The sequence below is a fragment of the Pezoporus occidentalis genome, unplaced genomic scaffold (genome assembly GCF_034315485.1).
Source record: "Pezoporus occidentalis ecotype Australia unplaced genomic scaffold, CSIRO_AGI_Poc_V1 ctg341, whole genome shotgun sequence".
NCBI classification, from domain to species: domain Eukaryota; kingdom Metazoa; phylum Chordata; class Aves; order Psittaciformes; family Psittacidae; genus Pezoporus; species Pezoporus occidentalis.
This window is the reverse complement of record NW_026915387.1, coordinates 1-122,151: the sequence shown is the minus strand read 5'-3', so window position 1 is coordinate 122,151 and position 122,151 is coordinate 1. Positions and strand designations below refer to the sequence as shown.

Genomic DNA, 122,151 nt, shown 5'->3' with positions numbered 1-122,151 from the left:
CTCCTCCTTTACAGGTCCCCAAACCAGGAAGGAAAAGTGAGGTCATTTTAAGACTGAATGTGCTTGGAAATCACTCCCTCTAAGCAAGGAAGACCCAGGTGAGTATCTCTGCTCAGCCTTGCGTGCTGGTGGGCTTCCAACCATTCCAGGTTAGGAACATCCCATCTTCTCCATCACAGCACCTAGGTGAGACTCCTGGCTGCTCCTGCGAGCTGAGATGGAGCACACAGGAACCCACCCTGCTGCTGCAGCTCAGGCTTAGGGCCGTGCTGAGCACTAAGCAGCTCTGATGGGAGGTTTTGCTCCCGATGGAGGATGCACGCGTTATCCTTGCAGGGCACATGGTGGTTCGTGTCAATGAGCTGCTGCTCGTGTTAACTTCTTAAACCTGGCATCAGCTGAACTCTGCATTTATGGTGCTTCCTTTGAGGTTTCCACTGAGCTCCAAGCGCTGGGTGGATATCAAGTCAAAGATCATTCCCATCCCTTGGAATTGAGGTAGGGTTTCCTGAAGGTAGATCAGCCCCATAGGCTCAGGAGGGGAACCTGCCACTTAGTTCTTGTTCTAACCATGCAGAACTAAGCCCAAGGACCCTGTCTCTGGCTCCAGCAGCTCTCTGCCAGTGGCTGTGGCTGGTTTATGAAGGCAGGAGATGATACAAGCCTCTGTAATGTGAATGCTGAGTATTCCATTTATGGCCATGAGGAGAAAACCAGCGCATGGAACTCACAGCTTCAGCCCCAGTGCTACTGGGGGGGGGGGGGTGTGTGCTGGCTCCAGAGCCTCACTCCTCCTCATCTGACACTGGGGTTTGGGGCTTTCATTGCTACCAAGGGCAGGTCTGCACAGAGCTGTTGAATCTTCCTCTCCTGGCTTTCCTATGGGAGCAGTCCCTATAGAAAGTCATCCCGGGGTTGTAATGGTCAGTGTTCTTCTGGGCTGCGTCCTAGAGCCTCAGGAGTGGGAAGGGCAAGAGAGAAGCATCTTGGAGCTGCATCATAAGTGCAGCTGCGTGAGGCTCCCCTGCTCCCACCCTGTCCCTCTTTCCCTCTGCACAAGAGTGAGTTTCACCCTGTTTCCTCCCCAGTGCTGCTCAGCGAGTTGACTTTGATGTGTTAACAGAGAACTCTATTCCTTCAGGCTGAAAAATGTCATAAGGCGTCCATTCTGTTCCGTGAGTCAAGCTGTAAATAGTCATTGGTCTTAAAAAGAGGCAGTGATGTGAACTGTTGACAGCTCTGCCCATCCAGACTCTGCTGCTGTGTTACTGGGGAGCAGCATCCTCTGCTCTCCTCCTGCTAGCACCGTGGGCCATGGGTATCCCCATCTCAAAGCTTCACAGGCACTCATTCTAGAGGTTAGGCTCAGCTTTGGTTTTCCATATGGAATAGCTGAGACAGATGCAGGAAACGCTGTCTGCAACAGGATGAGAGAGCAGCAGGACAAACAGGATTCAAATCCCGACGTATGGACATCTTTCTCTGGGCGCCCTGTGCCAGCACCTCAGCACCCTCACAGGGAAGAGCTTCTGCCTAAGAGCTCATCTCAGTCTCCCCTCTGGCAGGTTCAAGCCATTCCCCTTGGCCTGTCCCTACATCCCTTGTCCCAAGCCCCTCTCCAGGTTTCCTGCAGCCCCTTCAGGCACTGGAGCTGCTCTCAGGTCTCCCCTTCAGGAGCCTTCTCTTCTCCAGGCTGCCCCAGCCCAGCTCTCTCAGCCTGGCTCCAGAGCAGAGCTGCTCCAGCCCTCGCAGCATCCCCATGGCCTCCTCTGGCCTCGCTCCAGCACCTCCACATCCCTCTTGTGCTGGGCCCCCCACGCCTATGCAGAGCTGCCGCATTCACCCCGATCCCGTTTCTGGGGTGCAAAACATACCCAGGGGATGATTCATTACCGGGAGCAGCAGAGGCGGCAGGGCCGGGCCGCCACGGCACCCTCCCTTCTCCCTGCGGCCTCGCTGCTCCTTTATTCCCCGGCCGCAGCCTGATCGCGTTACTAATTGCTCCCTCCCGGGGCCATACAGGGAACAGAGCCCTGCAGGTCACGGAGCCGCCGTTACCGGCCTTAAACTCTTTTAACGAGGGGGACCGGGCCGCACCGAGGCAACACGTGACCACCGGCTCCGCTCCGGCCCAGCACGTGACCGGGGGGGGGGGGCGGCGGGATTCCCCCCCCCCCCTCCTTTCCCACCGCCCCGTTCACCGGTGCCCCCCCACGTGTCCTCCGCTCCCGTTCACCGCGCGCCACCGGGGGGCGCCCGCCTCGCCGCCACCCAATCACCGCGCTCGCCGCCGGAAGCCCCGCCCCCTGTCTTCCTTTCCCGCCCGTCCCTTCTCTTACCCCCCCCCCCCCCCCCTCCAATGACCAATGGGCATCGCGCTCCCTGCCAGCCAATCAGCGCCGCGGCGCGGGGCGCGCGCGCCTGGTATCCCTCCGCCGCCCGTCCGGCCCCTGCTCGGTGTGTGCGTGCGCGCGCGCGCGGCCACCGCCGCACCTCCTCCTCCTTCCCTCCCCCCCACAACCCCGGTTGTTCGCTGTCTCCCTCCGCCGCCCGCAGCAGCCCCGGAGCCGCCGCCGCCGCCGCTGTTTCCCCCCCTCCCCCTTCCCCTTTTCCCCCCCGCCCGGAGGGGACCACCCGCCTCGGCACAGGCCCCGTCTGACCCTAAACCCCCCCCCCCTCCCCTTCCCCTCCCTTCCGCCCCGCTTTCCCCCCCCTCCCTCTCCTCTCCCCTCCCTCCCTCCCTCCCGCCGGAGCCACCACGCCGCCGCCATGGAGCTCATCACCATCCTGGAGAAGACGGTCTCGCCGGGTAGGGCGGTGGGGAACGGGGAGAGGTGTCCTCCAGCCAATAGCAACGGAGCAGGCGGCGATCTTTCTCCCCCGCTAGCCAATAGGAGCTCGGCGCCGGGCGAAGGGGCCGCGCCGGCTGCGGGAGCGCCATGTGCGGCCGCGGCCATCGCTGCCCCGGGCGCCGCCCGGCCCCGCCGCTTCCCCGGCCCCAGGGCCCGGTTCGGGCTCCCCGCAGCGGCAGCGCCGCGATGCGCTCGGTGCCGGCGGGCTGCGAGCTCCGGAGCGCGGGGAACGGGGGGGGGTTCGGGGCAGGCCGGGCCGGAGCTCCCGCCGTGACCTTCGTGAAGGGAGTGAAAAGAGGGGAAAAAAGGTTAAAAAGGCAAAAATAGAGGAAAAAAAACCAACCCCGTTCCCCCTGCTCCTCAGCGGAGCGGGGTGCGGAGCCCTTGGGGAAAGGCTGGGGTGGGTCAATGCATCTGAGGGGGTCCCAGCGCCCAGCGTTGCTGTTGTTATCTGTGTGTTAGCATCAGGAGCACGAATCGTGTCCTTCTGGGTTCAAAGTCTTTGGTTTTGGTGTGCTGAGGCGCTGGCACAGGGTGCCCGGAGGAGCTGTGGCTGCCCCATCCCTGGCAGTGCTCAAGGCCAGGTTGGACACAGGGGCTTGGAGCAAGCTGATCGAGGGGAAGGTGTCCCTGCCCATGGCAGGGGTTGGAGCTGGAGGAGCTTTAAGGTCCCTTCAACCCAAACCAGGCTGGGGTTCTGTGGTTCCATACCCTGGTGTACACTGGGAAGGTCACAGAGCATTGGAACTGGTGTTTGCTAAGTCTCAGGATCTCCCTGGTTGGACTCGAGGACCCTGGGCAGGGTGATGGCTGGAGCTGGTTGTGATCCTGCCTTTCAGGCTTTTAAAATGCCAGTTTTCCAAGGTTTCCTTTGTATTTGCTACCTTGTGAGAGCCAGGTCAAGGTAGGGAAGATGGGGCTAAAAATGAGTGTCCTTCTGTGGAGCGGTCCAGCACAGGGCAGGGGTTGAGGAGCTCCATGTAGCCTCTGAGGTCAGTTAATGGCTTGGTTTGGCAGGAGGATGAAGGCTTCAGGGCAATTCCCATCACAGGGACAGGATTGAGATAGGCAGAGGTAGGAGCTACAGGGTCCAGCCAGAGGTTCTGTGCTCAGGGCAGCAGCCGAGCTGGAAGTGGTCCTGCAGCTGGTTGATGGAGATGCACCTGCAGAGCAGTTCGTTCTTCTTCATTTCCTCCCTGTAGTTAATTTAGACCCTTTTCTGAGGCTCTTATTGACACTTCCCATAGATGTAAGTGCTGAGGTCACACACATCTGCGTTTGCTTTGAGCCTCAGGCCTGGAAGGCTTCGTGTCACGCTTCTCACCTTCAGCTAGAATTCTCCTTAAAGCTCCATGAAAAGCCGAATGGTTTATTGCTAATTTATGGATGAGAAATCCAAGGACACTTCCTCGCCTTTCAATTTCAGTGCAAACACAGCAGTACTTTGATTTTTTTGTCCTGGGGACTTCTTAAATGCTAAATCAAACCAGAGTGTAAAACGTGATGCTTGGGAGGTGGGTTTAGTGTGTGTATTTGCAGGGCTTTTGTCTATTGCATTGAGAGGATCCAGTGGCTTGTGCTCATCAGTTGGAGCTGTCCCATGTTTCAGTGTTGAACACACTGGATAGCCCAACTAAAATCTCCTTTTGAAGGAATGTGCTTGGTCAGTGGTAATGCAGAGTCCAAGGTAATGGGTTTATTCAAGGGTTCTGATGAACTTTGGGAAGTGAGGTTTTAAAAATGGCTTTTTTGGTGCCCCAAAACCTTTGTATGTCTCTGAAGTTGGGTTACAGACGTTATAGGAGCGGGTTGTGTGTAACTGTGTGTGATGGGGGCTCAGGAAAAGCATCTTCCTGCTTGGTGGGAAACGGGTTGAGGATGGCACAGCTGCTTCCAGCCTTTCCTAGCAAGGTTTTCCTGGGAAGCACAACCCTTTGGAGGGGCAGCTCCAGTGCTGAAAGCTCCCCACAGTGGAAGCCTCTGAAACATAAAGCACTCAGAGGAAGAAGGGGTTTAAACGTTGGAGGCATTCTCACCTGCACCAATAGCAAGTGGCACGGATGCCAGGTATCCACACACATGCACCCTTTTAGAGGGGGGTGATCCCCATGCATGTCTCTGCCCCTTTGATGGCAAAGGAGGAAGTTTGTAATGTCCCAGCCCTGCAAAGCAGCGTCTGATTTCCCACTTGAGCAATGCCTGTGTTAGATTATAGTTTGGGTATTGCCTTGAAGCGAGGGCCAAGTAGCAGGGAGTTACTCTTCACCCTGTTTGATACCCATCCAGAAAATACCTATCTCGGCATGTGAGCCCAGTGGTTTATTTAAAGGAATACTTAAAGCAGACAGGAGAAGGGAAGGTAAAATAATAAAGTCCAGCAAAGTCAGTGCCTGCTTATGCTGCTTCCCAGCAGTTCTGATTAGGAACTCTAACACCTGTAATCGTGGGGTAGAGCCCTGTGGTGGTGATGGTTTCATCGTGGCCTCATAGAGAAGGAGCTTTGGTGACTTATGGACCCATTTCTCTGGGTGATTTGGGTTTTCCTCTGCGGTGCTGGGAGGGGTTTTCCCCTTCCTTGGTGGTGCTGATCCCGGCTCTCTTCCCAGCCAACCTTCCTGGTGGAACTGTCCAGAGTGCTGGCAAACCCTGGCAACAGCCAAGTTGCCCGCGTGGCGGCCGGCTTGCAGATCAAGAACTCCCTCACCTCCAAGGACCCCGACATCAAGGCTCAGTACCAGCAGAGATGGCTCGCCATCGACGCCAACGCCCGCAGGGAGGTCAAGAACTACGTAAGTCGGGTCCCTTTTTGCTCCTTCTCTTCTTGTTTCCTTACCATGGGGTCTTGTCCATCCTTTTCCACCTGAGGAACTGTACCTATCTGATGCAAGTCGGCCTTACCCTTTATATATGTCTTGTAATGTTAATAGGGTCTGTACAGAGCAGGATAAGGTTGGGTGGGTGATGACGACATCACTTTAGGCTTTTCCTGTATTGCTGATCACGAAGGGGGAGCTTGCAGTGCAAACAGGAGCTGTGCTATTGGGTAGTGGAGCTACAAACCCACTTTGTTACAGTTTTCTGTCAAGTGTCATTAGAAATCCAGTGGGTTTTCAGTGAATAGATGGAAAATGAAGGGGTATAACTGGGAATACTGAAGCAAATGTGCACCCTTCAGTTCTGAACGAAACAGTTATTGAAGAGCACACAAATTGCAATTAAAAGGAAAGAAAATTACTCAGCCCTGTTGAGATTATCCTGGCATAACCAGTGGAGGACTTGGGGGGGGTTAACCCCCAATTTGTTTAGCGTTGGCAATGTTGCTTTCCAAGACAAGGAGTTGCTTGGTGAGTCACGGCACGCAGCGTTGTCTATGGGATTTGAAGGCTGTGGTGGAAGCCCATGCAATCCCACAGCTGGATCTCACTTCCTGAACAGGGCAGCCGTGGCCAAGTTGAGTTCAAACACCATTTGTCTGAGGTCATGGCTTTGTTTGCAGCAGGAGGAAGCAGAACAAAGTGCTTTCTTGGGGAAGGGGGGTGATTGGGGTAACAGTGCCCCATCTCTCTTCGATCACCAACGCAAACCACCATCTCCTGCCAATCTCTCCCCAGGTTTTGCAGACACTGGGTACAGAGACGTACAGGCCCAGCTCGGCCTCTCAGTGTGTGGCTGGCATTGCCTGTGCAGAGATCCCCATGAACCAGTGGCCCGAGCTCATTCCCCAGTTGGTAACGAACGTTACGAACCAGCACAGCACAGAGCACATGAAAGAGTCGACGTTGGAGGCCATTGGCTACATCTGTCAGGACATCGTGAGTATATGTGGAGGACTGGGCTGAGTATGTCTGAAGTGCTCTGGGGCCGGGCTGAGGGAGCTAAAAGGGGCTTTGGACGAGGGCCTGTAGGGACAGGCCAAGGGGAATGGCTTTAACCTGCCTGAGGGGAGACTGAGCTGAGCTCTTAGGCAGAAGTTCTTCCCTGGGAGGGTGCTGAGGCGCTGGCACAGGGTGCCCAGAGGAGCTGTGGCTGCCCCATCCCTGGCAGTGTTCAAGGCCAGGTTGGACACAGAGGCTTGGAGCAAGCTGCTCTAGTGGAAGGGGTCCCTGCCCGTGGGAGGGGTTGGAGCTGGAGAAGCTTTAAGGTCCCTTCAACCCAAACCATTTGATGATACCCAATAGGCTGTAATGCTTCCTTGGGTCTGTCTTTTAATACTTGTCTGGAGGATGCCTCTGTGCTGACAGAACAATGGGCAGTAAACATGGGGATGGTACCTGGAAGGACTGACCTGCTTTCACAGCACAAATCCAGGGCATCTCTCATAAGGTTCAGATTGAAGTCTATGTTGCTGCAGTTGGATGATGGTGAGGGCTGCTGCTACAAAACTTCAGCTGAACATCCAGCCGTGTAAAACATTACAGATGAGTGATAAGCTTTTGATTCCTTTCTGTGTTGGGGAAACCTGACAACTGCCTTCCATCTTGCACGAGGAGGCCCTTGATTCTTAATTTAGGAGGTTTTGATGCACAGCTCATTGAGACACCTTCTCCAGAAGGTGTCATTGAAGCTATGGCTGCCCCATCCCTGGCGGTGTTCAAGGCCAGGTTGGACACAGGGGCTTGGAGCAAGCTGCTCCAGTGGAAGGGGTCCCTGCCCGTGGCAGGGGTTGGAACTGGATGAGCTTTAAGGTCCCTTCCAACCCAAACCAGCCTGGGGTTCTGTGATGATCAGCACAGTCTGCAGTACCACAATGTGTTGCATCAGGTATCCAGTGTGAATTGCTAAATCCCTGGGTGCTGCCTGACCTTCCACTGGAAAACAAAGTTAGCTGCTGGTTTTTTGGTGCCACTGAATGCCTTGGAGAATGTACGTGCAGCATTCACTGATTGAGCCTCAGTGTAATGAGGCAGAAAGGGAACTCTTCTGTTTGGGGTTTTCATCAGGCTGCAAGGGACTGGTTTCACTGATGGCTGTTAACTCTCCTTGCTCCTTGTCCAGGCATTGTATTTTTTTTTCCCTATATTTCAAAATATTGGCAACTTTACCATTGAAACTCTCTACCTCAGCTGCTGGCGCAGATCTCTGCCCAGTGTATAAAGGAATTGGAAATCAGTATGGTTTAACTTGCTAATTGAATGAAGTCAAGTAGTCCAAAGCTTTTTGGCCTATTATTTGAGACAGTGGAGTTTATTTAGCATTGGTGACTTGAATATCAGGAGTATCTGCTCAGCTCAGTCTGATCTCTCCTGTCCCAGAAGCTGTAAAGACACAATGGTGGGTGAATTCCTTGTGCTTGTGTTCCAGTCCTCGCGGTGAACAGAGGACTTCTTTTCCTTAACACCTTCAAACTTGCACTTGAAGATTTCAGGATCAAATTTAGGATGCTTTAAAATACAGAGGAAGCTTTTCATCTGGCAGATAACTTTATTAACACTTCTTTTTAGGATCCAGAACAGCTTCAGGACAAATCCAATGAGATCCTGACAGCCATCATCCAGGGAATGCGAAAGGAAGAGCCCAGCAACAATGTGAAGCTAGCAGCTACTAATGCACTCCTGAACTCTTTGGAATTCACCAAAGCAAACTTTGACAAAGAGGTGAGGGGGGTGACAACTCGTGGCTTAAACTGCAAGGGCTGGATCCATGGTCTATGATGAGAAATCATGCACCACGCTGAGTTTTGATGCATAATCCTGTTGCAGCTGAGACTTGGATTCCTTTCTGTAGGTCTGGTGCGTGCTTGTCGTGACATAGAAATACTGTGGAACCTCTCAGAGGTTCATCAATGGAAAGGAAGTGTCACTGGCTTTCTTCTGGATACATTTGAGCTGACCTTAGAGTTCAGCCTGTGAGATGCTCTGCTTCCCAATCAGACTACCCTATAATGCTGCTGCGAGCGTACAAGCTTGGATCAGCACTTCCTTTCAAGTGGTGTGGCAGCAAGCCAGGTTTAACTTTGCCTCTGGAAACTGTTGGGGGAGGAAGGCCTGTGAGAGGCTTCAGAAGAGGGGCCTTGGAATGAGACTGTCCAGAGCAGGAAAATCTATTGATTTCCCTTTTCCTTCTTGGATTAAGTCTGTCCTCTAGGTCTCTACCAGGGAGATGCTGGGAAGATGGAATTTGCGTTGAACCTTCAGCTTAGAAGGTCTTTTAATGAGAACTTATTCTGCTTTATCTTTCTATTTTGGACAGTCTGTTAAGTGCTTTTTAAATTGGAAGTTTGGGATTCCCATTTTGGGGAAGAAATGGTATAAAATACTGCAGTGAATAGGAACCTGTACTGGTCCTTCATCCTTAGAAGTGCTGCGTGAGTGACTGTACTAGGCCAGACTCAAAACACACCCTCCACAGGCAGGATGCAAAGACTTTAATGCTTTTATAAGGCAAATCTAATGTTCCTTTTCTATTTCTTCTTCTAGTCTGAAAGGCACTTTATTATGCAAGTAGTCTGTGAAGCAACGCAGTGTCCAGATACAAGGGTGAGTGGAATGAAGGGCTTGATTCATCCCTGCACCTTTGTGGGGAAGCTGGCTCTGGCATCAGCAAGTTGTCAGGTGTTACATGGAGTAAACACTGTTCTGGTAACTGGCTCTAAGTACTCACAAGGAGTTTTAGACCTAAAGTTAGATGTTGTAAATGCACAAGCAGCAACTTGCATCCTCCTAGTAAAGACCTTTGTAGTTATGGTGTAAACCTCGGGCCGGGTTATTAAGCTATGGTGGGCTACAGCTTGGTTTGCAAAGCACTTGATCTGTTTTCTGCTCTGACAGGTACGAGTGGCTGCCTTACAAAACTTGGTGAAGATAATGTCCCTTTATTATCAGTATATGGAGACATACATGGGGCCTGCTCTTTTTGCTGTGAGTACCCACGTTTCTCATCCCTTGTTGTCTGATCTTCCTGTGCTCCTTTGCCCTAATCCAAGAGTAAAGGTTTTCTTACGTTCCTGGTTTGCTTTGCTTTCTTTGGCTGTGACTGCATGCTGGGAATCCCTCTCCTTGCTAAAACATCCTTCTCTCCCCTCCTTTCTTTCACGTTTCTAAAGATAACCATTGAAGCAATGAAAAGTGACATAGATGAGGTGGCTCTGCAAGGGATCGAGTTCTGGTCAAACGTCTGTGATGAGGAGATGGACCTGGCTATCGAGGCATCCGAGGTGAGCTTCCAAATGACCACTGGAAAGCAGCAAGTGCCCATGATCGTCTCTTTGGGAATGCTGAGCTCATGTATTTGAGCCACACCCTGTTCTCCCAAGTGGAATAATGTGGGAGAGCCCCTTGTGTGGCACTCATGGGTCCATGACGAGACACCATGCACCACTCTGATGTGATGTGATGCATGTCTATGACCGAAGCTGAGACCTGAGGCTGCACGAAGGCTGGGTGGCTGTGGGTGTTCCATGTGCTGCAGACAGCACAAAGCTGGCTTTTAGCTGCTAGCCTGGGGACTATCAACTCTGGTTGATTGATTCTGCTTTTCAGGGTAAGTACAAAGTCTGTAGCACAGGGGCTGCCGTAACTCGTTGGGTTGCTTCCTAGGCTCCGTAGCATTTAGTGTAGCTTGAACACAACCCCTTTTGCTTACTGGATTAGATTGGGGTGAACTGCCTTTTTAAGAGAACAGAATGGTTTTAAATGCCAGCCTGGCTGGGAATTGAAGCTGCTTGAGATAAAGATCCTCTGACAGCTTTGATGAGAACACGCTGTGGCATACAAGTGCTGGTTTTCTGCAAATGGTACGTGACAGCGACCTGATTGCTTGTGAGCATTCCAAAGTCAACTCAAGCTGCTCCTATAAGGTTCACCTAAATGTGCATTGAACACATACATATATTAGGCATGGTGTCATACCATCAGATTCTCAGTATCACGAAGATCTTTGAGCTGTTCCTTCATTAAGGCAGCATCTTGAGTACCTGAGATAGCACGTTGAAGAGAGAGCGTTTCTTGACTTCCCTGCTGTCTTGGAGGCCTGGTGGGCTCTGTGTTGTTGACATGTAAGAGACAGGACTTAGTCCTAACCCAGCGTGCAAAAAGGTTGATCACATTCTGTCTAATCCAGTATTTATGAGTTAATAATAAAGTGATGGGCTGAAAGGAAAGTAATCATTATCCCTTACAATGGATGTGGATGGAGATAAATTTGGGGTGGTGGTGTGCATGCAGATGCTGTTTGCATAAATTAGCTGGAGAGATCAATAACAGCTTAAACTTTGAAGGGCTCTAGATGAATCATATCCATCTTTAAAAGTAGCTAAATATATATTTATGTTGAATGCCCAAAAAAGCAAGGATAAAAGGACAGGCAGCAGCACGTAGGTTTAGTTTGTGCACTGCAGACCTTTTGCTGCTTCTACTTGGGGTCACTTGTTAATTATAGGTGACTGCAAACTGAAAACATTCCTGTTTGTCCCATGTGAGGAAGGAGGAGCTCTACGTGCATGGAATGGCAAATGGGACTTGCTTATTGGGTAGGACTGGGATTGGTGCCGGGTGTCCTTGAGGCTCCTGGGTGCTACAGTAACTCCAGGTTTGTGTTGGGAAGGAGAGGAAAGCATGCAAAAGGGAACTTGTGACACCTGGAGTTCATCAGTCAGACTTCATTGCTAGATAGCCACTGAGAATCATTGTGTAACCTCTTTTCTCTAGGCAGCAGAGCAAGGAAGGCCCCCAGAGCACACTAGCAAGTTCTATGCGAAAGGAGCGCTGCAGTATTTGGTCCCCATTCTAACACAGACATTAACAAAACAGGTGAGTTGCCAGATCCCTGTTGTGTGTCCAGAAAACCCCTGCTTCTGTGTCCTGGGACAGCAGTTCTGCTGGTGCATGGAGGAGGAGATTGGCAGTGGTGGTCATCGCTCCCTTGCATAGGGGACTTCTTGAGATGCTGGGTCCCAGAGGTGCTTTAGGTGCCCTGGGGTGGTTTATACTGGTGCAACATGTTCAAAGCGCCTTTCATGGCAGTCCTTGGACTGGGATGAGACATCATGCACCACTCTGACCGAATGAGGCATCGTTTTTAGGGCTGAGCCTGGGAGACTGCATGTGGTGTCACTTTAATGCTGAGTTCTGTTAACTCATGCTTATATTTATGGTTTTTGAAGAGGGTGGAGAGTTAATGTGTATTCTGTACAGTTAATCTGTATTCCCCATGAAATGCTTGGGAAATTAAACCAAATATACAGGCTCTGCATCATTTGAGATGCAATTCTTGGGCTTTACTACTTGAACCGGGAGGCCCATGTTTGTTGAGTACCTAGTAAGCACTTCATAAGGACTTGTTTGGACTGTGCCTTGCAGCCTAATCAAAACTAATGGTATCATTTGCTGCAGCAGGTCTAATTATGAAAGAAAACTGTTAATTAAGCCATCCAGGACGAAGTTCATTTGGCTTACTGCAGTGAACTGGGGAAATGCTTGGTGCTCTTAGTGAAGCCAGAGAATTGGTTCCCTGGTTTTGTATTGCTGTCTGCTTGGATGCAGAGAGTTAAACTGCAGGAGGTTCTAAAGAGCTTGTTAAACCAGGACAGCTAAAACAGATGAGAGAATCACAGGTACACAGCTTCAAAGGAATTTAGGAGGTGGCTGAGCTGCCAGTCAGGGGGGAAGAAGCTATTTAACTACACTGGCCACTCTGCAATGGCATGGCTCAAAGGAACAAAAGCTCAACCTGGATGAGAGAGAAGCAGTTGGCAAGATGCATGAGGCTGCTGGAGGTGTGTCAGGAAAGAGCCAGCAGCCTTACACCAGGGTGGAAAGGATACAGATGATGCAAGTAACTCGGGGTGCTTCTCTGCCAGAGATGCAGGTGGTACTTCCAGACCTACATTAATTTCTAAATATGAAGCCTGGTTATTAAGGCAGCATTCCTGCAGTAATCCAACACGGATGCACTGCCTGCGAGTGGATAAGGGATGTTTTCCCCCCAGCCTGACCAGGGGTGCTGTTCTTTTAGGATGAAAATGATGATGATGACGACTGGAACCCCTGCAAAGCAGCAGGAGTCTGCCTCATGCTCCTGGCGACCTGCTGTGAAGATGACATAGTTCCTCATGTCCTGCCCTTTATTAAAGAGCACATTAAAAACCCGGATTGGCGATACAGAGATGCAGCTGTGATGGCTTTTGGCTGCATTTTGGAAGGACCAGAGCCTAACCAGCTCAAACCACTAGTCATACAGGTAAGATTCCTTATGTTGTCTTGGAGGCTTTCAGAGCATTCCTAATTTATCTGGGGGAGGCTTTTCCCATTGCTCTTAATCTAAGGAAAAGCAAAAGGATGTCACCTTTTAATGACGTTTGAGTGAGGTTTGGTAGCCCAGGGCAAGTAGGTTGGTCAAGTAGCTCTGAATCACACAGACATGCAGGGCTTCAGAATAACTGCATCTAGTTCTCAAGTCGTAGCCCTGAGAAATAACTTTATGAATCTTAAAATACCAGTTCAAGAGGCTGCATTCAAGTCTGTTTCCATGTATTGCCCTAAAATCACCTGTATTTGCCATTCTGTTGTAGGCAATGCCGACTTTAATAGAACTAATGAAGGACCCCAGTGTTGTGGTTCGAGACACGACTGCTTGGACCGTGGGCAGGATCTGTGAGATGCTTCCTGAAGCTGCCATCAATGACATTTACCTCGCTCCACTGCTGCAGTGTCTGATGGAGGGCCTGAGTGCTGAGCCCAGAGTGGCCTCCAACGTGTGCTGGGTAAGGCAGCCCCTCACTGATGGATGTGGGATAAGCTTCTGTTGACAAGGGGAATGTAGCTCATATGCATATATACAAATACACACACACATACATATATATATATATATATATGCACACACCCAAATGTATATATACTCAGAATTAAATGGATTTCAGAGATGATTCATGGCTTGGTCATCCAGCACACAACTGTGGTTAACACAAAAGTAGGTATCTCAAGTCTGTTTTGGGGCTCTGGTAGGAAAGAATAAAGGAAGAAATGGATTTTAAGGAGAGAAATAATAATATTCATCGGTTTGAAACTGCTGTGGAAGCTTTCCCTGATAGCTGTTTAGAAAAAGCATGCTGGGATTGAGCTTTTTTTCTTGGGGACAGCTGGATTGCTGCCTTAACATTAAGGGATGTGGTGCTTTGTTTCCCATTACCCCAGCCTGCTTCTGCAGTGGTTCCAGAGCTAAATTGAGGAGCATGAGATTTCCTTGTTCACTTAGAGCTGCTGTCCCGTGGGTTGGTTTGCTAACTTGAGTTGTATCATCGTCTTGATGGATGTCTACTACCAAACAGCATATCTGATCTTTTACTGTAAAGGGAGCGTGTTCCCTTTCTGCCTTTCAAAGAGAGCTGCTCAGTAAGAATTGAGCTTGAGATGAGCATCAGCATGTCAAAACAAGGTGTAGAAATGACAGAATTTGGTCTGTTGGTATTCCTGAGGTTTGAAGACTTCTAATCAGTGGGGAAGCTTTGCCCTGATCTGCTGATCCTGGCAAAAGCCCATGTAGCTGTGGCTTTTGTCTTCTGAAGATGATGATGATGATGTGTTTTTAGACTGAGGGTGAAGATCAGGAGGCTTTCAACTCTTCCAACCCACCTCTCAGAGCGTTAACAATTGCTTTGCAGTTGGAAATCTCTTGACAGCTACTGGTGGTTGAGACCAATGATGCTGTGCAGGTGTTGGCTGGCAGACAGCATGACCACCCTGCAGGTTCATGTTCCAAGTGTGAACTTCTCACCACTCTTGGACCAGTGTTCAGGGCACAGAGCAATGCACTGCTCATGGAGGGAGCTGTTTGCCCTGCACATGTTTGGGGTGGTCTTGTTAGAGTGAAAACTGCTGGGATCTGGTTTTGGGCTTGTGAGGGTAAACTCCCTTGAGTAATAGTAATGTTTGTTCTGTGTTTCAGGCCTTCTCTAGTCTTGCTGAAGCTGCCTATGAAGCTGCAGATGTAGCTGACGATCAGGAAGAACCAGCAACCTACTGCTTATCTACTTCATTTGAGCTAATAGTTCAGAAGCTTCTGGAGACTGCAGATAGGTAACACTGAAATCACTGCCTTAAGCTCTGCAGAGATGCTGCTTTTCATTCCTTCAGGCTGCTCGTCCTCTTGCAGCTTAGATGCGAACGGTGTTTTATCAGAACTGGGCTTTTTTTGTATCCTATGGAATATAGAATGCTAATTCCCTAGAAGAAAGCTGTTCACACCGAATAATTTGGCAGTATTTTGTCATATCTGCTTTTGGGAAATGTGGGGTTTCCTCCAGGAGCACCCGTTCCGTGTTTTACCTTGAAGACCCCACACACAGTTTCAGTAGTCCTAAGGCTCAGCAAGGTTGGCTCCGAGGCCACTGAATAAGCAGGATTGCAGCAAGATGTCATTAGAAATCTGTGTGTGTGGTGCAGCTCCTTTGCCTGGGATTGTTTTATACCCTGGTTGTTGCTGTGATGTTACAGCCATTTACATGAGCACCAGGTACTCCCAGAAGAGATGAGGACCTAGTTAAGCTGGATGCTGCCCTTTTCCCAGCTAAACTGCAGTATAAATAGATGAGGCAAAATGTTGTTCTCAGCTCTGCAGATGCAAGAATAAGGGTAAGGCTGAAGCCATATCCTGCCTTGAAGGTCGAATGTGTCTTGACAGCTCAGAGTTCACTCCTTAGATCAGTTCAATCGACAGTTGAAGCCTTTTGCTGCAGGACTGCTTCTTAAATGGTGTCCCTGCCTGAACAGTTCAAAGCCTAAAAACTCTTCCTGTCTAATTGACATCCAACCAGAAGCACAGTGTCTGGCTCAAGGCTCCAAAGCCCATCAGTCATCTTAGCACAGATCTCAGCTGGCTCTATGTCAGATTTAACATGCTCGCCAAGGCCTGGGAGGGATGGCAGAGGTAGTAATGTATGCTGCTCACCTCTGGAGACCAGCTCTTCTCAGACAGAGGAACAGCACACTGGGAGATGTGGGTTTGAGGCTTTTTCTGTTCCTGTTCTTGCTTGCCAGTGACTGAAAATATTGGAAGTCATTATTAATAGCAAACGAAAAGTCGTTCCAAAAGTAGTTTCACAAATTTCAGTTACTTTCAAGTCTTGGAATCCAGGAATTCAAGTGCTTCTGCTTGTCACAACACCAAAATTTAGCTGCTATACTAAAAAAAAGAGTCTTGTTTCTAAGCAAGCCTGAGCATTGGGAGCTGCAAATACATCCCTTCTGTTACAGGCCTGATGGACACCAGAATAACTTGAGGAGTTCTGCATATGAATCTCTGATGGAAATAGTGAAAAACAGTGCCAAGGACTGTTACCCTGCTGTCCAAAAGACAACTCTGGTCATCATGGAACGACTTCAGCAAGTGCTGCAGATGGAGGTGGGTTTGTTGCCGTTGTGTGTCTGGGGTAGGAAAAGGAGTTCTGTTGCTGAGTGCATATGTTAGGGTATAATGTGGGTTTATTTTGTTAGAGGTGGGTAGATGCATTACACTTCTGAACAGTACCTCTTGCCTTAAATTTGAGGGAGCACACTGAATCTCTGGAGCTCACAGTGCTGTCAGAATCCACTGGGGTGGTGTAGATGGTGGCACAGGCTGATCACACGTGGGGTTTTGTTCTTTTACAGTCCCATATCCAGAGCACTTCCGACAGAATCCAGTTCAATGATCTTCAGTCTCTCCTTTGTGCTACTCTCCAGGTAAGTCTCTGTCCCCTGTGTTTGTGGTGATGGGGAAAGTGGTGCTTTTAGAGATGCTTCCGTGCCCCTGAGGATACAGACATGGGCCTGTTGAGGAGATCTGAATGAGGAAATGGGATCTTGAGTCCCAGCTGATGTGTATGGGGTGATGCAAAGTTCAGAAGGCTTCAGTAGAGTACGACTTACAAAGTATAGGACAGTATGAATAGAGAACACTGGTCTGCAGCATGTTATGGGGTGTATTTGCTTTCAGATTGGCTCTTACGTTGGCTACAGGCTGAACAATTGCTTTGGCACAGACAAAACCCCTCCATAATGGCTTTAATTCGCTCATCTGCCTCTTGTGGTTGGTGTTCTTATTTAAAATGGCACTAATTAAAATGCACTGAGTGTCCTTGAAATTAAACATCTGGTAATGAACAGCCCGTGTGACTGGGAGTGCCAGCACATTCCAGTTCCTCGCTTACTCCTACAAAGTGGTCTTGATGCCTCCCCATTCCATTCCTTGCTTTGTCCTGGAGTTACTTTGATACAGGTTGCTCAGTGATTTTCCTAGTCTCTTCCTATTGATTGCAAGGGGAGTTTAAATCTCTCATTTGCTTCAGAAGCTTTTTCCAAACTCTGCTCTGTAGCTGTTTCCTTTTTGATCCCAAAAGCACTTTGAAACTTTGTGGGTGAATATCAATGAATCATCCCTATGCAAATTCCTTAGTGTTTTCCTCTGCAAAGTTACATTTGTGGAAGATCAACCTCTGAAGTTGCCTGTTTTCATTACAGTGGCACTCAGTGAGCTTAAAGGTCTTTTCCAACCTAAACAGCCACTTTTTTCCCCCAGAAACTGCTGAGGAGGTTCATCCTGCAATAGGTGGTGGTTGCTATGGAAGCTTTCCTGTTCATGCTGCAGGAAGGGTGGTGCTGGGCTGTCCTGCCTAACTTACTGACAAGGTGCTGCTTTAAAGCTCAGTATTAGATGTAGATTCAGCATCAACGTGGCTCTGGGCAGCTCAGGGAAGGGAAGAGGTGTTAAAGTGCTCTGTAACCTGAAATAAAAGCAGAGCATCTCCCTCCACTCAGATTTATCCCTTTGCTGGGTGGTGGTACCTGTGCTGTGCTGTCTGTTCTTGTAAGCCCAACAAAAGGAGCCTTTTCCTCACCCCCAGGTAACAGCCTGCTTCTATCCCATTTGGTTTCCCCTTCTCTTAAGCAAGGTTAAGAGGTCTCCTGGGGGTTGCCTCCAGGTTGTTTTGGGTAATCCTGAACTTCATCCTGCTCATTCAAAAGCCCATCAGCAGCTCCTTTCTCTCACCAATTTTTAGGGTAATTTCCCAAATAATGGGTAAATGGGAATAATCCTGCTTTATGTTGGGTTTTAATGGGGAGCCTTCAGCATCTAGGATCTCAGCTCTTGCCTCTGGGAAGTGTAGGAGGGGAGGGATTAAACTTCTTTTAACTTGTAAAGTGTGTTGCTTCTTTATCACAAAGTCTGAACCTCAAGTATTCACAGTAATGGCTGCATGTACTTCAAGACTAAAGTAAACCTCAGCAAAGAGCCTCTATTTACATAGGAAATGCAGAGTTCTTTCCAATCAGGAGACATCAAGGTTGTGTTCTGTAGTGCATGTGCTGAAAGGGATGGGCAGAGCTGTAGGGAGCAGAGCTTAGGTTAAGCTCAGGTGTTTACCCGAGGTGTTCCCTTGGCCTTTCTGCTCGCTGTCATCAGGTATCAGTTTTGCTTTGCAAACATCTCGCTGCTAAACCCGTTCCTGGAAGTGTGTTTTGCAGTGGTTGTGTGTTAATTTGTTCCCCATTCCTCCTGGCTAGGGGAGGTTTGACTGCAGTTAGCAGTAAGGAGAGGTTTAACTGCACTTAGCAGTAAGGACAGGCTTATGCCCTGCTTTAACAGCCAGCATTGCTGGAGTTTAATTCTGTGGTTTAGAAGCAAAGCTTACATGCAACCCATGCTTGGCAGCAAGAGATTGTGATCACATTGCTATGATGGAAAAGGGCTTTTTTTCTGATAGGGCCAAGTACAGGCTGGTCACATTTAATGCCAGCTTACAAATGGAAAGCCTGGAGAATAGCCTATGCAGCAGGAAGGGTAAATTCAGCTTGTTCTGTAGCTGGAAAATTGAATGCAGCTAAAATGAATGGGACTTTGCACTTGCACTGACAAAGCAGATTTTTTTTGCAGCAGCGGAGTTCAAACAGCAGCTTCGTTTTTAGCAGCCCAAATGCGGTCACGAGTGTTCAGAGCTGAGCGCAGGGGATGGAAAGGAGCAATCCAGGCTCACAGAGATGGAAGCAATTACAATCTCTTTCCCCTTTCCCCACGCAGAACGTCCTCCGGAAGGTCCAGCACCAGGATGCTCTGCAGATCTCTGATGTGGTGATGGCATCTCTGCTGAGAATGTTCCAGAGCACGGCGGGCTCGGGGGGTGTGCAGGAGGATGCCTTGATGGCAGTCAGCACCCTGGTGGAAGGTCAGTGTTGTGCTGCAGAGCAAGGGTTTTGCTCAGGAAGAAGCGAAGCTGGGGCAGGAACTGGGTTTCCTTCCTTCTCTTTTTTGTCTGTATGGCAAAAGCCATGATGAGTTCCTGGTTTTGCTTGGGGTATGGTTTTGACCGCACATCTCACCTCATCGCTCCGTGAAGCTGCGAGTGGCTGGTTATGATGGGCTGTTTCATGAATGAATGGTTTGGTTTCAGTTAACACAGTTAAAATGCAAATTCTGCCAGGAAATAAAACCACCTCTAGTGCTGCTTCATAGAGTGCCCAGCAGAACCTGGTCCCTGAGCTGCTGCAGGACACATTTATCTTCATGATTCATACTTACCGCTGCCTGTGAGTCAGTGTGGGTTCCTGGAGTTTTGTTAGGGGTAGATTTACAGTCATTGTTCTTGTTTCAAAGAAATCACTTGGGCAAAGATCAGCCTTAGAGTGGGTCCCAATGGGGCGAGGAAAATCGAGTTGTGGTGTTCCAAGCACTTGGAGCTGCGTGGCTTGGGTTAGAGGGTGGTGGATGTGGCATCACTCAGAGCTCTAGGAACGCACTGCTGTCAAAGGAGTGGGAAAGTTGAGGTGCTGTTGGAAGCCCGTAACCTCATTGCCTGACACTGCTGCTTTCCCTCTAATAAAAGCCAGGCATGGGTTGGAAACAGCCTTCAGGGAGATGATTTTGGAGAGAGGCTCATTTGAGTCGTCTTTTCCTGAGGCTATTATCCTGGCTAGCAGGTGACAGGACCTGTTCCTAATGGAAGCACATCCCTGATTGGTCTGAGGGTGCCTTTGAAGTGCAGCAGAGCTAGTTTGGGCTGTTTGGAAAAGCCCTTTCCAACACCGGTGTGTTCTGAGGGCAGGTCTTCATCAGACTGCTGTTGGGAATGTTCCGTGGGATTGCCTGAGGAAGCTGGGAAGTGAATGAGAAGGCTGAGTGGGATCATTGCACACAGGAATGGAAGCGTGTTCCTCTTGAGACCAAGACCCCTTCACTTTTGGATAGAGAAGTCTGCATGTGTGGTCTTAGAGCTGCAAGTGACTTGGAGCAGGGTCGGAGCCTGCAAAGAGCAGGAATATTTTACTTCAAATCCTGGTTAAATACGAGCCCAGTGAAGAGGCTAAGCAGCTCTTTCCAGAAGGAAGATGTTAAAGCTGTTATGGTGGTAAAGTGATGGGGAAAGGTGGATCTCACCATCCTGCCTAAGCACAGGAGGTGATTGTGTTCAGAGGCCTGCGAGGAGCTGAGCACTTCCAAACCTGTTTAGTCCAGATGGACACATGCCACCGGTGCTTGGTTTGTGTGTGAGGTGGAAGTGTTCCAAAAACCAGGTAGAAAAGGATTTAGGGAGATGGTTTTAGTGGCATTACCTGGGGTAATGGATGAACTCAATGATCTTAAAGGTCTTCTCCAACCTAGATGATCTGTGTCTAATGGGGAACTGATTGGTTGGGCTTCTGTGAAACCTAACAAGGACTGGGGTTGAGTGGAATATGATGGTGGGTTGCTGTGTGGTTCAAGTCCAACAAATACGCCTTAAGTTGGGATTTCTAACTGGACTGTTTTCCATTCACAGTCTTAGGTGGAGAGTTTCTGAAGTACATGGATGCCTTCAAACCGTTCCTTGGCATTGGACTGAAGAACTACGCTGAGTACCAGGTAGAGGTCAAACCAGGCAGCCCTGTTCACAATCTAAGTTCTCATCTGCTCCTGGATGCTGATTTCATCCATGAAATACCATAGCTTCTGGTGATGAAACCAGAATTGCAGCCCCACTTCTCTCTAATTACTGGCTGCATGCACAGATTTAGCCTCCTCTTTAAAGGCCTTCATTGACTTGACACCTGTGTTTTCACTTAATAGTTGGCCTTGATGAGGAAAGAGGTTGCTGCTGGCTGTGTGTTCCCATTAGAAGGTCAAGTCCTGGTGCTCCCTGTGGGGTGGATGTTTCGACCACCCAGCTGCTGTGTTCACACCAAGTGCTTTGGCAGCTGGATCTCTTTCCCCCTGCCCTTGGTGAAGCAAGTTGAGCTCTTTGCAGCTTGGTGATACAGCTGGTTAAGGAAGAGCCTCATCTGCTCTAAGAGGGTCGTTTAATGGGTGCAGACTCTCACCACTTAGGGCTTTAATAAGCTGAAGCTGCAAGGATAGAACATGGAAGACTGACTCACTGGGTGGGTGTCTCACTTGCTGTTCTATTTGCAGGTTTGTCTGGCTGCAGTGGGCCTGGTTGGTGACTTATGCAGAGCCCTACAATCCAACATCCTGCCTTTTTGTGATGAGGTTATGCAGCTGCTCCTGGAGAACTTGGGGGTGAGTGTTTACCTTCTCATTAGCCAGTTAGTAACAGTTGGCTTGCACACTGAGAAGAAAGTGGGAGGTGGGAGAAGCAGAAGTGTTAGGCATGCTCTGAAGATCTCGTGTTTGACAACTATCTGGCTTACTATTTGAATGGAATCCAAATTTATTGGGGGTGAGGATGTGCGTTTCAAGGAAGTGGCCTAATTTATTAGCTCCTCCCTCCTCACAAAAGCAATGCCACTGAATGTAACTGCTCTGAAATCTCTTCCAGAATGAAAACGTTCATAGGTCTGTGAAGCCTGAGATTCTCTCGGTGTTTGGTGATATTGCCCTTGCCATTGGAGGAGAGTTTAAGAAGTACCTCGACGTTGTACTGAACACCCTCCAGCAGGCTTCTCAAGCACAGGTCGATAAGGTGAGCCAGTGGTGCTGTGCCTCTCCGGTGCATTAAAACCCCAGGGAAGGGCTGTGCACCCATTGAGTGGTCCTTTCCTGATGCCTTTTCAGTCCGACTATGACATGGTGGATTACCTGAATGAGCTGAGGGAGGGCTGCCTGGAAGCTTACACTGGAATTATCCAGGGATTGAAAGGAGACCAAGAAAACGTGCATCGTGAGTACTCTGTCCTGCTGTGGTGCTGCTTGGGCTCAAGGTGGGAAAGGGCCATGGGAAGAGCTGGGCTTGGATAAGCTGTTTCATGGTGGTTGTCACATCCGAGGGCATGTCCCTGTTCATTCCCTTTGTGTGGGAGTGAATGCTTTACTGCCAGGAGTTGGGAATGGGTTTGGAGCCCTTCACTACGGTTCCTCTTCCTCTGGCAGTTTTTTCCTCTCCCTATCTCAGCATTTCTGGGGTCAGGTTCTGCCTGTTTGGGGCTATCCTGGAAGCCCTCTTCAAGGGCTTGTGTTAAAACACAACCCGTGTTTCACCCTGCTCTCATCAAGCTCTTCCCTTCCAGCGGATGTGATGCTGGTGCAGCCCAGAGTAGAATTTATTCTGTCTTACATTGACCACATTGCTGGAGACGAGGATCACACCGATGTTGTAGTGGCGTGCGCTGCTGGACTGATAGGGTAAGCATCCCAATCCCATTTCAAGCATGCTCTTTAGATAGATAGAAACCTTTATACAACTGCCTTCCTCTTTGAAGCTGTGCTTTTATGACTGTCTGAGGGGTTTAGTGTCAGCTCTGGCGTGTTGGATGTTGAACCCAAGGGGTGAAGGGGTTCTGCAGGTGAGGTCCTTTAACTGACAGGGTGAAAATCCTTAGGTAGGAGTGAGCACTGGGCGCGTGTTACAGAAATCCCAGGTGCAGGATTGGTCAAGGATGACCTGGGTTTAAAAACGAGCTCCCCCCCCCCAGCTTCCACCTTCAGCTCCCTGGGTACGGAGGAACGAGGGTCAGGATGGTTTAATCTTGTCTATGGGATTTAGGGAAGGAAACATGGGGGAGATCAGTCTTTGGACAAGGAGATTGAACATCTCCTGTTAGTCACAATTCCAGGAGACTTGAGTTTTCCTCTGCTGAAATTAGTGACCATATGCAGCATCCTCAAAAGGACATGAGCTGTGAGTCAGTTTTCTCTTTGCTTGCAAGAGCTGATCACAGTGGAACATCTGCTTGTGACACTCAGCCTTACAGCCTCTCTCTCTCTGCTTCTGCAGGGATTTGTGTACAGCGTTTGGGAAAGATGTCCTGAAATTAGTAGAATCTAGACCCATGATACATGAACTGCTAACTGAAGGAAGAAGATCCAAGACGAACAAAACAAAAACCCTTGCTACCTGGGCGACTAAAGAGCTGAGAAAACTGAAGAATCAAGCTTGGTAAGGGCTTCCACCCACCTCCTTTGCATGTTGCATAATTGTGAAATTGGCTAAACTCCTGAGTCTGAAAGAGATGCTTCCCCAAAGCCTTGTGCTCTGGGAGGTTGTAGCTCGGGTGGTTCTCTGTCAGCAAGCCCCATCTGTGGTCTTTGTCTATCAGAACAAATACAAACTGAGGAGCACAGGGAGCTGCGTGGCTTTTACAGGACCAGGTGCAGACCAAGGGGGGGGTCTTGTGTTGGGGAATGTGTCCCCTTGCTGAAGCCTTGTTGTCTCCTCAGTCCTGCTTGGAGTTCAAGTAGTATCTGAAGAACACTCTTTGTCTTTATGGTTTAGTTTTAGGTTGTCCTGCGAGGAGCAGGAAGTTGGACTCAATGAGCTCCCTTAAACAGGAGAGGTTTAGGTTGGGTAATAAAGAAGTTGTTCCCTGTGAGGATGCTGAGGCGCTGGCACAGGGTGCCTGGAGGAGCTGTGGCTGCCCCATCCCTGGCAGTGTTCAAGGCCAGCTTGGACACAGGGGCTTGGAGCAAGCTGCTCCAGTGGAAGGGGTCCCTGCCCATGGCAAGGGTTGAAACTGGATGATCTTAAGGTCCTTTCCAACCCAGACCACTCTGGGATTCAGTGATCCTTAAGGAGGGTCCCTTCCAACTTGAAGTACTCAGAGCCTGTGATTCTGGTGAAGCACGTTTAGAAAGGAGGTAGGGTGGAGTAAGTGCATTTGGGACAATGAATGTGGCACAGCTTTGTCACCCCACCAGGAGAAGCTCCAACGTGTCCCTGTGTATTTCTCCCTTGCTTCTGCAAAGCCACTTTTTTACCCCACTTACTCCCAGCTTCACCTCCTGCCCGCGGGGCTGGGGTTGCTTGTTGATGAACCCTTTTTGCTTACAGATCTGTTACCATTGGGATGACACCTGAGGCCCCCACTGGAAATCTCCAATCTTTTTTTGAGGAAAAAAGCAAAACAAAAGCAACAAAAACAAAACCAACCGCGGAAGTGAGGAGTGTGCACGGATGCTGAATGTTTGGGAATGAGAGGATGAGTGTGAGTGAGGCTTTGAAACACACCACATTGTGAATCCCCGCCGCAGCAGCAGCGCTGTCAGCGAGCTGAGCACTGACTTGCATAGGAATCCCGGCGCCGGCTGGTTTTGGGAAGAGGGAATGAGCCGATTTCTGTCCATGGAATGAGCGAGTCTCTTCTTCAGGCAGACCAGGACCAGCTTCTCTGTCGTGGCCGGTGTAGAAGGGGAACACGGCCGGTGGGGAGGAGAGGAGACTGGGTTCAACTGTGGTGCTCTTGGCTTGGGCTGCTGGAGAGGGATGGAGCCAAGGGCTCCAGCCGCCTGCCCTAACCTTTTGCCGCACGATGCTGTCGGTGATGGGATGAGAGGAGGAGGTGAAGGATTTTCAGTCTAGGAGTGAGTGTGTGTGAATGAGGCGGTATCCACATTCTCAACTTCGAGTCATTGCAGTTTATCTTGTCCCAAAAACCACACAAAATGATAAAAAAAAAAAAGACAAAAAAAAAACCAAACCCAACAAACCACCACCCAAGGGTTAGCTGTTGCATTTCATAAACTAACCAGAGTTCAGTCTACTGATGCAGCGTAAGAGATGTACAAATAAAAGAGGGGAAAAAGACAAAAAAAAAAGACAAAATAATAATTAAAAAAAAAATAAAAAATAAGGAAAGTCGCTCTTTAGGGCTTTTTATTTTAGGGAAACACTGACGAATGTTCAGAGCTCCCGTTCCCGGTGCCGCTTTCCATGATCTCGGTTCATCCAAGCGCCTTTCCTTCCTTAATATTGTTTCAACTGTGAATGTAGAAATTTGGGGGGGGGGGGGGGGGAATAAACCAACCCAACCCGACCCCAACCTCTTGCTTTAGAGGGACTGGAAAGCAAATGGCAAAGGCGATTTCAGGCTTCAAAACTAAAGTTACAAGTGTTCAGTGCTCCCAATTGGCAGTGAGAACGCAAAGGGAAAGCTCTCTCCTGACTTGGACTTGTAGCAGCCCCGACACCCACAGACAAATTGTGCCAAAGAGTTGAAAAACAAAAAGCAAACTTCAGGTAATAGCAAAAAAAAAAAAAAGAAAGAATGGCAAAAAGAAAACCAACCCACAAAACCAAACGGCTTTAAGTGAGGCGAAATTCAATGTGCGACCAAGATCCGATGATAAAAATGCCATTTGGAAACTGCTTGGCCTTTTGTGCTCTTTATTTGATCAGGTTTAATGTGGTATTTGGTCTCTTGCTGCACTTCAAAAACAAAGGAAAAAGAGAAATTTATAGAAAATATATATATACTGACTTGAGCTTACACAAGACGGCACTTGTAAAAGGTTCTATTTTTCCACTGCAGTTGAAGATGAATAAAATGGTGTCAAACATTCCCCAATACTTCCTTTTTTTTGTATTCTTGGTCTTTCCAGTCAAAGGGGAACCCTTTAACTGAGGATGTTTTGGTCGCTAGCAGCAGGCTGATGGGCAACTCGGACCTGAACCGGCTGCTGATGCTTCCCCCGGCCACGTGAAGGATCCGAATCTCTTCCTTTCCTCTTCAATGAGCCTTTTGCTTTTGAGGAATAGGCCCATTGCTTTTAGCTTGTCAGCAATAAGCCAAGACCCAACCAACCCCTGGAGAAGGTGCAGGGTTTTGAGACTCTTTCTCATTTCCTTTTAATGCAGCAGTTGAACTACCAGCATCTGACTCTGCAGTTTAACACGGGCATCCTTGCAAAGCTGCTGTGGGAGGGAGAATAGAAAACCTTCGCCAGTATTCCTTTTTTTCTGTTGGTGTTCTCTCAAAAGCAGCAAGAATCTGCTTTATTCCCCCATTTCCCTTTCTTTTTTTTCCCCCACCGGGGATCCAGGACAGTGGAGTCCCACTTCTGTTGCCCATCTGCACTGCAGCATCCACACTAGCTCTTGTACAGGGTATCAGATACGTGCCTTTCAGTGCTGGGTTCAGATCGCAGTCGAAGTGCCGACTTTGAACCAGTGTATGAAAAATAAAGCAGAAACTCAAAAGGAAAAGGAAAGGAAAGGAAATCCCAGGTTTGGAGAGGAGAAGGAGGAGCTCTGGGAGCTGGGAATGCCGGCCCGCTCCGGAGCATGGCCTGGGCGCAGGCCCGGGTCACCTTTCATAGTGATGCCTTTTTATTTTGTTTCTGGAGGTGGGGTGGGATTTCCTAAAAAATAAAAGATATATATTAAAAAAACAAACAAAAAAAAGACAAAAAAAAAAAAAAAAAGGAAAAAAAAACGACAGAAAAAGCCATTCCTGAAGTTGGGGAGGGGACGTGGAGGGAAGCAAATCTGATCATTCCTCAGTGCTACCTGTTTCTGTCCTGTGTGGCTGTTCAGCTGTAGACAGCAGGAGAATAAAGTACACTGAGATAGTAGTGGAAACAAACCCGTGTCCGGCCTCTTTGTTTTGGGGGGGGCTTTCCCTTGGGCTTTGGGGTGGCTTTGGGGTTGATTTCAAGTGTCCTCAAAAGCAGCGCCTCTTCCCCTTGCCCCTGCTCCTGCTGCAGAGGGAGGGCAAAGCCTGGTTTAGGGCTGGTTTTGCTCACTGGGGGCTTTGATCGTAGAAGGAATCCATTGCAGCCCAGCCTGGGCATCGCTGCTGGGGTTTGGTAGCTCGGGTGCTTGTGTGGAGTCATGGGATGGGTTGGGTTGAAGGGACCTTAAAGCTCATCCAGTTCCATGGGCAGGGTGCTCCAAGCCCAACCTGGCCTTGGGCACTGCCAGGGATGGGGCAGCCCCAGCTTCTCTGAGCACCCTGTGCCAGCGCCTCAGCACCCAGGGTGAGACTTTGCATCCTGCCCTCTCTAACCCCATCTCTCAAAGCCCCCTTTAACCCCCCCCCTGCATCCGCAGCTCCAAACCCCTCCTTTATTAACTCCCGTTTATCCACCCATCAGTTGTCCGTAGCGGAGGAACCAGCGCTTCTCCACTCCTGCCTCCCCATGGCAAAGCCTTCATCCCACCCTGATGCACCAGCACCGCCTGCACCCACCGGATGCTAACACTTGGCAGGGCCCCCGTGCCGAAGGGATGGGGTGGGGTGGGGATGGGTTTATTTACCTTCGAAATGAATAAAAACTGAACCAAAACGCTTTATTTTTGTTACTGATGGAGGGGGGGGGGGGATTTATTTTTGCTGCTTCATCTTCCCAGCTCCCGCCGCGTCTCCCGCTGGCAGCAGCATCCTTTAGCTTGCGGAGACTGAGTGGGTGCGCGCTCAATGAGTGACGCTCGCCCGTTTCCTCTCGCTGAGGTGACAGCACTGTGTCATCTGCCATATGTGCCACCCGCTCCGGCACCCGGGGACAGCGCGGCCCTGCCCGCCCGTTGCTGGGATGCTGGGTTGGATTCGTGGAGCAGAACGGGATGAGGGTGAGGAGCATCCCCCCAGCCCTGCCCCCGGAGCGCTGTGTCCCTATGGGGAGAGGAGGGGAAAGAAAAGAAGACCCCATTTCCTGCAGCTTTGGGGAGGGGGAAAGGAAGCCACACAAGTTGATTTCTAGTCTCTAGAGGTGATGCTGTGGCCTCAGCGCCTTCCTGCAAGGGCTGCTGCAGCTCCCCGGTGCTGTCTGGCACTGCCGGCGCTTGCTGAATGCGAGCGGTTTCCTATGGTGGCAGCACAGGGTCGTCAGCGTGGCCTTGGGGCTCCAGAGCCAAGGGGAACCTTCCTGTAGCTCCTCTCCTGCGATGCTCCGTGTGTTGGCTACTTGGGAGCCCCGTTGTCCCAAAGGAGCATCCCGAAAGCATCACTCACATGTGCTCGCCTGGCAGGGATGTGGGGCTTTCCCTGCCCCAGCCGGAGCCCAGAGGAGCTGGGATCAGCACAGGTATAGAAGGGCTGTGCCATCAGGAACGGGCGCTGGCACAGGGATTTACAGAGCTTTCTGCTCTCTGCTTGCGGGATGCAGCTTTCCCTGCTCACGCTCCCCTGTATCCTCCTCCCCTTGCTGCTGTTGGGGAACCCGGGTGTGATGTGCAGGTCCTGGCCGATGCTTCCAGTCAAAGGGGAAACAAGCAGAGGTTCTCCCCATAGAGATGGAAGCGCTGCTGTGAACAACCACATCTGTGGGGAATGGAGCTCCGTGGTCCCACCTGGGACCCTGTTTGGCAGCAGGAAGCAATGGGTGAGTTCGGTGCTTGGCCTCATCTCGGAGGCAGCCGGAGCTGATGGGGCTGGAAGGGAAAACCTCAGCCCCAGTTAACGCTGCCCGGTGTCACCGGGGGGATTTTAAGTGTCCCCTGCCAAAGGGCTGAGTTCTGCACCGGTAATAACCCAATAAATCCTCTGCCATGAAGGCACTGAACAAAGGCTCAGGCAAAGTAAAGCCTTTGAGGGACCCAACAGGCTCCTTCCTTCCTCCAGAGCGTTAGTAAAGGAGGGTGACAAACGAGAGATGCTCCCTGAGGAAGATGAAGGTGATGTTTTGGGGTTCAATGGATGCTTTAGGACGGCTCAGGCCTCGTGTGAACCCAGGGAGCTTGCAGCCTCCAGGTAACACAGGCTATCCGAGGAGTCTCCTGCTTCCCTCTGCTCCCCATCAGTCCCCATCACAGGCACCGGATCAGCTGAGACCTCATTGCACTGGAAATGCATTAGAATAAAGAATTCCATTGTGGAGCAAGGGTGGGAATGTGGGAGAGAAATGCTTGGAAACACCAGGAAGCTTTAAGGTCCCTTCCAGCCCAAACCAGCCTGTGATTCTATGAAGCCTCAGGAGAAGAGCAGAGCATCCTGCGGGATGCCTGGGCTGAATCCTGCTCTGCTCATAGCTGCACTCCCGGATGCTGCACTGGCAATCGGGGTGCGATGGGGACCCCAAATGCCAGGACCAGGCTTATATGGGAGACAACCACAGGAGCTTGGATCACTGCTCCTGCTCCAGAGTCTTCCCCAGCCTCCCTCCTCTCCGCTGCCAACCCTGTGCCTGCAAGGCTCATCCCTCACACGCAGTCAATGCCTGCACCCTGTGCCCTGCGTGCAGCCCCTCGGGGGGGGCATCAGGCCCTGTCCCCCAGCGCGGCTCCTGCCTCGCGTTCCCAATTCCCTTGGAACCTGATGGAAGCCTTCATTTGCACCTCAAAGCACTCGCAGCAGATCCGCAGGGCGGGAGCTGGCACCGGGCTGCATCCGGAGCCGTGTTTGCAGCACATTCCAGCCCCGTGGCTCCTGCCCGGCTCCATGGGACTCCCTGGGGTCAATGGCGCCTTTCAGCCCAGCGCTGTGACCCCCCCAGGAGCTGTTTTCCTCTCCCGGCCCCTCGCTAAAGCCAACGGTGGCGATTCCCTGGCAAAACCTCCAATGGGAACGGCCCCGTGCTCGGCTGCCATCGGCCTCCCAAAGCCTCCAGCGCTGCATCTGGGCTCCACAGCCCCCAGATGTGAGCATCCCAAGGGTGGTACCCGGCAATGCCAGCCTTGGGGCTGGTGCCGAATCACTGCGGCGCTCCCTCGGAGCATCCCAGGCTCCATCCAAGTGATGATACAGCCATGCCAGGAACCCGGATCTAGGATGAGAGCTCCTCAGCTGGGCTCTTCCCTTCTTTTGGGTGCCCAAGTGGGAACCAGGGGCTGGGTGAAGCCGAGCTCAGTCTGATTTTGACACCTTTTCCATGAGCTGTCATGTGATGGAGGCACATGGCCGGGATGATTCCCACCGAGGGCTTCCATTGAGGAATGCTGGTGCAGTGCCATGGGTCTGTCCATGCAGGCCTGTGGGTGCCAGGATCTGTCCCCCCCCCCGGAGCACAGGGATTTGCCGGTAGAGCCCCCGGCATCAGCAGCGCTGGCGAAAGGAGAGCAGCTATTAATAACGCTGCGCAGCCACGGGAGAAAAATGGAATTCCATAATGGAAGCGGCTCCGAGAGAACAATCCAGGGAATAAAACGCTCCTGGAAAAGCGGGGGGGGGGGGGGGGGGGAAGGAGCCGAGCCCAGCCCCCACCGCGCATCCCTGCAGCTCGGCTCTGCCGTTGCCCCCCCCCCAGGCTCCGGACACAGCCCCGATGGGGGGGGGGGGTTGAAGGGGGGGGTGGCCCCGGTTGCAATGGGGGGGTCCGGGGTCCTCCCACCGGGGCAGGGAAGGGGGGGGGATGGCTCCGGGGGGGGCGGGGACGCTGGGAGCACCCCGGAGACCCGCGGTGACCCGGGAGGGGGAAACGGGGGGGGGGGGGGGGGGGGCGGCACCGGAGCGTTGGGGGGGGGAGGGGCTGGCGGCCGCCCGGTGCCCACGTGGTTTCTCGGTGTCTCCGGAGCGGAAGAAACGGCGGAACGGAAAGGAACGGGCGGCCGGGGCTGAGGCGGGGGCGAGACCGGCACCGAGACCGGCACCGAGACCCGCCGGGGCGGGGACCGAGCCGCATCCCGGCGGCCGCCGCCGCAGCATCATCGCATCGCATCGCATCGCCGGTGAGTGCGGGGCCTGGGCCGGGGCCGGCGGGGGGGAAACCGGGCCGGGGAACAGGACCGACACCGCCACACCTCGACCCGCCTCCCCCCGCCCCATCGCGCCCCCAGACCCATCGCCCATCAGGCTCCATCCCGGCTCCATCCCGGTTCCATCCCCGGCTCCATCCCTGCTCCATCCCTGGCTCCATCCCGGTTCCATCCCCCTCTCCATCCCGGTTCAATCTTCGGATTCATCCCAGTTCCGTCCCCGGCTCCATCCCGCCTCCATCCCTGGCTGCATCCCGGGCCCCTCCTGCACCTCCGGTCCTGGTCCCCGCCTGACGACCCCCGGGCTGGGCTCCGGAGCGGGTGCGCAGCCCCGGGCCGGGTCTCTCCGAGGCACCGGGGCCGCCGCAGGCCAAACCCCTCCCCTTTCCCCCGCCATCCGGTGCCCGGGACCCACGCCCGGGCTGACCCCCCCCCGGGCTGCCGGGGTCGGGCACCGCGGTCCCGGCCCCCTTTGCACGCCGCCCGTCTGCGCTCACTCGGGGCCATGGCGGTGGCATCGCACCTCCGATCCTACCCCCCCCAAGCAATGAGGAGGGGGCTTGGCCCGGTTCCGGGGCTGGAGCTCGGTCCTCACAGACCCCCAGAGTGCGGCTGTGTTGAGGACACGGTGCCGATCCCCCTAATGCCATCTGGGTGCCAACCACCCGCTGCCCGGCACAACCAGCGCCCATCACCGTTGCCTCCATCCCCCCCCCCCCCTTTTAAGCATCCCGGGGAGCTGCAGCCCCGTTTCCTCTCTCTTTCAAGGTATTTGTAGGCCTCGAGAAGGGAGCGACCGCTGGGACCGTGCAGGGAGCATCATCGCAGCCAGCGCGGTGCCGCGGGGACCGTCGCCGTTGCCCCTGGAGCCTCATGACGGAGCCGCCGCGCTCCGCTGCCCCTCTCCCTGCTCCCCGCTGACGCCTGGGACACGCGTGGCCGCGCCGCAGCCCTGCCCAGCCCGCACCGCTTCGCCCCGCACCCGGGGCCCGCTGCCAGGCACGGGTCATGGTGGGACACGGCGAGGGAGGGGGGAAACTGAGGCACGGGACCGGGCCAGGCTGTAGGTGCAGAGCTGCTGCCGGGCCCTGTGGGTAGGGAAGAAGGGAGGGGGTCCCGTCCCCAGCCAGCCCCCAAGCAGGGGTCTGGGTAGCCACGGACCCTACTCATGGGGTCTTGCAATGAGGGGTCCCCAAGGGCTTGGGGAAGCTCCTCTTGGCTGCCTCAGTTTCCCCAAGGGGGTGATGATGGTGCCCTCCCTGGGGTCCGCTTCGGTGTGGATTTAAGGCCCTCACAAGAGGGCACGGAGCCGGTGTCTCTGTTTCCTTGCCCCACTGGAGGCTCTGACTGCCCAGCACCGGCTGTAGGGCAATGGGGGGGATCTGTGTCCCCCTCTCCTGGGGCAGAGCAGGGCCGGGCTGTCCCCCCCCCCCCATCACCCTGCGGATGTCACCTCCCTCGCCCGGCTTTCTGCTATGAATTATTTGTGTGGTGACGGCTCCTGGCTGAGCCGGCGAGGCCGCGCCTGAGCAGCAGCCGCCGCGGTGCCCATGGGGGTGCCCATCAGCACAGGGGTCCGGTGCTGGGGCTCGCACTCATGGGGCCCATTTCCCCCATCAAACACCCAAGGAGCCACAGCGGAGCCGGTGGCAGCCGCTTTGCAGAGCCTCCAGCACCCCGGGACACATCCTGCAGGGTCTCATCCCCCCCCCCCCCCCGGGCACCATCCAGGATCCTCGGGCAGGGACGCATCCTGGCCATGGGCAGGATCGGGTCCCCAGTTCCAGCTCTGGAGCTGTGGGGGGAGGCTGGCGGGGCCTCCCGGTATATAGGGCACAGCAGAGGCTGCTGCCGCCGAGGCGTGGGAGCACGGGAAGCAGCTCGCGTGCGGGGCGCGGGGCGGGAGGAGCCGGCTCCCGGTGCTATTCCTGGTGCTTGCTCCCAAGGGGATGCGGGAAAGTCACCGCGTTCCCCCCCCCCCCGGTGCCAGGCTGGGGGTGCTCCCTGCCGCCCCGGCTCCCGCTTTTCCTGATGCTTCCTCCTGCAGGGGATGCCGGGATACAGCCCCCCCGATCCTTGTCCCATCCCCAGGGGATGCTGCGGGCTTGGAGCCGGTGCTGGTGGCTGCTTCCAGGCCCAACCTTCCTCCATCCCCCTTGGCCGATGGGAGAGGTTGAGCTCCTCGAGAGCCCCGCTCCATAGAACCATGGAATGGTTTGGGTTGGAAGGGACCTTAAAGCTCACCCAGCTCCAATCCCTGCCACGGGCAGGGACCCCTTCCACTGGAGCAGCTTGCTCCAAGCCCCTGTGTCCTTGAACACTGCCAGGGATGGGGCAGCCACAGCTTCTCTGGGCACCCTGTGCCAGCACCTCAGCACCCTCACAGGGAAGAGCTTCCTCCTTATATCCAACCGGAGCCATCGGCAGGACCCGGCTGGGCTCGAGCATCCGGTGTCCCCACAGCCCAGCCTTTCTCTGGGGGCTTTGTGCTGCTCCCATCCATACCCACCCCTGCCATGGGGTCACCAGCAGCCATCTCTCTGTCCACCCATCCCACCCCAGGCAGGACATGGACTCCATGTTCGAGGACGACATCAGCATCCTGACGCAGGACGCGCTGGGGCAGGACGAGGACTGGCTCGACAGCCCCAACACCGACCTCTCGGGCGAGATGTGCTCAGCCTCCCACTTCGCCCTCATCACCGCCTACGACGACATCAAGAACCGGCTGACGGGGCTGGAGAGGGAGAACTCCACGCTCAAGCGCCGGCTCAAGATGTACGAGGTCAAGGTGAGGGGCACGGGGGGCTCAGGGTGGGCTGGGGACCGGGGGGTCCCCGCTGATGCCCTGCCCCATGGCTGCAGTACCCGCTGATCGGGGAGTTCGGTGAGGAACACATCTTCTCCCTCTACGAGGCCAAGGAGACGTCGCTGCTCAAGAGCGAGAAGGCGTCGCTGCAGCAGCAGCTCAACCAGTTTCAGCACGAGGTGAATGGGGCTGGGGGACAAAGGGGGGGGGTCCCCGAGCTGCCCCCCAACCCATGGCTCCCCCTCTTTCTGCAGCTGCAGAAGAGCAAAGAGCGTGAGGAGCAGCTGGAGGAGATGATCCAGGCCTATGAGAAGCTGTGCGTGGAGAAGGCTGACCTGGAGACGGAGCTGGGAGAGATGGTGTGTGCTGGTGGGACACATCCCTGTCCCCTCCCCATGGCACCAGCTGGGCAGATCCCATAGGGATGCTGGTGGTGCCACCAGCAGGGCTCAGTGGGGTGCAGGGCTGGGGGGGGCTGTGGCTGCTCACCCCCATTATGGCCACATTGGGGGTTTAGTGATGCACTTTGCTTGGGTTTATTCATGTCCCTCCCCAGTCCCGCTCTGCCAAGGGATGCTCCCAGCCCCACTGTGGTGCCCCTGTTGTGGGCATCCCCAGCATCCTGCATCCCATCCAGCACCGGGGGGCTGGCCACATCCTAGGGACACACCACCCACCAGCTCCATGGGGACCCTGAGGGTGCAGTGCTGGGGGGGGGGGTTCATCCCTCTCCCCCTCCCCATGCAGCGGGCGCTGGTGGACACTCACCTGAGCCGCATCCGGAGCCTGGAGCAGCAGCTACGGCAGCGCGACGGCAGCACCTTCCCGGGGCTCAGCACCCCGATACCGGGACAGGAGGTGCCTTTCATCACCCTGCACCCCAACCCCAGCCTGACCCATGGTGAGACACCCCCCAGGACCCCCCGAGCCCCCCCCCAGGGCTCCGTGACGGTGCTGAGCAATGCCCTGCCCGCAGTGCTGGAGCGTGCCGGGGGCTGGCAGAGCCGGGGGCTGGAAGCTGAGCTGGAAGCAGCGCGCCAGGAGACCCAACGGGCCCAGCACCGTGAGGAGCATCTCAAGGCCGAGTGCGAGCGGCTGCAGGCGGAGCTGAAGCACCTGCAGGACACGAGGGAGCAGGTTCGGAGCAGGGATCGGTCGTGTGGGACCAACCCCCGGCCCTATGGATGTGGGTCCGGGTGCCAATGGGATGTCTGCTCTCCCCCCAGGACCAGTCAGAGCGGGACATGGCCTGGGTGAAGAAGGTGGGCGACGACCAGTAAGTATTGGGGTGAGAGCTGGGATGCAATAGGGGGGGTCCCCACCTCGGCAGGGAGGGTTTGGTGGCATTTAGGACTCTGCTTTACACCCAGGGTGTCCCGGAGGGGACAGGACCCCTGGGGGCTTCCCCATATTGAAGTGTTGCGGGGGGGGGGGGGGGATCCAGCACCCCAAAAGCACCCTCTGCACCTCGGGAGTTTGGGGTTGAACTGAGTGGCACCGGCTCGGTGCCTGTGCTGCTGCCTCCAGAGGGCACTGATGGCTTGCGGCTGCCGCAGAGCAGCCGTCACCGCACAGCACCGCTCCGTGCCACCCGTGCCATGCATCCATGGCTGCAGGACACCGCACCAGGAGCATGCCCGGGCTCCTCGGAGCCACCGACCCCTGCACCAGTCCCTTCTGGCATGCTCCTTTTTGCACTGGTAATGGGTGCGGAGCCATGGTGGTGCTGGGCATCCTTCCTCTCTGGTCCTCATGCCGCATCCTGGCCCCCTCCTCGCTGCATCCATGAGCTCCTGGAGCTCCATCGGGGCAAACCCCGATGCTGGGACAGGGACTGAACACCTCGGAACGGGGGGTTTGGGTAAAGATACCCCCAAACGCGGGGACGATTGATGTGGCAAGGCTGAACCAGGGCTGTTGCCCATGGCTGGACCCCCTAACTCTCCCCAGCAGCTCCGGTTCGGGGACATTCCCTGCCAGCAGCCGCCCATAACGTGTGCACCGAGGCGGCGTTCCCGTTATCCCGCTATGGGCCGGGATGCAGGAGCGGGACTTCACACCCTGGCAGCCCGTGTCGAGCTGTGGACAGATCCAAGCTGACGCGCGGGGCCGGGGCTGGGTGTTTTGGGGTCTGTGCAGGGGGTGTCCGGTCCCCCCCCTCCTTTTTCCCTACGTCTCGGATGCTGTCGCCGTTTCTTGTCTTCCCCCGGGGCTCAGGGCGCTGCGGGCGCCGACGCATCCGCGCTGCAGCCCCGTCTGTGCCGCACACCCCACGGGTGTCCCCCGTTCCCCCTCTGCTCGTTTCTCCCCTTCATTCACTTTGTTTCCCAGCCGGGAACGCTGGGCTCTCCCACACTCCCTCATCCCATGCTCCCCATCCCACCCCATCGGCCGCCCCCACCAGCAGCTAAAACTCCCAACGCGCCCCTTAACACCTCCCAAACCCACCTCGCTTTTCAGCCTCCCTTCCCCACCTCAGTGTGGGGAAACTGAGGCACGGAGAGCCCCGTGCCCCGCACCCCTAAGCCGGGGGGCACCTTCCCTCCTCCCCGGGCACTGCCTTTCCCTCCGCAGCCTGGTGTTTTCTTGTAAATACGGCTCCTTTTTGTAACCCGCTCCTCCTCACCGCTTCTTTTTTGGGTGTGAAAAACGCTTTATCGGCGCTTTCCATCTCCGGGTGACTTTTCTGGGTGCCTTTTGCTGAATTACTCAGCGCGCCGAGCGGGGCGGGGGTCCCTCAGCCCCTCTTTTTGGGGTTGTTTTGTTTTTTTTTTTTCCATAGTTTTGCACTTTTTTTTTGGGGGGGGGGGTGTGTTTTTGAGGTGCTGCAGCACCAGGGGATGCTTTGCAGGATGGAGCCCCAGGTTACTGATACCCAGGGGGATGCAGTGCTGAGTGCTGGGGGTGATGGGTGCAGGCGGGTCGGACCCATACCCTCATCCCCGTTCCTGACACCGGTTTGGTGGGGTTTTATGGGGTTTAATGATGCTGGTGCTTTTGCCAAAGGTGCCACGGTGCTCAGCATCTCCTTTGCCAATGGTGCTGAGCTGAGACATCCCCATCCCCTGCTCCCCAGCCCTAAAGGGGGGGGTGCCAAGCAGCTGCTAGGGTCATGCCAGGGCCCCCCCAGCTCCTTGGTAGCACCTACATCTGCCGTTCCTGCTTGTATTCCAGGCTTCCCCCACCTCTTATTTACCAGGCAGGACTCTCTTGAGGTCACCCCCAAGTTCTTCTCCCCCTTCCTGGTGCTTTGGGGGGGGGGGAGCACAATTGCACCCCAGTGCCCCGCTTATCCTCAGCCCCCCACTTTGGTGGTCCCAGCCATCTCTGGCTGGGTGATAAGGCGGGGGGGGATACATGGCTGTGGTGCCATGGACCCCGGTGGTCCCATGGGATCCAGCCGTTCCCACTGGTGCAACGATGCTCGATGCTCGTTCCGGTGGCTCTTTTGTTCTCACGGCTTATCTGCACTTGCGTATCAAACCCGCAGTTTGCCTTGAAACAGCGCCTTTGGGGGGGGGGACACGAACGACACCGAGAACCCCCCCAAGCTCCCCTTTGCTGGCTTGAAACCACCCAAAACCCCTCGTGGACCCCCTTGGCTAGGGGGGGGTTATGGGACAGGTCCCTGCTTTTGGAGGGTGAGGGGCTGGGGGGGGTGCTCACACCAACACACCCCCCCCCCCCGAGCATCTCTTACTCCTCCACCCCAGCACTGCGGTTTTGGTGCTTCCTCCCTGCGCCTCAGCATGGAGGGGAGCTGGGGGGGGGACACAAACCCAACCGTGGGGCTGGGGGAGATGGGACCCCCCCCGTGCTGTGGGGAGCAGCCACAGCCTCTGCAGCAGGGCCCTGGCTCAGAGCCCGGTGCCTACGATGGGCGGCAGGGGGGAAACTGAGGCACGAGAGGTGGGAGCCGGCAGAGGTGCTGGTTGGGGGGGGGGGTCTGGGGTCAGTGGGGACCCGGCTCAGGACACAGCTCCCTCGTTCCCCTTTGCTTTTGGTTTTCTTCCTTTCTCTGGGTCTGTTTTCTCTTTCTCTCTTTTTTTTTTTCTTTTTTCTTCTATTTCTCTCCTTTTTTTCTTCTTTTTCCTTTTCCTTTTTTCTTTTCTATAATTATTTTTCTTTTTTCTTCTTACTTTTTCCTTTTCCTTTATCTTTTTATTTTTGTTATCTTTTTTCTCCTTTTTTGTCTCCATTTTTCTTTTTTTCTTCTTTTTTCTTCTTTCTCTTTTGCTTCTTTTTTTCTTTCTCTTTTTTTCTTTTCTATAACTATTTTTCTTCTTTCTTCTTATTTCTTTTTCTTTTTATCTTTTCAATTTATTTTCTTTTTTCTCCTTTTTTCTACATTTTTTTTCTTTTTTCTGTTTTGCTCCTTTTTTTTTCTTTTTTCCCCTTATTTTCTGACTGATTTTATTTCCATTTCCTTTTTCTTCTTTCCCTTTTCTTCTTTTTCTAATTTTTCTTCTTTTCTTTTTCCTCTTCCCCCCCCCAAAGTGCGATGCCGGGGGGGGGGGGGGGGCAGGGGTAGACCTGTCAGCTGCTGTTACAAGCAGCATCTCCCGGGTCCGGGGGGTGTCACAACAGCTCAGTTCTCCCCTCGGTGCGGATGCTCTGAGCCCCCCCGGCCCGCGGGGCCTTCGCATCACCGCAGAGAACGCGGCTTTGAGAAGTGACACCCAACTTGGGGAAGGATTTAATGCCTCTGTCAGGGCCCCCGCGAGCGGCACGGGGAAGGTGGGGGGGGGCCCGGCTCCCACGTCCCTCCGGTTGCACTCGATGCACGGCCACAGCTTTCCCCTTCTGAGGGACAAACCCGAACGTGGGTTCCGGGTGCCCCCCACCACCACCATGGGGAGCCAGGGGCTGCTTCGCCCTCAGTGATGCTTCGTCCTCGCCGCAGGGTGAACCTGGCGCTGGCCTACACGGAGCTGACGGAGGAGCTGTGCCGCCTGCGGAACCTCAGCTCCCTGCAGAGCCAGATCCTCCGTGCCCTGCTGCAGGAGAAGAGCCTCAATGGTGGTAAGGGGGGGGGGGGGGGAGACACTGGGGGCTGGACCCCATAGCCAAGCAGGGCTGGGGGGGGGGGGCAAATAATGGGGAGACCATGCTGGATGCCCTTGTCATCAGGCTGGTGATGAGCTCTTGCATGTGTTCATCCTGGGGAGCAGCCCTCCCTGGACCGTCCCTCCCCAAGAGCATCCATCTCCGAGACCATCCGAGCAACCTGGTCTTGTTGAACGTGTTCCTGGCTCATTGCAGGTGGGGGGGGGTCGGACTTGATGAGCTTTGAAGGTCCCTTCCAACGCAAGCTATTTTATTAGCATTGGATATTGGGAATAATTCCTTCCCCAAAGGGTGCTCAGGCATTGGAACAGGCTGCTCAGGGCAGGGCTGGAGTCACCATCCCTGCAAGCGTTCACACACCGTGCAGACGAGGCCCTCAGTGCCATGGGTTAGTGGTGGCCTTGGCAGTGCTGGTTGGACTGGATGAGCTTAAAGGGCTTTTCCAACCTGGTTGATCCCATGATTCTATCCCTGGGACCATCCACCCCACGGAGCAGCCCTCCCGCCGGGGGTCCCCACGGCCACATCCCCTATCCATCCATCCCGAATGCGCATGGGGGACATGGGACGCTTTCCTCGCCTCCATCCTGACACGGGGCTGTTTTCTCTGCTCTCCCCTCCCTCCCTGCAGGCCAGCGTCACTCCCCGCTATCCCAGTGCCATTCCCCAGCCCCACAGCGCCGCTCGCCCGCCCCTCAGTGCCCCTCGCCCGCCCCTCCGGGGCTCCCTCCCGCACCCCAGTGCCAATCCCCCGCACGGCAGCGGCGCTCGCCGGGTCCCCCCAGCCAGTCCCCGGCCCAGCAGCGCCGCTCGCCAGCCCCCGGCCCCTGCCAGTCCCCTGCTCAGCAGCGCCGGTCCCCGGTGCCCCCGTCCAGCCAATCCCCTGCCCAGCAGCGCCGGTCCCCGGTGCCGCCACCGTGCCCATCACCGGCTTCAGCATCACCGCACCGCCTGCCCGGAGACAGGATGGAGCTGGGCTACGCCAAACCCTCCAGCCGGCACATCAAGGCCGGCTTCCAGGGCCGCCGGAGCTACTCGGAGGTGAGCAACGTGGCTCTGTACCAGCAGAGCCGCTCGCTCTGGCTCCAGCCCGAAGCCTCGACGCTCCCCAAGCACCGACCCTATGGCGAGGTGTACTTGGGGGGTGCCGGGGCCCCCCTGAGCGCCCATGAGCCCTTCGAGGAGCACGTCCGCTTCGAGAAGCAGTCATCGGATGAGGAGGATTGGGCGCTCCCAAGCCCGCCCAGCCCCGAGGCCGGGGCCATTCGCTGCGCATCCTTCTGTGCCGGCTTCCCCAGCCCCGATGCCGACGCCGCGCACCGGACGGCTGCTGCCTACGCCCGGGCAGAGCACGCTCAGTCCTGGCCCTCCATTAACGTAAGTGGGGACCCCCAGCACCCCGGGATGACGTGGTGGGGGCAAAGGAACCCCATTGATGTGCAGGCAGGGTGGTTGCTGCATGGAGCGCAGCAGCGGGTGTTGGAGAGGAGCTGGGGGGATATGGAAGCAGTGGCAGAAACCAACCATATCCTGGGCTGCATCTAAAGGAGCATAACCAGGGGGTCCAGGGAGGTGATCCTGCCCCCTCTGCTCTCGTGAGACCTCACTGTGTGCAGTTCTGGGGTCCTCAACATCAGGACTTGGAGCTGTTGGAGCAAGGCCAGAAGAGGCCACGAGGATGAGCAGGGGCTGGAGCAGCTCCTGTATGGAGCCAGGCTGAGAACATTGGGGCTGTTCAGCCTGGGGAAGAGAAGCTGTGTGGAGACCTCAGAGCAGCTTCCAGTGTCTGAAGGGGGCTATAGCAATGCTGGGGAGGGGCTCTTCATTAGGGACTGCAGTGACAGGACAAGGGGTGATGGGTTCAAACTGAAACAGGGCAAGTTCAGCCTGGAGATAAGGAGGAAGTTCTTTACTGTGAGGGTGCTGAGGCGCTGGCACAGGGTGCCCAGGGAAGCTGTGGCTGCCCCATCCCTGGCAGTGTTCAAGGCCAGGTTGGACACAGGGGCTTGGAGCAAGCTGCTCTATGGAAGGGGTCCCTGTCCGTGGCAGGGGTTGGAGCTGGATGAGCTTTAAGCTCCCTTCCACCCCAACCCAATCTAACCCCATGGGGAGCAGGCCGTGCTCAACACCTCGCTCTGCCCCACAGCTGCTGCTGGAGACGGTGGACTCGGAGGTGCGGAGCTGCCCGCTGTGCCAGCTCACCTTCCCCATCGGCTACCCGGACGATGCCCTGGTGAAGCACATCGACTCGCACCTCGAGAACAGCAAGATCTGAGCCTTCCCCCCCCAGCCCCTGCTCCCCGACCTTTGGATGCTGCATGAAAACACACGAGGAGCGACACGGCTCCCCAAATACCTCCAAGTCTTCAGTAGCTACACAAAGACTGAGACCCCCCCAACCCCGGAGCCCACCCGCCCTCCATAGTGGGGGGGCTCCTTTGCTCCCTCCTCGCCCCATCCCTGCATCCACGCCGGGTCCGGATGCTCGAGTCGGGGCAGCAGGATAACGCCATCCCGAGGGGACCCGACTGCATCCTTGGGTGTCATCTGCACCCTTGGGTGCTGCTGCTTGATCTCAGGGAGGATTCGAGGGGCCAGGTCCTGGATCTGGCCCCCAGGAAGCAGGTGAAGGGCTGTCCTTTCCCCGGGTCAAAGTTGGGTTTGGGGGGCACGAGGTGGGGGGCAGCTGCTTTTTCTTGGTCCCCCTCACCTCATCTCACTGGTTCAAGCATCTTTCCCATTAAAAGCCCCCCCTCCCTCCCCATTTCTCCCCACAATGATGCTGAGAATCAAGCCCCAAGGTGCAGTATGGACCCCCCCACCACCACTGCACTGGGCTCTGGGGGCTCTCCCTGACCGTGACACCCCCCAGTGTGGGGACCACGCACCCCCCACCCCACCAGCCCCCCCGCTTTAGCCCAGGGGTGCTGCTGACCCTAAGTCCCCCCCACCCCGTCCCCCCTTATCCCCCCACGTTCAATCTACCTCAAAGCTGCCGGGACTGGGGGGGTCCACAGCGCCATCCCCCCCAGCCGAGCTGCTCCACGCTGCATGTCCCCCCCTACCCATACCCTCCCCATGCACCACTGGGGTCTCGGCTGGGTGCAGCCCCCCTCCACTGCACCGGGATCCCTGGGGAAAGGGACCCACGTCCCCAGTGCCACCAACTCCAATAAACCCTTTCCAGTGCCCAAAATGCCATGGAGGGGCTGAAGCTGTCTCCTCTCTTTGGGTCCCATGGGGCAGAATGGGGGGGGCTGAGGTATGGGTGCCACTCAACAATGGGGATAGGGTGAGGGACAGGTGCCAGGATGGTGGCATTGGGGCTATTGGGCTTCACGCCTCCATCACCTGCTTGCACCAACGTCATTAGGGCCGATGCTTCTCCTAAAGGTGCAAAGGCGGGGGGCACCCCACAGGGCTCGGGGTCCAGGTAGGGGTGATGGCTGGGATGGGATCATCCTGGTTAGCCTGTGGGAAGGGTCTGTCCTATGCACAGGGAAGCCCTATCCCTCATCCTGTGGGTACCACTGCACCATCAGCACTGCTGGATCCACTCCTTTGTGTTATTGTAGGGTCTAGAGCATCCCGGCCTGTGCCTGAGGTTCGGGGGGTGGGGGGGTGTGGGGTGGGGGGGTGTTCCTGGCTGGTTTTGCACCCATTGGGGATGCGGGTGCAATGAGACTCCCTTAAACTCAGCTGCTGATGGGAAACCGCAGCTCCCTGCCCCTGGCTCTGGTAGGGAGCATCCATGTGATGAGTTGTGACCGTTCTCCAGCCCCTCTGCCCCTGGGGGGAGGCTGCAGAGGGTGTCAGGCGCTCGGTCCCTGCTCCCTGAGCTGGGTGCAGGCTCGGTTCCCAGCTCGCTGCAGCACGGTGCCTGCAGGGCGATGGTGTGAAGGAGATACAGGCCCCGCGCTGGCAGCGAGGCAGCGGCGCAGCGATGCGACCGGCGTTATCACACCCTCATCTCTGCATCTGACAGGGGCCGGGGGCAGGAAAAGCAGCCCCTACCCAGGGCTGAGCCAGAGCTGGGCACCGGGTACCAGGCAGAGATGGGGAGGAGATGGGGGGGGGGGGATACGGTGATGCTCATGCAGCAAAGGGTCCTATGCTGGAGGGGCCTTATCCATCCCCAGGGTGGTGTTGAGGGTGGATTCATCAGTTTGGACTGGGAATGCACTGGGTTGGAGCAGAGGGGGGCCGGTGGTGGGAAGGGGGTGTCTGCACCCCCAAATTCTCCATCACTCCCCAGCTCCTTGCTCTTGTGCTTTGAAGCCACGTGGTGGGAGTCAAGCGTTGGTGCCGTTACTCATCCACCCCCGACCCGGAGCCGCTTTCCTCCGGGGGTGGCTGCCGCTGAGTCAGGAGGATGCCGGGCTCCCCCCCAAAGGCGTGGGGACCCCCCTGACACCCCCTCCAAACCCATCGGCCCCCATCTGCAGCTTCTGAGCCATGTGGGAGGAACCAGGCGGCTCCAGGACACGCATCCCCCAAGGCAGATGCGTCCCCATGCCCAGTGTTTGTGATGCTCGGTGAGTTTTGGGGTGCCTCCACCCCGGGGTTGGGCTGTTCACCTCCTGGAGGGGCTGCCCTGCTCCTGCTGCCCATTGTGTGTGGGGCCAGGGAAGGCGAAGGGCTGGATGCGACCCCGGGTGCCCATGCTCCTGGTGGGCACAAGGCTCAGTGGGGCTGAGTACCTCGGTATGCCCCATGAGCAGGATAAGGGTGCATCACTCCCCGCGTTGCAGCCTTCAATCCATCACCCCATGGGGGTCACCCCACCTTCACCCCGTTCTGCATGGGGAAACCCTGACCCATCCCCACCAGCACCCCCGTGCCTCTGTTGCCCTCTCCCACCCCACTGCAGCCCCACTGCCCGGGGATGGGGGGACGGGTGGGGGGGATGTATGAGCGGCCCCGTTTCCTCCGACCCCCCCCCCCCCCACCTCCCCCGGTGCTGCCGCCTCCTCGGCGCTCGCAGGAGGGAGCTCAAACCGCAGAGCTCGGCTGTGGTTTTGGTCTCCCTCTCACCACCTCCCCACACCCCCCACAACCCCCCCCCAGGGGTGACAGAGCCTTCACTGGGGCACCCTCCCGGGGCTGAACTGGGGGCTCCTGGGGGGGGGGGCTGATGCTAGGAGCATCCCCCTCTATGCCACAGGCACCGCAAACCCCAACACGGTTGTGGGGACCGGGATGGTGGCAATGACCATGCCTCGGGGTCTGGTGTGGGGGTCCCGTTGGCACCAGGGGGTGGGAGGACCCACGTCGGGGTGCAGGGCTCTCGGGGGATGGGGGGGGGGGGGTTGTCACGCATCCGGCTGCACCCATCGGGTCCCCGGTGTGACCTGGGATGAGCCAGACCCACCTCAGCCACAGCAGGGCTGGGATGTGGGGACCCTCCTGCAGTGGCCAGGGATGGGGTCCGTCTCCTCCGGCCTGTCCAAGGGCAGCGGGAGCATCCCTGTGGGGATTGTGCCCGGAAACACCAGGGATGGCTCAGGGCATTGCCCCCCAGAGCCCCCCTCCCATGGGGGCCACGCTGCAGCTCCGTGTCCCTGTCCCCATCCCCTCATGAGGGTCGCACCTCAGCGTTTCCTCCACAGCAGCTTCCTTTGTTTTATTTGACTTCTCCCACCAAAAAAAAACCCTTATTTTGAGGTGGGTGAAAAGTCGCTTTTTTTCCTGAACACTTTCAGTTTTGGGGCTTGTTTTCTTTTCTCGGCATTTCTATCATTTAGGGGGAAAATGAACCAGTTCTCGCTTGCTCCTGCAGCACCGGAGAGGGGATGAGGATCAGGGATGCTGCTTCCCTATTGCCGGGTGTTCGGGGTCAGCTCCAAGCAGGGAGGACAGCGTCCTGATGTCCCTGGCTGCCTGCGTTATGAAGGCGATTCTCTGATGTCCAGTGAGGGTTGTGCTCATGTCTTGCCCTGGGTGCTTCTTGCTCCTCCTGACTTTGCCCCCCGAAGGGCATCACCTGCCCCCAGAAGCTGATTCCCCCCTCCCCATCCTCCCCAAACCAGGCTGGGAACATCCCTGCGGCTCCAGGCGGGATCCAGAGGACCCCATGGGGGCAGCAGCAGCTCAGCCCCGTGTCCCCTCCGTCGGGGTTTATAGGAAACGGCTCTGCGAGGAAGCGCCCGGCGCTCCTGCCCGGGGTGAGCGTTTCTTTCCAGCCGTGGGTGCCAAAAGGCCCCCTCTCTGCCGCGGATCCGGTGTGAGTCAAAGCCGGAGCCCTGGGGTTTAACCACAAGCCCCAGAGCTGCCGTGTCATGGGGCAGCATCGCCAGAGGCGTTTATAAGAAACGGAGGGGCTGCCCGGGAGGGGGAAGGGACCCTGGGTGGCACCGGGGCTTTGTCCCCACCCTGGGGTGAAGCCCTTTGGTGACTGCAGCGGTGGCCACAGGGCCAAGCTCTTGGCTGCTGCGAAGGACCCGGGGCTGCTGCGCTTCAGCTTCTCAGCTCGGCCCCTTCCCAGGGGTGCCCCATGCCCGCATCGCCCCGAGGTGCCCACATCACCCCAGGGTGCTCGCATCACCCTGAGTACCTGCATCCAGGGATGTGCCTGGATGAAGCCTTCATCCGGTGTCACTCTTGGGTGCCTGCATCCACGCTGGGTACCCAGTGCCAGCATCGCCCTGGTTGCCCGCATCACCCCTGGGTGCCTGCATAACCCTGGGGTGCCTGCATCACCCTGAGGTGCCCGCATCCTCAGGAGGTTCTGGTCCCTGCACTGCCCTGGGATGCCCACATCACCCCTGAGTGCCTGTGTCCAGGCTGGGTACCCAGTGCCAGCATCACTCTTTGTACCCACATCACTGCATCCACCTGAAGCTCTGGTCCCTGCATCACCCTGTGGCACCCCATGGCCCAGGGCTGTCACTCTGCTGTCAGCCCCAACTCTGGCTGTGCACCGCTGGTCCCTGCCCCACAGGGGTGCTGGCCACTGCCCGACCTCTCTCAGATGCTCTTCCTGGAGGTTTTCACACGTGCCTCACCCTCCCCAGCGCCGGCTCCCCACAGCCTTGCAGGGGAGTTGGTGGTACCCGTGGTCCTCACGGACCTCCTGCCTTTTACCCCCGGGGATGTGCCCTTCCCACCCAGGCAGGATGCGGCAAGTCCCCTCCTGGCCAAGCCATCATCCGTGTGATGGGATCAGCTCTTTAGCATCCATCCGTGTTCCCAGCCAGCAAGGGGAGGGGAGGAAGGAGGGGGGGGGAACCACACATAACAACACGCACGGCCCCGGCTGCCATGTGCCCAGCGCCATCACAGATGCTGCAGAGAGACAAGTGCCACCGGCCCCCCCGGGGACACGCCAGCGCCGCGCGTGGGACCCGCCGTCTCGCTGCGGGGAGGTGACGGAGCCAACGCGCCCTGACATGGGTCTCGCGTCCCCGTCCCCCCCCCCCGTCCCTCCCCGCCGCGGTCAGAGCCTCGCCAGTGCTGCCGGGGGGGGACTTCTCGGCTGTCACAACCCATCTGCATCGGGGGCAGCGTGTGCCGGCGCCGTAAGTGGGGTTAAACTTGGGGTCACCCCGATCGAGCATCCAAGGGGCTTGTGAAACACAGACCCCAAATCCCCCTGTGCCTGTGCCCTGACCAATCCCCTGTCCCCAGTTGCCACCGGGGTGGTGATGCTCTGCGATGGGGATGCACCCAAAGAGGGGATGGAAATGGTCCCCCTGGTTGCTGTGTGGCTCTTGGGGACAGCACAGTGGTGGCCAACCATGGTGGTGGCCCCGTTGGCAGACGCGTCCCCTGGGGACCTGCTGCTGGGGACATTGTGGGGCTGTGACAGCCACGACCCGCTGGTGGCCCCATTGAAATCCAGCACCCAGCGGGCACCCGGGGGCCATGGACACCCTGAACTCCCCGTGACCCACCGGGACAGCGCGAGGCCACCGCGGGCACCGGGGCCACCACCAGCCCCATAGCCCTGCGCCATGGGGAAACCTTGGGGTCCCCTAAACCCCTCCACAAGACCCCGGGGGTGTCTGCGGGGACCAATGTGGCCATCAGGCTGATGCTGAGCTGGGCTTCGGACAGGCGGGATGTGGGGCTGGGGTCCCGGCACTGATGGAGCATCCCATCCCCTCCCACTTCCATCCCACCCCACTTTCGGCTCCCTCCGCGCCGGCTGGACCCACAGGCGGCTCCTTTTACCCGGCGGCTGAAACGCACCCGGCTCCGGCTCCTTCCCCATGACCTATTTTTAACATCCGATTGGAATCTTTTCCCTCTCTTCCCGGGTGCCACCGCGGTGTCAGCCCCGCGTCACATCCATTAACGCGTGCGGGCCGTCATTTGTCACTTTGCATCTCCCAAAGGGCCCTCACCCCTGGGCACACGTCGGGACCGGGGTCCCCATCGCGGGATGGGCTCGGGGGATGCTCCTCAGCACCCGTGGTTCGGGGCGTCCGGTGGAGGCGCAGCACCCGGTGCTGCCGCCCACTTGAGTGCGGTGCCGGGGCTGGGTAGGAGGGTCCCCGGTGGGGGCCGGGACACCTGAGTATGGCCCCCCCCCCCCCTCCCGGGCTCCAGCAGCCGGTGCCGACACCTCCACTTCCGTCGGCAGGGCCCCCACGGGTATTTTTAGCTCCCGGCTCTGCCGTTTGGCACGCGGTGAGTGCCCGGCCCCAGCGCTGTGCCCCGGGCAGGATCGGACCGTCCGGAGCTGCGTTGGACCCTGCGGGACCCAATGGCGCAGGGTGGGACAGGATGAGACCCTATGGGGGACGATCAGCCCCTACATAGGATGGGACACTGAAGAGTTGGATGGGACTCAACGAGGCAGGATGTGGACCTTGCAGCACCGGGTGGGTGCCTATAGAGCAGGATTGGACCTGGAAAGCAGGGCTAAACTCAGTGGGGCAGGATGAGTCCTCGTGGGGGAAGATAGGACCCAGAGGGGGAGGATTGGACCCTATAGGGGACAATCAGCCTTTACGTATCAGGATGGGACCATTCGCACTAGAATGTGTCCGTGAGCAGTAGGATGGGGCTCAACAAAGCAGGGTAAGACCAAACCTGGCAGGACAGGATCCTGCAGCACAGGATTGGAACCTGTAGAGCAGGGTTGGACCCTAGGAAAACAGGGCTAAATTCTGTGGGGCAGGATGAGACCCTGTGGGGGAAGATGGGACCCTGCAGGGCAGGATTGGACCCTATGGGTTAAGGTCCTACGTGACAGAACCTTCCAGACCTGACTGTGATTCTGTAGGATAGGATAGGACCTAAAGAGGGAGGATTGGACCCTGTGGGGCAGGATCAGGCATCACCATCTCTTGGGCTGGGTGCGACCATCCCCAGCCTCATCCCAGAAGGGTCCGGCCCCCCCCATGACCCCAAGTCACCCGCACCAGGGCGGGTGATCCCGCACACGCCTGCGCCCGCCGGGATCACGCGTTGTCAGAAGCTGTAGCCCGTATCTCACCCATTGTCCCTGTGTTCCCCCCCCCCTCCCCAGCCCCGCACATCACTCCCCGGCCTTCGCCTCCCGCTGATGAAGAGGAAGGGCCGGGGGGCCCCGAGCCCCGTGTGCCCCCGTCACGCTAAGCCGGCCAGACAGGGGCTGCAGCCCCCCGGCTGTCCCCAGGGAGCCCCGGCTCTGCACCGGGGATCTGCCTCCCGCTGAAGCAAATCGCGTCCTACAGCAGCGGGGGGCGACACGGACCCCCCCCCCCCCCCGGCCCGGCGGGTGATGGAGAGGGGGGGTTGCTTCACACGGCCTCATGGACACCCCCCTGTGCTGCACGGGCACATGGTGGGTATCTGTGTGCAATGAGCATCCTTTGCCTGCCTGTGCACACGCGTGTTCCCTTGCACACCCATGTTCCCGTGCACGCTCATGCACGCATCCTCGCATGCCTGTGCACACCCCCCCCCCTTACACAGCCTTGCACACACACCCGGCCTTTTGCACGCTCACACCAACCCCATCGATGCTCCCTGGAGCTTCTGCCCCATGGACGGTGGCACTGTGGACACGGTGTCACCCGCACACGATGTCACCCGCACACGGTGTCACCCGCACACGGTGTCACCCGCACACGGTGACACCCGCACACGGTGACACCCGCACAGGGACGCTGCGGGCTGGGCACACCCCACATCCCACACGGGCTCCCACGCTGGGGTGCGAAAGAGGAGGAGGAGGGACCGGAGCCGCGCTGCGGTTCAGTGTCCCTAAGAGCCGGGGCTTTGAGCGGGACCCCAACAGGGATGGGGTGTTGGGGGCTCTCTGGGGTGAACCCCCCTTATGTTACACACACCACCCCCTTCCATCACGGCGCTGGGGACACGGGGCTGTCGCACGGGGCGCGGCACCAGTCGGGTTTTGGATGGCAGCGGCTGGAACGATGTTAATGACTTTTCTTCCTGTTGCTCTCCTTTTACACCGAGGGCAGCTCCGTAACCAGAGCCGCTTCCTTCCCCGAGATTAAGGAGCCGTCTGCTCAGTGTGCCCCCCCCTCCCTGCTTGCTGGCATCCCCCCCTCCCCGGAGCTGCCACCGCCGTGTCACCCCTGGCTGGCCCTGGCAGCGTTGCTGAAGGAGCAGCACCCATGGGTGCAGGGTGAGGAACCTCCCGGCGCTGGTCAGGATCCATCTCACCAGGGTGGTGGTTTGAGGCTGCTCAGGGGAAGCCCCACGGTGGGACGAACTCCGTGCCCCCCCCTCCTCCTTCCCACGGGACACCCCCTTCCATGGGGTTTCCCCCAAGTGGCTGGGGTGGAGCGTGGTGCTTTGGGGCAGGAAGGAGGAGGGTGCCAGTGTTGGGGTGCAGGGTGGGGAGTGGTGGCATTGGGCGGATGGAGTCTGAGCCCACACCCCACAACCCAGCCACTCATTCCCCACCCGTGACTCAGTTTCCCCAGGACACCGATGGCAGCAAGGGGGGGAGCTCTGAAGCATTGCTCTGGGATACAGCAAGGACCGGGGAATGTGGCTCCATCTCTCCCCTGGCCTGCAAAGCCCCAGGGGCTGGATGCACCAAGGATGCTGGCTGCAGTGCAGCCCCAGGACAGGCTGGGTATCCCTTGGCTGGGTGGGTGTCCCCATCCTGCCCCATCCGCCCTGCAGTTCGCATTCAGGCCTCCATGAACTTCTCAGCAACACATTGCCTTCGAGCAGCAGCGAGATGCAAATTCCTCTGGGGTGGGGGGAGTATTTTTGGTTTTCCCTGAGACCAAATTTAGCCCCCGTGGGTGCCCAGTGCCTTCGTGTTCGTTTTAATAATGAAAACAGGAACGGGGCCGTTTAGTAAGAAAATAACCCCGAAGTTTCCCCTTGGTGCCCAGCAGCCAAATTCCTGATGGGAAAGCAAATATCCCACCCTACAGCACCACCGGCACTGCCTGGGATCTGTCTGTGCTGGAGGGTGGTGTGGGGACAGGAGGGCTTGGGGACGTTGGGGCTTGGGGACATCAGGGCTTGCACGATGATGAGGGCTGGCTCCTGCCCAGTGCCTCTGGCAGGGATTTGGTCCTGGGGCTGATGTCCATGAGTGAAGAGATGCAGGATGGAGACGTGTTGCAGGGATGGGTGACCTGGAGCAAGGCGGTGCTCAGGGTAATGCCCCCACAAAGGCTCTGACCTCCATCCCAATCGGTGCTGGAGACCCCAGGGATGGGGATATTCAACCCTGCAGTTACAGGAGGAGAAACTGAGGCAGGAGGTGATGCTGGGGCTCAGCTCTGGAGATGCAGTGGGGAGGGATGTGTCCGGTGGGGTGCATCCTGCAGCGTTGGTCACTTCCTCCCTCTTCCAGGAGGGACAGGGCTATGGGGGGGGGACACACGCTGCTGCCCTCGGCCACCATCCCCAACGCTGTTTAATGTGCAGTGTAGCATCAGCTATCTAAAGAGAGGAAACTGAGGCACGGGGCTTGATGTAGCCCCGAGGAGGTCCTGGAGCACTGCGGATGGGGATGCATGGGTGGAATTAGTGCTGCAGGGAGGTTTGGACCCCAAATCCCAGCGCTTCCTCACCGCGGAGAGCTGAGCTCAGGCTGCTTGGTCCCTTAACGCCGAGGGACACCGCGCTGGAGAGGAGCGAGGCTGAGGATGCCCCGGAGCATCCCGGTCACCGTCGGGGCCATGGGAGCTGTTCAAGGTGACGGTCAGGACACGGCTCCCAGCTCCCCTTCCCCTCCTGGCCCCGAGCGAGCCCTCCCTGCGCAGGGACACTTGTGACAAGCAGAGCTCCGGGAGTGCTGCTGTGGCTCCCGGGGAGGGCAGCGTCCCCGGTGTCGCTTTACAGGGGGGGACACACACACATACACATACACACACACTCAAGGACAAGACATCCTGGGGACAGATCCATGCCAGACCCCGGTGTCACAGCGACGGGGACCAGGGGGACGTGGGGTGACGGGGGCAGGTCCCCAGCCATGGGCACAGCGGGATGCTCGGGAGCCCGGCGCTGATCCCGCAGCGGGGGGGGGGGGGAGTTTGTGCCTGTGAATTCATCCTCGCCGGCGATGGTATAACGGGAATGAATTAGCACGTCGTGATGTTGGGGAGCACATGTGCTGCAGCACTTGCTTCCCCCCCATTAATGAGTCACTCCCCCCCCCCCCTTCCATAACCCCCCCTCCGGCCTTTATTTTATCCTCCTAGAAAAAAAAAAAATGCTGGAAATTTCCATGTTTTCCTGGTTTTTCTCACTTGGGGGGGGGGGGGGGGGCGAATTCCGGAGGGATGGATGGGGAGGGGGTGCCCAGGGATGGGGGGGGCAGCTTGCATGCTCTGACCTGGATGCAGGAGCACAGTGGCTGTGCCCGGGAGGGGGGCACACCCGTGTGCATGTGCATGTGTGTGCACATACGAGGCCAGGCGTGAGTATGGGGTCTGCAAACCCCCCCCCCCACATGCCCCAGCACCAGCACTCTGCCCCCACCACATCCCAGGGGATTAGAGGGCAGGAGGAGCTGGCAGGGAGCCGGAAAGGATGGGGAGGGGGGGCAGCAGGAGGGGGCTTTGCATAGAGATTGAAGCCGAGGACCCCTCTGAACAATGCCCCCGGTGAAAAGCCGGATGGAATGGCTGCTAAGCTGTGTCTGATGGCCAATACACACCCCCTGGAGACCACCGAGGCCGCCAGGGGACTCACTGTGGGGACATGGGGGTCCTCCCCATCCACCCCCTCCACGTCCCGTGCATCCTTAACCCCCCATTTCCTCCTGCCCCACAGCTGGACCGACTCCTCCATGGGGGAAACAAAGCTGTCCACATCCCTGTCCCCATCCACATCCCTGTCCCTATCCATTTCCCTGTCTCCAAACATTTCCCTGCCCCATCCACCCCTGTCCCCCTCCCTATCCCATCCACATCCTTGTCCCATTCCTGTCCCCCCATCACATCCATGTCCCCATCCGCTCCCGCTGTCCCCTGGCAGCCCCATCACCTGCAACCCTGAGGCCACAGAGCCCAAAAGACTTAGATGCGTGTTTGCCAGACCCCCCCCCCCCCCCCCTTTCTCCCCACAACCCCTCAAGACCCCCGCTCCAGTGGCGCCCCACCAGCACCCAGACACCAAGCCTGGACCCCAGGACCGGGACCACCAGCCCGTCCCTTGTCCTTCCATGCGGTGCGGGAGCGACAGGCGCGGGGATGCTCCAGCCGTGCCCCACCGCTGGGCATGGAAAGTATTGATGGGCTGGGGACCTGCCAAGGGATCCGGCCCCGAGCGCCTCCGTGGGGTCTTCCCCGGGCACAGCGGGGTCAAGGGCAGGTCCCGGGGAGGCCCGGCCTCGGGGTGGGCACCGGAGGGGGCCCCAGGGCTTGTCCCAGCTCCCCACGGAGCTCCGAGCAACCCCGACCCCAGGGAAAGAGGCCAAGGATGTCCCCAGGTCACCCCCAGTGAATGCGTGAGCCACGGGGGGACCCCAAACATCCGCACACGGTGGCAGAGGTGGCTGTGGGGGGTCCCCAAGACTACAGGAAAGGGGGGAGCACCCGCACAGGCCCCACGCAGCACCCCAGGGTGAGTGAGGTCATTAAAGGCTCAATTAAGGGTGCTGGGAGGGGGGACACGACAGGGTATGGGGGGGCCCTCAGTGTCACCCCAGAGACCCCTGCTCTGTCCCCCTCATGCTCGGTCCCTGTGTCCCCTCCCGTGTCCCCATCTCTTGCAGGTGTCCCATGGCCCCATGTCCTCATCCCCTCCCACCCTCCCCTCCCCTGTACCCCCATATCCCCCCATGCCCCCCCCCCCGTGTCCCCCGGTGTCCCCCATCCCCTCCCCTCGTGGCCCGCCCCCCCGGCCCGCCCCGTGCCCCGCTCCCCGCCCCAGTGAGGGCCGCCTCTATGGGGGGGGGGCGGAGCTCCCGGCGCGGAGCCGCTTCTTTGGATAAGAGGCGCGGGGCCACGGGGATGGGCAGGTGAACGCGTGAGAGCAGCGGCAGCAGCGGGACGGGGCCGGATCCTCCCGACGCCACTTTTGGGCTCTTTCCGGGTGTTTTTGAGGCTTTTCTTGGGGGGGTGTTTGGGTTTTTTGCCTTCCCCCCCCCCCAACTTGGCTTTCCCCGGGTCCCCACGGTTCGTTTCCCCCCCCTGCCCCTCCGGGGCCACCGGGCATGGAGGGGGCGGCTGAAACGCGCCCGACTCCGGGTCCCGGGGCCGCCGGCGGGGCCCCCATGAGCGGCTGAGAGGAGCCGGGGGCCCCCCCCCCGGCCCGTCCATGGGCGCGCTGGAGCAGGGCACCGGAGCCCCCCGCCCCGCCGCTCCCATGCTCAGCTTCGCCAAGGAGGCGCCGGCCCCCCGGGACGCCCCCGCCGCCGCCGCCTCGTACTACGGAGATGGGGGGGGACCCCCTCCGGAACCGGGAACCCCCCCGCTCCCTTACGGTGCTCCCGGTGGCTTCGGCGGCCGGTTCCTGGGGCCGTGCCCGCCTTACCGAGCACCGCCGCCTCCCGCCGCCGGCCCGGGGGAGGGTTACGGGGGCGCGGAGCTGTACGCGGGAGCCGACGGAGGTTTCGGGGCCGCGGCCCCCTCTTTGTGCCCCCGCTCCGGGCCGCTCTGCGCCCTGCCCGGGTACCGGGCGGCAGGAAAGGTGCAAGTGATGCTCAACAACTACCAGCTCTGGGCCAAGTTCCACAAGCATCAGACCGAGATGATCATCACCAAGCAGGGCAGGTGAGCCGGGACACCGAGGGGGGTGGATCGGGATAGGGACCGGCAGTGGTACCCGGACCCTCATGGGCACTGGGGAGGAGAGGTTGGGGTTCCGGTATGGAAGGGATGCTCCGGGGATGCTGTGGTTGGCAGTGGGGTGGCCGGCACGGTGAGGGGCTGGAGGTGTGGGTGATGGTTGCGTGGGGTCCCCATCTGCCCGTGCAAAGGATGTGGGGGGAAGTGCAAGAGGGATCCCACCCCTGTGGGTTTGGGATGATGTCTTTCTGCATGGTCAGAGGAAAATGGGGGAGCAAAGCGAACCAGACCTCCCCGAGACCTCATTTATAGGGGAGTTGGAAGGAGAAAAGGGTCTGGGGGTGTCTCCTCCTGTGTCAGAGTGGGAGAAGGGGGATCCAGGCAGGGTTTGTGCACCACGGAAGCTCATGGCAATGGTACTGGCACCCTGGAGGCAGGGTTTATCTGGCCTCGACCCAGAGCTCAGCACCGCTCCAAGTAGTGAGAGCACAGGAGGGTGCTGGTAGCCCCGGGCGCAGCAGAGTGTGGGGCTGACCCCCCCTCTGCTCGTTGGGGATGGGGGACGGGCATAGGCCGGGTGCCTCCGTGTGCTGGCGGAAGCGTTTCGGCAGCATCCTGGGTGCCGGAGCAGCCGCTGGCGGGACCGCGGGCAGGGACCTGCTGCTCCCTCTGTGCTGCTGGGCTGTCCACAGGGGTCCTGAGCCTGGGGCAGGGTGGGGGGAGCTAAAGTCCACCGCAGCCCTGCCAACATCCCTGTTTGCAGGGTCTGGAGGGCATCCTTCAGCCCCACACCGGGGTGATGGGAAGCAGGCCCTGTGCTGCAGTGTGTGTGATGTCTCGGGGGGGATGATGCTGGGGCCAGGAGGGCAGCATGAGCGTGGTGGCTTTGGGGTTTCCAAAACCCCATGGTGAGGATTTCCACCCCCCCACAGCTCCTCCTGCTTCAGTGACCACCCCCCCCCTTCCACCACCATTCCTTGCCCAGGGGTTCTCTTTCTGCCCCTTCCCTCCCTTGGCCGAGACAGACGGTGTCACTTCGATGCTGAGCCCAACCTGTTTAATGTGTTGGAAGTCTAAACACGTTAGGGCCGCTTGGTTTGCCACAGCCATTCCCAGGCCTCTTCCCCCCCGCCGGGCTCAGGGGCCGCTCAGCACTAGCATGGATGGGGTGACGTGTCCCCAGCATCGGCCAAGTGGGTGTCTGAGGCTTTGGGGACCCCCCCCCCCTGCCCCCCAAAGGGTTGTTTCTCCTACAGAAACCCACTGAAATTCACCCCTTTGCTTTTCTCTTCTCTTTCCCCATCCCCTGGGGCAGTGCCCATCCCTGCTGCATCGGGGCGGCTCAGGAGGCTGGTGCTGAGGCTCTGGAAAACGGGGTCCATCCCGAGATCCCATCTTCTCTGCCCCCCCCCCCCCAAATCCCCAAATCCCATCTGGGGCTCTGCTGCCAGCTCCCAACCCAAAACCAGGCGATTTTGGGGCTCTTTTCCCCGCTGATTCCCCACAATGGCTCTGCAGAGAGGTCGGGGTCTGGGGGGGGGGGGGTGTCAGAGCAAACCCAGCCCGGGGGAGCCGTCAAACTCGGAGCCACAAAACATCCGTTTCCCCCGACCCTGAGCTGCTTTTGCACAGCGGCGGCTGCGGGGCCGGGCTGCAGCGCTGCTCGCACAGGAAAAACCCCAGTGTGGGGCTGGAGGGAGATGTGAGCCCCAGAGCTGGCACCCCCCCCGGGCTGGGGGGCTCTGGGGCAGGGCAGGGGATGTGCCCCATCCCGCTGGCAGAGCAGGAGCGGGCTGCGCTGGTCCCTCGATGGTCTCTGGGGTTCCTGGTGTCTCAGCTCCAAGTGGAGAGGAGCTGAGGCCGGGTGGGAGATGGTGCCATTGGGGTGAACCTGCTCTGGTGCTGGGATTTACCTCTGCTCTGGCTCTAACGTGCTGTCCTGTGCATGCCACACCATCCCATCCCATCCCATCCCACACCATCCCGGGCCCACTCATCCCCAGCAGAACTGGTTTCCTGCCAGTTTCACACGCGGGTCCCCATCCCTCCTCCGTCCCCATCCCTCCTCCATCCCCATCCCTCCTCCGTCCCCATCCCTCCTCCATCCCCATCCCTCCTCCGTCCCCATCCCTCCTCCATCCCCTCTACTCTTGGGGCTCAGCCAGGGCTGGATTTCTGTGGAAACCCCCAAGCACTCCCCATTGCCCCTGCTGCAAGGACCTGGGGAATTCCTGCTGTGGGTTTCTGCTGCAGAGCAGGCGCTGCCTTTGCCTTTTGGGGTGGCACAGGGGCTGGCTTTGACTTTGAGGGGGACTCAGGGATGCCATTAGGGGCTGGCTTTGCGGCTGGGGGGGGGGGGATTTGGTGCTGCCTTTGGGGGTGGCTTTATCTTTGGGGACACAAGGGATGGCGTCACTTTTGGGGAGGCTGCTGGCAACGGCGTTTTACTTGGAAGACATATAGGGATTGGCGTTGCCTTTGCAGGAACACAGGGGACAACTTTGGGGACAAAAGGGTTGCGTTTGGCAAACACAAAGGTTGGTGTGGTTGCAGGGGTGGGTGTGCATTGGGGGGGCCTCGGAGCTGCTTTGCCCAAGTTGGTAGATGCTGGTCCAGCATGTAGCTGTGCCATGTACCTATCTGTGCCGAGCAGCAACGCCATGCAACCCTGCTGCTGTGCAATGCAGCCACGTAGCACCATGAAGCCATGGCATAACCCCAATGCCATGCAGCCATGCAATGCAGCCACGTAGCACCATGAAGCCATAGCATAACCCCAATGCCATGCAGCCACGCAATGCAGTCCTGTAGCGCCATGAAGCCATAGCATAACCCCAATGCCATGCAGCCGCACAATGCAGTCTCAGAGCGCCGTGCCGTGCAACCATGCTGCTATGCAATGCAGCTACATGGCGCTGTGCTGCTGTGCCATGCATCGCTGTGTCATCCTGCCATGCAACTGGGGGGCACCATGCAGCCATGCCATGCATCCACACAGCACTGTGCCACTGTGCCATGCATTGCTGTGCACCGTGCCATGCAGCAGTGTGCTGAGGGCACGTGGAAGGCATTGGGGATGCAGGCAGGGGGGAAAACGGGCCGGAAAATGGGGTTTAGGTGGCTGACCCCAAATTTCCTTCCATCTGGGCTCATTCTGGACTCCCTCTTCCTGCTCCCTGCCTCCCATCACCCCAAGGTCCCATGTCCCAGCATCCCCTTGACACCTGGATGCACCACTGTGCCCACATCTCCCGTGTCCCCTGCGTACACCCCAAACCCTCTGAATGGAGGGGTTCATGCAGGGACAAACCTCGGGGCAGCCGGAGAGCCGGGACCCCCTTCCAGAGCTCCATCACTGGAGGGAAACCATCGCTTCCCACCCGCTTTTGGGGTGCATCAATCACCCCAACCGCGGCCCCTCCCAGCCCCAGCGGAGCCAAGCCTTGCTCCGGCGGCAGCAGCAGCTCCAGCGCTGAGGGGTTATAAATAACCCCGAGGTTTCGGGTCTTACCCCCACCCTGCCGTGCCCCGGCCGAGCCCTGCGGTTTGCACCGCGGCACCGCTTGAGCTCTAAGCCCGTCTCTGCTCCGCCGGCAACGCGAGGAGCCGGGAGCCGGCGGTGCCGAGCGAGGTGCACAAAAACCCCCTAAAACCCCAGAAAAAAAAAGGCTGGTTTCTTCCTCCCAGCTCCTCGCAGCAGCTCGGGGCCGCTGCAGCACCCGGCGGGGCTGCTCAGCCCAGAGCCTGCATCACCGCGGCTCCGTGGGGCTTTGGTGGTGAGGGCTTAGGTGGTGGTGAAGCATCGGCCCCAGGAGAGCTCGGAGCCCCTCGCTGCCTCCCTTTGATGTGGCTGCAGCTCTCATCGGCGGCAGGAACCACGGAGGCGATGCTCGGCACAACGGCGGTGGGGTGGGCGCTGCCACGGCTCGGATGGAGCCTGTGGTACCCGGGATGCTCGGGGCCGCCGTGCATCCCGGCCCCGCGGAGCACGTGTGAGGCTCCTCGTTACAAGAACCGCTTTCTTTTTCCCCTTCCTCTCTTTTCTCTCTCTTTCCCCCTCTCCATCGCAAGGGCAAGTCTGAGTCAGCAGCGCCCGGGTTGGGCTGCGGGCTCAGCTCTTCGTACGCTGCTTCCCTGGTGCCATGGCACTGCCCAAGCCGTGCTTCCTGCCGGGGCCATGCCTGATGTATCCCCCTGCTCCCAGCCCCTCGCTTTGCTCCTCAACCCCAAACTGGTGTGAAGGGGCTCCGTGGTGTTGCCATTGGTGCCATGGGGGTTCTGAGGGGCTGTTCGGGGGGGTTACTGTGATGCTGGGGCAATACTGGGGTGTATCAGTGGTTTCTGTGGCCCTGGGAGGATGTTGGAGGGGAGCTGTTGTGGTTCCAGTGCTGTTGGGGTGGAGATGGGGGTGCTGCTGCCCTTTGGTGCATGGTGCCATCCCTGTCCTGAGCTCACAGGTCTCTGCTTTGGGCCAATGGGATATGCTGGGGTATGCCAGGACACCCGAAATAACCCCTGCACTTGCTGCCCCTCATCCTCACCCACCGGGTACTGGCTGATGGAAGCGGCAAAGCACAAGGGAAGGAGGAAGAGGAGGAGAGAGGGATGGGGCCAGGGTTCCCCCCACTCTTTTTCCACCAAGGAGGGGGGTTCAGGCTGAATTCCCCCATCCATCACCCCATGTATATCATACCTGGGGGGAAGGCTGAGGACTCCCATGTCCCCCATGTTGGTCTGGACCAGACTGCAAACCTGGGCTGGCAACTGGGACTACTGAGGCCGGTGATGGAAAAGGAGGGATTGAACTTGGAGGAAGGGGGGCCAGACTCCCCAGCCTAAGGCTGGGATTTTGGGGTGTGGGGCACAGCGGGGTGCATCCCCATGGGGCACAGGGGGGGTGGCAGCTGCAGCCCCAGGGCCGCAGGGTCCCCCCTGTCCATCCCATCCTGTCCCCTTCCTGCCCTTGGCGCAGGCTGGCGCCCAGCCCGAAATAGCAGCGGTGTTGGTTTCCGATCCGGAAGGTGCTTGGGGAGGGGGAGGAAGATGCCGGGGCGGGGGGGGGGGGGGGAATCATCCCCGAGAGCATCCCCCCAGCTGCCAGGGTCAGTCAGCTCCTCACGGGCACCGGGATGGGGGGGGGCAATGACCGGGCATTGTGCTGCCTCAGTTTCCCTATCCCCACCATGGCAGAGCTTGAGCCGGGGGGGGTTTAAACACTGTCTGTCCCTGTTCCCCCCCCCCCCCAGGCGCATGTTCCCGTTCCTCAGCTTCACCCTCTCAGGGCTCAACCCCGTAGCCCACTACAGCGTCTGCGTGGACGTGGTGCTGATGGACCAGCATCACTGGCGCTACCAGGGCGGCAAGTGGGTGCAGTGTGGCAAAGCCGAAGGCAATATGCCAGGTACGGGCTCCCAGTCCTCATCCTCACCCTCCTCATGGTGCCGAGAGCGGGGTAACCCCATCCCTGCCGCCCCTTTATCCCCCAGGGAACCGCCTCTACCTGCACCCCGACTCTCCCAACACGGGTGCGCACTGGATGCGGCAGGAGGTCTCCTTTGGGAAGCTGAAGCTCACCAACAACAAGGGCGCATCCAACAACGTCGGCCAGGTGAGGCTCCCCACCATAAACCACCCTGCGCCCCTATAGCCCCCCCTGACCACCCGCTGCCCCCCCTCAGATGATCGTGCTGCAGTCGCTGCACAAGTACCAGCCGCGGCTGCATGTGACGGAGGTGCAGGAGGGTGAGGATGAGGGGTTCCCCTCCCCACACACGCACACCTTCGCCTTCCCAGAGACGCAGTTCATCGCCGTCACGGCCTACCAGAACGCTGACGTGAGTATGAGACCCCCCCCCCCTTCCGGTCCCTGGTATGGGGGTACCCCCACAAACATCCCCCCCCCCTGCTTCCAGCACAGGGACCCCAACATCCTCCCTCCAGCATCCTCCCAGGGCCGCAGCAACCACTGATACACCCCGATATCACCCCAACATCACAGTAACCACCTCGGAACCGCTTCCCCCCCCCAGCACCATTGAAGGTCCCCAGCATTAGGGAAACCCCAACAGCATCCTCCAAACACCCCTGTCTATAGCATCTCTGCACACCCCCCATCTCCTCAGCATCCCAGTGCCTCTCCCCGAAGCCCAGTACCCCCCCCAAGCACCCCCTCAGCATCCCAACACCCTTCAGTGCCCCCCCCAGCACCCCAACAGCAGCCCAGCATCACCCCCGTTCTCCCGGATGCAGCTGAACCTCATGGGTGATGGAGCAGGGGTCCAGGGATGGGCAGGGGGCACTCTGGCTGGGTGCTGGGTGCATCCCGGGGTGCGGAGGGGGGGATCAGACTGGCAGCAGCACCCCCATGTCCATACCCCCCCCCTCCAGATCACGCAGCTGAAGATCGATCATAACCCCTTTGCCAAAGGATTCCGGGATAACTTTGACTCGTGAGTGTGTGTCCCCCCCCCCTTCCTGCCGGTGCCCCCCCCCAACTCTGTTGGTAAGAGGGCACCCCCCGACTCCCACCCTGTGCCCCCCCCCCCCCAGGATGTACACGGCCTCGGAGGGCGACCGCCTCACCCCGTCCCCGTTGGAGGGTCCCGGCTGCCGGCAGCTCCTGCCCGCCCCCCGCTTCCAGCCCTTCCTGCCCGAGCAGTTCCCGTTGCCCCCGGGGCGCCTCTTCAGTGCGGAGCGGGGGGCTCCGCTGCCGCTGCCCCCCAAAGACCCCCCGCGCTGGTACTTCACCCCCCAGCAACCCCCCCCTGCCACGGGCACCCTGGAGTACGGTGGCTACGAAGCGGGATACGGGGGGGGCAAGCTGGTGTCCTATGGGGTGAAGTCCTTCACCCTGCCGCCCGCCCCACATCAACCCCTGCCCTATTACCCCGAGGGGCCGGCGGGGTTCGGGGTGGCGGGGGGCTGGAGCCCTGGGCAATACGGCCCCAAGGGCAGCCCCGGGGCTCTGGGCTGGTACCGGGAGCCCCGGGAGGAGAAGGGGAAGGAAGCAGAGGGCTGGCCCCCCGAGCCCCCCGCCCCAGCGGACTCCGTGGACTTGGGGCTGTACGAGTGCAAGCGGCGGCGGGTGTCCCCGTACCCCTCCAGCGCCGAAAGCTCCCCCCCACCCCGCAATGGGGACCTCTATGACAAGGACCCGGGTGCCGATGGTGGCTACTACGGCTTCTACGGCAACTGAGCCACACTTGGGGGGCTCAAAACCCATCCCCACGGGCACCCCAAAGCCTCAGGACCCAAGGGGTGCAATGTGTGTGTGTGTCGTTCCCCCCCCCCAGTTCAACATCATATCCTGGGAAGACTTGAGCGTGTTGGGGGGCAGGATGAAGCCAGACAATCAATCAGCCCCCAGTGCCACCCCGGTGGGGCCATGGGGGCAAGCAAGGAGGGAACAGGGAGGAAGGGGGTGGTTTTTTGTCGTTGGTTGGTTTTAAGGTGTCGGGGGGGGGGGGGGGGGGGTGTTAATGCTGAAGTATTTATTGAGCCCCCCGCGTGCCTGGTGTGGGGCTGGGGGCAGCAGCATATCTCGCAATAAAGGGGACGCTGTGGGGCACAGCTCTTTGCTATCCTTTGCATGCACGTGGGGGGAGGGAAACTGAGGCATGGGGAGGAGAGTGAAGGGACCCCTGTGTCCGTCCCCCCCCCCCCCATCCTGGCCTGGGAGGGGAGACCTGGATGGGAGAGAAGGAAGCCCTCCACACACCCCATCTCTTTACAGCCTTTATTGGAGCAACCCTTGGGGGGCCAGAGGGGTCTGCCCGCCCGCGGGCACCCCACACCCCCCTGCTGCCCGCTCCCCCAGGGCAGTGGGGGGGCACTGCCAGCCCCTGTCCCATTGAGTCCCAGCCAGCCCTGAGGCTCTGCCCCAGGGTTTTGGGGCTGGCTCCACACCCCCAGTGCTGGGGGGACCAGCCCCACTGCTGTGATGAGCCTGGGGAGGGGCTCAGCACCCTATTGCGGGGGTCACTACCAGAGCACCGCGCTGTCCAGGTGGGCAAAGCCGGGATCCAGGCGCAGCTTCCAATAGGTGTTGTTGGTGACCCACGACTCCTTGCCATTAGCATCCATCAGCCGCCTAGGGATGGAGTGGGGGGGACCATCCCATCAGGACTCCCAAGGGGTGTCCCCATTCCATGAGAACCCCACATCCCCCTAAGCCATGGGGCGCCCCACGCCTTGCCCCACAAGCTGGACCTGAAGAAGCGAGCCTGGTGCGTGATGTTGTTCTCCTCCATCACCCGGCGCCGGTCCCGCTGCAGCTGCTCGATTTGGCGCTTCTGCGTCTCGGCCGCCGGGACGTTGCCTTCCTCCAGGTACCTGAGGAGGATGAGGCCGCGGCTGCGATGCCCTGGGCAGCTTCAGCACCCCCGAACCGCGGTGTTGGGGCGCTTGGCTCACCGCTGGTCGGGCCGCAGGCGGGTGTCAGTGGAGGGCAGGACGCGGCGCAGCTCCGGCGTCAGCTCGTTCAGCTCCAGGGCGAACTGCGTGAAGCCGTAGTTCTTCTCATGGTCATGGGGCATGGGGTCTGGAGGGATGTGGGGGGCACAGTGCTGAGACACCCCCCCCTTCCCCATGCACTTGTATGTGTGTGTGTGTGACCCCACCGGTCCTTACTGGCCCTCCAGACGCAGTGCCCCGGTGCCGGCCCGCGGTGCAGCCCCTCGTGCCACTTCCCGGCCAGGCGCTCCACCACGGCCCCGCTGCGGCTCAGCACCAAGCCCTGCACCTCGTTGGCCCCTGCGCCCCAGTACCGAGCCTGCGGGAGGGGAAAAGGGGGGGGGGAAACGGGGGAGCTATGGGAAAGAGTATGGATATGGGAAGGGATGGGGGCGTGGGAAACGGGCGGGGCCGTGGGAAAGGGGCGGGGCCATGAGAAATAGGGAGGAGTCATTGGGAAGGGATGGGGCCGTTGGGAAGGGGGGATCCACGAGTGATGGAGTCATTGGGAAGGATGGGGCCATAGGGAAAGGGGGATCCATGAGTGATGGAGTGGAGCCATTGGGAAGGATGGGGCCATAGGGAAACGGGGATCCACGAGTGATGGAGTGGAGTCATTGGGAAGGATGGGGCCATAGGGAAAGGGGGATCCATGAGTGAATGAGTGGAGTCATTGGGAAGGATGGGGCCATAGGGAAGGGGGAATCCATGAGTGATGGAGTGGAGTCATTGGGAAGGATGGGGCCATAGGGAAAGGGGGATCCATGAGTGATGGAGTCATTGGGAAGGGATGGGGCCACAGGGAAAGGGGGATCCACGAGTGATGGAGTGGAGTCATTGGGAAGGGATGGGGTCATTGGGAAGGGGGAATCCATGAGTGATGGAGTGGAGCCATTGGGAATGGGTCACCTAACTGAGGGGCCACTGGGAAAGGGGCAGTGCTACTGGGTAATAGGCAAGGGTATTGGAAAAGGATGTGGCCATGGGAAAAGGAAAGGGGGGAATAGGGTGGGACATGATAAGGCGTGTCATGACATGTCACAGCATGTCGTGGCGTGTCGGCCGCACCTTGCCGAAGGTGATCTTGCAGTGGTAGGCAGCGTCCCGTGTGTTGCGGATCAGCACCTCGCCGTAGTGCTCGATCCAGCGCGGGCCGCTCAGCACGTTGTGGATGCACGTGGTCACCTTGTTCCATTGGAAGTGGTCCCCGGTCCTGCGGGAGCACGAGGGCAGGATGGGGATGGTGATGTTGATGGTGGCGGTGACGGTGGGGAAGCACCTCCTGGTGCTGGGCTCTCACCGTGGCAGCTGCACGTTGACGGTGCCCACAGGGACGATCTCCAGAGACTTGCCCCAGAACTTATTCTTCCACCTCATGTCTATGGGATGGAGGAACGGGAGGGGGTGAGACCCCCTCATGTCCCCCTCGCATGTCCCCAGCACCCTCCTCAGCACCCACCTTGCCAGAAGATGAAGTTGTCAGACTCAGCGTGGCAGGCGGAGATGGGAGGGTGGTGGCAGACCTGGATGGAGGCGGGGGTAATGGGCCATGCCGCGGCCCCATCCGGCCCCCCTGTGCCCCCACTCTGCCTGGCCCTACCTGCTCGCTGATGAAGCGGAAGCCGCGGTCAGGCCTCACGCACTCATAGGTCTCTCCCAGCACCGGGTTGAAGGGTTTGCTGCCCGCCCGGTAGTAGGTGGAGGCATAGGCAGACACGGCAAAGGCAGCCACATAGACCTGTCCCCACAGTGTCACCACCAGAGCCATGGCAATGGCAGGGTGCCCCCAGAAACCCCATGTCCCCCGAGCCCCCCAAGTGTTCCCCTGCTCCTACAATGTCCCAGGAGCTCCACATGTCCCCAAAGCCTCCTAAATCACCAAACTCCCCAAGTCCCCCCCACGCTCCATCCGTGCTCCCAGAGCCCCTGACCTTCCCAAGCCCCTCATGTCCCCAAAGTCCCCAAGGCCCACATCTCCCCTGTGCCCTCCTGGCTTCCAAAATCCCTTGTGTTCCCCAAGCCCCCTGCATCCCCTCAAGTGTTCCCCTGCTCCTACAATGTCCCAGGAGCTCCACATGTCCCCCAAGCCTCCTAAATCACCAAACTCCCCAAGTCCCCCCCACGCTCCATCCGTGCTCCCAGAGCCCCTGACCTTCCCAAACTCCCCATGTCCCCAAAGTCCCTCATGTCGCCCAAGCGCCCTCCCGACCCCCAAATTCCCCTGTGTTCCCCAAGCCCCCTGCATCCCTTGAGCTCCCCCTGCATCCCCCGAGCTCCCCCTGCATCCAATCCCCCAGTGTCCCCCAAGCCCCCGACCTTCCTGAGCCTCCCATGTCCCCCACATCCCCCGTGTCCTCCTGAAGTCCCCCGTATCCCATGTCCCCCACATCCCCCGTTGCCGGTGCCCGCACCAAGCGCTGCCGCGGGTCGCGGGCGCGGCTGGCGCGGTCCAGGAGCGCGCTGTACTCGAGCTCCTCGCAGAGGCGCTGGAGCGTGTTGAGGGGCTCGTTGAGCTGCACGGGCAGGGCCACCCGGGACAGGTCCTTCCCCACGCTGCTCCGCAGCAGCCCCCACAGGCTCACGTCCCCCGACGGGGCGGGCGGCGCGGGCAGGCGGCTCCTCCGCCGCGGGTCCGGACCGGGCAGCTCCACCGGCGGTGGCTCCGCGGGCATCCCCGGGCCCTCCGCGCCTGCGGGACCGGGCGCTGTGGGATGGAGCCGAACACATCCACTTCCTTCCCTTCTTCTCATCGGTGACCCCCTCCCGGTACCTGTCGGGGGCTCGGCCGCGTCCTCGCAGGCGCTGGTGGTGGCCTCGCTCATGCACGATTCATCGTCCGAGGGCTGAGGACACGCAGGGACCGCCGGCGGCTTGGAGAGGGGGCCGGGGTCTGGGGATTACCCCATAGGAGGGGTTGGACCCTCCCCCGAGAGGATGGGGTGGGAATTGGGTGTCTGGGATGGGCTCGGGAGGGCAGATGGGGAATGCAGGAGTGGGGCTGGTGAGTGTTAGAGACTGGGGGGTCCCTGAGAGCCTAGAAGGACTGTGCTAAAGGGGGGAGGACATGGAATACGGAGGGCAGCTAATGGGGAGGGGACACGGAGAGAGAAGAAAGAGATGAACCCACAGAAGCAGCGGCAGGGGGGGGTCTGCAGAGCCCCCCCCCCCCTCCTCACTGAAGCCCCTTCCCCACCTCGTTCTCAGAGGAGCTGGCAGAGAGGAAAACCTCGCAGGCATCGAAGAACTCGGTGTGGGAATCGGCCAGCGACACGATGCTGCGGTTGGAGAGCTGCTGCTCCCGGCCCTTGGCTGGCAGTGGGTCCGGCTGTGGGGACAGCCACCACCTCAGCCCCCGGGACCCCCAACCCCGACCCCCAAACCCTATCCCGGCCCCCCCGACCTCATTGGGGTGCAGCGATGCGAAGGAGTCCATGGTGGTGTCAGAGGAGACGGAGAGGGAGTGGAAGCGGCGCAGGGCAGCCTGGAGAGGTGATGGAGGGGGGGGATGCTGAGCCAACCCCCCCCATACGTGTCCCCTCCAACCAGTGTGGGGCCGATGGGGAGGGGGGATCACCCCCCAACGGTGTGATCCTGAGACCCTGCCAACTCGCTGCACCCAACAGCACCAACCCCAAAGTACTGGCGGGGCAGGGGGGGGGCACATCTAAAACTCCCATCCGGCCCCTGCAATCCTCACCCCGGCATTGCCGGCGCTGCCGGGGCGCGGTGCTGAGCGCCGCCGGTCCAGCGCCCGCCGCAGCTCCTCCAGACGCGTCCTCTCCACCGTCAGCGCCGTCACCACGCTGCTGAGTGAGCCGTGCACTGCCGGGCACAGGGGCTGCGTCACGGCACCCACCAGCGGGGCTCAGCACCCCTCCCAGCACCACCTTCCCCACCTTTCTGCGCCAGCATCCAGAAGCTCCTCTGTAGCTGCGCGTACTCCGGGGGGAGGCTGAAGGGAAGCTGGCTCTGGGATGGCTCCAGGTAGCGCGAGAGGTTGGGGACGGAGCCGTGCAGGCGACCCACCTTGGTTGGGGGGGGACAGGACGGGACACGGGGGTCAGTGAGGCCCTGGGGTGGGGGGGGGGGCTGCATCCCTGCAGCAGTGGGTCAGAGCTGAGTGGGATGCTCAGCAGGATGCTCTGCCGCTCACCCTGCCGATGGTGTCGTCTTTGGCAAAGCTCTGGGTGCACCAGATCCTGGTGCTCCTCCTGCCTTTCTTTGGCCTCTCCGTGGCGGCTGAAGGCTGGGAGGAAGAGGAAGGGGCTGGAGATGGGCCCTTGCCATCAAGGGTGATGCTCAGCATCATGGCCATGTCCCACTCACCTGGGTGCCGGAGATGAGGGGTGCTGAGGGGATGCGGTGCAGGGCCTCCAGGCTCTGCAGCATTCCCGTCAGCTCCTGCAGCTTCGCCTGGCATTCCACCAGCTCTGCAATGGGCACAGAGTAAGCCCCGTCAGGGAGAGGGGATGGGGCATCACCCCCTGCCCCACACATCCCCTCCTGCCCCACTGACCGGCCGAGCAGCGCTCCAGCCCCTCGCTGTCCTTCAGCCAGGCGTTCACCTTGTCCCGGGAGCTGGCCAGGGTGGAGAGGGCAGGAGCACTGCCCGAGGGCAGGATCCGGGTCCACTGGCCCTGGAGGCACAGCCAGGGCTGCCATCAGGAGCCCCACACCCGGACCCTGCCCCACATCATGCCCCCGAGGTGTCACCCACCTGCATGTTGGGCCCTGCGGGATCCCCCCTCTCACCCTGGTGATGGGAGCAGAGGCTGCTCACCCAGCTGGAGAAGAGCTCTGGGGACTTGATCTGTGGGGCAGGGGTAAGTTGATGGTGGGGGGGTTGGGTCACACATAACCCAACACCCCCCCCCCCAGCCCCATTGCAGCCCCAGCAGCACCTTGAGGTGGTAGATGTTCTCCTCCGTGTCCAGGTCAACCCGCTGTGCCTTCTTGTTGACGGACATGACGGACAGACGGACATCGATGGCACCGTGCAGTTTGCCCTTGAGGACCTGGGGGAGCCCGGGGATGCCTGTCAGGGGGAAGAGCCCCCCTTCCTCATGGGGTCTGTGGGGTGTCAGCCCTGCCCTGAGCCCATGGGGAAAGGTGCACGGGTGCAACCCGGCCCCGTACTCACATCCTGGCGCGTGGTGGCATATTTCAGGATGCCGTTTTCCAGCACAAAGTACCTCTGGGGATAGAGAGGGGCAGTTGTTTGGGGGGGGAAGTAGAGACTGATCCCTGCAGCCCCTTATCCAGGGGTTCAAATCTCCACCCAGCACCAGTCAAATGCTGGCTCCTTGCTGCCAGCTCTGCCCGTTACCTTGTGCCAGCCCTTCAGGGGCCATTTCCTCTTCTTGAGCAGATAGCCCTCGTGTCGCTGCGGCTCCGTGCCCGGGCTGCCCCGCACACGAGGCTCCTCCAGCACCTCCCAGCTCTCAGAGCCCTGCAGGAATGAATGGGGGTCAGTGTGGGGCTCCTTTGGCTGATGGGGCCTTGTCCCCAAGCACTTGGTACCCGTGGGGATGGGGCATCCCTGTATAACACCCTTCCTACAGTGGGGTGAAGCCCCCCCAATGGAGACCCCACGGTGCCAGCACTGGATCCCACTGAGCGCCCAACCTGCTGAACGCTGCTTTGCTTGGAAGACACGGTGCTGTTGGAGCGGGACAGGGCCTTCCTCGGCGAGGAGGCATCCTTCTCGTGGCTGCCCATGGTCGGGGAGCAGATGGGGATGCAGGGACCGCGTCGAGCCCCTGCTCTGGTCAGTGCTGCGGGTCTGAGCTCGGCTGTCACAGCGGTGGGAGCCGCTGCGAGGAGAGGACCCCACGTCAGGAGCCCACCCTGCCCCATCCCCTCACGGCAGTGAGGGCTGGAGGGGGATGCTCTGCCCCCCTGTAAGTGGGAGCCTCACCCAGGACCTTCTGTGTGAGACGGAGCCTTGGACCTACCCAAGGCCTTATCTCGCCTGCAGCACCCAGCCCTCGCCCGCCTGCTGGGTCCAGAGTCCACTCCTGCTCCATCACCCCACACACCCGGTGCCACGGGGCAGCCCCACAGCCAGGACCCGGGGTACAGAGCCCTGCACCAGCCCCGCTCCATCCCGAGCCAGGATACGGCCCCCTCCAACCCCCGACGTCTCCCATAGGATGCTTCCCTTTGACCTTCTCAATTACAGGAGGGGGAAACTGAGGCACGGCCCCCCCCTCCATCCCCGTGTCTCACCCGGGGATGGCAGCGAAGCCCCGCTACCGCCCGCACCGACACCTCCGGCCCCGCGCAGCGCTGCCCGGTGGGGAGGAGGCCGGGGGGTCCCCCAGCCCTACGCAGCTTGGCAGCGATCGGGCCCCCCCCCCCCGGCAATGGGGGGGTCTCCAGCGAAGCCTCCGCTTGCTCCGCGCAGGACGCGACCCCGGTAACGCAGCGGAAAGCCCGGCCCGGTGCTTCCCCCCCCTCCGCCCATCCCCGTGTCCTCCCGCCTGCCCCTCGCCGGTGGCACCGGGCGGCAGAGCCCGGGTCCTGCTGCCGGAGCTCCCCCCGCCCCGCCCCACCTCCATCCCCGGGGTCGGGTCCCCCGGTGCTCACCCGGGCGGCCGGGACCGGTCGCATCCTGCCCGGCGGCTGCAGGAACCGGAACACGGAAGGAGGCGGAGGCGCTGGGCCGGAGCCGCTCGGCTCTGCCCCCTGCTCCGTGGAGGACCGGAGCCGGCAGCGAGCCGGGACCCCCCCATAACCCCGCACCGAGCCGGATCCAGCCCCGTCCCTCGCCATACAGGGGGTGCATCTTGTCCAGGCTGCCCCCCCCCCCCCCCAGCTCTGCTCATGGGGGTCAGGGGTACCCCCAAGCACAGCCAGCACTCTATGGGGGTCCCAACTTCCCCATTCCCCCCGGGACTTCCCTCATCCCCAGCACTGCTCTGCACACAGAGCCCTGGAGGAGCACACAGCCCTCCCCTCCCACAGCATCAAGGGGCTGGGACCTTCCCCACCTGTCCCCCAAAATCCAAGACGAAGCCTCTGGCATCAAGACCACTTGCTTTAATGGGTACAGCAGGATGCTGCAGTCGGTTGTTACAACACGTTCCCCCTCGCTGTCCCCATTCCGAGGGGTTGGAGCACCCCAATTCCTCCCCGCCACACGCAGCTTCCACTGGGTGACCCCAGCACCCCTCTGCCTGCAGCACCCAAAACACGGCGGGGCTGTTCCCCACAGCCATGGGTGCAGGGAGCAAAGGGAAGGGCTCCAGGGTGGTGCTGCCAGACCCTCGGTCCCACCGCTGGCTTCCCCCCAAGTGCCAAACCTTTAACCCCCGGCCCCCCCACCCAGTGAAGGGGCCGAACACACGGGGCAGGGCCGGGTCCCAGCATCAATGAGCCCCTGTGGGCTCTGGGGTGGGCTGGGCTGGGGTCCCCCCCTCGGCCTCCTGCAGCCTGCGGATGTGCTGGTCCAGCAGAGCAGTGAGGTGTGCGGAACTGCGCTGGAGCAGGGAGGACGTCTGGGAGGGCAGGAGGGACAGGGCACCCACTGCCTGCCCCTGGGCAACCTCCAGAGAGGGCAGCTTGGCAAAGTTCTCCACTCCCTGCCTGCTCAGGATGGTGTCGTCGATGCAGGCGCCTGGAAGAGAGGAGCAGAGCTGAAGAGGGGACACGGAAGGGCTCCATCGTCCCCAGAGGAAACGCTTGCTCCTGCCGGCAGGGCTCCCACCCCTCGCCGGCCATCCATCCCCTCGTTTTAATGGACACGGATGCAGCTTCCCATTGGAGCCAGGCCACGGGGAACGCTCTCACCCAGGAGGTTGATCTGTGGCACTCCCTTCAGCACCCGCAGCATCTCCTTGGCCTTCGCTTCCCGGCTCACCAGCAGGATGTTACGGGCCACGAAGAGAGGGAGGAGGTTCCTGTACTTGGACTGCGACAGCACGGGCCTGACGATCTGGGGGAGAGAGAGCTCTCAGCCGAGCACAGAGGCTGCTTCCCACCCTTGAGGAAGGCTCCGGCACCTTCCCCTTGCTGCCACTCCGGCAGCTCTGCCCCTACCTCGTTGAGGAAGAACTTGACCTCGATGTTGTGCTTGCGGAGGTAGTGCCTCAGCAGCACCATGTCCTCCCCGGGCATGGCGTTGTACTGGCACACGGCGATCATCCGGTTATCCCGGAATGCCTCCTCCACCTGCCGCCGCAGCAGCCGCACGTAACCGTCGTCCTGACGGGATCACAGCAGCCATGGGACACAGGGAAGGAACCCCCGGCTGCTGCCGCATCCGGAGCCTCCGCCAGCACTCGGTTATCTCCTCCTGAACACCCTCAACGGGATGAAACCGGGCAGCAACACCCCAGAGAGCTCCGCCACGGGGCGGGGGGGGGAGCCCCAGCGCTGCGGGGAGTAAAGAGCCCCTCACCCATAACAATTATTACCTCCTCCACCACTTCGGCTTCCTTCTTGCGGGGCAGGCAGCGCGGCGGCACGGCCGGCCGGGGGGCCACGTACTCGGTCACGGCCATGAGCTTCTGGCGCTGGAAGTGCATGGCCTTCCAGTGGCGGGTGACCGCCTTGGAGCCGCGGCGGACGAGCTGCAGGGCGGGGAGCCAGCCTGCGGGCAGGGGCACGGGTAAGGACGGGAGCAGGGGCAGGAAGGAGCGGGCCGCATCCACGGGGCTGGAGCCGGCCCTCACCCCGCCGCCATGGCGCCCCTCCGCCGCTCAGCGCCGCCATCTTCGCGCAAGGCCTTGTGGGCACCAAGCCCCGCCCCTCCCGCCGCCGCCCGTCTCCTAGCAACGGCCACGCTGCGGCCTGCACCGCCCCGGGAGCCGCTCGGTCCCGGTGACCCCGATCCCAGCCCCATGGTGCCCGCAGCTCCCCGGCTCTCTTTGCCCGGCCTGGGGGTCCCAGCGCTGCCCTTGCCCAGCCCCAGAGCCCGCGGGTTTCTGCCCCCCATTGCCCCAGCGCCCGGCCTCTCACAGCCGGCGGCATCCCCGCAGCGCAGCCACCCGAGGGCCCAGCGCAGGGACGAGGACACCGGAGCCGTGGCCGGGCATGGGGACACTCGGCTGGGGGGGAAGCGAACCCTCACCGACAGCCTCATCAGCACCAGGATGGTGGAGCCCCCCCATGCCGAGAGCCGGTGAGGGTCCATAGAGCCCCCCTGCACCCCCAACCAGGCGGGGGGGGGGGGGGGGTGTCTCTGTGCCCCAGGGACACCCCGAGCACCCCCTCTCCTCCAGAGCCTCCGAGCTGCCGGCCCCCTGCACCATCCGCTTGGACCGGGAGAGCATCGGTGCCATCGGGAGGCTCCGGAGCCTGTGGGACATCCACAGCCTCTACCTGCAGCGGGTACGGGGCAGGTAACACGGCTCAGTGGAGGGGCTTTAGGGTCCTCCTGAGCTCTGCAGCCACAGCCCCACAACCCTCTCCATAAAGCTCCTGCGTTGCCCCTGCGAGGTCAGAGCTCCCAAAGTCTCATTTTTTAATGCAGTTTCTTTGTCTTCTCTCCCCCCCCCCCCCATCCAGAACCAAATTGAGAAGATCGAGAACCTGAGCAGCTTCCCCAGCCTGCGGTACGGGCACCCCAAGGACACGGCTTTCCATGGGCAGAGGAGAGCAGGGATCCCTCCTTCCCTTGGCAGAGCCAAGGGGGGGTCCCAGCTGCAGCCCCTGACCCCGGGGGCTGTGGTGTCCCCCCCACCTCACGCCGCTGCCCTCCCCGTGCTCTGCAGGTTCCTGTCCCTGGCTGGGAACCGCATCCGCAGAGTGGAGAACCTGCAGCCCCTGCAGCACCTGCGCGGCCTGGACCTGTCCCACAACCGCATCCGGACGCTGGACCCAGGTGGGAGGCAGGAATGGGTCTGGATGTGGCTTGGGTCTGCCTCAGAGGGGCCCTGGGTACCCGGGAACGTCGGCAGGCCCTGGTCTGGGCTCTGCCCTCAGGTCCCAGTCTGTGGCTGCTGGCTCTGGAGCAGGTGAAGAGCTGCAGGAGATGGGGGGGGGTGTGGTGGTGGATGGGGGGGGTCTCAGCTTCCATCTCAGCCCCTTTCTGCCTTCCCTTGGACCTCTGCAGCTGAGCTGCCCCGCAGCCTCCGTCTGCTCGACCTAACAGGAAACGAATGCACCCACCAGCAGGGATACAGGTGGGTCAGTGGAGGCTGCAGCCAGCCCCCCACACCATGGGAGACCCCACAGTGGGGTACAGTTCCCCCCCCCAGGATCACATACAGCCTTTTATTTGCTCTTCCTTTGCTGCTTGCAGGGAGCTGGTACTGGGTGCTCTGCCCCACCTCCTGCAGCTGGATGCTCAGCCCATCCATGGCAGTGTGGATGAGCAGGAGGAGGAAGGAGGCTCCTGCAGCAGTGAGGATGAAGACGATGAGTTGCTTTCTGCGCCAAGCAGCCCTTTCACTGCAGGCAAAGGTGCTCAGGTTGAAGCAGGGCACGTTGCATGCTTGGGGGTTAAGCAGGCTGGTCCCTCTGTCCCCGGGGGTCATAGGAGTGGCAGGGAGCTCCATCAGATCTCCTGTAATTCTCCCTCCATTCTACCTGAAAGGAGGATGGAGTGAGGTGGGGTCGATGTCTTCTCCCAAGCCATAGGACAGGCTGCACCAGGGGAGGTTTAGATGGAGCTGAGGAACAATTCCCTCCCCAAAGGGTGCTCGGGCGTTGGAACAGGCTGCCCAGGGCAGGGCTGCACTCACCATCCCTGCAAGTGTTCCCACACCCTCAGTGCCATGGGTTAGTGGTGGCCTTGGCAGTGCTGGGGAATGGTTGGACTGGATGAGCTTAAAGGGCTTTTCCAACCTGGTTGATTCCATGGTTCTGTGATCCCTGGCAGATTTCTTTGCGGATCTCCACCAGGAGCTGGCCAGGCACTCTGAGAGGAGGAGGAGGGAGGCCCTGCAGGAACATCAGACCCGTCTGGAAGAGCTGGAGGAGCTGCGAGAGCGCCGGGATCTGCTGCTGCCACCCATGCCACTGAACCCACGCAGCATCACGGCCCCGGGCCCCCGGCAGCATCAGTCCCATCCCCAGGTGAAGCAGGGGACACCACTGCCACTGCTGCCCCAGCGAGCTCCCAGCAGGAGCCAGCCCCAGACCAAGGCTCTGGAAGAGAACACTTGTGCCAAGGGAGCAAGAAACAAAGAGTTGCCCCCAATACCCAGCAGCAGCACAGCACCACGCGGTTGGGATTAAAGCTTCTTTATTCCTACACCAACCCCCTGTCTGCCACAGAGCATCCAACCCCTGCAGCCTGAGTGTGGGAAAGACACATGGGGCCACAAGCAGGACCCCACATCCCACTCCACGTCCTTCTCCTTCTCCCTGCAGCTGCGTTTCAGGCCACAGCCACCTCTCAAAGTGCTGGTTCCTCAGCGAGCTGGAGGCTCCGCAGCCCCAGGCTGGGCTGGAGACAGCGGTTGGGATGAAGTGAAGAGCTGGGGTGGGAACCGGGAATGTTCTCTCATCCCCCCTACACAGGAGCAGGGTTTATGTGTAAAACTTCATCTCTGCCTCCACGCAGTCGAAGAAGAGGTCGGCCAGCTCCTCGGGGCAGGGGGCCACTGTCCCCTCCAGCAGTGCATTCATCCCCTCCAGGCCCTGCTTCTCCAGGTCCCGCAGCGTCTGCAGGAGCTTCTGGCCTCGCTCCTGGTGGCATTAGGAAGGGAGAAGAGCTGATACTTGGTACCCTCAAGGAGTTCCACTGCCTCCAACATCAATGGGGCAGCACGAGGGTCCCGGGGGGGGGCAGCAGCGCCTGGGGAAGGGTCTGTGGTACCTGGTCGCTCTCCATCAGCTCCAGCGCTGCCTGATGCCGCCGGTAGAGCTCGTGCCGCCGATCCACCGTGCTCTGGAACCGCGGGATCCGCTTGGCAGGGTCATCCCGGAAGGTGGGAGACCTCACCTGCGGCACGGGCTTGAGCCCGGCCACGAAGACAAAGGGCTTGAAGACAGACCTGCCGGAGAGGAGCACCCCTGGGACCGGGCAGCACGAGGGCAGACACTGCTCCCCAGGGATGCTCAACCTCGGACACAGCCTCATCCCTGGCACCCCAACGTGGGGCTGTCCCCTCCGTGTCCTCACCTGGAGGGGTCAGGGGTGGCTGTGAAGAAGTGGACGCAGGGCAGAGCAGGGTTCCGGGGCAGCACGGACACCATGCTCCCCGCCGTGCGGAACCCCTCCGTGTCCACACAGATCCCGCTGGCCTTGTCCCGTAGGATGGCCATGAACGTCTCTGCTGTGATGTGACCTGGTGGGTAAGGCAGAGCCTCATCACCACCGGCACCTGAGCTGTGCTCACAGCGACCACGAGGAGTGGGGAGAAGCTGGGATGAGCCATAGGGGGGGATTCCTGTCCCCTGTCCCCACCTGCGTGCTGCTGCAGCAGCTCCCTGCCGGCGCTGTAGCGGGCTTTGGCAGCCTCCATACGAGGGGGCTGCTGCATCAGGGAAAAGACCTGGGCGAAGCTGAACTCTCCATCCCCGCTCCACCAGCCCTGGCTGCGCACTCGCTGCCGCAGCCCCGGGTGCTCGGCCGTGATCTCCTTCCCGATGCTGAGCTGGTTGGAGATGTTCCGGCTGCCCTCTGCCAAGGCCGGGCTGTGGGAATCAGGCTGAGGGACACACACACACACACAGGGCTCCCCGTCCTCCCAGTACCACCAGCACCCGCTCACCTCGGATCTGCTGAGCTGCCCAGTACCGCCCAGCCGTCTCCAGCACCCAAGCCTCGGTGCGGTCAGCCAGCAGGAAGGTGTTGTGGTAGATGAAGGGCACCGGCTCCTCTTTGCAGCTCCCACCTTGCCCATAGCGCTCCAACAACGCCGTGATCACCTCCAGGGCCTCCCGGGCAGAGCTGCCCCGCTCCAAAGCCAGCCTGCCGCGCCGGCAGCACCCGTCTAACGGCGCTGGTGGGGGGCACGATGGGGCGGCCGCGGCACCGGCAGGGTCACAACACGGTCCTCACCTCACCAGGTCCATCCCCAGCAGCGCCTCGTCCTGCCCCACGGGCTCACGGGTCCAAACGCCCTCGTTGCCCACACAGACACCGTGCTCGTTGGCGCCCATCTCAGCACCCCAGAGCCAGGCGGGACGGCTCAGCACCACGGCGTGGGTCCTCTCCGCCTGCTCGATCTCCAGGTAGGTGCACTGGAGCGGGGGACAGGGCGCTGGGGCTGAGACCCGGCACGCTCAGTGCACTGCACCCGATGTCCCCAGCGCGGTCTCACCTGGACTTTGTCCCCGGGCCGGTGGGTGGCAGCGGGGACGTAGAGCACCTCCTGCACCTCGCTCCGCGGCCGGTCCGCGTTCTTGCCGAAGACGACGGCGGGAGCCGCGGTGTGCGGCGGCAGCGCCACGAAGCAGTCGCAAGACGAGGGTGTAGAATCGCATCTCGCCATCCTAAACCGAGCCCCGAGGGGGATGTCAGCCCCTTGGCCCCGTCCCCAGCGTTCCTTTAGGGCTGGGGGACAGCAGAGAGCCCATCCCTTAGGGGCACCTCCCGCCCCGGGACCCCGCAGCGCTGCACAGACCGCAGCTGGAACCCTCTCAATCCCCATAACCCCCTTTCGGGACCCCACGGACCTGCTGCCGTTCCCGCAACGCCGCCGCCGCCGTCCGGGCCCGCCCCCAGGCCCGCCCCGCCCGTGCGACGGCGGCGCCCCGTGGCCGGAGGCCGAACGGCGGCAGCGGTGGGACCGGCACCGACACCGGCACCGCCCGGGGTGTGGGGACCAGAGCCCGAAGGAGCCCGGGGACGGAGGTCCCGCGTTGCATCTCCCGTGGGGAAGGGACGGGGGTCTCCCGGGCAGGACCCCCAGTGGGCAGCATCCCCATGGCCATCAACCCCCGTGGTGGGCAGCACCCCCCATGCTGAGCACCCTAATGGGCATCACACCCCAAATGACAGCACCCCCCAATTGCTGTGCACGGGCATCACCTCCCAGTTGGCAACATCCCCCCAATGGGCTGCACCCCCACGGGCATCAGCCTCAATGGGCATCACCTCCCAATGGGCAGCACCCCCATGGGCATCACCCCACAACTGACAACACCCCGAGTGGGCATCACCCCCGTAGGCATCATCCCCGTGTTCAGCAGCCCCATGTTCAGCACCCCGACTGGCAGCACCCCAATGGGCAGCACCCCCATGCTGAGCACCCCAACGGGCAGCTCCCTCCGTGGGCAGCGTCCCGCAGTCACGCCCGCCCCGCGGTATGCGGGCAGACCTGCCGGCAGCTCCCTGCCCGCGGGGAGGGACCCTGGGCACCCGCCCGGCACGTCCCGGGGTGCAGGATGCGGCCCTCCTGAGGCCGGGGTTCATCTGGCCCTCACCATCCCTTCCTGCATCCCCATCCCGAGGCCAGGGTGAGGGTCTGCGGCTGGAGGGGGGGGGATACTGGGATACCGACACCTGGATGGATCCCTTGGCACAGATGGAGCCGGAGAGCCAGGGCGTGGAAAAACACGCGGCGTTTATTCCAGTACAAAACCCAATCCCACAGCCCCGCAGCCTCTTCACAGCACAAACGCTCCCCTCCTCTCAGGGGGGACACCCCTCGATGCAGCACCCCCGAACCTCTTTCACCCCCTTCCCCGGGGGGATGCCGGGGAGCCCCCCAGCTTGGCCGGTTCCTCCCTCGCCCCGGGGGAGGCAGCTCGGGGGTGGGAGACGCGGCGGTTCGGGGTGCAGGGCTGGGATCCCCACGCCGCAGCAGGCTGGACTGGTTTCGGCGGGTGGGAGCCGGCCTCCGGCCTTCCCCACCCGGTTTTACAGCCTTCATTGCCCCATCGCGGCAGGCAGGGCCCGGGGGGGTGCGGGGGTAGAGCGCACCTGGGGCCCCTCCTCGTAACCCCCCCAGCCCGGCTCCGAGCCAGGCGGGGGGCAGCTCTGTGGGGCCGACACCCCGCATCACAGGGGACACCCCCCCCTGCTCGGTGAGGCTGAGCCCCGGCATCACCGGGGAGTCCCCCTGCCAAGGGGGGTCCCTCCACAGCCCACCTTTGGGGTGCCCCCCAGTTCAGCCCCCCCTAAACCTGCCCTAGCAGCACAGGGGGTCCCCCAACACTCCAGAGACACCCCCCCCCGGCCGCGGCTGGAGGCAGGCTTGGCTACTAAAATCCAACGGGGCACCGGAGTGATGCTACAGCAACACGAGGAGGGGCTTGAGCCCCACCTCTGGGCTTCCCTCAGGAGATGAAATCCCAGCCAGGGGCTCCCAGAGGGAATTTTGTGCTGGAAAAGGCAAATGCTGGAGTCGGGGACGTCCTTCGAGAGCTGCGGGCAGCCCAGGTCACCCGAGTCCTGCGGAGGGACTGTCGGTGGCATTTGTGCCATGGGGCTGAGGACACGTTCTGAGACACACTCCCCCCCCCCCCCCCCCCCCAGCGAGACTTCACCTCGTGCTGGGTTTCTCCAGCCCCATAGCTTGTCCCCAGCCCCAAGGCACAGTGGGGCTGCTGTCAGCCTCATTGCACACCAGTGGGGATGCAGACAGGGTTCTTTGGGGGGTCCTACCCCCCATCCCCATCCATAAGGCCCGCGGCCACAGCTTCGGCCCGAGATGTCCACTCTGCCCGAGTGGCAAAGCCTGGCTTCACCTTAATAAAATAATAATAATTAATAATATTAATTAATAATAATAATAATAATACAATCAAACCCGAACGTTTTGGGGCGCCCTCTGGGCACGGACCCCACTCGACTTCACCTCCACCTCTTCCCCCCCAGACCTTGGGGTGCTCCGAGCCCGGGCAGCCCCCACCCAGAGCCCCCAGGATGGGGCCGTGCTGGGAGATCGTCCCCCCTCACATCCACCCCACTCCCCCAGATTCCCAACTGGTGTGAACTGGTGCTGCCTGGGGGGGCAAAGCCGGGGGAGCCCCGGGTGCCCTGAGCAGCCCCATCCCACCCGACCCCAGCGCTGCCCCCCAACACAACACCCCCCCACAACCCCTGACACCCCACGTCCCAGTTTCAGCATCTCCTTCTGTATCCAAGGGGTTCTGCCAAAATCGGGGGGGATAAGACCCTAAAGGTCTAAAACCCAAATTTCGCGGCCCACCAGCCAGGGGTGAAGGGCGGAAAGGGGACCAGAGGAAGAAGATACGGGAGAAGGAAAAGCTACGGGATCCCTGGTTGGGGGATGGCCCAGGCAGACACAGGGACCTGGGCAGGGACAGCTATGGGGTCCTGGGGGGGGGGGGACACGGACAGGCAGCATGCACAGGGCTTCCCTGGAGATACGGGATCCCGGGGGGGGGGGGGTGGCAGCATGCATAGGGAAGGGGCGGGGGGGTGCAGCGGGGGTCCCGCAGCTCCGCGGTCCCCAATGGGAGTGACGGCGCTGGGGGCATGGGGCGGGGGGGGGGGGGGGGGGAAGCTCCGGGCAGCGCGGCCGTGCCAGGCCGGAGGAATGCGGCCGCCCCGGCTCTCCCGGGACCGCGGCCGCCCCGGAGCTTCCCGCCCGGGGCCGCGGCGGCGGTGGGTGTGGGAAAGCTGCAGGTGTGCGCTTGGGCAACCGCCCGCCGCGCCACGCGCCCGCCCCGGCCCTCCCTGTGGGGCGCAAGGAGGGGAGTCACCCCCTAACCCCAAACAGAGCGGCCCCATAGCGTGAAGGACACCCCCCCCTCCCCGAACCCTGCGTGTCCCACAGGGGTGCCGGAACCAGCGTGGTTGGCAAAAGGAGAAGGGTGGAATGAGGAAAGGGGGGGGTGCTGAACCGGGAATGGTAACACTCATGGAAAGGGATATGGGGAGCGCGCCGGGGGGGGGACACGACTGTGGCTGCTCTCCCCAAGCAAAGGCTCCCGGGTTTCTCCTCTCTCCCTTTCTCCTTCCTCCCCTTTGGGCTGGACGTGCCCAGGCAGCGCCTGCTCCTTCGGCTCCCATTGATGTTGCTCCCAAACAGCCCCACCGCCTGCCAGCAGCCTCCCGAAAGGAGAAAAAGAGATGATTTGGGAAACCGGAGGAGGACGGGGGGGGGGGAACCGGGGCGGGAGAGCGGGAGCGGGACAAGTGAAACTGCCGCGGGGCAGCTCCGGCTCCAGCGCTCCCCAACCGGCACCGCCGTGCATTGTGTGTATGTGTGTGTCCCCCCCGCTTGGAGCACAAGGTGCCAGCCCTGCGCCCTCCCATCGCACCCTAAAACCCTTCGGAGACCAGCCCCAAAGGGACACTTCCCCCCCCCCCCCCAACCCGGGGCCCTCCCCACCTCCATCCGTGTCCCCCCCGGGGCTCAATGGCTCAGTTTGTGGGGGCTGCGTTCCCCCCCTCGGGCTCCCGCTTGCCTCCCTTGCCGGCCGACGGGTCCCCAGCGCCCTTGACCTCGGGTTCGGCCCCGTCTTTGCCCCCATCGTGCGTCTTCATGTGCTTGCCCAGGTGATCGCTGCGCATGAAGACCCGGCCGCAGACGGGGCAGGCGAATTTCTTGGCTCCGGTGTGGGTCTGGAGGTGCCGCTGAAGCTCGTCGGAGCGGGTGAAGCGTTTGCCGCAGAAGAGCCAGTTGCAGACGAAGGGTCGGTCCCCGCTGTGCCACCGTAAGTGCGCTTTGAGGTGGGACGTCTTGGCGTACGCCTTCCCGCAGCCGGGAATGTGGCAGTTGTGTAGGTGCTTCCGTTTCACGCCCTCGGGGCACGGACCCCCCCTTTCCGCCTCCTGGCAGTTGGGGCAGCGGCACGCAGCCTGCCCCCCGCCCCGCGGCACCGCACGACGGGCACCCTTGGGTCTCCCGCCGCCTTCCACCTCCGGCCCGCGGGGCTCGGGGGGACCCTCCAACGCCTTCGCTCCCTCCGCTCCCAAGAGATGCTGGGCTGGGGGGGGTAACAGATGGGCAGGGGGAGCGCAGAGCTGGTGCTCCCCACCACCGTATCCGCCTAGGGCCGGTGGCAACCCGGGGTGCCCCGGCACCTGTAGCCCCCCGCCTTGCCCGGGGGGCAGCTCCATCCAGCTTGCTCCGGCGTGGAGGTCCCACCAGTTGACGCCTCCTTCTTCACCGGGGGCACCGGGATGGGGGGGCCGAAACCAGGGCTCGTAGGGATGCGCCATGTCCGGAGGAGCGGCCGGTAGCAGCTTGGTGTAGGCACCGGGGGCCGCGGGGCCGTCGCTGGGCAGCTCTAACCGCGGGGGTCCATGCGGCTCGTAGGTACCGGGGTTGGCGAAGGCGACGTCGTCCGGACCCACCAGCGGCAGCTCCGGGGGGGGCGGTGGGTTCAGCGGACTGGCGAATTCGGCGGCCCCCGCCGCGGCGGTGCCGGTGCCGTGGGGCTGGAAGGGCTGCAGCGGCTGCAGGTCCAGGTGGCTCGGCGAGGCGCGGGGCGCGTCCGAGGGCTGAGTCCCCAGGGAGCCGCAGACCGCTGTGAGCATTGCCGAGCGGCGCGGGGCGGAGGCGCAGACAGACCTGCGGGGCCAAGGAGGGGTGGGTGGGGAGAGAAGAGCTGTGTGAGAAGGGGGGGCACGCACACACCTCCTACACTACACCCCCCCTTCCCTCTACCCCTGCGCACACCGGTATCAGTTCCTCTCCTGCACTGCCGTGCACCCCATCACCAGCGATCTCGGGGACACCCCTGAGCCATCGAGGGGGGCTCTGTGCTCTATAGCCCCGTGTGACACCAGGATAGTGACACCAGGTAAGGGGGGGTACCCCTTAGCACCCACCCCTATGTGCCTATGGATCCTGTGGCAGCCCCGGTGCTGCTGGGTCATGTTTGTGGCCCAAAGGGGTCAGTGCCTAAGTCCAAAATCTAAGAAACCCACCACCATCTCCCTTGTCACCCCCCCAGCCATGTCACCCCAACACAACTGGGGTCCCTATGGCGACGTGAGTGGTGTCCACAAGCCATGGGGGAACACAACAGCATCCCGGAGGCCACTCTGGCTCTCCCATGTCTCAGCCACACTGCGAAACCCTCTCCCCCATCCCTGCTCCTGCCCCAAGCCCCTGGCCCGGCTGCGAGCCCCCCAGGCTGCTGAAGGGGGAGCAAAACGCACCCCGCACCCCGGGGGCTGGTTGGCAGCAGGATGGGGGAGCGGAGCCGGCTGCGGGGCGGCAGCGGAGCCCCGGGGCTGAGCCACCGGCAGCGCTTTGAAGCCGGGCCCCGGACCCCCGGGGGCCACCCCTTGGTGCAGCCGCGGACCCCCCGGCACCCGCTGGCTGCCCCGTACGGCGCCGTGACTCACCGGAGCTGTGCAAACCCCACTGGGGACGGGCCCCACCCCGGTGTCGAAATCCACCTGCCGCCACCGGCTCCCGCCCCCCGACTTCCCACCGGCGCCGGGGGGGGGGGCAGCGGGGACCCCCCTCAACCCGCAACCCCTCCCCTCCCAGTCCCCATCACCTCTAGCCCATCATCCCCCCTGGCTCCCGGCCAGCCGAGTGGGACAGGGGCAGAGCCTCAAGGAGACCCCCCAAGGGGTGCTGAAAGCTTTGGGGTGGGGGATTCCCTGGGCAAAGGGACCAGACCCCCACTGCCCCCCAATCCCCAGTGTTATAAGCCCAGAGCAGGGAGGGGGTCTCCAGTGCTGAAGACACCCCCCACCCCAATTGCATGGGGACACTGTTTTCCCCGGCCAGATAGCACCAGAGGGGACAGGGGGACCCCAAAGGGAGCTGGGGGGGGGAGGCAAAATCCCCCCAGTAGGATCCCCCCATCTGTGCTACCAACACTTGTGGGTGTTCAGCCTCCAGGCAGGGTGGTCGCGGGTGGGATGAGCCCTCCAGGCCTGGCAGCCCGAGCAGGTTTAGGGGTGCTGCTCCCCAAGAGGGGCTCAGCTCTGCCCACTCTAATCCTGGGGGGAGTTTGACATCAGCTGTGGCTCCTGAGAATCATCCCTGTCTCCTGGGGACGCTAGAGGGGTGGGAGAGGGCTGGCACCAAGGGGCTCCATCCCTCTCACCCAGCAGTGGTCCCCAGTGGGGTCCTGAGCTCCCTCAGCCCCCTGCTCCCTATGGGGGCAAGACTGGAGTCACAAGCATAAAACCCCATGGTGACGGCATGTCCTGGGGCTTTGGGGTGGCAGCTGGCATTGCACAGGGTACCCCAGATCTGGGGACAAAGGAAACATGGCAGGGATGTCCCCCAGCTCTGACAAGAGGAGAAGGGACCCCCCCCCCTTGAGGTCCGGGCAGGTCCCACTGGACCCAGAGCCAACCCAGCCACACCACAGCGAGCTCCGGGCACCCCACTTCCAAACGCCCCTGCCCCAGCACCGAGCCCCCCAAACAGGTCTCACTGTAACTACACCATTCCCCGCTCTGCAGCCAGGAGAGGGGACCAGCACTGGAATGAGATGGGGGGGGGGGGAAGAGCCGGAGGAGCGGCTGCCCCAGCCACGCGTGGAGGCTCCCGGGGCTTTTTTCCATCCGGGAATGACAACAAAAAGTCCCCAAGGAGCTCCCGGCGTCCCCCTCCCTGGCGGGGCCCGGCGACGCTTTGGCCATTTCACCGCAGGGAAACTGAGGCACCGGCGAGTGATGCGTCCCGTGAGTCACGGCCCGGGCCGGGCCAAAGCCTCTCTGCCCGTCTCCCGCCCCACCGGTGCCTCGCCCCGCGGCGGGGCTGGGCGAGAGGCGCTGCCCGCAGTCCCGGCCCCGATCGGAGGAGCCCCGACGGGTGGCTCCGCAACGGCGGCGGGGCCGGGGCCGCGGGGTCGCGGTGATGCTGCGGGGCTTGCGGTGATGCTGCGGGCTTGGGGCAGGGAGGCGGACGCCGTGGGTTGGGGTAAGCGGGGGGGATGCCGCCGGCTCGCCGCGTTCACCCCGCCGCCCACCGCACAGCACCGCTCCCCGGTACCGAAGCGAAACTCCCCGAGGCTTTGTTATGGGGTGTGGGGGGGGACGGGGGACGGGGAACGGGACAGGGGACAACCCCCATCGCAACCTCGCACCGGCGCTGGGTCCCTGCCCTAGGGGAAAGGGCTCCGCGCTGTTGAGTTAATGGAGGACGGGACCGAGGGGCGGCGGGGGCAGCGCAGGGGCCGGCAGCCCCGGGGCTCGGTGGCCACTGGACGCGGCTGGGCGGCAAGCAAAGACTTGCCGGGGCTGGGCTGGGCTGGGGCGCGGAGCCACCGGCAGCACGTTCCCAGCCGCCGGCCGGTCGGGGCGGCCGCGGTAACCCTGACCAGGGCCGGGGGTCCCCACTGGGGAAGGGGAGGGATCCCCCTTTCTCCTTCACCGCCCGCCGTCCCCCGCTCCCTCCGTCCCTCCCTGCAGCCGCGGCGGGGCCGGGCAGCACCGGGGTGGGGAAGGGGGGGGGTACGTACGGGTCTAACGACGGCGGCGGCGGCGGCGGTGGGGAGGTCCCGGCGGGTCCGTCCTCATCGGCGTGGCGCGGGCGCTCGTTCCCGAGGGGACCCCGAGGGACCCGCGCGGCTCCCCAGGGACCGGGCACCCACTGGGCCGGGCGAGCAGGAATGGCCGGGTCCCAGCCCGGCGCCCGGCTCTTCCCTCCTCCCCACCGCCCAGCTCCACCCTCCCGGCCCAGGTGATTTTAACCCTTGGAGGCAGAGCCCCAGCCCCGATGCTTGACAGGAGCCAGGTCCCGGTCCCAGGATCCGGCTCATGAAAGCGGAGGGAGGGGACGGGAAGTTCGCAGCAGACACCGCAAACGAGGGGGGTAATTAAAGAAGAAAGACACAACCGCCTCCCTCCCGCGCCAGTGGCCGCCTTCCTCCTGCCAACCCCCCCGACGGGGACCCCCGGGCATCCCCCCGCCTGTCCCCCACCTCCCCGGGTGGTGCCTGCCGGCTTCCCTCCCCCCCCCCGGGGATGCGCCCCACACCATTTGGGGAGCTCGGAGCCCCCTTTGTGGCTCAGCCCTGTACCATGGGGTTAAATGGGATGGGGACAGGCACAAGGGGACAAGTTTTGGGGTCAGAGCTGGGCTGGTGGCAGGATGCTGATGGTGGATTCGGGGATATCCTGGCTGAGCTCGTCCTCACTGGGGGTGTCCAACCCTCCCGGCTCCCATGTCCCTACCACCAATGCTGCCGGCACAGGGGGGTGCCAGGAGGGAGAAGCCCCAGGAGATGCCACCCAGCAATGCCACCAACACTTAACCACTGGGGCATCGTGTCCCCATTCCCATGGCCACAATGCCCAGGCCCCCATTGGGACCCTCGTGGGCCTGGCAGAAGCCAGCCCCACTCCAAAGCCCATGGGAGAAGGTGCTGATTTCCTGGCTGGAGCTGGGATCTGGGCCGATGCCGCATCTCCCGGCGCTTGCCAAGCGCCCGGCCGGGTGGAGGGCGCGGAACTCCTTCGCCTTGGGGAAAAGCTCTCCTGGTTTTCATCATCCCAGGGATGGCTCCACCGTCGCCACCGAAACGCGGCTGCATGTGGGGTGAGCGTGGCCCCATGGCTTGGATGGGAACCCTGGGATGTAGGACCCCGAGGTGGGGACCTTGGGACAGGCGGCTTGGCTGTGCGTAGATGGTGGCGAACACCAGCTCTGGTGCTCTGCAGGGCACAGGGGGGGATGCAGGAGGACCGCAACCCCAGGGTCTCGCTGCCTCTCCTCCCCTGTACCTGCCTGAGAGGTGCCGGGGACCATCCCCGTGGCCTTGGGGCAGGGGATGCTCCGTCCTGGGGGTACCCCGGCGCTGGCTCTGGGGCCGGGGTGGTGGCCATGGGCTCTCCGGCTGCCTCGCAGGCACCGCGCTGCAGCCCCAGCAGCTCTCCGGGACAGGGAGCAGGTTTTGCATGGAGAGGATCCCGATCCCAGTTCCCATCCTGGCTGTGTGGCCACAGGGAGCAGGGACCCCATGGTGGGGACGCTGGCCTGGGTGGCCCTCGGTGCCCAGCTCCTGCCAGGAAGGATGTGCTGGGAAGCATCCCTGTGCTCCGGGCTCTCCTCCCAGTGCTCCAGGGACTGCTGGTTCAGGAGGTCCCTGCCTGGGGGTCCCCGGTACCGGTTGCCGTGGCTCCTCTCCCACCAATTCCCATTGTGGCCTCTTCCCCCCCTCACCACCGTGGAGGGGCTGCGGCATGGGAGGACATGGGACACCATGCGCCTCCTCCAGGGACAAGAGACGAGGAGTTGGGAAGTCCATGACCCGCTTGTGCTGCCGGTTCCAAGCCCCAAAGCTCCCCCGGGGATGCTCCAGACCCGTCCTCAAAGACCGCTCCTGGGCTGGGGGAGGAAGGAGGTACCGGGAAGTGGTCGGGAACAGTGGGGCGGGGGGGCTGAGAGCCTGCGGCTGGATGGGACCATGGGGACAATGGGGACAGGGGGGCTCCTGGGACCACCCATGGGAGGCGATAGCGCCGATGCTGGAGTACTGGGGGGGGGGGGGGCACCTCCGAGTGTCTGAAACCCCAAGCAGTGCCTTGAAATTACAGGTAATTACAGAGCCCATTTGCATCCATTGCAATGACAGGCAAATGCTTCCAGTCCCTCACAGGTGCCACCCCCCCTGCTCGGGGGGGGGGGGGGGGGGTGTTGTGGGGGGGGAGGGCCCTGGGTCCTACTGGGAGCCTGAGTGGGGACCAGAGGGGTCTGTGCTCCCCAAAACAACCACCGGGACCGCGGTGCCCCGAAAGGCACAGCCTTGGGGACACACACACACAAGGCCTTGGATGCACCCTGATGGGTGATGGGGGGGGAGAGAAAGGCTGCTATAGGGCAGGGGCTGTGCTGGGAGGGGGGGGGGGGGGCATAGCCCTATGGTGCAAGGGTGCTGGGGACATCCCTGTTCCCAGGGGAAAATAGGGGTGGGTGGGATGAGGGACAAAGGGATGGAGGGACAGATGGACAGAGGGATGGACAGAGGAGGAGAGGCACCTCCTGCCCCCCCCCCCAGGGCCAGGGGGATGGAGGGAGGGAGGAGGGAGGGATGCCCCCCCCCCCAAGGGAGGATGTTGTGGGGCAGAGGGATGGCCAAGGAACCCCCCCGCAGCCCCGGGGCAGAGGCTTCAAAGGGCTCCTGGCTCTGGGGACCTGTCGCAATTTCCTTCTGCTGCCATAAAACAAATTGGTGTTGGGGGGGGGAGCGTGTGCGTGTGCATGCGTGTGCATGCGTGTGCATGTGTGTGCATGTGCTGCATCCCTCCGTGTGCACCTGCTGCCTGCATGCACCCCCACACGTGTGGGTGCTGAGGATGGTGCCCTGCGGGGGTTCCTGGGGGGGGTCTGCAGCGGGTGCCGTGGGGCTGCGCTGTCTGGGTCGCCCTGACCTTGGGGGGAGCCCCAGGAGCAGCCGCAGGGCTTCAGACAGGGAGGATTTGGGGTGCCCCCCCCCGGGGCTCCGCACCCAGACAGCTCCGGGGGGGGTGACGCTGGGCTGGTGCTGTGGGTGCAGCCGGGGGTGATGGCTGGTGCTGGGGGGGGGGGCACCCCAAGTCTGCTGGGGCTGGCACAGTGGGGATGGGTGCTCATGGGGGGGGGGGTGTCACAGCCTCGGTTGAGCAAACCTGGGGACCGGCACCAGTCTGGGGTCCCTCAGCCCGAACTGGGACCCAGTGGGGTCCTCCAGCACCTCCAGGACAGGGTCCCAAATCCCCACGGCTGCTCCTGGAGCGCAGCCCCGCTGCTCCCACAAGGGAGCCACTAAAGCCAATGGAGGGGCCACAGCCCCATGGCATTCATGACCCGGGGACCGGTCTCCAGTCTGGGGTCCCTCAGACCCATCGCGGGGTCCCAAACCCCCCTGAAGGGCACAGCCCCATCGCTCCCACATGGGAGCCATTAAAGCCAATGGAGGGGACACAGTCCCATCCCCATTCCCCCCCCAGGCTGGTGCCATCACAGGGACAGGGGCACCGGTACCGCTGCGTCCCCGGGGACAGGCTGATGGCAGAGATATCTACCGGGATTATCGCGACGGGCTTCCCTGCTCGCGGTGCGTGCCCCGAGGCAGCGTTTCTCACCGGGAGCTGGAATTACTGTCGGGACTCGACCTCTGCGACGTGGCGATGGAGCTGGCGGCTCGGCAGGGTTAAACTGGGAGGTTTTAATTAGCCCCGGGTTAATCTCCCTGTTCTATCTGCGCCCAACCGGCCCCGGCTGTCAGTCACCGTGTGGGGAAACCTCCCCGGCACTGCGCATCGTGTGCCGGGATGGGCTGTGCCGGGAATGGGGATGGGGACATGGGGACGTACCGGGGGTGGGACACACGGATGCATCAGGGATGGGACGCTGGGCTACTACACTGGGGATGGGGCATGTGGCTGCACTGGGAATGGGGACATGGGGATGCACCTGGAAGGGGGAAATGGGGTGCACTGGGAATGGGATACGGGGCTGCACTGGGGCATGGACATGTGGCTACATTAGGGATGGGGACATGCGGATGCACTGGGAACAGGGACATGGGGATGGATGCACCAGGGACAGGGACATGTGGGTGCCACAGGGGACAGGGCCACACAGGTCCTCCCACAGCCACCTTCCCCCGATGCAGGGCTGTACCAGGACCCCCCTGGGGTCCCCATCCTGCTGTCCCCATGCCCGGTGTCGCTCAGACCCTCCACAAAACATCTTTAACTGCACAGAATCCATTGCAGCAGCTCCGGAGCTCGGCCGGGAGTGGGCCCGGGACGTGCCGTAATTGCTGTAATTGAGCGTGGGTTTGGGAGCGGGAGCGCAGCACCGGCTACCGGGTCCCTCCTCCAGGTCCTCCCGGTCCTCCAGGTCCTCCCGGTGTCCCCATGTTCCCATGTCCTTGAGTCCCTGTGTCTCCACGTCCCCCTATCTCCATCCCAAACCTGTGCGCCTGTCCCCTGCCTCACTGTATGGATCTGTGTTCTCTGTGTCCCCATCCCAGCCTCGCTCTGCGGTCCCCTGTGCCCCTGTCTCCCATCTCGCTGCCCAAACCCTCGTCCCTCTGTCCCCATATCCTCATGTCGCTGTGTCCCCATCCCAGCCTGTCTGTGCCAGCTTGAGTCCCCTGTCCCCTGCCTCACTGCACAAACCCTTGTCCCTGTGTCCCTTTATCCTCATATTCCCATGTCCCCATCCCAGCCCCGCTGTGCAATCCCCTGTGTCCCTGTCCCCCATCTGGCTGCACAGACCCTTGTCCCTGTGTCCCTATATCCTCCTATTCCCGTGTCCCTATATCCTCATATTCCTGTGTCCCTATATCCTCATATTCCCGTGTCCCTATATCCTCATATTCCCATGTCCCCATCTCATCCTTTCTGTGCCAATTGAGTCCCCGTCCCCCATCTCACTGTACAGACCCATGTCCCCCTATCCCCATGTCCCCATCCCAGCCCTGCTGTGCAATCTCCTCTCTCCCTGTCCCCTCTCTCACTGTACGGACCCTTGTTGTTGTATCCCCATGTCTCCGTTTCAGCCTTTCTGTGCCAGCTTAAGTCCCCGTCCCCCATCTCACTGTACAGACCCATGTTCCCATCCCAGCCCTGCTGTACAATCCCCTTTGTCCCTGTCCCCCATCTCACTGCATGGACCCTTGTCCCTGTATCCCCATATCCCCATCCTAGCCCTGCTGTGCAACCCCCTCTCTCCCTGTCCCCTATCTCACTGTATGGACCCTTGTTGTTGTATCCCCATATCCCCATCCCAGCCCTGCTGTGCAATCCCCTGTCCCCCATCTCACTGCCCAGACCCTTGTCCCTGTATCCCCATATCCCCATCCCAGCCCTGCTGTGCAACCCCCTGCCTCCCTGTCCCCCATCTCACTGCCCAGACCCTTGTCCCTGTATCCCCATGTCCCCATATCCCCATGTCCCCATCCCCGTCCCCCGCAGCAGCCATGGCCCTTTCCCAGGATGGTGGCAGCGATCGTGCCCGCGCTCGCGTCCGCGCCGGGCTCGGAGCCCAGAGCCGGCGTCAGCGCCCGCCTGGGGAAACTGAGGCAGGGAGGGACAGGCTGGGACTTGTCCCGGCAGCCGGGGCGGGAGCGCCGGGAGCGGAGCCGAGCCCGCGCCGGCACCGGGCCAGGCTGCTCCGTGTCCCCCGGGCTCCGCTGCCTCCCGTCACCCGCCCGCGGTCATTGCATGGGGCCAGCGCCTCCACATCCAGCTCCGGGGTCCCCTCACGGTGATGCCGGATAGGGGCATTCCCCCCCCCCCCCGGGTGTCCCCTATCGGGGTTGGAAATGGGCTGCGGATCCAGCAGCACCGCGATGTGCCCGTCTCCCACGTCAGGAGCGCCGGTGGCCGCGGTGCTTCCGCTGCGTTGATTGATGAGCGTGGCCACAGCCTGGTCCTGGGGGTGTCCATGGGGTGCCCATTGGGTGGCCCCCACCCTGGCGACCCTCAATGGGCTCCCCCCCCCCCACCGCAGCCCTCCCCTTCCAGCTGCCTTCATCCCACGGTGGGAGCGGGATGAGGGCTCACAGCGAGCACCCCGAGGGGCACCACCGGGACCCCCGTGTGGGGCCGGGGGGGTGTCGGAAAGGGGGCCGGGGGCTGAGGCGGGGGTCGGAGGCGCCGGTGCCAGGCGGTGAGTAAGCAGGAGCATGAGGAGGGGAGGTAATTAAAAGGAAGGCACTCGCCACAGCAAGTTCCCACAAATGGAGGCCCCCGGGCCATAGACACTGCACAACAAAGCACCGAGCAATTATTTGGCTCCAGTGGGAGGTGCTGGTCCCTGTGGGGGCTGGAGCCCAGCTGGGCAACCCGCCCCCCGGGGCCCTGGGAAGGCCTGGCACCGCGGTGAGGGGCGCTGGGAGGTGATGGGGGAACCCCCTTCCCCTAGCAGGGCATGGGGTGGCTTTGGAACCCCTGTGAGGCTCCGGATGAGGGATGGGGGGCGGTGTCACAGCTGCTGGGTACCCTGATCCCTGCGAGGGGACTCTGCGCCCTGACCCCCTCCAAGCACCCAAATCCCTCTGAAGGGACGGGGGACCCCGACCGCCTTCATCACCCTGAGCCCTGCGAGGGGATTGGGCACCCTGCGCACCCCAACCCCATTGAAGGGACCGGGGACCCCAAGTGCTGCGAGGTGACAGAGCACCCCAATGCCCTCCAAGCACCCCAGCTCCTGCGAGGGGACTGAGGACCATGACCCCCCCCCCTCCCGAGGACCTGAACCCCTGTGAGCACCCCGATCCCTGCAGGGAGATGGGATCCTTCAGGCTGGGTGCCACCAATCTTGGGGTGCCCCGTCCTCCTCCCCCACTGTTGGGGGGGGGACGACCCCCGGCCCCACAGGCGCTGGAGCCCCCGGTGGCAATGGCTGGGGGGGGGGGACGGGACACGGAGGGGGCCGGGGGGGTCCCAGGAGCGGTCGGGGGTTGGGGGGGGCTTTAGAACCCATGCGAGGATCCCCGGGACACCCCCGCGGGGACCCCGCTGTCGTCATCAGCCTTCAACGTTCCAGACCCGCCCCGCCAGGCGCTCTCGGCCAATCAGAAGCGGAATTCTGCCGTCTCTGGTCTTCCATTGTGTGTTCTGCCTGTCAATCAGGCGGGTATCGACCAATCGAGAGGCGGCTGTCGGGTGGCTCCGCCCACGAGGACATCCGCCTCCGCCCCCTCTGAGGCTTGTCAATCAATCAGCGGGCGGTGACAGGCTGGCCTCGCTCCTATTGGACAGCTGTGCTGTCAATCAAACCTCTGCCCTCCCATTGGGCCCCCTCTTCCGTCTGTCATTTCAAAGGACCCTTGCCCATTGGCGGAGCTGTCACTCCATCACGGGTCCTATTGCTCGGCGGAGCTGCCCATCAAGCTCCAAACGGCAACGGATTGGCCGGCGATGAAACGTCTCGGTGTCTGTTGGCCAGCGCGCCGCCGAACGGAACGCGGATTGGTCAAGAGGCCGCCGGAGGGCGGGTCCTCAAGGGCGGTGCCCGGGCGGCCCCGGAGGAGGAAGATGGCGCCGTGAGCGGTCGGAGCCGCCGCCGCCGCTCGGGCCGGTCTGTGCGGGCCCGCGGCGGGGTCGTGGGGGGGGGGCGGCGGCGGCGGCGCGGAGAGGGGAGGGAGGGGGTGCGGCGGCAGCGGCGGCACCGGGCCCGGAACGGGAGCGCGGCCTCCCCGGCCCGCCCTCTGCGAGCAACGGGCGGGCGGCGCTTCCGGGGCCGGGGCCCGGTCGGGGGCGGGCCCGCAGCGCTCAGCCCGCCTCCCCGGGGACCGCCGGGCGGGGGGGGGGGGCTCCGTTTGCGGTGGGGTCCCCCCGGGGTGCGGGGTTGTTGGGGTCTGTGCGGGACCCTGCGGGTGATGGAGGTGGGGGGGGGCAGCCCTGTCCCGCTCTGCCCCGCTCTGCCCCTCGGGCCGGGCGTTATCGCAGCCGCTGCTTGGCTTCCTCCTCCTTGATCGCAGCCGGGAATCCTCCGCCCCCCCCTCGCCCCTCCACCGGCACCGGGCACGGGGCAGGCAGCGGGGCCGGGCCAGAGCAGGGTTAAAGCGGCAGCGAAAGGGACCCGGGCCGCTTCACCCTCAGGGTTTGGCTCCGTTTCCTGCTGTTACCATGTAAATAGGCAGGTGCCGGCGCTCATCCGTGCCCGGCTTTGAATACTTCGTATGGGCTTGGTAAGCAAACGGGGCTGCCGCCGTTTTCTTACCCCTCTTCGTGAGCCCAAGGGAGGTTTCCCTCTCGTGGATCTTTGGGGGCTCTGAGTCGCCATCATGCTCAAGGGGTGAATTAGAACCATAGTAACGTGGATGAGTGCTGAAAGTTAGGAGTGTGTGCACCCCTGCACCCCCCCCAAACCAGCTCCATCAGGCAGATGGGGAGCAAAGCGTCCCCCCCAAATGGAATCCCCGTGTGTATTTCCTCTTGGAAGGATGCTGGGAGAAGGTAACAAGGAAATTGTGGTGATAAGGCTTGAAAACAGGGGCTAAAATACACAGCATCTCTCCCGTCCCACCTGCAAAGGGTGTTTTGGAGCTATATAGAAGCCCCTGTGCTCAGTCTGTGTGTCTTGGGCTGGGAGCGAGCCTTGGTTGTGCTCACTGAAGAACATGATAAAGGCAACAGCTCTGGAGCCAGGAATCGCTCAGGGTTTGGTGGCTTTGCCCTTTTACAGGGGTGAAGGCAGGCAAGGGGTGAGGAGAGAGTTGTGGTGTGTGTGGGGATGGTTTCCATACAAAACCACGCTTGTGATGAGCTGAGGAGGAGGAGGATGGCTGGAAAAAAGTGCATTTTATGCATTAGTGCCCTTAAAGTGTCTAAGGGAGAAGTTTTCTGCTTGAGGCTTGCCTGGGAGTTAGGGCAAGGCAAACTGGACCTGGAATACATGGGCATGAATAAGTGTGTAACAGGGAGCAAGCGATGCTGCAGCGTCTGTGCTGGGGCTGGAGGAGAGCTCCTACCCCTCAGGAGGGTCTGTACCCAGGGCTGATCCCAAAGCATTCCTTGCAGGTGGCACTGGTCCCATTCCCAGGTCTGGCCTGGCCGAAGCTGTGCTTTGGTTTCACTGCGCCGGGAGCAGGATTGTACCCTCGGGATGTGAAACTGTCACTGCTGGACTTGGGACCTGGAGTGGGGCGAGTGAGAAACGGGTGGAGGGATTGCACCGTGACCGCGGGCACAGGGCTCTGCTCCCCCGCTCATTATCCCTTGTTGTTGGTTGGGGTTAATGGGTTCCCTCCTGGAATGTGCGTGTGTCTCCGGCCAGCTCAGCAGTGCTCTTTATTGGTAGTCAGGGCTGTTAATCCTCAGCGGTGCCCTAATTCTGCTCTGAAAGGGAGGGTGCAGCCATTGAGCTCTCTGGGGAGGAACCAGCCTTTTATCAGCAGCCAGCTCGCTGGCTGGGCGCAAGCGTCCGATTGCTTCCAGCGCCGGGAGGTTGCCGCAGCTCCCAGGGAATGGGATGCCCTTCGCTAAGGAATGGGGTTGGAATTCCCATGCGGTGCCGTCAGGGACTCTGAGCTGACCCTTCCCAAGGGATTTATGTGCTTGGTTCATGGCAGGGCTGTGACAGAGCCTCGGGAGCAGTGAGGGGGGAGCTGCCTGCCGTGGGCAAGCGGGCTCCTTGGTGACTTGGCTCGGGGCTCCCTTCCTCAGTGCTTTCTGTTTAGTGAAAGACTTCGTGTTCCCAGGGAGGAGATGGCTGGCTCGGGATGGATGAGGAGCTGAGGGCTTGCTTCCATGCCAGTGTTGCCTGCATCCCAATTACCAACAGGGCTTTTCCTCCCAGCCTTAAGCTGGATTAAGACCTGACAGCTGGCCCTTGTGTGGGGCAGAACAGCTCCAGCGCTGTCCCTCCTCGCTGATGCCTTCAAAGTGAAGGAACCCCTTCTTTTCCCAAAGCAGATGTGCCTTATGTCTGGGGTTCCTGCATCCATGTGCTGGCAGCGGATGCTGCTTCAAGCAAGGTCAGCTTTGCCCTTCCTGAGGTTGGGTGCTCGACGTTGCCCCGTGCTGGTGCCTCCGTTGTGAGCGATGCTGCTGGAGCGGGGAGTTTGCTCCCTTTAAACAAACCCCACACCTTGTTTTCCCCACCCATGGATCTCCTGCAGCTCCCTGGGCAGCAGTGGAGGCTGTGCCAGAGCCAGGCCTGGGATGTGGGTCTTGCCTGCTCCCTGTAAGCCACGGGAAGCCTCTCGCTGTGCTTACCGAGCAGTTGTTTTTCTGGCTGGGTATGAGCCATTCCTGGTGCCAGTGCTTCCCGCTGCTCCTGCATCCAAGCATCCCACAGCACTGGCTTCCCATTGCCATGGGGATGCATGGGGCTGCGCTTTGGGGTAAACCTGAAGTAGCCACGTTCCTCAGAGAGCCATAATTCCCTCTGTGAAGTCAGGCCGTTGTCAGCAGCCGTCATCAAGAGCGTTCCAGCTCAGACAGGTTCCCTCTGGCACTTTATCGAGGCAAATACTGTCAAGGTGTGGAGCCACACAAGCGGCTGTGGGATGGGGGAGATGTCAAGGATGAAATGTCTTCCTAGTCTAGAACAAAAGCTTTAGCAAAGGGTGAGGGTTTACGAGTCTCTTTCCCTGGCTTTGCTGGCTTGAACCCTTCAAAAGAAGCTCCTGTAGCTGCCCCAGTGACAAGAAGAGCCTCGGCCTCGGTGTTATCACCCTGCAGCGTTGGGGGCAGCAGAAGGAATGGGTGTTGGAGATTCCAAACTCTCAAGGAAAGGACAAAGGATCACCCCCATCCTCACATTCCCCTTCTAGTCCCTTAAGTGCCTTTGAATTCCATAGAGACTCGGCGTGGTGATGGGCTCTGTCAGCCCAGGGGATCCAGTGATGGGCTCTGTCAGTGCCGGTCAGGTGAAGGCTGCAGCTCACTGTAACTGCCACTTCCCTTTGCTGGCAAACAGAGGTCCCATGGAATGGAGGGAGAAGGTGATGAGATGATGGGATTTCTCTGGCCCCTTTATAACCCCCCCTGTTGAAGGCTTATGAGTGTGGTTGGAGGATGAAGGGAGAGCCCCTCGGGTATTGGGGCCTTGTGATTCAGCTCTTGCTGCTGGTCTCACTCCTCCGTCCCTGTGCTTCCTCCTTGCAGATCCAGAGGCAGCATGGCTGCGACTGCTGCCGTCAGCCCCAGTGAATACCTGCAGCCGGCCGCCTCCAGCGCCCAGGTGAGTGCAGGGCCGTGTCCTGGGGTGCAGGACAGCAAACACCACGTCCTTCAGCCCCTCCTGCCTCCGCTGCAGCCGGCGTTGCAGCATCAGGAGGAGGGCAGGTTGCAGGGCAGGCTGGGAGCTGCCCTCTGGGCTTGTTCCCAGCTCTTCTGGGGTGTTGTTTCCGTGTGTTTTCCTCATGGATCATGTTAGCACAAGGGGGTTTTGGAATTAAAGCTGCCTGGGACACTCCAGGTTACGTGATACCAGCGTCATTGCAGGGTACTTGGAGCTTTGTGGAGGCTGTAAGAACGCAGGCACACGAGTAAAAGGTGGTCCCCAGCCTGATGGCTGAAAGCAGCGTGAGGGGATTCATTTAGACACACACGTAGGGGGTAATTAAGCAGTTCCCTTAACAAGGGGTGTCTCATTGGCATGGACTGGCTCGCTTTTGACAGCGTGTTTCCTCTCCTTCGCTGGCCGCATCTCCAGCTGTGTGGCACAAGCCCCTGTCTCTAACGTGCCCATCTCCTCCTTTGCTCCCCAGGACTCCCAACCTTCTCCTCTCGCCCTCCTCGCAGCGACATGTAGCAAAATCGGCCCCCCCGCAGCAGAAGCCGTCGTGACTCCTCCTGCCCCTCCTCAGCCAACGCCACGCAAGCTCGTCCCCATCAAACCCGCTCCGCTCCCGCTGGGCTCCAGTAAGAACAGCTTTGGGATCCTGTCGTCGAAAGGGAACGTCTTCCAGATCCAGGGCTCTCAGGTCAGCACCTCCTACCCTGGGGGGCAGCTGGTTTTTGCCATCCAGAACCCAACTGTCATCAACAAGGGGACCCGCTCGTCCACCACCAACATCCAGTACCAGGCGGTGCCCCAGATCCAGGCCACGGGGGGTCAGACCATCCAGGTGCAGCCCAACCAGATCCAGATTATTCCGGGCACGAATCAAGCCATCCTCACCTCTTCGTCTTCCTCTCACAAGCCCGTGCCCATCAAACCAGCTCCGGTGCAGAAGGCTGGAGCTTCCCCAGCTCAGGGCACGAGCAGCGTGGTCAAGTTAAGCGGTGGCGGCAGCAACGTGACTCTCACCCTGCCCGTGAACAACCTGGTGAACGCTGCCGAGCCGGGCGCCCAGGCTCAGCTCGTGGCAGAGAGCACCTCAAAACCCATCAAAAAGCCTCGGAAGAAAGCCATGTCCCCCACCCAGCCCACCACCACGGTGGCCGTGGCCGAGCAGGTGGAGACCGTGTTGATAGAGACCACGGCGGAGAACATCATCCAAGCGGGCAACAACCTGCTGATCGTGCAGAGCCCCGGCTCCGGCCAGCCGGCCGTGGTGCAGCAGGTCCAAGTGGTGCAGCCCAAGCAGGAGCAGCAAGTGGTGCAGATCCCTCAGCAGGCCCTGCGTGTGGTGCAGGCTGCCTCGGCCACGCTCCCCACCGTCCCCCAAAAACCCTCCCAGAACTTCCAGATCCAGACGACGGAGCCTGCTCCTACCCAGGTACCACCTCCTGAGTCCTCCTCCTCTTCCTCCTCCTCCTCCTCCTCCAGGTCCTCTGCACTGGTTCTCCTCTGAGCCCTCACCCGGGTGTTTTAGAAAGGTTTTTGGGAGGACCAGATTCCCAACTTGGCATCCACTTCAGGGATTGCTTGTGTGGAGGGTTGGGAGCACAGTGGTTCTCTCAGCAGGGCTTTATGAAGTCTCCCTTGCTGGCCATCTGCTTTTACCATAGAACCATAGAATGGGTTGGAAAGGACCTTAAGATCATCCAGTTCCAGCCCTCTGCCGTAGGCAGGGGTGCCTCACACTAGACCGTGTCACCAAAATCCCTGTCCAACCTGGCCTTGAACACTGCCAGGGATGGAGCATTCACCACCTCTCTGGGCAGCCTATGTCAGCGCCTCAGCACCCTCACAGGGAAGAACTTCTTCCTTGTATCCAACCTGAACTTCCCCTCTTTCAGTTTGAGCCCATCACCCCTTGTCCTATCACTGCAGTCCCTGATGAAGAGTCCCCCTGCAGCATCCTTTTAGCCCCCTTCACACACTGGAAGGACCTGTAGGAGCACAGTGTCCTTGGGAGCTCTGCTGTGCCACCAGCTGGGGTTGGGATGAGGCAGTCTGCTCAGCAGCTCTTGGGAGATGGGGGCTCACAGTCGGACTGTGTTGCCTTTGGCTGCAAGAGGGGAGCAGCCACAGAAGGCTGGGACCTTTCTTCAGGAGGCCCATAAAGGGTCTTTAAATGCTCCTTGGCTCATGGCATTCCTGGGGTTATGTGGGGACGGTGGAATGGGGTTCTCCCTGGTGTCAGTGCCTGTTCTCATCCCTCTTTTCTCCCCCCGCCTCGCCCTCAGGTCTACTTCAAAACCCCATTGGGTGAGCTGCAGACAGTGCTGCTCCAGGAAGCCCCGGCCATCACCGTGGCTCCGTCTGGGACCTCTTGCAGCAGCCCCGTGTCCCGCAGCTCCGGCACGGGGGTTTCCAGCGGCGGCAGCAGCAGCAGCAGCAGCAGCAGCAGCAACAGCAGCAGCAGGAAAGCCGCCGTGCGCAAGGAGCGCACCCTGCCCAAGATCGCTCCGGCCGGAGGCATCATCAGCCTGAGCGCGGCGCAGCTGGCGGCCGCGGCACAGGCCATGCAGACCATCAACATCAACGGCGTGCAAGTGCAGGGCGTGCCTGTCACCATCACCAACACCGGAGGTGGGCAGTGCCATGTGGGGCAGCAGGAGGTGGAACACGAAGCCCCCCATGCTAGCGGCACCGCTTTGCTTTGCAGCTGGCTGATTGTAGATTTATAAACAGATCCCTTTGTGCCCTGAGGTTTTGAGTGTTGCTGGTTGTTAAATGTCATCGACTTCTCCAGGAAGGCCCCGAGTGTTTTCGTAGGGTGCCTCTTTGGGGGCTCTGCTGGGTGTTTCCAAGCCTGTCCTGGTTGAGCTGTGTCAGGGAGGGCGGGTTGGAGAGGCTGGCGCCTGCAGGGTCAGGGCTTTGTGGTTGTGCCGAGCTGCAGGACATGTCTGAGGGCAGGGCTGAGCCCAGACCAGCTCTGGTTGCTCCTGAGCTCAGAACAGGGGGAGGCTCAGCCCCTTAGGGTGAGATGGGTGTTTTTATTCTTACATAGAACCGTGGAATGGTTTGTGTTGGAAGGGAGCTTAAAGCTCATCCAGTTCCAACCCCTGCCACAGGCAGGGACCCCTTCCACTGGAGCAGCTTGCTCCAAGCCCCTGTGTCCAACCTGGCCTTGAGCACTGCCAGGGATGGAGCAGCCACAGCTTCTCTGGGCACCCTGTGCCAGTGTTTCTCCCCGAGAGCTGGGACCAGCCAGGCATTGGGCCATGGTGCACCAGGGTTTTCCCACCAGCAGCCCCTTCCAAAGATCACCCCATCACCATCGATGGCTGCTGGTTTGGGCTTCCAGGAGAGCTGCTTTCACACACACAGGCTCTGTAAGCGAGGGATCACCATTGCAAGAGAGTGAACCCAGCCCCTCACCTCTGTGGGTCAAGTGCTTTAAGCCAAAACCAGCCAGATGTGGCCCTGGCTGGCAGCTGGCGCAGTCTATGAGCCGCAGACAGCCGCCAGCAGAGGCACGTCCCAGCAGCAGCTCTGTCCTCCTGTCCTGCCCCACAAGCCTTCCCCAGCCCGGTGGCGTGGGTGCCACAGGGAGCCGAGGGGAGGGAGCTGTGTCTGAGGGAGTTTTATCTGCTCTCTGATCCAGACAGACCTGCTGCCTCGTGCTGGTTTCTCCCTCAGCAGCAGCCCTGCCTGGGGTTTGCAGTTGGAAGCTGTTCTTTCTTGGCTTAACCAAATGCTGTCAGCATAAAGCAGTGCCCAGTGTGGTTTCCTCCTCCTCCGCAGCCACCGTCCTCGCCGGGGCTGCTTTAAGGGGGTGTTTAATTGCTGCTTTGCATGTGAACATGGGGCCAGACAGGAGCGATGCCACAGGCAGATGTTGCTGCTGTGCCGCAGGGCAGGGACTGTGTTGCAGCCCTGGCTGGGGTAGGGACAAGTAGGACCTGCTGGGTGCTGCCCATGTACGCAATGGGTTGAGCCTGGTCTCAGCCCGAACACGGCAGCACTTCCAAAGGGCTGCCCAGCCCCTCGTTTTCCCAATGGATACCGCGGCCCCTTTGCTCTGCCTGCGCCCACCTTCCCTCCCTGCTCTCACCCCTCCTTGGCTCCGCTCTCACATCCCGCTCCTCCTCATCCTTCCCACTGCTCCGGGAGCAGTGATCCCGCTTGCTGATGCTGACACCCCCCCCTCCCTCCCCTCCCCTTCTTCTTCTTTCCAGCCCCTGTCACGGCTGCCGGGTGCTGTGCACGGCCCAGGCTGCCGCCTCCGTGACGCCTGAGCGTGGAGCGGCCCCTGGGGCTCCGGGGTAAGTCCCGTTTTTTTTGGTCAATATATTGCACGTTTTTTCAAAGTTTCTTTTTTTGTTTCCTCTTTGGTCCTTGCCCCACCCCGAAGGGTCAAAAAACAACCAAAAACTTTGAAAAACCGCACAGTATATTCAGAAAAAAAGGGACTTACCCCCCCCCACCCTGTCCCCTACCGCAAAACCTCCACCTTTAGGGGGGGCTCAGCACGTGGAGGGGCAGTGCTGCATGCATGGTTGGGGGCTTTGAGACCTGGGGTGTCCTGTCCCACATGCAATGGGGGGGGTCTTGCCTCCATCCAGCCACCTCTGGAGGGTTTCTGCTATCCCCAGTTGAGCAGGGGTTGGATGTGTGGGTGAGAGCTGAGGGGCAGAGCCTGACTTCCCCCCCCTCCCCTTTTCCTCCCCAGGCCAGCAGCAGCTCACTGTGCAGAACGTGTCCGGCAACAACCTGACCATCAGCGGCCTGAGCCCGACCCAGATCCAGCTCCAGATGGAGCAAGCGCTGTCCGGAGAGGCTCAGCCCGGGGAGAAGAGGCGGCGGATGGCGTGTACCTGCCCCAACTGCAAGGATGGGGACAAGAAGTGAGTGTGGAGCGGGACATGGGCAGCCCTGCAGGACCAGCATCCGTACCTGAGGCTGAGGAGGTTGAGGGAGGGGATTCTCCCCCTCTGCTGTGCTCTGGGGACTCCCCCCTGCACTCCTGATCCAGCTCTGGGGCAGCAGCACAAGAGGGACGTGGAGGGGATGGATGAGGGCAGAGGAGGGCATGGGGATGCTGTAAGGGCTGGAGCAGCTCTGCTCTGGAGCCAGGCTGAGAGAGCTGGGCTGGGTGAGCCTGGAGAAGAGATGGCTCCGGAAGGGGAGACCTTAGAGCAGCTCCAGGGCCTAAAGGGGCTGCAGGAAACCTGGAGAGGGGCTTGGGACAAGGGATGTAGGGACAGGCCAAGGGGAATGGCTTTAACCTGCCAGAGGGGAGACTGAGATGAGCTCTTAGGCGAGGAGCAGAGCTGGAGCCCCCCAGCCTGTGAGGACAGAGCGGGGTTGCTGGGGATGGTGCTGGGGACACCCATGGCTGCAGCGCACAGCATCCGTGGGGCACGCAGCCCCATGGGATGGGTACACAGGGACACGTGGGGATCAAGACCCACCTCTGTGGCCACGTTGCTCTTCAGCAGCCCCACCAGCCTCTTGAGGAACTGGATGTTGCTGTTACTGATGCCTGCGGGGTCACAGAGGGCGCTCAGCCATGGGCAGGACCAGCACATCCCCATCCCACTCCGTCCGTGGTCCCCTCATCTGTCCCAGTGCCACCTACAGACTGGGTCCCCATGGCTGGATGCTGGAGAGGGGCTCATCATCAGGGGCTGTAGCAATAAGACAAGGGGTGACGGGTTCAAACTGAAACAGGGCAAGTTCAGGTTGGATACAAGGCAGAAGCTCTCTTCCCTGTGAGGGTGCTGAGGCGCTGGCACAGGGTGCCCAGAGAAGCTGTGGCTGCCCCATCCCTGGCAGTGTTCAAGGCCCAGGGGCTTGGAGCAAGCTGCTCTATGGAAGGGGTCCCTGCCCGTGGCATGTGGTTGGAACTGGATGAGCTTTAATCTCCCTTCCAACCCAACCCATTCCACGGTGTTCCTACCCCTGGCTTCCCTCCGCAGGCCGGGCGATGCAGGGAAGAAGAAGCACATCTGCCACATCCCCGAGTGCGGCAGGACCTTCCGCAAGACCTCGCTGCTGCGAGCCCACGTGCGCCTGCACACGGGCGAGCGCCCCTTCGTCTGCAACTGGGTGTTCTGCGGGAAGCGCTTCACACGCAGCGACGAGCTGCAGCGCCACGCGCGCACGCACACAGGTCTGTGCCCCATTGCCCCCAGCCCAGCCCTTGGGATGCGCTCGGATAAGGATTGGGATGGATCCGGGCCACCACGAGGTTGTCCTGGAGGGGGGTCTCAGCTGTCTCTGATGGGGGGGTGTGACACGGGAAGGGGCTGCAATGGGGACCGGTTGGATGGGTGTTGCTGCCCCCCTGTCCTGGCGGTGGCTGTAGGGCTAGAAGCAGGTTGGTGGCTGTCACCTCCTGACCCACATCTGCTCTTCCCCACAGGTGACAAGCGCTTCGAGTGCGCGCAGTGCCAGAAGCGCTTCATGCGGAGCGACCACCTCACGAAGCACTATAAAACCCACCTGGTCACCAAGAACTTGTAGGGCCAGGGGCTGCCCCACGGCCGAGCGGACAGAGCCCAGCCAGGGGGTCCCCAGCCAGCAGTGCCACGGAGAGGAGCCCTCGGGGACATCCTCCTGCCCTTGGCCGATGGCACCACGCAGCAGCCGCTTCCAAAGGGGGCGAGGGGCCGAACCTCCCTGCGGATCCCGGGATCCAGCAGCATTCCGGAGCCGGGTACGGAGGGGACTGCGCACGCCGGTGCGGGCGGGCTGGGAGAGGCTCCATAGCACATTCCTACTTTATATTTAAAGTCTATAAATAGCTATAAATATCTATATAACCCCTTTGGAAGGTCCCTTTTTTTCTATGGAGATCGTTGCCTTACGCTCCCCGCTCCCGATGACGAGCACTGTGTTTTGTGAGCACTCTTTGGAATCTATTTAATTTCTGCTGCCCGTTTTGTCCCCTTTTTCTCCTAACATTGCCTTGTTTTCCCACACTGAAGGCTTGTTTTTCCTTTCCCTCCAATGATTTCGCTCTCCCCACTTCCCCTTTCCCAAGCGACGTGGCATTTCCTCACCGATTTCGGGACGCGAGTCCCTTTCCCTCCCCTGCTGCCCTCCACCCTGTGTATAGTGTACATTGTACCATAGATTCTATTGCTTTTGTGTTTACTACGTGTTTCGAAAAGAAAAAAAACCAATATGGCTTGTTATTTTGGAGCTTTTAAATTAAACCAAATCCGCTTTATTTTGGAGTTGTAACCGCCCAGGGTTGTTTCCTGCAGGAGGCGACAGAGCTCTTACACTCCATGAGCTGGAGCTGTGGAGCCAGCCGGGAGCTTGCCTTGCTAAATAAACGTAGTCACCAGAGTGCAGCGTCTGCCACCATGGTCCTTGCTCTCCTGAGCTGGCACCGTGTGGGACCAGGGCAGCAAAGAGCTTCCTCGGCCAGAAACCAAGTGGGTTTATTAACAGGAATCCCAAACGTCGCTGGAAATTAACTGATTTACAGGAAAACAGGCCTGGATGTGCGGAGCAGCTCTGCCCCCAGGGCTGCTGGATCAGCATGTGGCACTGAGGGACACCAGCACTGGCATCGCAACCAGCCCTTATCCCTGCCAGCACCCATTCCGTGCTGCTGGAGCGAGCAGGACACGTGGCCATGAGCTCCACCACCATGGGGCTGCCCCAGTTGGTGTCTGCAGGGTGAATCCTCCGGCTGCAAGCACAAGGACACGATCCCGACATCCCGGCACATCCCTCCTGGTCCTCTCTCTCCCTGTCTGCGGCACCAGAGAGAGCTCTGGGCTCATCCCCTCCACGTGGAACCTCAGCTGGGTCTCAGCTCACTCCATCTTCTCCACCAGCTCCTTCCCGGTGCGCCGGGATGTGCCGCACTTGCTGTTGATGACGGCGTTGAAGCTGCAGCCACACATGCTGGTGACGTCCTCTGCAGGGGCCAGACCCCGTTTGTGGGGGGCACCGTGGCCATGGGACCCCCTCACCCCATCCCACCCTCCTGCACCCCCCTACCTTTGATGGCACTGACCACAGGCACAGGCAGGCGGAGGGGATGCTCCGTGGTGGTGGTGGTGTGGGCAATGCACTGCCCCCTGGCTGAGGACCGGGCCAGCGTCTCCCATGTGAAGAAGGACCTGAGCAGGCACCTGGGGCCCTGCAAGAGGTTGTGCAGCTGCAGGTGGGTGATGCAGACCCCCAAGTTGGGCACCAGCTCCACTCTGGGCCTCCCGTTCTCCTGGGGTGAAAGGGGAGAGCTCACGTCTGGGTCCTGGATGGAGACCCTGGGGTACTCTGACACACTCCAGACCTTGGGGCCAATTCTGTGTCCCCTCCACTCCAACCACAGCTCCGTGCCCGGTGACACCCCAGGAGCCCCATCCAGCCCTTCCATCCACCTCGGCAGGAGATGCCCAGCGCAGGGGCTGCCGGGCACCGGGTGCCCCCTGCTCTGCTCCCAGAGGCATGGGGTGTCAGTGAGTATGGCTAGGGGGAACTGGGCCCCTACTCGGTGCTGGAGCAGGGGCTGGAGCCTCCAGGCAGGCGGTGGGGGCTCCGGGGGATGTCAGCCAGGGCACAGCTCTGCTCCCCTGGGGTGGGTGAGGAGCAGGGCTGGAGCCCTCCAGCCTCTGGGGACAGAGGGGGGTTGCTGGGGATGGTGCTGGGGACACCGATGGCTGCAGCGCACAGCATCCATGGGGCACGCAGCCACATGGGATGGAGACACAGGGACATGTGGGGACCAAGACCCACCTCTGTGGCCACGTTGCTCTCCCGCAGCCCCACCAGCCTCTTGAGGAACTGGACGTTGCTGTTACTGATGCCTGTGGGGTCACAGAGGGCGCTCAGCCATGGGCAGGACCAGCACATCCCCATCCCACTCCGTCCGTGGTCCCCTCATCTGTCCCAGTGCCACCCACAGACTGGGTCCCCATGGCTGGATGCTGGAGAGGGGCTCTTCATCAGAGGCTGTAGCGATAGGACAAGGGGTGACGGGTTCAAACTGAAACAGGGGAAGTTCAGGTTGGATACAAGGCAGAAGCTCTTCCCTGTGAGGGTGCTGAGGCACTGGCACAGGGTGCCCAGAGAAGCTGTGGCTGCCCCATCCCTGGCAGTGCTCAAGGCCCAGGGGCTTGGAGCAAACTGCTCTATGGAAGGGGTCCCTGCCCGTGGCAGGGGTTGGAGCTGGATGTGCTCTAAGCTCCCTTCCAACCCACCCCGTGACTCCCGGCCCTGCTGCCGTTGCCAATGCAGCGGGTGCCCGAGACCAGCACCATCACCCTGCGCCGCCGCGGTCTCCTCACCGAGCCCGGGGATGGAGCGGGCCCAGTGTGGGGCTCACAGCCCCCTCCCCATGGGGGACACAGGGATGTGCCCATGCCCGGTACCTCCCGTGGCCCCGGCTGGGTCTGAGGGGGGGTTCTGGGGTCCGGGTCCCCCATCTCCTGCACCCCCCTCTTGTCCCAGCTGTGTCCCCATTGCCTCCATCCCCATTGCCCCCATTCTGTCCCCATTGCCCCCATCCCCATTGCCCCCACTCTGTCCCCATTGCCTCCATCCCCATTGCCCCCACTCTGTCCCCATTGCCTCCATCCCCATTGCCTCCATCCTCATTGCCCCCACTCTGTCCCCATTGCCTCCATCCCCATTGCCCCCACTCTGTCCCCATTGCCTCCATCCCCATTGCCCCCACTCTGTCCCCATTGCCTCCATCCCCATTGCCCCCACTCTGTCCCCATTGCCTCCATCTCCATTGCCCCCACTCTGTCCCCATTGCCTCCATCCCCAGGGTCCCCCCCCTCCCCTCAGCCCCATGTCTTGCCCCCACCTTCCTCTTTCCCCCCCCGCTCCTCCCCACTGTCCTGCAGCCCGTGCCCCCCTTCCCTTCCCTTCCCCCGGCTCCCCCGCAGGACGCTGTACCTTTAAGAGCCCCTCCATGTGTCTGTTTACAGCCCTCGCACTCCTTCCGGGTTTCTTCGTCCCGCCCCCTCCTCCTCCAATTGGCTCCAAGCTCTCCTCATCCGTCACTGCGGAGAACGCTTCCTATTGGCTGTGAGGCGGGGAGCGCCATGGCCTTGGACGGGACCATTGCGGGGCGGGGGGTGTCCGGTTGGCTCCGCTGGGCTCGGCTCGGCGCCCATCGGCCGGGATGGACCTGGGGCCGCTGCGGAAGAGCTACCGGGGGGACGAGGAGGTGGGGACGGGGCGGGGAGGACACGAACGGGGCGGGGGGGGCGATGGGTCCCTGGTCCGGCTGTGACCTGGGGCCGCCGTGCCCCCCCCCGGGCTGGCCCGAAGCCTGCAGTGCCCCACACACGTGCTGGTGGTGACAGTGGGAATGGGGTGCACCCCCCCCCCCCCGTGCTCATTGTGCCCCTCTATTGGGGTTACCCCCCCCCCCCACCCGTGCTCATTGTGCCCCTCTATTGGGGTGACCCCCCCCCGGGTTCCCCCCCTTACCACGGAGCTGGGGTCACCCCATCCCCTGCATGGATCACCCGGGGTTGGGGGGGGCCGTGCCCTTGTCTCTGCTGTGCCCCCCCCCTTCACCGTGTCCCCGGTGTCCCCAGGCCTTCGAGGAGCAGAACTTGGTCTCCCGTGACCCCATCCAGCAGTTCCGAGCGTGGTTCGAGGAGGCCGTGAGCTGCCCGGACATCGGGGAGGCCAATGCCATGTGCTTGGCAACCTGCACCAGGTGAGGATGGGGAGGGGGATATGGGGCGGGGGGAACGACACGGAGCTTCCCATTGGGATCTGGACGGGTTGGAGAGGTGAGAGCCTCAAGGGGAGCATCATGGTCATGGAGGGAGGGGATCGTCCCCGTGCATCAAGGATGCGAGGCCATGGGGATGCTGCGGGGGCTGGAGCAGCTCTGCTCTGGAGCCAGGCTGAGAGAGCTGGGCTGGGGCAGCCTGGACAAGAGAAGGCTCCTGAAGGGGAGACCTGAGAGCAGCTCCAGTGCCTGAAGGGGCTGCAGGAAAGCTGGAGAGGGGCTTGGGACAAGGGATGTAGGGACAGGCCGAAGAGAATGGCTTTAACCTGCCAGAGGGGAGACTGAGATGAGCTCTTAGGTGAGGAGCAGGGCTGGAGCCCCCCAGCCTGTGAGGACAGAGCGGGGTTGCTGGGAATGATGCTGGGGACACCCATGGCTGCAGTGCACAGCATCCATGGGGCATGGAGCCACATGGGATGGGTAGAAGCTCTTCCCTGTGAGGGTGCTGAGGCGCTGGCACAGGGTGCCCAGAGAAGCTGTGGCTGCCCCATCCCTGGCAGTGTTCAAGGCCAGGTTGGACACAGGGGCTTGGAGCAAGCTGCTCCAGTGGAAGGTGTCCCTGCTCATGGTAGGGGTTGGAGCTGGATGGGCTTTAAGGTCCCTTCCAACCCAACCCATCCCATGGTGTTTCTATGATCCCCTCTGCAGGGACGGGAAGCCCTCGGCCCGCATGGTGCTGCTGAAGGGCTTCGGGGAGGATGGTTTCCGCTTCTTCACCAACCACGAGAGCCGCAAGGGGAAGGAGCTGGTGAGGCTGCAGCTATGGGGGATCCAAGGCAGGGGAACACCGGGGCTGTGGCTCTCAGAGAGGTGAAGCAGCCCCAAGGTTGGGTCCTGCACCGCACACCTGTGGGGTTCCTCTGGTCGCTCACGTCTTCTCCCCATCGCATCCCAGGATATGAATCCCTTCGCCTCCCTGGTCTTCTACTGGGAGCCCCTCAACCGGCAGGTGAGTTGTGTTCCCCCGGGGATATGGGGAGCAGAGGGAGCACCCATAGGTCAGGCCCTTGGCACGTGGGCGCTCCGCATTTGGGGTGGGAGTTTGGGGCTCCCACTTGGATGAGGAGGATGAGAAGTGATGGGGGAGTGCCCATTATTGGGGTGGTTGGGGCAGTTCCTCCCATGGGGTCTCTGTGGCCCCATTGATGGGGTGACGGTGCCCGGCACAGGTCCGCATCGAGGGCTCGGTGAAGCGGCTGCCGGAGGAGGAATCGGAGCGGTACTTCCATTCCCGCCCCAGGAGCAGCCAGATCGGGGCTGTGGTGAGCCGGCAGAGCACCGTCATTCCAGACAGGGAGGTGAGCAGCCACCCCGCTCCCCACGGAACGGCCCCGGCAGCTCCGGTGCTTCCCTCCCGCTCACCCGCTTCCCCTGCAGTACCTAAGGAAGAGGAACGCGGAGCTGGAGGAGCGGTACCGGGACGTGCCGGTGCCGAAGCCGCCGTACTGGTGAGTGCTGCTGCGGGGTGCTGCGGCACGGGGCTGCTGCCCGCCGGCCCCCACTGAGCCCCGTGGTCCTGTGCCAGGGGGGGTTACATCCTGCACCCGGACGTGGTGGAGTTCTGGCAGGGGCAGACCAACCGCCTGCACGACCGCATCGTCTTCCGGCGGCTGCGGGACGGCTCCGAGCCCCTGGGTGCCATGAGCCACCGCGGCGAGGGCCCGTGGGTCTTCGAGCGCTTCTCGCCCTGATGCCACCGCTGTCCCCTGGCCATTGGGAGCGTTGTCCGTGCTTATCCCTTGGGAATGGGGTCGGAAGCTGCCCTGCTCCGCGCCCAGCGCTTTGGGGGTGATGCTGTGTGGGACTCTGCTCCAGCCCCATTGACCGGCTCCTTCCCCACCCGCTCCTGCTGAACTCATCATGTTCATGGTTGTGGATGGACCAAGACAGACCTCAATGATCCCCAACCCCGACACCACTGGTTAGAGCCCTGCGAGTGTGCAAGAACTGATTTAATTGTGCAATAACTTATTGAATCGTGGCATTAATGCCACCCATGCTCGTGGCTGTGCGTTGCCACCACCGCACCCCATCTCCCTGTAACCAGGGGACCCCATCCTGGGGGTTCCTCTCCCTGTTCCCCCCCCCTTGCTTGGCCAAGCTTGGACATAATAAATCCCAATCATTGCAGCTCTGCGTGCTGGCTCTGGTTAATATTTACCCACATGGGGCCAGGCTGCGCTCTCCAGAGCCGGTGCAGCCGGGGGGATCCCGGCCCCATGGGGTGCTGCAGCCCTGGGTCCCCTGGGTCAGGTCCCCCATCACATTCGCCTTCCCTGGCTCTATCTTTGCTCTCCCGATCACTGGCTCTCGGGACAGGATTGTGCCCCATGGATTCGGATGCCATTGGGGTGGGTGGCAGTGAGAGGGGACAGTGGGGACGGCGGAAGGGAGATGGGGTCTCCCACCCATCCCGGCGCTGGGAGCCCAGATACCACGGGGATGGGCGCAGCTGAGCCTGCGGGCACCGAATCCACGCTGACACCTCCCTGCTCTCCCTCCCTTCCGTGTGGGGCAGGATCCCAGATGCAATGGGGACAAAGAGCAGGCTGTGAGCTGGGGCAGAGCAAACAGAGCGAACCTGGGGGGAGTTGGACTCCGGCACTTGGCACCATCCGGCTTTTGTCATAGCTGGGAAGTGGCTGCTGCTGTTGACTTCGGGCTCGGCCGCACCCAGCACCATGGGGACGGGCACCCAGGGGTGGCAGCACCAGGGACGGGCACCCCCGTGTCCCCCCCTTCTGCAGGGTCAGGGCTTCCCGGTGGTGGCACCTTCGGCTCTGCCAGGCTGGGGCTGGGAGTCCCCTGAGCTCTCCCCCCCAACCAAGGGGGCTTTGCTTCCACCCCCCATTAACAGCAGTTAAATACCAGCTTCCGACGACCCCAACAGCCCCGGCCTGGCTCTGGGTGCTTCCAGGACCAGGAAGTGGTTCCTGGGTGTGAGCAGGAATCTGGCTCCTCCTGGGAAGCCCGGAGTCCCTCATAGAGGCAGCTCAGGGGGCACTTTCCCCATGGGGTTGCTCCCTCTGTGTTGTTTTGGGGGTGATCCTGGCAAGGACATGGCTCTGCATCACTGGCTCTGCCCTTGGCCACGCAGCCCCTTGGGTTTGGGGATGAGACAGGGGGGTCCCCATGGACCCCCCTTGCAGGAGTGATGGGTAGGAGGGGATCGGGAATGGGATCGGAGCCGTGGTAGAACTGGGTGTGCAATGACTCCGATGCTCCATGGCAAGCAACCAGGGTGAGCATCCTCATCCCAGTACGAACCAGTCAGTGCTCGGGGGTCTCCTCCAGTCCAGGAGCCTGGCTCTGATTCCCAGTTCTCCCTCTGGCTGCGATTACCCAGGGTCTTTGCTTCTCCCTTCAACCAACGCCACTCATTTCCCCTTCCGAATCCCCATGGGCCGGCATTGCCGGGAGGCGACGATGATCCGGGTCACTTCTCCTCCTGCTCGCCGCCGGTGCGGAGGTTGGGATGCTCGGCCAGCGTCGCCCTCACTTTCTTCTTCTCCTTGAAGCGCCCCGAGTTGGAGACCTTGACGTGTTTGCCCTTGCTGCTCTTGTCCACCAGCTTCTCCAGCCGCGCCGCCAACCCGGGCGGCCCCTCCGGGCCCGGCCCTTCCTGGCTGGCACCGGCACCGGTGCCGGCACCCAGGCTGTCGGGGCTCTCGTACAGCACCGTGGGTGCCGCTTGCCGCTTGCGCAGGAACGTCAGCTTCCACCAGCCGTGGCTCTCGGCCATCGCCGCTGCGCCCTGGGATGGAGAGAGGGGATGGAATCCTTCCCCGGGTGTCCCTTGGCATTCCCAAGCCAAGGAGTGGGATGGGTGAGGGATATGGGGGGGCTGATTTGGGCCCTGTTCGCCAAAGGTGGTTCTTCCGCTGGCTGTGCTCATAGGGGACATAGGGCAGGAGGTGCCGGGAGGGATGCTCCTGGGATTTGGGCATTGCCAAGCTCCAGGGACTCGATCCACTGGGAGCTGCTGGATCAGCCACAGGAGTGGATGCCCAGTGAGCAAACAGCAACTGGGAAGCAGGTGGGAGCTGTGGAGGTGCTGGGGTCCCTGCCATGGGTCCCTGCCCCATGCCCAGCCCTGCTGCAGAGGCCCCGGCTGCATCCCGGAAGGCTCTGGCAATCCAGGAAGGCTCCAGTGCCAAGTGTGGCTCCAGGGCAGGGACCAGGGAAGGCGGCTCCCGAGCACAGGATCCAAACGGGATCCCCTGCAGCAAAGGGATTCCCAGCGCCTCATCCCTGTCCTGGGGGCCAGCACGGCTCCATGACCCCACAGCACTCAGCTCCTCCCGGACGGTGCCTTTGGCATCGCCTTCAGGTGCCGGGATAAGGGGACAAGGACACCAAGACTGCGACCACCACCCCAGGTGGACACCGGTGCCCTCGGGGGGGCTCGTGGGCTGTGTCCCGTCCCCCTCAGCTCCATGCCCCGTCCTGCCAGGACCGGGTGGGATCTGTCCCCAAACCACGCGCTGAGGATTCCCACCTCCCGCTCCCCACCACGGACACCCCATTCCCTGGTACCTGCGCCTCCCGGTGTCCGCTGCAGCCGCCCGGCTCCGGGGGTGCCGGGATGGCTCCGGTTGGGATCTGTACCTGCCGCTGCCCCGTTGGCTGCCGGTCAAGGTGAACCCGCGACCAAACCCCTCCTGCGTGAGCAAACAGCGGGGCCGGGCCAGGGCTGAATATTCATGACCCGGGGAGGGTGGGGGGAAACCCGGGGCTGAGCCCCGGCCCCGGTGGCTCCCGGCGCTGCCCGTGGTACCGGTTACCCCTGCCCCGAGGGCCGGTGTGAGGCGGGCACACGGAGCGCTGCGGGCAGCCGGGGGTTAAGGGCATGAGGCGGCAGCGGGCTCGGTGGGATCAGCCGAAACCAGCGGCTGCCAGACCGGTTCCTGCCTCCTCCCGCTGCCCCGCGGGCACATCCCATAGGGACGCACGCAGGGAGCCCGTGGGCATCCTGGGGTGGCTGCTCCCGGTGGGAACAGCACCAAGAGCATCCCTGAGGGATGTGGGATCTGCGTCGGGTCCTCCCCCCTTTGCCGCAAAGGGATCTCCCAAGGGATGCAGGATCCCCTGAGTGGTGGCTGGGGATCCTCGAGGGATCTGGGATCTGCTCTGGGTCCCTCTGTGCAAAGGCATCCCCAAGGGACCCAGGATCCCATGAAGGGCACCTGGGGATCCCGGAGGGATCTGGGGCACCCTCTGGGGGGATCTGGGGATCCCTATAGGACCTGTGGACCTGCTTGGGTGCCTCTGTGCTGCGGCACCCAGAGGTCTCTGCGGGATCTGGGATCTGCTTTGGGTCATCCCCTGGGGATCCTCAAGGGACCCAGGATCCCCCGAGGAGCAGGTGGGGACCCCATGGGGATCCCGGCTCTGTGCTGGGGTCCCTGAGGGATCCGGGATCTGCGCTGGGGGCACCCGGGGATCCCCATGGGATCTGCCCCGGGATCAACCAGAGGGATGCTCCGCACTGCGCACGCGCGCAGGGCCCGCTGCCTCCCTGCCCTTCCGATTGGTCAGCGCCGCCTCCTCCCCCGCCCGATCCCAGCCAATCGGAGCTAGGGCGAGTGGCACTGTCGCTATGCCGCTTCCCTTCTGATTGGTCCAACGGGGCGGGGTCCTTTAGACGGAGCGCGTTTTGATTGGATGAAATGCACGGCCCCGTGGCTGGGGATTGGCTGAGGCGAGCAGTGAAGTAGGGGGACGCGGAACTGGAGCGGTGGCATCATGCAGGTAGGGACCGGGACCGGGATGGGGATGGGGACGGGGACGGGGACGGGGACGGGGACGGGGACGGGGACCGGGACCGGGACCGGGACCGGGACAAGGATGGGGATCGGGGCCGGGACCGAGATCGGGATCGGGATCGGGGCCGGGATCGGGATCGGGATGGGGATGGGGATCGGGACCAGGATCGGGGCCGGGATCGGGATCGGGATCGAGATCGGGACCGGGATCGGGATCGGGGCCGGGATCGGGATCGGGGCCGGGATCGGGATCGGGACCGGGACCGGGACCGGGACCGGGATCGGGACCGGGACCGGGATCGGGATCGGGACTGGGATCCCGACCGAGATCGGGATCGGGACCAGGATCGGGATCGGGATCGGGACTGGGGCCGGGGACAGGGACGGGGCAGAAGGGAAGGGGCCCTGGTCCATCCCCGTCCCTGCTCCATCCGCCGCCTCTCACCCCCCCCCCCCGCAGGTCTCTCCCCAGGACTACCAGAACGTGCCCATCGACATCCAGACCGGGAAGCTGCTGGGTACGGGCACCCCCACAGGGTGGGATGGGGTCGGGGGGGTCCGGTCACTCGTGTCCTCGGTGCCGTGCTGGGTTGATCCCCCCCTTTCCCCTCCAGCCCTTCCCGGAGCTTGGGATGGAGCTGGGGCTTTACCCCTGTGTTGGGGGGAGCCTCGGGGGGGGGGGGGGGGGGGGGGTGACCCCGTCGGGTTGAGCCCCCCCCCCAGTGCCCCTGTCCATGCTGACCCCTGCACCACAGACTGGCTGGTGGACAGGAGGCACTGCAACCTGAAATGGCAGAGCCAGGTCCTGGCCATCCGCGAGAAGATCAACGCGGCCATCCAGGACATGCCGGAGAACCAGGAGATAAAGCAGCTCCTGGATGGGGCCTGTGAGTGCAGCCTGGGGCTGGGGGGGACATGGACACCCCCGTGACAGAGACCCCAGTGACCGCATCCCTCCCTCCATCGCAGACCTGCACTACTTCCACTGCCTGCGCATCGTGGAGATCCTCAAGGGCACTGAGGCTTCCACCAAGAACCTCTTTGGGCGCTACTCGTCGCAGCGCATGAAGGTGAGCGTGGACCACGGGGGCCTGGGGTGACGGGCTGGTGTTCGCTCATCCTCACCTTCTCCTTCCTCCTCAGGACTGGCAGGAGATCGTGTCCCTCTATGAGAAGGAGAACACCTACCTGGGTGAGGCAGCTCCGGAGGGAGCCCTTTGGAGGGGGGCCCTTTAAGTCTCCAAACCGGGATGAAGATGGGGTGCACAGGGGAATTGGTGCAGGATGCGCTGGGCTGCCAAGTCCCATGCATGGCTTGGGGAAAGCAGCCGAGGTGTCTGCAGCACCCTGAGGACCTCCTGGGTGTCTGGCCCTGCCTCTCAGCCCCTGTTTCCCCCCACCTCCGCCGTGCAGCCGAGCTCGCCAGCCTCCTGGTGCGCAGCATCAGCTACGAGATCCCGTCGCTGCGGAAGCAGATCAGCCGGTGCCAGCAGGCGCAGCAGGACTTTGTGCGCCGCGAGGAGGAATGCCAGCTGGGAGCAGCGGAGCTGCGGGAGCGCTTCTGCTCCTCCTGCAAGCAGTACGGCATCACCGTGAGTGACCCCGCTGCTGCGCCCCAGTGCCGGCACCGGGCTCCTCAGGGCGTCCCCGTGGAGCTGAGGGTGACCCCACAATCATAGAATAGTTAGGGTTGGAAAGGACCTGAAGATCATCCAGTTCCAACCTCCCTGCCATGGGCAGGGACACCTCACACTAAACCATGGCACCCAAGGCTCTGTCCAACCTGGCCTTGAACACTGCCAGGGATGGAGCATTCACAGCCTCCCTGGGCAACCCATTCCAGTGCCTCAGCACCCTCACAGGAAAGAATTTCCTCCTTATATCCAGCCTAAATGCTCCGCCTCGTGCAAGGAGAGGGGGAAGGCAGCACAGGGAGGCTTGGGCTGCTCTGTCCCCAGGGTGACAACGTGCGCCAGGAGCTGCTGGCCTTGGTGAAGGACCTGCCATCGCTGCTGTCTGAGGTCGGGGCCGGAGCCAGCGCCCTCGCTGAGGCCATCGAGCTCTACCAGGCCTGTGTGGAGTTCGTGTGCGAGAGGTGGGTTTGGGGGGTGCAGGGAACCCCCCCTCCCCATCCCCATCATGTCCCCTCCCCATGGGGCTCACCCTGAGGGACCCCGATGGGGTTTTGGGGGTGCCGGGCACTGATGTCCCCATGGGGGCTGCCAGCCCTGCAGAGGTGGTGCTGCCCCTGCTGCGGTTCGTGGGGAGCAGAGGCAACACCACCGTGTACGAGTGGAGGACGGGGCTGCGGCCGCTGCGCGTGGAGCGGCCGGAGCTGCAGGAGGAGCCGGAGCAGCCCAAGGAGGACTCGGTGAGTCCTCGGTGGGGCTTGAAGGGGGGGGAGCCTCATCCGGCTCTGGCCCCGTTGGGGTCTCAGGGACTCTCTTGTCCTTCTCCCCATAGATCGACTGGGGAGACTTCACGCTGGAGCCGGCTGCGGTGGGTGATGGTGCCGCTGGCAATGGGGGAGCCCAGAGCGAGGGGATCGACTGGGGGATCACCGTAGAGCCCGGTCCTCAGGTGTGATTTGTGATCCTCGGGTCTGGCCCTTCTCCAGGGCTGGGCTGGGGACCTTGGGGTGTCCCCGGCACCCCTACCTCACACGGTGCCTGTCCTTCTGCAGCAGGATGATGGCATTGACTGGGGAGATGGGGAGAGCCAGGAGGTGCAGATCACGGGGCTGGAGGCTGGCACCGAGGGTGAGCGCGGCTGCAAAGGGACATGGAGGGTCCAAATCACAGGATCCCAGAGTGGTTTGGGTTGAAGGGACCTTAAAGCTCACCCAGTTCCAAGCCCTGCCACAGGCAGGGACCCCTTCCACTGGAGCAGCTTGCTCCAAGCCCCTGTGTCCAGCCTGGCCTTGAACACTGCCAGGGCTGGGGCAGCCACACCTTCTTTGGGCACCCTGTGCCAGCGCCTCAGCACCCTCACAGGGAAGAGCTTCTGCCTTGTATCCAACCTGAACTTCCCCTGTTTCAGTTTAAACCCATCACCCCTTGTCCTGCTGCTGCCCCACCGCCTTCACTCCCCATGCAGGCCCCTGACCCCACTAAACAGTGCCATGGGGGTGATGCTATATGGGCCAAGCTGGGGTGTGGGTGTCTGAGCCATGGAGCAACCTCCCCTGCTGCTTCCCTGCTCATCCCCAGTGCCCGAGGGAGTTGCCTGCGGCTCCGATGCCCTGACGCTGCTGGAACACACTGAGACCCGGAGCCAGTTCATTGATGAGCTCATGGAGGTGAGGACGCTGCAGGAGCTGGGTAAGGGGCACCACGATGCCATAGTGGAGTGTTCTTCCCCCCCCAACCCCTGTCCCCGCAGCTGGAGCTGTTCCTGTCCCAGCGCCTGGAGGAGATGGAGGAAGAGGCCGACATCGTGGCCATGACCCAGTTCCAACTGGCCCCCGCTGTGCTCCAAGGCCAAACCAGCGCCCATGTGAGCTTGCTGCTGGCCACCACGCGGGCTCTGCTGGGCCAGCTCTGCACCCGCAGCATGCAGCACCTCTTCATGATCCTCGCCTCGCCCAGGTCCTCAATGGGGCCGTAGGGATTGGGGCCATAGGGCTCTGCGGGAGGCGTCCCATGGTGGGGCCGGGGTTGATGGGGTCCTGGCTGTCCCCTGCAGGTACGTGGACCGTGTCAGTGAGCTGCTGCGGCAGAAGCTGAAGCAGGCGGAGCTGCTGCTGGCCAAGAAGGAGCTGATGGGCCAGAAGAGGCGGGAGGCACTGGCGGAGCAGGGGGCACTGGAGCCCAAGCTGGACCAGCTGATGGAGAGGACCAAGGAGCTGCAGAAGCTGGTGAAGGAGGGAGGGAAGGAGACCCCACAGGGCCCCCCCTTTGTCCCCCACAGCCGTTCATCGCTCTCTGCCTCTTGTCTTGCAGATCGAAGCCGACGTCTCCAAGCGCTACAATGGGCGCCCAGTGAACCTCATGGGCATCTCCCTGTGAGAGAGGGGCAGAGGGGGTCCTGCTCCCCAAACTGCCCCCCCTCCAGTCACAGCCTTGGGATGCTGGTAATGCGTCTATGGCCTCATTGAGGAGGTGAATGTTGTTGAATAAAGCCAAAACCCTTTTCCCACCCGTTGCTCTGCACTATAGGTGGGGAAAGCAGCCCCTCAGTCCCCTGGGTTTGGGTCTCGGTGGGGTTTGGGCTCTAGGGATGTGTGTGGGACATGGGGGGACCCACAGGATAAGGCTGGACCCCTCCAAGAGCAGCTCCTGGGCGGGGGGAGGCCTGCTGCATCCAGTGATGTCACTCACTTTCCACACCCCTCCTGACACTCCATTGGTCCCCGTGCTTCTCTTGTCCCGCTCCCTCCAACTATACAGTTGCCCATTGGTCGGGCTCTGCTGTAGGGCTGGACCACCCCATAGGGCGGGAGCAAGATGTGAGCATCCCTCCCTGCATCCCTCCATCTCTCTTTGCATCCCTCCTTGCATCCCTTTGTCCCTCCATCCACCCCTGCATCCTTTCCTGCTTCCCTCCATCCCTGTTTGTTTCTCTTTGTCCCTCCATCCACCCCGCATCCTTTCCCGCATCCCTCCATCCCTGTTTGCATCCCTTTGTCCCTCCATCCACCCTGCATCCTTTCCCGCATCCCTCCATCCCTGTTTGCATCCCTTTGTCCCTCCATCCACCCCTCCATCCTTTCCTGCATCCCTCCATCCCTGTTTGCATCCCTTTGTCCTTCCATCCCCCTTGCCCCCTCTCAGCCAATTTTTGAGGTGCAGAACCTGGGTCCAAGGTCTCCAAGGACCAGCTCCTCCCACCCCCCTGACCCCCCCCCATCCCGACTCCTCCTGGGCTCTCACAGCCATGGGGTCAGCATGGCCATGGGGCTCCATGGGGCTGGCAGGGTGCTGTGGGGTGGCCAGCAGGGATGTGGGGTGCCCCCCGGTGTGCCGGAGCCCCCCGTTATCCCTGTGTCACTTGTGGGAGCCTTTGTGCTCCTCCTCTTTGTTCTCTGCTCCCTCTCTGGGTGCTGCCCGGGGTGGGGATGGGGTACCCGGGGTGTTGGGGACCGGGGAGGGGGTTCCCTCGCTCCCCAGTTCCGCCTGCAGGTGGCGCTGCAGGACAGAGAATACGCAGTCCCCCGTAGGGGCGGGGCTAAGATGGGTTGGGCGTGGTCACGCGCCATATAAGGAGTGGGCCCGGCAAGGGGGGTGTGGCTATGCAAATGAGGCATCCGCTCCTGCAAGGGAGCATCGAGCGGCGGCTGTGGGAGGGAGCGGGGATGGAGCCGGGACAGAGCCGGGATGGAGCCGGGACAGAGCCGGGATGGAGCCGGGACGGAGCCGGGATGGAGCCGGGATGGAGGCTCCGTTATCCCATGCCAGCAACCCCCGCTGTGGGCGTGCAGCCTTGGAAGTGTCAGCGAGGGGAGATCGCTTGGAGGGCTGCAGGACCCCAGACAAACGTTCACACATTCAGCTTCTTCCCTGACAGTGAGAGGTGATTCCCTAGCTTGGGAACGGGGCTGACTGGGAACAGGAGCAGGGATATGGGAATGATTCAGGACCCCCCATGTGTCTCCAAGACAACCGCTGCCTCTCCGGCGCAACCTCAGCTCCCAGCCCCTCGCCATCCCGAGCGGCAGAGGGGGAAGCTGCCACCAGGCAGAGCAGACGGTGCTGCAGGGGTGAGGGATGGACAGAGCCACCCTGCCTGGGTACCCCCCCATGGGCCTGTGCTGCTGCTCACCCCCAAAGCCCGCCCTGAGACCAAAAGGGCTCTGTTTAACGCAGGTCTCTCACTGGAGTCCGGACACCGCTTTCTTCCTGCTATTGGAAAACAGGCACTGGGGGGTGCAGAAAGCCCCATACGGGCTCCTGCTTAGCAGGCAGATCCCTCATCTGAGGGGCAGGGGTACCACAGCATCTCCACACAGCCGGGGACCTCCGAGCCCGCGGCAGGACTCGCACACAGAGCTCATGGGTGCGTCCAGGTTCTTGCAGGGAGCAGATGGAGGCTTCCCTCCTCTCCCACCTCCCCAGCACAGAGAACCCCTGCCTGGCTGCAGGGGCAAGGAGGTGCTGGGTGTCAGAGAGGAGCATCACGTTCTGCCCACAGAGAGGAGGGTGAGCGAGGCAGGAGCACCATGGGGTGCCCACACTGCCAGGGGGACCCAGCAACAGCTCCACTGGCACCTCCCAGCCAGCATCCTCGAAGGCAGAGTGGAGCAGTGCGTCCTGTCCCTCCATCCAGCCCTCACCGATGCTGGCACCGATGCGCTCCTGCCCCTGAAATCCCTGGGGCTCCATTCCAGGACTGAAAAGGAGCCTTCAAGGGGAGGTGGGTACGGCCAAACAAGGAAATGAAAAGGCAGGCATGCAGGAAACGGAGCCAGAGCCTGTATCATTACCTGGGATGTTTTGCATTTCAGATGGGCTTCTCAGAAAATTACTGCTTCCACAGCGGCTTCCTCTGGACCCGAGGCAGTGCAGGACCAGTATAAAAACCATCGCAGCTCTTGACTCTCTCATCCGCTCCACTCAGCTTCTTCTCCTTCAGCAGCAAGTGAGTTGGAAGCTCTGAACTGCACCAGGGCTGCCTGTCCTGGGAATGGAAGTGGGGAGAAGGTTTGGTGTGGAGAGGGGCTGGGTTTGGGCTGAGGGGACTCTTGGGCTGTTGCCTTGGAAAGAACTCCCCTGGGGCTGGTTCTTGGTGATGGAAAGGCTGCTCCTGCTGCTTCCAGAGCAGGTCGTTCCTCCCCGGGGCTCTCAGCTGATGGAGGCTGTGCTAGCGCAGGGCTGGGAGCTGCTTCTTGGGGCAGAGGGAAGGGGAGAGAAGGGCTTGTGCAGAGAGAGGCTGGGACTGAGCTGAGGCGGCTGCTGGGCTTGGAGGTGGTCAGCGTGTGCTGGGCCAGGAGGTGCCTTGGCTTGCCCAGGCTTGGGTGCAGAGCTGCTGCTGCCGTGTCCCATCCTCTGCTTGCCCCTGCCCTGTGTCCAGGTGAAGCTCCAGCATCCAGACATGTCCTGCTGCAACCCGTGCGTGCCCTGCCAGCCCTGCGGCCCGACCCCGCTGGCCAACAGCTGCAATGAGTGCTGTGTCAGGCAGTGCCAGAGCTCCACCGTCGTCATTGAGCCTTCCCCCGTGGTGGTGACCCTGCCCGGCCCCATCCTCAGCTCCTTCCCTCAGAACACCGTTGTGGGCTCCTCGACCTCCGCCGCCGTTGGCAGCATCCTCAGCTGTGAGGGAGTGCCCATCAACTCCGGGGGCTTCGACCTCTCCTGCATCACCAACCGCTACTGCTGCAGACCCTGCTAAAGCTGCTGCAGATGCCCCACTGAAGGACACCAGGAACCCAGGAGATGGTAATGGACTGAGCACGGACCTCCCGGCCATTGCTCTCAGAGGCACCGAGCATCCACGGCTCCACCTGCAAACGAAGGCAGAAAGAGGCATGCCTGGGCAATCTGGAAATGTGGCCCTTTGTAACTTGCCTGTTCTCTCCCTCTTCTTCCTCTCTCCTTTTCCTCTGTTGTCTTCTGCTCCCTGGGCTCTAATGACCTGCTAAGCCCCATCAGAGGAGGGACCTGCTGCCCCTCTTCCTCTCAGGAGGGCAGACACCTGGTGCACACTCCAGCCTGGCCAAGGCACACAGACTCCAAGGTCCCCTGGTGTTCCCTGCACCATGGCCCCGCTCAGGGGAGCTCCTTTCCCTCTTTCAACTCATTAAAGTTCTGCTGCATCCCAGCCTTGGCTTCTGTGTGGTCCTTCTGTCTCTGGATGCAATCCCCAGCTGCCAGAGAGAGCAGCATCGCTCTGGGGAGATCTTGCAGGCACAAAGGAGAGGCATGAGCGTTCCCAGAGGGAGGGAAGGGTGAGACAAGGGCGCCGGGCTCTGTTCAAGGCACTGAGGAAGATGTCCCTGGCTCCTATAGGGCCAGCAACCATCAACTTGCTCCTTTCCCGCACACAAATGCCCTCCTCAGCCTTTGGGAAAGGGATGGGGAGAGTCTTGTCTTCCAGCCCCATTGCTCACCACACATCTCCCATCCTTTGCCTTCTCCAAACCTCAGCCCAAAAGGTGGATCTAAACACTGAGGGCTGCCTGGGATCCCACACCTCTGCCCCAGGGAGCCTGCTTGTGAGCTGCCAGGCTCAAGGGGAGCCATGCACCTACATAGGCAGGTAGGAACCTAGGTAGGCAGCTCGGAACCTACAGGCACTCCAGAGCTGGATTGGCAGTGCTCAGGCAGCACAGAACCCTCACAAGCCATCCCCAGCAAGGCAAAAGGCTCCTTGGTGAACTGCTGTGGCCTCCCAATGCACAAAGAGTCCAGAATGGATTTCTCTGGGAAGGAGCTGAGGATGGGGCTGGGCATCAGCACAGGGGAAGGCTCAATGACAACCATCCAGCGCTGGCACTGCCTGACACAGGGCTCACTGGAGCTGGTGGGCAGCAGGGCTCTCTGCAATGGGCACAGCAGGATGTGTCCCTGGGGAGAGGGTGGGTGAAAGCAGGGCATGGGGTTGGATGAGGAGCAGCCTGTCAATCTGCAATGCAAGGTACCCACTGTGTGAGGAGGCAGGGGCTATACAGCAAAGCTCATGTAATTCCTTGCCTTCGGATCTCAAGGACCCTGCCAAGAGCATCCAGGCCCAAGAAGGCTTCTGTCTAGTCCAGAGCTCAGAACCCGCTTCATGGAATCCTCAGCATCCCTTCATACCAGACCTTTTCTCCATCCCCACTTCCATTACAGGCAGCCCCACGCCTCAGCACAGCACTGAGCTGGGATGTTCATTCATCCTCCACATCCTGGAGGAAGAGGCCACAGCTTCCAGCTCTCCTGTTCCACAAGGAGCCAAGTAGATGAGTTAAGAACGGTCCCGATCCTGCACTGCTCCAGGCCTAGAGAAACCCTTTGTGGAAGCAATGATGTCCTGGAAGGCTCATCCAAAACCCGCCAGCTAATGGCATGGCCTGTGTTTGAGATTCCTGCCCTATTATCTTTGAATTCCCATGTTTAGACCATGATCGCTCCCCCCTGGATATTTGCTTCGAGGGCTGATGAGAATTCCAGGCTTATGTCATCGCTGTCATAACGTGGGTCCAAAGTGCTGCAGGGCTCCCTTGCAGGCTGGAGGCATTGTTGTGGGGCACTCCTATGGGGTTGTTTTCAGCCCAGTTGGCAGGGAAAGCCAAGCTCCTTCCAGCCCTGCAGTCCTTGACCAGCCATCCTCCCATGTATGAGGATAGGTTGGATGGAGTCAGCCAGCGTGGTCCATAGTGTGGGATAATAAAGGGGGATGCAGTAACCAAACCCACAAGCTTGATAGACCAGGGATAACGATAACCAAGCCGAAAAGTCTCCCATAGCAAATCGATGAGCCCTGAAGAAAATACAGGCAGAGCTTTGGCGAAAGGCCACGTGGACTTTGCAACCGATAAGAAGGGGAAAATGGGATGGACGTAAGGATTTGGGAAGCTCAAGGAGAGCCTATGGGACTAACAACCAAATATCCTTTGCTGCTGCCCTGCTTCTCTTTATTTGGCTAAGGATAGGAACGTTAATAGGACCAAAGGCTTGGTGCTTTGCCCTGGCATTGATGCCCTCTCTAACGGCAGGGATGAGGGAATATAGCCCCCTCTTCCCATCGGGAACTGATGTGTGGTGTTGTTCTACAGCCTCCCGCTGCCCTTGTTCCCCCTTTCGTGAGCTGTTTCATGAGCTGCACTAATGAACCCCCTTGGCTTCGTGTTGGGTCTGTGGAACCCTGGTGTCAGAGGAGAGTGAGGTAAGAGGGAGCCATGCCCTGGGGCAGGGAGTCCCTGGGTGCCAGGGTGTGCGGAAGGCTTGGGGTAAGGAGTGGCTGTCACCTGCAGCGTTGCATTGGAGCAGGCTGCATCCCTGCCACTGAGAGGGGGGTGCCCAGTGAAAACCAGCAGGTTTCAGCACTGTACCGGGGCTTGAGCTGTGCCTATCAAGCCGGGCATGGGGTGGCCCCACAGCTCCCTCGAGTCTGCTTGGACCTCCTGCTTCTTCACAGACCTCTTTGCCCTGGACTGTCCTCCTGTCCTTCCCTGCATCTGCTCTCATCCCTTCCCTCCTCAGCCTGCTCTTCATCTGTCTGTTTCTGTCCTTTCCTCCCTGTCTCTCTGTATGATGCTGACATCCTCTGGGAACTCTTCTTGTCATCTCTGATAGCTCCTGACTGCTTCTGGTCCAAAGAACCCATCTGACCTGCTGCTTTTAGCTTTTGCCTTAAAAAAAGAAGTGGTTTCTTGTTTGGTTTCTTTGCAAACAGGCTCAGATACACAACCATGATCTGGTGTATTCACAGGCAGTGGGGACTCCACTTCAGGACTGGGACTGGTACTAACCCGTGAGCTACCTCAGCCCTGCATGTCTAGCTCTGAAGGACTGTGTGAGGTCCCATCTACCTGTGCCTCTGTGTGCTAGCCATGGACCCTAGACGAGGTGATGGAATGGAGGAGAAGGCAGAAATGAAGCTGTCCCCAGATATTAGTGCCACCCTTTGGAGCCATCCTCTTCTTGAATGTGCTCCAGGGCCAGCGCTCCAGGCCCATCTGGGAAGAGATACAGCAAAGCTTCAAGAACGGATGGCCAATTCCTGTGCAGGAGTCAGGGATGTCTTCCTCAGCTCCAAGGCACACAGCACAAGAGGTAACCCAGTGCAGCCAGTCCTGCCCTCTCTTCCTCTGGGAATGAGGAAAAGTCATCTTTTGCAACCAACATAAATCGTCTCCAGGAAGCCACCTTTTCCCCTGAGCAGAGTGGAAGAGTTCCCATGGAAGAAAGGAGGACTCGGAGACCCAGGCTTGGATGCAGCACAACTTTAATGAGGGTAAAGAAGAAAAGGAGGTGGCTGCCAGGAAGCACCAGGGGCAGCCACCAAGGGGCGGTGCAGCTCCTGCAGGGTGTCCGTCTGCCTGTCCCTCACTGGGAGGGAGGGAGGGAGGCCAAGAGGTCCCCACGGGGCTGGTGCGGGAGGTGGAGACAGGAAAGGAATGGAGAGGAGAGTGGGAGAAGGAAACAGC

The 122,151-nt window shown here is 61.0% G+C and overlaps 13 protein-coding genes across 27 annotated transcripts; 8 read left to right on the top strand and 5 right to left on the bottom strand.

Moving 5' to 3' along the window:
• Window positions 1–5,428: 5,428 nt before the first annotated feature.
• On the top strand, window positions 5,429–25,539 carry KPNB1 (karyopherin subunit beta 1). 2 transcript variants are annotated; one of them, XM_062629759.1, is made up of 20 exons: window positions 5,429–5,641; window positions 6,464–6,664; window positions 8,294–8,446; window positions 9,269–9,328; window positions 9,620–9,709; window positions 9,895–10,005; window positions 11,498–11,599; window positions 12,804–13,028; window positions 13,360–13,551; window positions 14,736–14,866; window positions 16,043–16,190; window positions 16,439–16,510; window positions 18,846–18,990; window positions 20,581–20,663; window positions 21,210–21,317; window positions 21,577–21,720; window positions 21,813–21,918; window positions 22,265–22,379; window positions 22,972–23,133; window positions 24,025–25,539. In XM_062629759.1, coding segments are annotated over exons 2-20 (2,265 nt in total). In that variant the 5' UTR covers window positions 5,429–5,641; window positions 6,464–6,547; the 3' UTR covers window positions 24,026–25,539. The 2 variants fall into 2 exon arrangements, with proteins under 2 accessions (XP_062485743.1, XP_062485744.1); XM_062629760.1 differs by lacking the exon at window positions 24,025–25,539 and having other exon boundaries at window positions 5,441–5,641; window positions 22,972–23,137.
• A 5,845-nt stretch (window positions 25,540–31,384) lies between these two features.
• On the top strand, window positions 31,385–41,677 carry TBKBP1 (TBK1 binding protein 1). Of its 3 annotated transcripts, none has more exons than XM_062629757.1 (10): window positions 31,387–31,599; window positions 33,163–33,391; window positions 33,517–33,588; window positions 33,664–33,768; window positions 34,157–34,310; window positions 34,386–34,546; window positions 34,636–34,685; window positions 38,313–38,431; window positions 39,108–39,853; window positions 40,623–41,677. In XM_062629757.1, the coding sequence occupies exons 2-10, from the start codon at window positions 33,170–33,172 to the stop codon at window positions 40,749–40,751; spliced, it is 1,758 nt and encodes a 585-aa protein (XP_062485741.1). In that variant the 5' UTR covers window positions 31,387–31,599; window positions 33,163–33,169; the 3' UTR covers window positions 40,752–41,677. The 3 variants fall into 3 exon arrangements, with proteins under 3 accessions (XP_062485738.1, XP_062485741.1, XP_062485740.1); XM_062629756.1 differs by having other exon boundaries at window positions 31,390–31,599; window positions 33,466–33,588; XM_062629754.1 differs by having other exon boundaries at window positions 31,385–31,599; window positions 33,466–33,588; window positions 34,157–34,546.
• Window positions 41,678–52,815: 11,138 nt separating this feature from the next.
• TBX21 (T-box transcription factor 21) lies at window positions 52,816–61,061 on the top strand. The gene is made up of 6 exons (XM_062629753.1): window positions 52,816–53,622; window positions 58,884–59,038; window positions 59,124–59,245; window positions 59,316–59,471; window positions 60,025–60,086; window positions 60,187–61,061. The coding sequence occupies exons 1-6, from the start codon at window positions 53,168–53,170 to the stop codon at window positions 60,830–60,832; spliced, it is 1,596 nt and encodes a 531-aa protein (XP_062485737.1). The 5' UTR covers window positions 52,816–53,167; the 3' UTR covers window positions 60,833–61,061.
• Window positions 61,062–61,358: 297 nt separating this feature from the next.
• Window positions 61,359–68,795, bottom strand: OSBPL7 (oxysterol binding protein like 7). Of its 9 annotated transcripts, XM_062629745.1 has the most exons (23): window positions 68,677–68,733; window positions 67,714–67,901; window positions 67,415–67,537; window positions 67,229–67,282; window positions 66,990–67,103; window positions 66,806–66,898; window positions 66,605–66,725; window positions 66,415–66,518; window positions 66,242–66,334; window positions 65,985–66,114; window positions 65,786–65,910; window positions 65,489–65,569; window positions 65,282–65,413; window positions 64,859–64,931; window positions 64,500–64,792; window positions 63,689–63,826; window positions 63,548–63,611; window positions 63,389–63,467; window positions 63,157–63,301; window positions 62,266–62,407; window positions 62,050–62,176; window positions 61,846–61,968; window positions 61,359–61,726 (listed from the first exon to the last, which is right to left on the bottom strand). In XM_062629745.1, the coding sequence occupies exons 2-23, from the start codon at window positions 67,804–67,806 to the stop codon at window positions 61,618–61,620; spliced, it is 2,556 nt and encodes an 851-aa protein (XP_062485729.1). In that variant the 5' UTR covers window positions 67,807–67,901; window positions 68,677–68,733; the 3' UTR covers window positions 61,359–61,617. The 9 variants fall into 9 exon arrangements, 8 of the variants coding, with proteins under 8 accessions (XP_062485729.1, XP_062485736.1, XP_062485732.1 ...); XM_062629752.1 differs by having other exon boundaries at window positions 64,500–64,931; window positions 68,677–68,757; XM_062629748.1 differs by lacking the exon at window positions 65,489–65,569.
• A 317-nt stretch (window positions 68,796–69,112) lies between these two features.
• Window positions 69,113–71,173, bottom strand: MRPL10 (mitochondrial ribosomal protein L10). Its single transcript, XM_062629833.1, has 5 exons — window positions 71,050–71,173; window positions 70,506–70,789; window positions 70,129–70,293; window positions 69,880–70,024; window positions 69,113–69,706 (listed from the first exon to the last, which is right to left on the bottom strand). Exons 1-5 carry the CDS (start codon window positions 71,171–71,173, stop codon window positions 69,459–69,461), a joined length of 966 nt encoding a protein of 321 aa, XP_062485817.1. The 3' UTR covers window positions 69,113–69,458.
• LRRC46 (leucine rich repeat containing 46) lies at window positions 71,160–73,294 on the top strand. The gene is made up of 7 exons (XM_062629744.1): window positions 71,160–71,212; window positions 71,313–71,421; window positions 71,599–71,645; window positions 71,805–71,914; window positions 72,146–72,215; window positions 72,335–72,495; window positions 72,914–73,294. The coding sequence occupies exons 1-7, from the start codon at window positions 71,184–71,186 to the stop codon at window positions 73,270–73,272; spliced, it is 885 nt and encodes a 294-aa protein (XP_062485728.1). The 5' UTR covers window positions 71,160–71,183; the 3' UTR covers window positions 73,273–73,294.
• Window positions 73,263–75,706, bottom strand: SCRN2 (secernin 2). Its single transcript, XM_062629743.1, has 8 exons — window positions 75,661–75,706; window positions 75,306–75,477; window positions 75,044–75,225; window positions 74,754–74,953; window positions 74,447–74,662; window positions 74,162–74,327; window positions 73,856–74,033; window positions 73,263–73,725 (listed from the first exon to the last, which is right to left on the bottom strand). Exons 2-8 carry the CDS (start codon window positions 75,474–75,476, stop codon window positions 73,567–73,569), a joined length of 1,272 nt encoding a protein of 423 aa, XP_062485727.1. The 5' UTR covers window position 75,477; window positions 75,661–75,706; the 3' UTR covers window positions 73,263–73,566.
• Window positions 75,707–78,788: 3,082 nt separating this feature from the next.
• On the bottom strand, window positions 78,789–83,794 carry SP6 (Sp6 transcription factor). Its single transcript, XM_062629741.1, has 2 exons — window positions 83,347–83,794; window positions 78,789–80,474 (listed from the first exon to the last, which is right to left on the bottom strand). Exon 2 carries the CDS (start codon window positions 80,438–80,440, stop codon window positions 79,322–79,324), a length of 1,119 nt encoding a protein of 372 aa, XP_062485725.1. The 5' UTR covers window positions 80,441–80,474; window positions 83,347–83,794; the 3' UTR covers window positions 78,789–79,321.
• On the top strand, window positions 79,593–101,778 carry SP2 (Sp2 transcription factor). 4 transcript variants are annotated; one of them, XM_062629739.1, is made up of 7 exons: window positions 79,593–79,614; window positions 94,430–94,505; window positions 95,035–95,988; window positions 96,842–97,187; window positions 99,274–99,448; window positions 100,523–100,716; window positions 100,969–101,778. In XM_062629739.1, exons 2-7 carry the CDS (start codon window positions 94,443–94,445, stop codon window positions 101,067–101,069), a joined length of 1,833 nt encoding a protein of 610 aa, XP_062485723.1. In that variant the 5' UTR covers window positions 79,593–79,614; window positions 94,430–94,442; the 3' UTR covers window positions 101,070–101,778. The 4 variants fall into 4 exon arrangements, with proteins under 4 accessions (XP_062485723.1, XP_062485724.1, XP_062485721.1 ...); XM_062629740.1 differs by lacking the exon at window positions 79,593–79,614 and adding an exon at window positions 90,763–90,893; XM_062629737.1 differs by lacking the exon at window positions 79,593–79,614 and adding an exon at window positions 90,833–90,890.
• A 2,823-nt stretch (window positions 101,779–104,601) lies between these two features.
• PNPO (pyridoxamine 5'-phosphate oxidase) lies at window positions 104,602–107,451 on the top strand. Its single transcript, XM_062629736.1, has 7 exons — window positions 104,602–104,742; window positions 105,119–105,243; window positions 105,970–106,069; window positions 106,217–106,270; window positions 106,491–106,619; window positions 106,699–106,769; window positions 106,847–107,451. The coding sequence occupies exons 1-7, from the start codon at window positions 104,698–104,700 to the stop codon at window positions 107,010–107,012; spliced, it is 690 nt and encodes a 229-aa protein (XP_062485720.1). The 5' UTR covers window positions 104,602–104,697; the 3' UTR covers window positions 107,013–107,451.
• A 272-nt stretch (window positions 107,452–107,723) lies between these two features.
• Window positions 107,724–110,016, bottom strand: PRR15L (proline rich 15 like). The gene is made up of 2 exons (XM_062629735.1): window positions 109,858–110,016; window positions 107,724–109,075 (listed from the first exon to the last, which is right to left on the bottom strand). The coding sequence occupies exon 2, from the start codon at window positions 109,061–109,063 to the stop codon at window positions 108,758–108,760; it is 306 nt and encodes a 101-aa protein (XP_062485719.1). The 5' UTR covers window positions 109,064–109,075; window positions 109,858–110,016; the 3' UTR covers window positions 107,724–108,757.
• A 1,023-nt stretch (window positions 110,017–111,039) lies between these two features.
• CDK5RAP3 (CDK5 regulatory subunit associated protein 3) lies at window positions 111,040–115,223 on the top strand. Its single transcript, XM_062629732.1, has 14 exons — window positions 111,040–111,072; window positions 111,547–111,604; window positions 111,842–111,973; window positions 112,056–112,156; window positions 112,230–112,278; window positions 112,500–112,678; window positions 113,045–113,181; window positions 113,313–113,457; window positions 113,550–113,666; window positions 113,770–113,845; window positions 114,296–114,384; window positions 114,468–114,673; window positions 114,771–114,942; window positions 115,028–115,223. Exons 1-14 carry the CDS (start codon window positions 111,067–111,069, stop codon window positions 115,091–115,093), a joined length of 1,533 nt encoding a protein of 510 aa, XP_062485716.1. The 5' UTR covers window positions 111,040–111,066; the 3' UTR covers window positions 115,094–115,223.
• Window positions 115,224–117,410: 2,187 nt separating this feature from the next.
• Window positions 117,411–118,505, top strand: LOC134169300 (feather keratin Cos1-1/Cos1-3/Cos2-1-like). Its single transcript, XM_062629734.1, has 2 exons — window positions 117,411–117,662; window positions 118,095–118,505. The coding sequence occupies exons 1-2, from the start codon at window positions 117,474–117,476 to the stop codon at window positions 118,410–118,412; spliced, it is 507 nt and encodes a 168-aa protein (XP_062485718.1). The 5' UTR covers window positions 117,411–117,473; the 3' UTR covers window positions 118,413–118,505.
• The last annotated feature ends 3,646 nt before the right edge of the window (window positions 118,506–122,151 follow it).

Coding starts and splice junctions, on each gene's coding strand:
- KPNB1 (XM_062629760.1), top strand. CDS start 6,548: ATGAACCAGTGGCCCGAGCTCATTCCCCAGTTGGTAACGAACGTTACG. Junction 16,191..16,438: donor AGCAAGTGCTGCAGATGGAG/GTGGGTTTGTTG, acceptor GTTCTTTTACAG/TCCCATATCCAGAGCACTTC. Junction 21,318..21,576: donor TGCTCCTGGAGAACTTGGGG/GTGAGTGTTTAC, acceptor AATCTCTTCCAG/AATGAAAACGTTCATAGGTC.
- TBKBP1 (XM_062629754.1), top strand. CDS start 33,170: ATGGACTCCATGTTCGAGGACGACATCAGCATCCTGACGCAGGACGCG. Junction 33,769..34,156: donor AGACGGAGCTGGGAGAGATG/GTGTGTGCTGGT, acceptor CTCCCCATGCAG/CGGGCGCTGGTGGACACTCA. Junction 39,854..40,622: donor AGTCCTGGCCCTCCATTAAC/GTAAGTGGGGAC, acceptor TCTGCCCCACAG/CTGCTGCTGGAGACGGTGGA.
- TBX21 (XM_062629753.1), top strand. CDS start 53,168: ATGGGCGCGCTGGAGCAGGGCACCGGAGCCCCCCGCCCCGCCGCTCCC. Junction 53,623..58,883: donor ATCATCACCAAGCAGGGCAG/GTGAGCCGGGAC, acceptor CCCCCCCCCCAG/GCGCATGTTCCCGTTCCTCA. Junction 59,246..59,315: donor CATCCAACAACGTCGGCCAG/GTGAGGCTCCCC, acceptor GCCCCCCCTCAG/ATGATCGTGCTGCAGTCGCT.
- OSBPL7 (XM_062629752.1), bottom strand. CDS start 67,806: ATGGGCAGCCACGAGAAGGATGCCTCCTCGCCGAGGAAGGCCCTGTCC. Junction 66,899..66,989: donor AGAACATCTACCACCTCAAG/GTGCTGCTGGGG, acceptor CCTGCCCCACAG/ATCAAGTCCCCAGAGCTCTT. Junction 62,408..63,156: donor GCAAGATCACCTTCGGCAAG/GTGCGGCCGACA, acceptor CCCCTCCCGCAG/GCTCGGTACTGGGGCGCAGG.
- MRPL10 (XM_062629833.1), bottom strand. CDS start 71,173: ATGAGGCTGTCGGTGAGGGTTCGCTTCCCCCCCAGCCGAGTGTCCCCA. Junction 70,025..70,128: donor TCAAGTTCTTCCTCAACGAG/GTAGGGGCAGAG, acceptor TCTCTCCCCCAG/ATCGTCAGGCCCGTGCTGTC. Junction 69,707..69,879: donor GCCACAGATCAACCTCCTGG/GTGAGAGCGTTC, acceptor CCTCTCTTCCAG/GCGCCTGCATCGACGACACC.
- LRRC46 (XM_062629744.1), top strand. CDS start 71,184: ATGGTGGAGCCCCCCCATGCCGAGAGCCG. Junction 71,422..71,598: donor ACAGCCTCTACCTGCAGCGG/GTACGGGGCAGG, acceptor CCCCCCATCCAG/AACCAAATTGAGAAGATCGA. Junction 72,216..72,334: donor ACCCACCAGCAGGGATACAG/GTGGGTCAGTGG, acceptor TGCTGCTTGCAG/GGAGCTGGTACTGGGTGCTC.
- SCRN2 (XM_062629743.1), bottom strand. CDS start 75,476: ATGGCGAGATGCGATTCTACACCCTCGTCTTGCGACTGCTTCGTGGCG. Junction 74,328..74,446: donor GCTGCTGCAGCAGCACGCAG/GTGGGGACAGGG, acceptor CTTACCCACCAG/GTCACATCACAGCAGAGACG. Junction 74,034..74,161: donor GCCACCCCTGACCCCTCCAG/GTGAGGACACGG, acceptor CCTCTCCGGCAG/GTCTGTCTTCAAGCCCTTTG.
- SP6 (XM_062629741.1), bottom strand. CDS start 80,440: ATGCTCACAGCGGTCTGCGGCTCCCTGGGGACTCAGCCCTCGGACGCG.
- SP2 (XM_062629739.1), top strand. CDS start 94,443: ATGGCTGCGACTGCTGCCGTCAGCCCCAGTGAATACCTGCAGCCGGCC. Junction 95,989..96,841: donor CGGAGCCTGCTCCTACCCAG/GTACCACCTCCT, acceptor CCTCGCCCTCAG/GTCTACTTCAAAACCCCATT. Junction 99,449..100,522: donor TGCAAGGATGGGGACAAGAA/GTGAGTGTGGAG, acceptor TTCCCTCCGCAG/GCCGGGCGATGCAGGGAAGA.
- PNPO (XM_062629736.1), top strand. CDS start 104,698: ATGGACCTGGGGCCGCTGCGGAAGAGCTACCGGGGGGACGAGGAG. Junction 106,070..106,216: donor GCCGCAAGGGGAAGGAGCTG/GTGAGGCTGCAG, acceptor ATCGCATCCCAG/GATATGAATCCCTTCGCCTC. Junction 106,770..106,846: donor GTGCCGAAGCCGCCGTACTG/GTGAGTGCTGCT, acceptor GTCCTGTGCCAG/GGGGGGTTACATCCTGCACC.
- PRR15L (XM_062629735.1), bottom strand. CDS start 109,063: ATGGCCGAGAGCCACGGCTGGTGGAAGCTGACGTTCCTGCGCAAGCGG.
- CDK5RAP3 (XM_062629732.1), top strand. Junction 114,385..114,467: donor TCATTGATGAGCTCATGGAG/GTGAGGACGCTG, acceptor CTGTCCCCGCAG/CTGGAGCTGTTCCTGTCCCA. Junction 114,943..115,027: donor CCAAGGAGCTGCAGAAGCTG/GTGAAGGAGGGA, acceptor CTTGTCTTGCAG/ATCGAAGCCGACGTCTCCAA.
- LOC134169300 (XM_062629734.1), top strand. CDS start 117,474: ATGCAGGAAACGGAGCCAGAGCCTGTATCATTACCTGGGATGTTTTGC. Junction 117,663..118,094: donor TTCTTCTCCTTCAGCAGCAA/GTGAGTTGGAAG, acceptor CCCTGTGTCCAG/GTGAAGCTCCAGCATCCAGA.